Source organism: Pseudopodoces humilis, chromosome 2 (genome assembly GCF_049639895.1).
Source record: "Pseudopodoces humilis isolate 2021_Gansu_Grassland_sample_001 chromosome 2, ASM4963989v1, whole genome shotgun sequence".
Taxonomy (NCBI): domain Eukaryota; kingdom Metazoa; phylum Chordata; class Aves; order Passeriformes; family Paridae; genus Pseudopodoces; species Pseudopodoces humilis.
The window spans coordinates 60178124-60322302 of NC_142201.1; the positions used below are offsets into that span (position 1 = coordinate 60178124).

Consider the following 144179-nt stretch of genomic DNA (forward strand, 5'->3'; position numbering starts at 1 on the left):
GGCTTGTGAAGGAGGGCTTTTAATTCCAGCCTGGCGGGCCTTGACTCAAAACTCATTTACAGTTCTTCCTTGGTCTAAATCCACCAAGAAAAGGAGATAGGTGGAAAGTGCATGGATGTACTCCTTTCCCTTCCCTTCATCCCAGAAGTGGAAATGAGGAAATAAGATTTTCTGGTGTCCCAAGGGGGTGGAGAGAGACCCACAGCAGAATTTTTGTGTGGCCAGGCAGAATGACCCACTACACCATGGTAAGTGGGACTTTTCTTCAGATGAGTTTGGCCACAATCCAGCTTTACTGTTGAATCATCCTCACATCTCTGAAGACAAACTTTAAAATCAATATATTACAGCTCTTGGCATTTTCCAGTCCATAGGAAGAACTGATTGATTTGCTTTTCTTACAAAAAAAAAGGGCAACTCAAAATCAACTATTATAAGCTAATTGAACCCACAGCATTCCTACAGCCTGGTACCTTTCTGATAACACGGTGTGAGGGTTTGGGTGGATTTGTTTTTCTCATGTTTACTTTAAATCAAGTCAGTCTGTTTTTCACTTCTGCTGCTTGTTGATGTGTGAGGCACCATTTTTGCTCAAAATGCCCATGACTAACAGCTGAAGCTACCACTTAGAGCATAAACAGCCTGGGATTCTCCATTGCTGCCCACAGTCCCACGGCAGCTCCAGGTCTCACCCCTTGGCGTTAAGGTGATGTTCCTGCTGAGTTGCCCTGTGCTGGTTAGTGGGACTTTGCACTCCCTGCACCAAAATTGTGTTTGAAGCTCAGTTTCCAAGCTTGGCCTATTGTCTGCCTATCAAGCAGACCTATTGTCCTCGGTGGGACAATGTGGGTGACACCCCTCAGGTTGATTGCTCTGAACCTCCTTCCCTGCTCAGCCGCTGCCCTGGGGAGGGGGTGGCTTCGGCAGCTGCCCCAGGACCTGCCTCCACGGGGTGGGTACCCGGGCAGGGGGAGAGGAAACAGAGGCTCCTGGAAGGCACTGAGGAAGCTGGAATTAAAAGTGGCAAGGAAAAGGAAGAAAGAAGAAAGAAGAAAGAAGAAAGAAGAAAGAAGAAAAGAAAGAAGAAAGAAGAAAGAAGAAAGAAGAAAGAAGAAAGAAGAAAGAAGAAAGAAGAAAGAAGAAAGAAGAAAGAAGAAAGAAGAAGAAAGAAAGGGAAGCCAAAGTAGAAATTCAGATAGTCTCTGGAGCTGGGGGAAGGAGTCAGTCTGTTAGTCAGCCTTTACTCTGCCGCTGTTAAGCTCTACCCACTGAACGACTCCAATTAGTAATTATCAGTATATGCCAGCTGTTATTTCAGTCCTGGCAACATCTGCATTTAGAGAACATCTGTTTTTTTCTGTGAAGCTGCAAGTGCTGTAGTTAACACGTTGGTATTTAATATTTTGGGTTTGGTTTTTTTTGGTTTTTTTTTAAATCTTCAACCTGTTCTGCAGTGCCATGCTAGCAATACACTTGAAAACAAAACTCAGCAGTTCAAAATTACTGTAAATTAATGAGCTTCTCCTTTCCACGTTTGTCTCCAGCCTCAGAGCCCTGTCTCAATGTACTCACTCAAAATAAACCCAATAGAAGTTGCAACATTTTAGCACATTTCACATAAGGCTATTCCTGGCACATGCTGAAAAGCATCTATTTTAATGGGGCTTGAGGGGAGTGGGCAAACCATTTAGCCGGTTGATGGGAGGAGGTGCCTGTATCAATAGCAACTGAAGCATCTCTACAAGAGGAAAAGAAAAGAAGAAACCTCCAGAGAGAGAGATGCTATTCAGTTGTTGAGGCTTTCAGATCTCAGGGCATCTCCTATTTTATTTATAGCTCCTCTGTGACTAAATATTATTTTTCAATTACTATATTGTGTTTTTTTCAGTTGGGCTTCTTATCCTTTCTTCGAAGCAACATGACCACATAGTAAACTGTTTTTGAGGAGTGTTTGCTGTTTGAGGTTACAAGATGAAACCACAGAGTTCCTTATCTTGTCTTTCTGCATCTGTTTTTACATGAGCTAGCAGAGCAAAAGAGCAAAGCAGTAACAACCGAAAACTCCTTTTCCCCTCTCCCCACCCATATCTTTGAAACCACGGGAGAAGTCCCCAGTAGGATCCAGCTGCCGGCTCTCTTTGGGCTTTTTTGTCTGCAGACCAGGTAGGAACATGCTTCCGAAGGGTGGGAACCGAGGGAAAGCAGGAAGGTGGAAAGCAGTCACCAGCCTGGCATGGTTCCCCCTGAAACTTGTGTTTGTGCCTTAGGAAACAGCTCTGGAAATAGCAATAAAGTTTGTTTTGCTACCTTTCCTCCCCAGACTTTCAGCGTTCACTATTTCATGGCTGCTAAGTCTTGACAGAAAACATGTCTGGACATGGAGGCTGGTGGGAGTTTTGCTCGGTACGTGGGGTCCTGGGCAGTGGTGCAGGGGTTGGGTGGGCTGTTCTCCCAAAGGTTGTTATCCAGTGTTATCCACTGCCCTCCCAAGAGGGCAGTGACTGTCACTGCTGCCATCTGCAATAGCTTTAATCACTCTCAAGGGAAGACTTTCGGGTGAGCCCCGGTGACAAAATCTGCTCCTGTATTTATAGTTTTAGGTTACAAGCTCGTTAGAGATATCTAACAGGGATAACTGGGCCACCTTTTCTGACAGGGACGTGGGGTTTGGGGAGCTGGAGCATCTGGTCCCTGAGTTGTGCTGTGCTCTGCTGGTACCTGGAGGCCTTTCTGACCCGCTCAAGCTTCCACAAACTTTAAATTGCTTTCAAAGGCATGTTTTACACGTTGCAGTGATCACACTGGATGTATCCTATCATGATGTTTCTATACAAGTGTTCTGGTACAAATCACTGTAAGGCTTTCTCCTTGCAAGGGTTCAGCAAAGCCTGGCCAAGCTGAGATTGGTGCTTAGTCCTGAGCTTTAAGAACAGCCATACTTGGACTGCTGGGGCTTTTTGATCCCGTGACATTTAACTAAGAGGGAAATTATTTTAAAAACCCATTATAAAAACAGCTTCTTATACATGTGTCTTAAGTTATCATTATCTCCAAATTATTGCTCCATGTCACAACAAGGTGCCCAGCCTCAGAGCTGAAGGAACCTTCAAGGATCCTCAGGCAGACAGCACAAAGTGGCCTCCTGTGCTCTCTATCTGCATGTTCATCACACTGAACCAGCCCTGTAGGAAAACAAAGTCTGCCCCAGAGCACCTGAAGTGCTAGGATGTCGAGGAGGAGGAGGAGGAGGAGGAGGAAGCAATGGGGGAAACAGTGAGCACAGGAGCTCAAGCGTGTTCTGACCAAGACCAAGTCAACAGCGCACATCTGACTAGGAAGCCTCCTCTCCTAAACTCATGGCTGGATTTGGGAGACAACACAATTTTTATAGCACTAAATGACCTCCTCAATCAACAGATTGATTTCTAAGAAAAACATTTGCAGTATCAAACTCTGAGGGACGCTCATTATTTGCGCACAGCCTCCAGTAAATCACACAGAAATTTTGCTTGAAAAACAGAATTAGTGTCATTATCTAGAGACCCGTCTTGAAAACACAGCACTGATAATGGCATAGGTTTAGTGCTGTCTCTCAGAAATTCCAGCTTTCTTCTTGAATAAGATGGCTGGGGGAGCTGGGTTTAGACAAACATTTCCTGCTGGCAGAAGCCATTTCTGAATCACTTGTCAAACTCCATGTAAGTCCAGGAAGCTTCACCGCAGTGGGTGACTTCTCACTGCTCAGCCCCTATCTCAAAGTCTAACCTGAGCCCTGCTCCTCCATCAGCTTCAAGCCATTGCTCCTAACTGGCCACCTTCAAGAGCAGAGCAACAGCTTGCTTTTGTTTCTACTGATATATGTCACTGAAAGCTATTTCCCATCCTCTTCCTGCTCACTTCTTCCCAGAGAGGACCCTAAGTGACCCCAGAGGTTTTATGCACAGGCCTATGTCCTTTATGTATTAGAGGTGGTTCTTACAGGCCTTTTCTAAGTACCAGAGGTGAAAAACACACATTGCATCTGAGATTGGCTGTTTTACCTACAAACCCTTTTTCGTAGAATGATAGCATGGTTTGGGTTGGAAGGGGCTTTTAAAGATCACCTCATTCCAACCTCCCTGCCATGGGCAGGGACACTTTCACTAGATCAGGTTTCTCAGCCCTGTCCAACCTGACCTTGAACAATTCCAGGGACAGGGCATCCACAGCTTCACTGTGGCAGTGCCTCACCACCCTCACAGGAAATAATTTCTTCCTAATACCTAAAATAAGCCCACTCTCTCTCAGTTTAAAGCCTTCGCCCCTCATCCTATCACTACATATCCTTATAAAAAATTCCTCTCCAGCTTTCTTGTAGCTTTCTTTCCCAGCCATCATTTCCCTTCCCAGTGCTTTTTTCCACACCATTTCACCCAGCATCCCCTTTGCTGGTAACCCCATCCCATCCCCCTGGAGCTGGGTTCACAGCCACAGGATCCCATCCGACAGGGGCCTGTTACACCCAGTCCCAAAAGGTGAGGGTAAACCAGGATCTTGTTTACAGATCCCTTGGGGCAGATTAGTGAAAGGACATTGGATGATCAGTGTTTATAAAGATATATATATACACCTAGGGTTTATTTTAGAACAGTTTGGTTGCAATGGAAAGCAGGTATATGTGGCCGTTTCGGTTACTGTTGTTATCTACAGTAACATGGCAATATGAAAGCATAAAAATATCACTCACTTAGGAAAATGTGTAAGGAAAAAGAAAAAAGAAAAAAAAGAAAAAAGAAAAAAAAGAAAAAGAGAAAGAAAAAGAAAAAGAAAAAGAAAAAGAAAAAGAAAAAGAAAAAGAAAAAGAAAAAGAAAAAGAAAAAAAGAAAAAAAGCGAGAAAGCAAGCAAGCAAGCAAGAAACAGTAAGAGTAGAAACACATCACCACCCATGGATCTCACGGCAATACTTGATTGTTACGATTTAGTGTCCCTGGATCAAAGTGATGATCACAGCCTTGATCTGTTGGGGGTGAGGAAAAAAACCCATAAAACACGGAGTCCGATGTGTTCAAATAGACTCAGGCCCGGTGGGAACGCCCAGGTTGCTCCCCTCATGGAGAGCTTTCAGTCCTCTGGTGGAAAGCCTCAGAAATGAGTCTGGGGGCACTTTGGGGATCTTTGATGGTTTGTGATACCTTCTAAGACATGACAGCTGCCTCTCGCATCAGCGCAGTTGAGCCAGGAATGCCCCATCAGGAGGGATGAAAACCCTCAGGACCTTTCCCAGGAGGAGCTGTGGGGGGAGTTTTGCAACTGGGTGAGTTGTGTAAGGCCAATTGGATGTGTCTCTTATCAGCCTCAAAGATGTTTGGCTTTGGTGATTGTTTGGTGATTGTTCAGCCCCTCTGGCTTATGCAGAGCAGAGGTTTGCCATTACACACCCAAAAACTCACCTCCTCTCCCTCGGGGGGTGCAAAGCACCCAGCCACCTCCACAAATGGGCCATTGTTTTGAGTCATTAACCATTAACATTTCAGTCTCTCGAAGGGCTGTTTGATTGCAGGACTTGATGGTATTGTCTTCCCACCAGACACGAGTGGTTAACCTTCCCCCGTGGACACTCTTGACACACCATGTTACACCTGAGAGGCATCTTCATGACTACTTCATCTCCTACACTGAGTGGCTTTCCTCGCTTTCCTGTTTTATTTTTTTTTGTTTTGTTTTGTTTTGGGTTTTGTTTGTTTGTTTGTTTTGTGTGTGTTCCCCCTGATTCACCTGTTGCGCGGAGGGAGGGATTGGCAGATCTTGCAGGCAGTGCTCACTCTTCTCCCTGCTTCAACCTGAGTGGCTGGGGGCAGAAGGTGACACAATTGCTTTTGCCAGTCCCAGGGGACATTTCCCCATCTACATCCCTGCTGTGCCTCTCTAAGGACACCCAAAATCCGGTGCTGCTCATAAGCCCACATGCAGGGCTGAGCTCAGTGCTCTGGCCTTGCCAGAGGTAGAAAGCATCCATCCCTCCATGTGCCCTCTTTGCCTTGACCCATTTCACTCCCTTTCTCTGCTTTACTTCCTGTGACAAATTTGCTGTGCCGGGTCTGTGGAAAGCAGCTGGAACAGTTTCATGCCGGCGCTGTTTTTCTCCTTTTACAGCTCAGCAGGCTTGGATCCATTCAAATCTCCCTTTCTTTTCTTTATTTTTTTTAATCTTTTCAGTGCAGCTTCCTACAATTTCAGCTTTTTGGCTGACTCGAGGCTTGAAGTCTGTCTTTCCTCTTCCCTGTGCTTCCTCCTGCAGTAACTCCTTATATGCCATGGCCTTGCTTTCCACAGGCATGTGGAGGTCTGCTATGAATGCCAGAGTGGAAAGCTGCTGGCACCCAACAATCTCACAGTGAAAAGTTTTCAGGACACACTGCGTGCTGTGCTGGCTCCATCCTGCAGACAGGTATGGCAGGTAGATGCCCAGCATCTCAGCACACAGGAGGGCTACAGGTTCAGGCAAGCCCTCAGGGACAGTCAGGAAGCAGAGCCATTCCATGTCACAGCTGCCTCTCCTGATAGCACAGCTGTGCCTGGGGCTTGGACAACCCCGGTTTTGATGGCACAAATGCTAACACATTCCTGGCCATCTCGAGTCTTCTGAGGACTTGCCACAGTCTGATGCAGGAAGGCCAGCAGTCAGCTGCTCTTGCATTTGGCAGATGCCTGTGCAGCTGGAAGCCTGTGGTAGGACACCAGTGGGATGTCCCACCACCAGCCAGCCATGCTGCTGGCAGCTGCAAGCTCAGCTGTTGCTGTACGGTTGGACTAGATGGTCTTTTCAAACCTAAATGATCCTAGGATCAGCAGTGATGTTCACATTATTGGATAACAGTTAAAGCAGGGCAGGATGAGTTCTCAGAGGGGAAGGGGAGCCCTCACTGAGCTTCTATCAACCTCTCTAACCAAGGCCCTGCAACACAAAAGGACATTTTTGTTTTATACTGATTTAAACTGTATTGGTAAGCCAGCCTGAAGCTGAGGTGAGTTCACTCTGCTCTTGCTGGGGAGCATTTGTGTGATAACTGTGTGTGTTTATTTCTGGATGCTGTTCACTGTGTGCACACTAGCATATGATTCTGTTTGTTGCTGGAGGAATAATAACAATAATAATAATGGTTATTGTTATATGCTTACAAGTGTGGTGTGATGCTGGCACCCAGTTCCCAACTAGCTGGAGTCAGACAGGGAACTCAGCACACTGTTTCCTGGAACAGATCCCCAAGTAGCACAGGGAACTGTCTCACGTTTATGCTCCAGATCAGGCAGCTCTTTTGGGTTTTATTTTTGTTTAAAAAACGTATTTGCCAAGAATAGGCATATTTGCTGATCTGGAATTTTTCTTGGACATTAAACAAGCCAATGGCAACAGTGTAGGAGTCATCCTTGTCCCATGGGTCAACCTCCTCTCTCTTTTTAACCAAGTTAGGCATTTCCAGCCTCACAGCCCTGCCAGCTCCATGCACCCATCCCAGCAGCAGAGTGCAGGGCAGACTCAGTGCCTGGCAAACCCAGCCTGGTCAAAAGCAAATGACAAAGGAAAATACCTTTAAAAAAGGTCACTTTCTCTTAAGAAATGCTCTTTCCTGCTTTTTAACTGTAGTTTAGGGTTTTTTCATATGATTTCATGGCATTTCATTTGTCCTGCATATTATATAGGAAAACCTTATTTTTTTATTCTGTTTCATTTTAAAACTATTAAAACCGTCTGCCACTTAGTAAATACTAACATACTTTCTTTTCTAGATCAAAGTGTCTCCTGTCTGTGTTGTAATGGAAGTTTGACAATATTTTTTTTACAAGACAGGCAGAAGACACTTTGATCAGGTGCCAAACTGTTTCACTACAACAAACAGGCAACACTCTGAGCTAGAAATGATAAGATGTTATTATGCGCTGTGATGATTTCATGACATGTTGGCCATGATGTTAAAAAACCCCACAGAACATATAACTTAAAAAGTATCACTGTGAAATTCCAGCTTTTTTAAAATGAACAACTTATGAACTGAAAGCATTCCTATTATATTCTCTCTCTACACATCTATGATCATTTTGTAGCATTTTTTTGGCTACTTTTTTGTAATTATTTTATTTTCGATCAGAATCTTCTGTCAAAAACACTTCACTGAAAAAATTCTGATGGATTCAACTTAAAAAGCTTTTTTAAAAAAGCCTTTTTATAGACAAAATATTACTGTCCCCACCAGAGAACAAAGGAATCACCTGCAAGCTCTTTTGTCATTCTTAAATAAATTAATTGTTTGAGGATTATTTCATCCTTGTTTCTCAAATGCACTGTTCTGACCAGCCCCCCCATACATGTTTGCCTTTTATCCTGGGATGCAGGATGACTCCAGAGAGCCCATGGCTTTCCAATAACATAAATACTGCAGCTACACACTGTGGAAAAACAAACAAACAAACAAACCCATGTACATTGTAATTTCAGTCTTGATTTGCATTCTGAAGAGGAGCTCTTCCATAGTCACCTATGCCAAGCACATGGACACCACAGACAGACTGGGTGTGAGTGTGCAGCCCCTGAACACGAGAGCTGCAGGTGGAGCAGGTAACGCCAACCAGCCTCTATTCCTCTCCCTAAGCGCAGGTTTTCTCCTGCTCTGTCGGCAGAAGCTACCCCAGATTTCCATGTGGGCAGTCACAGCTGAGGAAGGATTGATTGTCTCTGATGGACACGGCAGCTGGAGGAGGTGTCTGCAACCCAGGATAACTGGTAGTAGAAGGGAAGCAGCATGCACAAGGTCTCACCAGTGGGAAAAAATGGTACTTCTCATCTGCAAGTTGCAAATTATTTCACCCTAAATGAGGTGAGAAGGTTCATGGGCCAAGACAAAAGTTGCATCAAAGAGAGGTCTGATTGGGTACTAGGAAAAAACCCAAACAACTTTGGAAGAGATTCCCTAGGAGGTCTTTTTTGTCCTTGGAGGTTTCTAAAACTCAGGTGGACACAGTCCTAAGTGATCTGCCTTCATGCTGAAATTAGCCCTGCTTTCAGTGAGAAGTTGGAGCACATGACCTTCCCAGGTCCCTTAAGGGTTCAGTCACTCTGCATCTATGCTACTATGACCCTGCAATCATGTTATGAATCCCAGGTCAGGAGATAACAAGTCTCAGGGTTGCCCAAGCATGGTCCTGTATCCTTGCCCTAATCAGCAATGGCATTTGCTCTGCTGGTGGTGCAGGTCATCTCCCATTGCAGGCATGTGCCATCAGAGGCACAGCATCCAACCCTTCTAGGAGAAAGTCCTTGGCTGCCCAAATAAATGCATTTCAGGCATGCATTTGAACCAGTCTGGGGTTGAAGGACTCATATCACACCACCAAAGGTCAGGTGGAGATCCAGGGCAGCTCCAGTCTGGGGGCATTTTGGCACTGCGAGTTGTTTGTCCAGCACAACCACATGCTGGTGTGGTGTCAACACACAGAGCATGTCTGAGCACAGCCCAGGCTGCTGCACACCGGGGTTCTGTGTCAGTATGTGCAGCACAAATAGGCAGCAGCACAGGACACTTCATGTCTGGGTCTGCTTTCATCCCCTGATGCATCAGGTCATCAGGCGTCACAACCCAGAAAATGATTTTCCAGCATTTGTGGAACGAAGGCTGCTCAAGAAACAATTAGATCAGCCTCTCATCTTTTGAAAGCAAATTGTTTAAAACCAAAAGCCATAGGGTTGTGTACATTTGTCATTTCAACCCAGCAGTAAGTATGTTAATGTGCAGTAAATCATTATTCACAGAATCTCAGAATATGCTGAGCTGGAAGGAACCCCTGAGGATCATGGAGTCCAGCTCCTGGCCCTGCACAGCACCATCCCCAGGTGTCACACCATATGCCTGAGAGCATTGTCCAAAAACTTCTTGAGCTCTGTCAGGCTGGAACTGTGACCACTTACCTGGGGAGCCTGTTCCAGTGCCCAACCACCCTCTGGGTGAAGGACGTTTTCCTAATGTCCAACCTAAACCTGCTCTGACACAACTTCAGCCCATTCCCTCACTCCTGTCACTGTCACCACAGGGAAGAGATCGGTGCCTGCCCCTCCTCTTCCCCTCACGAGAGGCTTGGAGACTGGAAAGTCTCCCCTCAGCCTCCTCCAGGTGAAGCAGACCAAGTGACTTCAGCTGCCCTTCATATGGCTTCTCCTCCAGGCCCTTAAATCCAGAATCTGGGAGGCAAGAGGTTTGGGTTAGGCATTGCAAACCGACCAGAAGCAATGCTATTATTCTATGATTCCAGTTTTTCAAACAACTCTCCTGAACTTCGCTATGCTCCTGATGAAGTTCTGAAAGGATGACTTGTAGCAGACTGGAGATGGGACCATTACTGCCACTGGTTATTTTTGCTGGAAATGGCTGTTGCTCTTTTTCACTCTCGTTGATTTAGCCAGCAGTTTCCAGAAAACACTAAAGTCAGTGCTTTCTCTTGACCCTTCAAAACACAGCCTAAGCTTTAGGAATCCCATTGGAGAGGTCTGGATGCACAGACCTGCCCCCACTGTTGGGGCCACTGAGGAAACACCGCTGGCTGTAGGGTGGCAGTGCCCCTGGGCACTGAAGGGCATTAGCCCTGGTGTTTGGGTAGAGCCTGCAAGAGCTCCAGGGAAGCAATCTGCTACAAAGCAGTTGGTGCCAAACACTGCCCAGGTTGTAGAGCTATAATAAAAGCCCTCCAGATTCTTTTGGGGTGAATGAATGAACGCCACTGCCTCTGAACTAAACGCTACTTTGAATAGGCTCAGTAGAGCCGTAGCATTCTCTAACCCCACTCTGAACACTGTTTCTCCTCACCCACCTTCACAGCTGAAAGAGTGGCCCCTTGCCTTCCCAGTTTTTATAAACAAGGCTGCAACCTTTATTCCTGCCTTGAGGAACAGATTGAATTGCTTTTGATGATCCAGAACAATGTCATCCTTTATTCCCTCTTCAAAAGCAATTAGTATTTCAGCTTGATTATTTGCAGATAATATGAGTCACCAGATAAAACACACTGAATACAAAATGCTCCCTGGGAATGAAAGAGATAAATGGTATTTAAGGTCAAAAATCTATCATATGCTTAAATATCACAAAACTGTCACACATCATAGAAAAAAAAAAATCAGTCCCTCTTTGTGAGACAGAAAGATGGATCCTGTGTTTGTTTAACCTCAAACTCTTAATTAATTTGTTGCAGGAGCAGGGCACCATGACACCAAAGGCAGACTGTGTCAGTGTCACAACACAAGAACAAGTTTGGTGCATCACAATTTCAGAGTTGTCAAACTATCCAAAATTTCAGGCTAAATATGTCATTTAATCTTAAAAAACAATTTTAGATTTTTTTTTTCTTTTATTTGTTTCCTGATTTCTAGCTTGTTGTATTGCAGCTTGTTGATATTTTCAGCTCTTTTACCCAGAAACCCAAGGCTAGAAGCTGACTCATTCTTAATAGAAGGTACAAGCCTCACAGGAGCAGCATTATTTCAGGAAATCACATTTTAATGGGAACATCAAATCTATCTGGCATTACAATAAGGTCATCAGAAATTAGCAATACTGAAGGTTTATCTTGGGTTTGCTTCTAACACAGATGATAGCTGATATATCCATTCTCTGTACTGATGTTGGTAAGTAGCTTCATTGGCAAACGCTGAAGTATATATAGCTTTGTGAAAATTTCGATCAAAAATAAAGTTTGCTTTTATTTTCTCTTTTTCTGAAAAGAAAATTAATGTTTGAGAGTTTTCACATACAGCATCATTTCAACCTTTCCCTAGATTGGTTGGTCTTCCAGGAGCTGGAACAGCCACGAACTGTCAGGCTTTGCTGGAAAGATTCTTTCTTCCCCCTGGGATGTACATCACTGTGCACAGAACTGCTGTGGCCTTACTCAGAGTGTTTTATATTTACATTAGATTTTTAGCATTGATGCAATAATTTTTGCTTCTCTAAATTACTAATAACTGATACCTGTACTTTCCCATCCCCAAAAGGAAACTCTTTTAAATAAAGGGGTGCTTGCCACTGAACCAGTGTAGTGAAACGCAAAGAGAATTGTGGTACATACTAATTTTACCTCCAGATTGCCTATGATCATCCATGCTGAGATGAAATTAGAAGATCTATGGAAAGTGGAAGTGTTTTCCCCTAGGCTATAGGGTGCAGAGGCGCAGCACTCTCCTCACCCCGTGTGCCTCACCAGTGGCTGGGGGCATAACCCTCATGAGGAGCTCCTTGAGGGCAGGGTGGGTGGGCAGCTGAAAGCTCCTGTATCACCTGTCTTACAGGCCTTCCACCTCCTGATCCAACAGGCTTGGCATGGTTGGCCTGGGGGATCTAGGCACATACATGTGCCTGCCAAAACCCAGATTGTCCAGGAGCAAGTTAAAACACTGCAGGCTTTGAGGATGCTCCAGTAGAAAAGCAGCCCTAAACCTCTTCACTGACAACTCTTTAAAACAGAAAGGGACCCCTGCTAGACTTAATGCCTTCCCCTGCAAGATTCAACTAAGAACAACAATATTGTGAAAGGCAGATGGAGAAAGCCTATGGCTGCAGGCTTCTCACCAAGGTTTTGATAAGCCCTGTGCTGAGGGACAGACAGGTACAGCACTCCAACCCATCTGCTACACTCAGCTCCATTGCTCTGAACCCCATTTGGTTTTCTCCCATCCCAGGCAAGTATTCAGTTTTCCCCTCTATCAACTGGAGGCCACTTCTTCCTAAAGGCAGGGTAGCTTGCAGTGAGCTGCAAACCAAATCCACTCTTCATGCTCACCTTCACTTTTCATTTCTCTTCAGATCTGGGGTTTTCATCAACTACATCTTTTCTACAAAGAAGCCCTTCTGGCTTGTTTCACTTGTGATTTTGCAAGTCTATAATCACTTCTTACGAACGCTTTAAGCAAGACCACCGAAGCACTTTGTAACATCCTTCTGGAGCATTTATAAACAAGGTTGTGGTTTGTGTCAGGGACCAGCCTGACATCACTTAGAGACCAACATTTACCTCTAGGGTCATGGAAATATTTCCAAAGAGCTGCTTCTTGCAGGGGTTCAGTGGCCTGGCCTGCTCAAATGTTTGGACCTCACCTCAGACACCTCACAGGGTCATTGCAAGCAGGAATGGTGGCCCTGGAGCAGCTGGCACCAGGGAACAATGCCACTTACAGCACCAGAGACTGAATTAAATCAGCGAAAAAAGTCGAACTTCTTTTGGTATGGACATTCCTATAAATTCATCATGCTTTCATGTCTATGCAAAAGATGCAATAAGTTATCTCTGGAGCACCTTTAGAGCTCCTTAATATCCTACTTCCCATGGCAGAAAGATTCCACCCTGCAGCAACCATTTCAGTACATTATAAAGCAGGTTTCACCACTCCTCAGTGGTGCCAAGTTTCCAGCTCCTCTCCGGCTTTGCCAGGAAGAGGAAATGAGCTCCGATGAGCCTCCTGTGGGGAACAGGTCCTGTTTGAAGCACCTGCAAGCAGGGCCAGCAGGGCAGGATGGGGACGAAGTGCAAAGCACCGCAGGCTGCAGCCCCAGTGAGCCAGCCCATGGAGGGCACTCTGTTCTGGCAGCGGCCGGTTTCACAGAGATCGGGAGTTTAAACACAGATCTAATTGAATTGCAGATGTCTTTTCTGATGGCTATCTGCTAGCAAAGCTTCAATTAAAGCAGGAGCAAATAGGCAGAAGGGGGAGGTTCTCAGTAATAAAACGAATGGAAGGAAGAGTGGCCACTGACAGCAGCCTCCACAGAAAGCATAATCCAGGTGGATTCTTTTAAGATTTTTTTTTGTTTTGGGTGGGGGGGGAGAGGTCTGAAACCTCAGCACAGATGCCCAGCTTCCAAATCCTAGAGATCCTGAGTGTATGTTGGACTGGAAAGCAGCTAACAGTAATACAATACACAAATAAGCTCATTTCCATTGCTTCCAGTACTCCCTGATGAACAACTTCATCTGCTTTCCATTGTGAAGGCCATTGAGGTTTGTTATTGACTTTGGTTTTAAAGGCTGAAAAGTTTTACTCACTGGCCTTTTGTTACTTCCAAGATTATGGTGGGTTTGCCCTGAGCTTGCACTTGCCAGATGAAGACCTCTTGTCATTTTACAGTGCCTTTAGAGCTCCAAAGTGGGAGAACCTGAACAGAGCTCTCAGTGCACCCGAACAACAAGACTATAAATCAGAGCATTACGACTTTTTATTTTATTTTTTGCCTGTAGCTACTTTCTCACGATGACTTGAACTGCATCCAATGTGTGTTACCACATACACGTCACTGAAAAACCACCCCCACCCAACAAAGATGAAGAATCAAAATTAAGCTTCAAGATGGCCTGAGAATCTGGTTTAGCTGAGGAAAAAGGTTTTTGAGAACTGTTTTCCCTTTCCTCAGCCGATTGTTACACTGTACCCAAATTCCTGTTGTGCAACAGTTTGGAGGCCTCTTGGCCATGTCCTACCCAAACCCTATTGCTTCTTGGCGCAGCACAACTCTCCTGGGGGCATCTCAATGGACAATCACCCCCTGGGATTCAGTTTCAAGGAAAATAATCAGAGTTTTGCTCGTTTTCCCTTTTGAACTGCTGCCCTTTTCCGATGTATTTACAATGTAAGGAAGTCAGTTTTTTCATGGTTTGGCTTTTAACTTTGTTGTTGAGCTTGGCTTTGCTCCTGTTGGAAATTGGACCCCAGTTGAGGAGGGCAGTTGCCAGTGTCTGCTGGAAACTCCTTGCCTGGGATTTTCAAGCAGGTTTTGTTGACCTAGCTCAGCACATACTAAACAAATGCAGTCAGAAGAGTCTGCATACTGATTGCAGGAAAAGGACTGGCCCAGCGGCAGGAGTTTTTCAGAATATCCCCAAACATTTCAAATGCCTAAGTTCACTCCAGACTTCTCAGAAGGTCCCTTCAGCAACCATCCTGCATTTAATTTCATGCATCTGAAGTAATACTGAACAGCAAAGGTTGGAATTGGGCTGAGTTCCTTGAATTTCTGACTTCTTTCAGGTTTACTCCAGCAGAAAACTCACCAGGAAGTTAAAAAACATATTCCTAAAGAGAGAGGAAAAAATTGAGAAATAATGCATCATCTGTAAGATGTGACCTGTTACTAACATGCTCAGGATGCTTAACGAGAGGTTTTGCAAATGGCACATATTAAACAAACAAGTATGCCCTCAGCCAGCAAGCTGCTATTTCTCCCTGCAAGGAATAAATAATAATTAAAATTCTTTGTATTGAGACTTGTAGCTACAAAAAAATCATGGGTGGTAATTCCTAAATACTCTTGTGGGGTTCTTTCTGCAGCTGATCCACAGGAAGCTGCCTCCCAGGCATTGATTTATTCCATAAGAATGAAGAGGCATCTCTAAAGCACTGCATTTACTCCCCTGCTGCTGAGAGGTTTTATCTGGGTGCTCTCTGGACAGTTTCCAAGCATGTTATTGAAGAGTATTTCTCTCTCTTTCCTCAGCAGTCACTTGCTCACTCCTCCCCACTGGGACAGGAGAGAGACTCAGAGAAATGAGAAGACCTACGAGTTGATAACAAGACAGTTTAACAGGTAAAGCAAAAGCCGTGCACACAAGCAAAGCACAACAGGGAATCCATTCATCACTTCCCATGGGCAGGCAGGTGTTCAGCCATCCCTACAAAGGCAGGGCTCCATCACACGTAATGGTGACTTGGGAAGATGAACTCCATAATTCCAAACATTCCTTCCTTCTCCTTCCCCCAGCTTTATGTGCTGAGTATGATACCATGTAGTCCAGGATATCCTTCTGGGGTCAGTCCAGGCTGTGTCCCCTCCCAGCTCCTTGCACATTCCCAGCCTCTCTCTGGTGGGGTGAGAGGCAGAAAGGGCCCTGACTCTGTGTCAGCTCTGCTCAGCTGTAACAAACACATCCCTGTGTTACCAACAGTTTTCTGCACAAAACCAAATTACAGCCCCACACTAGCTCCTATGACGAATCCTAGCTCTATCCCAGCCCAAACCAGTGTATTCTCCATTCCTGATTCCATATTATTTACATCATGCTCAGGTCCCACATACAATCCAGTACATCCTCATTACCCACCACCACTGTCACCATCCTCTGATACAATATACAGGTATCATTTCCTTAGTCTATGGATCACCCCTGTGAAATGTCTGTCAAGCATCCACAAACATCCACAAAATGTCCTTTGAATTCATTTAGTCCATGACTTTGGTCAGGACAGGAGACATCGTGTGCTGTGTGGAGTTAGTGGGCACCAAAGGCAGGTCAGGTTAGGTCACTGCTGCACTTGCACTGCTTCCTCTAAGGCTCCTCCACTGGTTTGGGTGATTCCTGCTGTTGTAATTCCTACAATATGATGTAGGATGTGCTCAAATTCCACATTACAACAGCGTCGAGATGTTTCCATTACGAGCTCCACCTCTGGTTCATTCGGAGCAGACCATGGGGTTTAAAACTGCAGTTAACTCTTCTGCTTTCCCTGCTCTGGCTTGGACTTTTCCACAGACCACAGTCCCTTAGGAGTGTACCTGCTCCAAGTGAAGCCTTACCTATGAACCACAGACTCTTTGGGGGTCTGCATGCTGGGGCATGGACTTACCCACAGCCACAGCTGCTTTGATGTAGACCAGTTTCAGCATGGTCTTTTCCATGGGCCACAACGCTTTCAGAGATGTTCCTGCTCCAGCATGGCCTCACCCACAGCCAGTCCCTTTGCAAGTAAATGTGCTTCAGCATGGCCTTACCCCTGACTGCAGTCCCTCCAGGGGTCTATTTGCTCTCCCCTGGGCTTATCACAGCCACACACTTTGGGGTACTCCTGCAAGACCTCAAGCACAGCCCCTGATGTTTTAAGGTGTGCCTTCTCCAGCATGGACTTACCCTTGGGCCACAATCCCTTCCGAGGTCCAGCTGCTGCGGCACAGACGTAACTGCAGCCACAGATGCTGCAAGATGTACCTGCTCTGGCGTGGCCTTATCCAGGGCTACAGAAGCCTCAGGGTGTCCAGCTCCCACATGGGCTCACCCACAGATCACAGGCCCTTCCACTCGAGTTCACACTGGAGCTCCAGCCTGTCCAGAACAGCAGCAGCAGCTCTGGCCATCTGCCAGCCCAACACATTGCCACTGCCTTTATCGAAATGTTCCCAGGCACCGCAGAGTAAGGTGATAAGCAGCACAGCAGTTCAGTGAGCAGCCACTAATGAGCACTAGACTCAGGCAAGCGAGCTCTATGGCAAACAGGAGCCTGTAAATTAACAGCAAAACAGCAATAATAGCTATAAAATCGATCCAGCACATTCCAATAACATCTGGTGGTACTTTGAGCCCCAAAGCAGGTGACAAAAAGGACTGTTGTGGTTTAACGAGGCAGCTGCTAAATGCCACATCAGCCACTTGCTCTTATTTCTCTTACCTTCCACAACAGTCACTCCTCCACAATGGGATAGGGGAGAGAATCAGAAAAGTGAGAAATTTCCTGCGTTGAGATAAAAACAGTTTAACGGAGAAACAAAACAAGGAATCCCTTCACCATTCCCCATGGACAGGCAGGTGTTCAGCCATCTCCAGGAAAGCAGGGCTCCTCCACATGTAACAGCGATTTGGGAAAACAAACACCATCATTCCAAACTTCCTCCCCTTCTTCCCCCAGCTCTACATGCTGAGCACAACACATATGTTGTAGGATACCCCTGTGGTCAGTGGGGGTCAGCTGTCCAGGCTGTGTCCCCTCCCAGCCCCTTGTGCACCCCCAGCCCTCTCTCTGGTGGGGTGAGGCAGAAAAGGTCCTGGCTCAGTGTCAGCCCTGCTCAGCTGTAACAAAAACATCTCTGTGTTATCAACACTGTTTTGGTCACAAATCCAAAACACAGCCCCATACCACCTACTCTCAGAAAAATTAGCTCTACCCCAGCTACAGCCAGCGCTCTCAAGCATTTATAGAGACCCCAGAATGTGAATCATCTAGACTTGCCTCAGAATTGTTTGCCAAAATAGTATTGGTTAAAAAAAAAAAAAAAGGCCATAAGAAAAAATACCTGGTCTCTGACAATGTGCTTTGATCAGTTTATCATATTGCATTTATATTTAAAAATAAAGCCAGTGTGCAGCTAATTGACAGCAAGAAATTAAACGACGAACAGCTTGAATACAGCCTGAAGAGTTACTGAATTGGAGATACGCTGCGAATAAAAATCTTGACATAAAAAGATACATTTAATATGACTCTCAGCACGTTTGTAAAAAGAAAAAAATTTGGTGGAAAAAGACAATGCTCTTGACTACTGATAACATTTGATTTAAAGTTCTCTGAAAAATTGTTTCTTCTAGTACAAAAGCAAAAATCAAAACAATTAATTCCAGAAGTATTACAACATAACTGACAAACATCTACTCTTTGTCTGGATTTCAAGCACAATTTTAGTCAATTTGAATCCATTTCATTTAGAGGCTGCAGCTTTGACAGAGCTATTGCTAAAATCATCTCAGCAACAAAACATTGCTCATTTTAGCAATAAATAAGCAGTCCCAAGAACCAGCTCCAGTTTAGAACTACTCAGTACATAAATGATTAGATTTGCCACTGTTTAGTACAGTGTACAAAAATTATTAATGTATTACCAAAATCCTGAAGCCTTCCAAATCCTTTATTAAAAAACAATTTTAAAAAACCCAAACTTGAATTTAGAATATGTTGACGCAGTTCTTCAAAGAAATAAGCCCAGAAGTCAATTTCATTTTTAAACAAAAAAAAAACCCAAAAAGTCTTCACAAATTTTGATAACTGAAGCGGGTGAAAAAGCTGAGCTATCTAAGTATATAAAAAAGTCAATTTTCACAATATTATGGCCTGGAAGTGCTAAGAGACAGTCAGAAAATAAAGGCAACTGGAGACAATTAAGCCCTTTAAAAAGCACCAAAATTAGCATTCCTTTTGTCAGATCCAAATAATTCAAGTGTTGTTCTGCCACAAAGGCCATCAACAATTTCTAATTTTAGCTTAATCCATTAAAAAGAAAAACCCTGCATCTCTCACTGATATTTCCTCATTAAGAACGCTCCTGAATTGTACACTGAAATCTCAAGAACACAAACTATGAATTCAAGTTCACACTCCCATGAAGACACTCACACAAGCACTTTAATATGGGAATCCCAATAAAGGCAATTCAACTACTTGCGATTCAGCTAAGCAGTGTCTGAACTGCTACATGGTAAGCACCTACCAAAAGCAAAACTTCAGCTATGAATGACACAAGAATGACCTGTCCTACCTTTGAACCCTCAGCTTTCTAGTTTCCTCTGCTACACTTGATTAGTCTCAGTAACAAGAAGCTCCAGAAAAATAGTATCTCCTGATTTTCATTACATGGAGGAAGCAGTCACATGACCCTAGAAAAAACTCTTTGTGATTAACCCTCACATTTTAAGTCAAATTAATTTCTTGTATTCACATTTTAAGTCACTGCTGTAAAACTGCGAATTCCTTTGCTCCCCTGGTTGCAGTGTATCAGTCACACCTTCACTACTCATTCACCTAGAAACTTGTAAGCTTCAAATCATTTTTAATCGGTATTACTAAAGAAGTATTTTTTCCAAACTTACACACGCAAAAGTGGAAATTATTCTCAACAGTTTCCAGAAGGCAAAATTAACGCTGTAATACAGGCTGACCTGGTGGGATAGCTGCAGTGCTTACTGCCTTTGTCACCCTGAGTTAAGGGTGGGAACTGTGCCAGCATGGGATGACCAGTGCACAGGCAAGGGCAGAGTTTGCCACTAGGAAACAACTTTTATATTCATATACAACAGGTATCTGTGGCCCTACAGTCCTGACCATATAGGACTGGACCAAACCCAGCATTTCGCTTAGGCTCCCTACTACATCCTCCTCCGTTTAACTTTAGTATCTGCCTGTTTTAAAGAGCTGTGGAAAGCAGGAGCTGCATTTTTAGCTGAAACTAAAGATCTACAGCCAACTAGCAGCATCTTGCACCAAGACTTGGGCTTCCTGACCTCACCACCCATGTAAAACTGCACTGCAACATCCTAAAAGTGGCTGTGGTTAACACCAGTACAATATACAAACAGTGATTTATCAATATCGTATGCTTTATTGAAAGTTGACAAGTGCAACAGTTAAATACATTGACGTGTTACAACTGTAGAGAACATGCACAAAAACATATGCATACTACTATACAGATCATATGCAAAAAATCCATACTGGGAAATTCAATTTATTTTTTTTCTTTGATTCATTGCTAGCAGGTCTTGATAATTTTTGGAGTGGTTTTTCCCATCTTGAACCAAACTACAATGAACAATGATTTACTTCAAGATAATCAGCAGCCAGGGAACTTCAGAAGTTACACAAACAGCATTAATTTGCCAAATTCTGAACAGTTGCGTAGGTGCATTCTTATTTTTGTAGCATAAAAAAAAACTTTTCAAACTTCTTCAGATCAGCCAATGAAACAACTAGACTTCAATCTGTACAACCTAAATAGTTACAGTTTTCTATTTTACAAAGTAATTACACTAAATACACAAATATACAGTAGGCAAATAACCTTCATTGTAATTATCCTATGAACCAACAACTGTATTGTCACCTACCTGTTTTCTATATATAATACAGCTTTATGTACCTGTCCACTGCTTCCGAAAACGGTGCAAATATTTGCACTTAAGGTTTCAGGTGACAATTAAGTGTTAAACACTGAGATTACCTTTCTCCCTCTTCCTCTTAGATCCTATGCACCAGTCCACACTTTGGAACCCCAATGCACTACAGGGGGTTGAGCCATCACTTCTTACTTCAGTCTATTTCTTCACGTTTCCAAGCTTGAAAAGCACTTGTATCAGCTGTAGCACTGGATGAGTGGAAGATTTAAAAACAAACCAAAAAAAATTCAGGCATGCAGCTTCGTTTCTCAGCCATTTGCAGAAGCTGCTCAAGTTCCCAGTGTACTTGTGCTAATTCTCTGGAAGAAGTTTATTTTATTCAACCAACCTAAGAACATAGACTCCTTCAAGCCAAAGGGGTAAGGGAGGTAAGAGAGAGACAGATGAGTGTGTAATACAAGGGGGAGAAGCCTCTCCTGATGTGTGCAAGGCATGGAGTCCTCAGTCTGGGTTGCAATGTGCATTGAAATGGATGAAGGGCGGCTGTGGCGGATTCCCGCTAGTCCTCCTTGCTCTGGGCAGTTCAGAAGCCAGTCATCATGACGGCGATGACGTCTTGAGCTATGCTGAAGGCCCTGAGCCCTGTGATGCCGGCTGAGCAGGCTGCTGTGTTGTTGTCCCTTGTGACTGGGAAGAGGAAGGCGGAGAACCAGTCTGCAGCTGTGCTTGGAACTGGGCAAGCTGCTCTGGGCTGGCAAGTGTTTTTAGCAGAGTGTTTTCTTGCTCCAGCTGCGAGTTCTTCTCTATCAGCTCTTTGATTTGCTCTTTGAGGACCTCCACTTCCTCCCTTACTGCGTACATCAAGTGACTCTTTACCAGATCCTGAAACACAGAAGAGAGTGCGGGCGTTAGGCTGCCAGCCTGCCCGGCCGGGGACGCAGCAGACCCCGCTGTGCGGAGAGCCGGTGTGACCGCTGTCCCCGGGCAGCGCTGTCCCCGGGCCGGGCCGGGCTGTCACCGCCACACTCACGTGCGGCGCGGGCTGCACCGGGGCCCCGCCCCGCGCAAGGCCCCGCCCCCGCGCGCGCCGGCTGCAGCCAGTTCTGGGCGCAGGTTGCCGCATTTCCCTCCCTCCCGCCGTCCGCGCGCGACCGCGGGTGACGTAAGAGCGCGGCGCGGCCAATGGACGGCCGAGTTATTTATAGCCGGGAGTTAAAGGCTCGGAGTTTGCCTAGCAACAGCCGGAGAGGCTCCCGGGAGAGCGGCTCCAGGCACCGCTCCAGTAACAAAGGGCGGCCGGGCCCCCGGCTCCGCGCCGGGCGGGGGCCGGGGCAGCGGCCGCGGCGGCCCCGAGGTGAAGCCGCCGGCTTCGGGCACCGCGGCGCCCGTGGGGAGAAGGGTGCAGCGGCGGGGGATGAGCTCGCTAGGCTTGCGCTCGCCTGCGCTTAGGAGAAGAGTTAAAAAGATAAAATGAAAAGTACCCCGAAACGTCCCCTCTTTGGGACTGTAAAACCCCACAAATACGCTCCGCTTTTTGCCCAGCAGCGCCCCTCCGCCGCCGCATGGAGCCGGAATCGATCGTTTGGGGAGGCAAGAGCCAAGAGCAATGCCGTCATTCCCTATCCGGCATCAATACACGAACGTGCGCATTCCTCCCCGCGGGAAGACTTTGATCAATTAAAAATAAAAATAAATTTTAAAAAGCTCCCGAAACCGACCCCGTGCCTGCCCTTCCATCCCCGGCTCCGCTACCGAAACGCGTCCTCGCACGGGTTAACCATCGCCGCCGCATCCCCATATTGTTTACCGCTTCAAACAGGAACAAGGTTTTATGCCCCATCGGTACGTACCATTGCTTGCTCGATTTTGTTGTCGATAGCTACTACGCTTGCACCAGAGGAGCTGCAAGAGAGAAAGAAAGAGAAGAAAAAAAAAGATACAACATTAACAGCGCCTGAATTATTTAAGAGACAAGAGACGCGAGCATTGGTAGCCAGTTGGCTGAGAAAGTCATCCTCACGCTGCCCTGCCGCCGCCTTACCAGGATGCTCTAATGCAGCAAAGCAACCTGTAAAGCCCAGCCGAGCCCCCCGCCCGCAGCCCGACCAAATATCCCGACATTTTGCCCCTCGACGGACCACAAAGATGGAGCTCAATTTCAGGCTGCGGCAGAAGCGCTGGGCGCCGAGGAGGGCAGCACCTCCGGGGGGAGAGGCGGGCGCCGGTGCCGCCGCTGCGGCTCCCCCGGACAAAGGAGCCAGCCCGGCGCTCACCTGCCCCGCTACCGCCGCGCCAGCAGAGCCGCTCGGACACAACACTTATTTACCTACTGTCGAGCCTCAGAGACGAGTTGTCGGTGCCCAGCAAGGACGATAAGAACGAAATCGAGAAGTGTCTTAGTTGATAAACTCCTAGATCCATTGCCACCGGTCTACAACATTGGGCATTCATGCAACCGCGGCCAGAAACGCTCCCCGGAAAAAAAAAAAAAATCAGGTCTCGCTCCTCCCGGAGGCGTGTGTGCGTGCGGGGCCGCTCCGCCGGGCAAGGCGGGGCCGGGACCCTGCGGGACCCTGCGGGGCTGCGCTCGGCCGGCTCCGAGCGGGGTGAGCGCCCCGCCGCGCAGCACAAAACCCGGGCATCCCGGCCCCCCCCATCATTTATGCGCCAGCGCCGCCTCCCATTGGCTGCGCCGTCCGGGCCCCGCCCCGCGCGGCGCATCTCATTAGCGCGCTCCCCCCCCCGCGCGCGGCGCGGGCCGGCGGCGCCCACGCGGGACGGTTCCGCACGCGCGGGGAAGGCTCGGTCCCGCCGCGTCCGCGAGCCACGGCACGCGCGGTGCCGCAGCGCCGCTCGCGCTTCCGCCTCTCCCTCCCCGCAGGAACGGAGGGGGATCTAGAATAAAAAGAAAACAAAAACCAACCAAAAAAACTCAACAAAACCGAAAACAAAATAGGAAAAAAAGAGAAAACAGCAATAGTAATAATAATAATTAGCGGGCCGGGGGAGCGGCGGGGAAACCCCGCACTGCCCGGCGAGAGCGCGGGACGCGCCGCGGGGCCGCCCGTGGCCGCGCCGACACCGCCACCTATCGGCGCGCGGCGGCGGGAATGTCCCGGTGCCGGCTCCCACGGCTTAGCCAGCGGGCCGTACCTCTGCCTCGGCCCGAAATCCGCACGTTTCGGCCCCGCAAAGCGGAGACCGGACCCGGCGGCTCTGCTCGCTTCGCCCGTGCCAAGCAGGAAAAGTAGGATACCCACACACCGCGGATGAAACCCTTTCAGACCCCTATGACCCCCCTTTATCCCTTACACACACCTTACGAGCCCATACGAGCCATTTATGAAAAAAATATTCAGCCACCGATCATCTACAAAAGCACATACGGCACAAACCTGTGGATTTCTAGCAAGCCAGCTGATACTATTCTACAGTAACAGGGAAAATGCCTATTCACTTCTTTTTAGGTTGCACCATAAGGCACTTAGTCTTAAAAGTTGCAGCACATGCATTAATAATTTAGGAAAAGATCCTTCTCCCACCTAACTGTGATGTTTTTCTCAACAAATACTATGCTCTCATGTGTCATGGAACACAGCAATTACATTCAGTGCCTGTCCAAGTGATCTTCTCTACCAGTAACAGCTTAGAAAGAGAGCTGAGACCCCCATGAAACACTGTCACAAGAAACAGCCAACCTCTAAAACCACTCTTTTCTAGACCTGCACTTTCAGCAGGTATTACATTACTTGAAGGTGCAAAAAATAAAGCCAAAAACCTCTTCCATTCTCTGTAGCAAACTTCTCCAAGGGCTATAAGTCACACACATCACAGGTGCTGCTCCCAGGGAAGTGGGAAAGCCAGGAGGCATGGAATAATCATCTTAAAGCTAAATTTAGCATTTGCGTATCTGCATCATCCTTCTTAGTTTATTTATATTGTCCTAGACTACTATTCTTTCATTCAATAATGCCAGCAGAGTAGTACAAACTAATCCTGTTCACAGGGAGGTCACATTTAAGAACAAAAATTCCACACAGCCCTTTCCCCCTGCCAGAGTTACATCCCACAAGGGTACAGCTCTCATCTCACCCTTTGGATATGTGGGGCATATCCAAGGCATTGCACAGGATAGCACCGAACGGGCTGAACATTAAAGGAAGAGTTTTAGAAAAACCCTTCCCTGTACTTGCAAATGTGTAACAGCGAGTAAACTGAAGCGACAGGTTTGAACGTGTGCATCAAGCTCCAGCTGCCCCCTCCTGAGGGACAAGCACCAGGAGCCACGTGCTGTACCTGCACTTCCCCACAGCACTTTCTCTGCAAAGGTTACTCACTACACACGATGGTGCTCATCGTGCTCAGTGATCAAGTGAGCTGGCAGCACATCATCTGTACTGGAATCTCTATCAACTCCTGTCCTTGACTTGGTCTAAATTAATGTTTTATGACAGGCTGGGCTTCAAAATCAGTAACGTCTCAAACGACTCCTCGCCACGGCAGTTAGCACAATTAATAAAACTGCAGTTGGACAAAAGCTCTGGGACAAACTGTCCCTTGTATTTCTTTATCAGAAAAAGGACAGAGTAGGTGTAAAACCAGGCAAGTCCTACCACTGCTAATCAGGCTCTTATAAAATAAGTTGGAAGATAGCAAACTCACAGGCCTGGACAGCCATATCCTGAAAACTCCTGCTTTGCTGTTGCAGGATAGGCAGCAGACAACTGTATATAGTTCCACTCATACATGTAGAAATAAAGTCATGGATGCATTCCAAGATGATTGTTGGTTCTGCTGTAATGACGGATAATTATCAAACGCCATTATTCTGTTTACAACAGAAAAATTATACCATTCTCAAACTAAATTAACAACACTGCCATCTTTAATCTATATTAATCTACACAAAGAAGAGATAACACATATGATCCTAAATCAAATTCCCACTAAACTCATTAACCATCTTCCATTAACTTCAGTGGGTTTTTAACAAAATCTGTCATTTATTTTTAGATGCCTACAAGCAGAGTTGTGATTCAACGGAAAGCTGTCAGCTGCGTAACTAGGACTTGCATATTAATATGCATGTTCTGCTTTGCCCACTCTATAAAAAAGCAAACCATGAGTGTCCCTTTATGGCTGAGAAAGCGGATCATCTAAGAAACAAAAACCCCATGATATGAATTACTTTAATCTCCAAAATTGCAGTGAAATTTTTTGGGAGAACAGCACTGCTATCTCTGATGTTCTCATTTCAACACCGCATCATCTGCCTGACAAGGACAGACAATGAACTCTAAGGACTGTGCTTTTGCTGTTGCTTTTAACAAATATCTCATTTGTGAAATAAAAAAGTATATGCAAGATTTAAGGAAGATAGTTCTCCAAACTCAGTTTTCCTCTAGAAGGAGGTCAAGATTACTACTGTGTTACTCAAAACCTTATAACCACCTCATTAACAGATAATGCACAGTATGTGCTCCTGAAAAAGCTTAAATTCCTGGGAGTAGGGGTGAGAAAGGCTTCAGTATTCCTTCGTTTGGTTAAGGCATTCTAGGTCTGCAGTGGGTTGGACAAATTCATGCCCCAGGTAGGACACACTTTAGAAGCCTGCGTATCTACAGAGCACTCCAGGTGTTCACAAACTGCATGAAATGACAGCAAAAGCCTCAAGATGGGCTCCTGAGAAATCAGCAGACTGGAGTACAATACAGCAAACAAGTAGCTCACCAGTATCTTTGATCCTCAGACAAACTGACTTCTTAAATTGGACATATATACAGTAGTCAAAGACTTTTTAGCATATGTCACCTTTTGTAATATTTCAGCTCTTAAATACTGCTCCTCTCAGTAAGTAATCTCTTGTGTCAATCTATTCATGCTAAGCACTTGAAGAAAATGCTTTTCATTTCAAGCACATAATGAGGTAAACTACAGCACAGAATCATTTTGTCTCTATGCAAGTCTGGTTTGTCATCTTTCTCCATGTATGTTAAAAAGTTCTTTAATTTAAACCATTTCTCTTTTAAGTACCTTGTCAGTGTATGCTGCCTTCAGACGACAACATTAAAAGCTCTCAATAAGCATCTTCTGAACATAAATCTCATCTTTTGATGATGTTACAAAGATACCACACCAGAAACGATATTAGAAAAACAGCAATTGCTGTCACAGCACACTTGCATCTTAGGCTCAGATCTTGTGAGCTTCAATTATGGTTTTCAATTGCAGAAAGCAAGTACTGAAGAGGTTAAAAATAAAATCTGCTATTTACTCAAGAAAAAGGTACAGTAATTAAATTCTACCTGACATCTGACTCTGCATTCCACTTGGCATCTAAAAATGGTGAATAAATGGCAGAGTACTATTCTGCCTTAAAATTCATAGATTCAAAACTCTTTGTGCACTGACAGCAACCTCCCCAGCATACAACTTTTGCGAAATTGTGCCAAGCGAATAACTGAGAGAAATCTCTGGCTGTGCTTGACATCAAGGACTGAAGGTTTATTTATTTCAAAAGGCCATGATTTTTTTCTTCATGTCAGTAAAGGTACACAACTGGAGAAGCTGTCCAACAAACTTTCTTTCCCACAGTAGATCATATTTTTAACAGAAGACCAAAAAAACAACCAAACAAAATAACCCCACCCACACAAGCCCCATCTTCAGATAGACTAAATAAAGATCACAAAATCTCAGCCAACTTCCTTTTCTAGCTCCAAACCTTTAGCTAAGATCTTGATTTAAAGAAGCCAAGCTGCTAAGAACTTACTGCTCAGCTCCAAAAGACATGTATTTTATTTCTAGATTGAATTCTGCTATTTCAATTTATGTACTTCTGCTAAATTGAAAAAGCTCTTTCTACAGGACAGTACTCTCTCAAGTTTTTATAAATGCGAGCTTTTCCTCCCCCACAGTAATGTTATTTGCATCTATAATTTAGTTTATTCATTTGCTAAAAATTGGAGTTTAGTTCCATGAAAATAAGCTAAAAGGGAAAGCTCTGCAAGATGCTAGTGAAATGAAGTGCTGCATTTGTGGTTTTTTTTCACCTGTGTCTTGATTTGAAAAGACACGTCTGCTAAGAAAGGCAGGAAACTCCCTTGAAATGGAAAATGTAAACCTCCTCTCTCTGAATTATTATAATTTTGAAATCAAAGGGCTCTCAGGAAAAGGTATGGGAATAGGAATAACAGTTCTTTACTAGGAAAATGAAAATAAAAACACAGTAGTATTAAAAAAACAAAACAAAACAAAAAAACCACTGAATATAACCTGACACCCTGTTTATTGGTCAGGGTGTTGGTAGCAGTCCAGTTAAATGGTGGCTGCAGTCCTCCTGCAGTGACAGATGTGGTTCTGTTAAAGCAGTGATCCCATAGAAAGCTGTAGTTTTCCTCTGGAGGTCCACTGGTGGTGTAGATGGGTCTGGCCTTCCTCTGGGAATCCCCTGGAGAAAGGCTGCCTGTGGTGTTCCAAGTCTCAGATTCTATCCAGGTGGGAATGCTTGGCTCCTCCCCCTGGGTGGAGCATCTCACACTGGGATGATGTAATTTTATCAGTCCTGCAGTGAGACTCACTGGCCCATTAACAGAAGATATCCCCTTGGAGTTCTGAGGGATGGGTGGTGGAAGAGATAAAGAACACTGCCCCAGATGGTAACAGAATACATACCATACCCCTGGCCACATCTTGCATTGCAACCTAAGACATCCAGATGTGCAAGCACAACTAAATAAACATTTACTGGAAAGAATACACACACCCTACTGGGGCTCTGGAAATAGCCTGACAGTATCTCTGATCGCAGTGTGTACACAGAAGTATCATGCTGTGAGCTCTGCACAAGAGACAGAAGGCTGCATTTAAAGCAAGAAGATAATCACGTAAGATCAAAAGAAAAAGGAGAGGTTCTCACTGGTTCCTCTGAGGATATCCTCTTTCTCTTTGAGAGGCAACTAATTGCCAAGTCAATCCCAGTTATTTTTAATGAGAATTATAATGATTCTACCAATTTTAATACTCAGAAAACAAAACATACTGTCTATAATCAAGTACCTGGATATAGCCAAACACAGATGACCCACTTGTTACCCATCAGAGAGAATTCTGCAGGGAAATACGAGCCATCTTAAAGCAATTTCGATGCTTGGAGAGGGATGTATGGCATCCCCTTTCCTGAGATCATCCATAGATAACCATCTAGCAATGGAGCTGAGATGGTCTGTGTTCTGTACAAATCCAGTGAGTTTCAAAGTCAGTGATAGACCTCACAGAGTCAGCTGAGGTCTATCATAACTCAAAACCTGTAATTACATCCAGATGCTATTCCACTTTAAATTTAAGAAGTTATACATTGCAGCAACACGCAGCTTGTGAATCACAGGCTTTCCTCATTTCAGAAACCGTTAAATGAATAGGTGTGAATCATTTAACTTTACTACAGGTGAAAGCCCTCCTCCTCAGCATCCCATAAAGTGCCCTTGACCAAGGACTGCAAAGGGAAGACTCCACCACACGTTAGCATCCTGAAAGTTTGAAGTGAGACATTTGAGCCAGGAATTGATTTTCTTTCCTCCAGAAAGATGCACACAACATCATACTGCATGTTGACATTGTCCCCAGAATGGATGTGGGAAGGAAGTTTAGTGTCATAAAGCACCATATATAGAAGAGCGATAAAATGTGACAACCTTTAAGTTTCACTAACCAAATTTATTTTTCCTTTATGTGAAATTTGGCTTCAATAATTTTAGATTTCATGAATAAAACGAGTGTTCAATTCCCTGGTCTTCTGCATACCTTTCATGTGTAAATGCTTTTCTCAGAGGCAAGAGCACCCTGAAGGAAAAACCACTTACACAAATATTTAATCCCACTTATTCTAACTGTACAACAGATTTTTCAACTACATACTCCAAAATTAAATGAAGAGGGAAGGAAAGAGTCACTGGAGCATTTTAAATTACACTTAAGATAACAAACATGGCAAGTGTATGGAGTGTTTTGGCACACTGACACAACAAGCATTTGGAATGATGACATTCTCTGCATTAAAAGGCATCCCTGACCCAGGGGACAAACAGCCCAGGAGGGACTATAGGACAATGGCTGACACCCACTCACCCCAGGTTACCTTCAATAGTACACAGTGGGTTTAGTAATCAAATTTAAAAAAAAAGACAAATTAACCTGTAACTAAGAGGGTCATCTTCTTTTATTTTTGAACTTGTATTATTTTCTATTTCCTTAAGGCTGCAGAAAAGCCACACCAGGTCTCATGAAATGAGGAAAACTATGTCTTACTGAGTACTGCTAATTGTGGAAGGGGGAGACGGGGGATCTAGGGCACTTAATTTTCCCTGTCCCTAGTCCCTTGTAAAATTTATACCCATTATGCCTTTTCTTTTAACTCTTTAATCCATTCCTTCCTCTTTGCCCACCTCCTCCCCTGCTTCTAATTGTTAGCCTTGAAACTATATTGAAAGTCTTGGATCAGCTAATAATTTAGTCATGCTTATTAAAAAGGTATTTATATAGCATTACCAGCTAGTCTACACTTCCCACTGAATATCATTTAGCCTTTGATGGCCATTTTTTTTTGCAACACTTGAAATTAAGCCTGTATTTCCCACAGAAGCCTATCACATTAGCAGCCAACTAAGGGCTGCTAGGAATAAAGCCAAAACCTCTGCAATTAACTAGCGTTGTCCTGTGGTCTTCGAGAAGCTGAGAATGAAGTTCCCTACCCCAGCTTTTACAGGAATTATTAAGAACAGCTGATGAAAAGTACAGAAACAAAACCTAAGCTCTCGGTGTGGGAAAGGAGCAGGCGGGATGCAGAATCCCATCTGCCTGAACGAAGATGAAAATCGGCCACTTCTCAGCTTTTGTGGTGGCAGATCCCTCGTCACCACTCTGCTGTGCAGAACCATTTTAAGGTCATTCTGTTAAATAATAATAAACTCCCAACACTACAACTTGTTTACACATATAGGAAAATAAAGACAAGCTCAGAGCTCAATGCCACTTTTCTTCCCCAGCAAGTATGTTAAGACAACAGACCTCTATCCAGCTGCCCATTTACACTCCCACAGTTTCTGTCTCTGCAATCACTAGCAAATGCCTTTGCACATATCAGCAGTATCAATGAACAAGTAAGTGACTTTCAGATTAACTCCCATGGCTCCAATGCATGCATATGACACAAATTTGAAATGCCGTATTTCCTAATCTCTGAGTGGTCAAAATACTTTTACACTAGTAATGCCACAACCCACAGTTTATAATAATTTGGCAACTTCCTAAGAAAATACAGGGAAAATTCAAGACCTTCCGTACCATCCATGAACTGTAAGTTAGCAGGCTGAATTTACTATAGCCTATTTAAAGGTATTGTTTTATCTGAAGGGAGATTTTCATTTATAGAAATCAAACCCCATGTACCTCCAACAATTCAGGAAGCACAGGGAGAATTTCCACAAACAAGTAAGAATGTGACCTGATTTATTGCACAGTGCAGTGTACCCCAAAATCTTACTTTCCTTTAACAGCTACTGAGCTGAGCATTTGTGGGATGAATTTCCTGCCTAACCTGTACTTGCCCTCTGGGATCTTCCCCCCATTTGCAAAAATAAGCATAGGATGAAGCCCACGAATGCCAAATTTGATGAATGCCTATGCTGAAACTCAGTACAGCATTAAGAAACAGGTAGAGCTCAACTCTGGAGTAGGAAAGCACTCCTGGGCTTCTTAATCCAGGCACAGCTACAGTGATTTAAGAGACACAAATCCTGCTGACTCACAATTGCAGAAATCCCAGCAGAACATCTCCATTTACATTCTCCTTGCTGAAGGAATAAATTGTAAAGCAATACTGATTTGAAAGCAAATACAAGATACCTGGGAAGGTATGTAAGACTATGAAATTAGGTTCAAAATTTAAAAATTACCTAAAGAATGGATTGATTGAAATTTTAATTTGAACTGACTGCCTTGTGGCTTTAGGGATGCATTACCTACTTTAGCACAACGCTTCGTTCTTGAAACCCTGCCACACTGCAAACCAAAGAGAACAAATCACAGATGTGCTGGCTCAGCGTATTTTGAACATGTCCCTGGAGCTCCTTCTAGGCTGGAGACTGCAAACAGCTGGTTTGGGTCCAGGTCATTTACAAAAGGCTGTATATCCTGAAGTCCTGGTTCTCCTTCAAATGGGATCCAGCCTTCCTCAGTACCCTACTGATTCTGTAAAGGGACCTCCGGCAATAAGAAGCTGTAATTTTGCACAGGACAGCATCTTAAAGCTTAAAAGCATCAAGAACCTCGAGACTGTTGGATCCATGGTGGCCGTGCAGAGTGCACACCACTGACATTTAGCTGCCCTTGAGCCAGACATTCTGCAAATAGCAGAAGACATTATCTTTTAACACACAACTTGTAAAGGAAAGATTACATCATATCATTTCATACCTAATCAGTATCTGCGTAATCATCTTTATGCAGTGACAGCTAAATTTACAAGTGGCAATCTGTTTATGAAGCATTCCTGTCCTCTCCCTAAAACTGCTGATGCATGTTTTTTGGTGGATATCCACCTAAACCATTTAATTAGATATCCAAGGGTCTTTTTGTATATACAAGGTCCAAGGCTCATGTATGTATTGTGTCAGGCACCTAACACTTCTGAAAAACAATTACTTCATCCTCCAGAAACCACTGTCATTATAATGAGACCCTGAACTTCTGTGGCTTAAAACAATTCAAAACAAAACCCAATTCCAACAAAAACAAAACAGAAGCAACTGCAGTATCAGAAATCTGAGTAACCCACTTAGTAATCCATGGGAATCTGAAACAGCTCCCAGCAATGTTTCCTCATTCTTACACAGGGTGTTAGCCCAGTAGCCACTCTTCTAAAGCATCAACACAATGAGCTGCCACATTGCTCTCAATATATGGGAAGGAGAGAAAATCCCTACTGCAACACAGAGTTTAAATCCCCTCTTCCAGCTCCAGTGACAGAGCCACTACTGAAAGGGAACCACTGCTGTCCACCAAGCACAGAGGACAGAAGGATCTCTTCTAAAACCTAGATGGGCAACCGCCCATCCAGGGAGGCATGCCTCCTCCCACAGAAAGTACAGAACAGGGGAATTTCTCTCTGACTCTTCCCAGATACTACTAATTGATAGAGGCCCTTGCCAGGTGGACAGTAACATCAATCAGCAGCTCAGGTACAAGCAATCATGACATCTATAAACAAAAATATTTGTAAGTGAATGTTTGAGTCACAGAGTAGCACTGCTGTCACTCAGATAGGCTCCTGACTTGAATTAGTTTGCCCAAACCTGTTTTTCATCCCATTTCTGAAGAACTTGTCATTTTCAAATAAGCTGTCAATAAACTGAAGCAGGTAGAAAAGAGACAAACAGATTCTGACGCTGGGGAAATTTACTTATACTGATAGACTGAAAGATGTCAAGGTACTTGAAAGGATCCTTTAAATACTTGGGAGGACTGAGATGTGACTTGAGTGAAAAATTACCTTTAAATAGAGAAAACACTAGGTTTAAGGGGCTATCAGACTTCTGTTTTATTTCTTCATATTGGAGTACAACTACCTAATGTTTGCCTAATGATGAATTAAAGCCTCTTTTCTAAAAAGAGTAAGAACATTAGCTCATAAATACAGTGGGTTTTCTATCTCTTGATATCACAGAATCATAGGATCATTTAGGTTGGAAAGACCTTTAAGATCTTTGAGTCCAACTGTAAAACTTAACGTTGCCAAGTCCACCTGTCAGAGACTAGAGGCCCATCACTCGGGTATGCTTTAAATAAGTTTAAATTACTGATGTTCTGATAGGGGTGAGCTAAATGTAATAGCAAGACAGATGTTTTCATGCCTGCTTTTATTATTCATATATTTTAACCAACAGCCCACTACCAATCCTAAGAGTTAGCAGGTACACCCAGTGCTCCCTCCTTCCAGTTTATGCCATAACCAAAGGCTGACCTGTGTTTATTTCCCCCCACCCTCCCTGCTCACATCTCCTGCACTTCCAACCAAGTTTCAAAAAGAAGCACAGAGGATGCCACACCGCCATGCAATCACTATGAATATGGAAAGATGGTGGTATACATCCAAACTGGACACAGTCACCTGTCTGTAGTCTGCACTACATACACAAGAGGCTGGAGCTCCTGCACACCCATACAATCACCATTTCCACCTGGCTGGCGCTAGACAGCTCCCCAACTCCACATAGACATTAGGGATTGCTTTTCCAAAACAACTTGGTGGAGCTCCAGAGCATAAACTCTGAATCTTGGACTTCATTCTGGCAGCCAAACTTAAAATTAAAAATATGCACGAAGTATTTAATTTTATTAAAAGTACAAGTCCTTCTCAGTATGCTGCAAACTGCCCTTGACCAAGGATGGCAAGTAGGGAAAGATTCATCAACTGTATCCATATCCTCCTAAGTTTAAAATAAAACGCCTGACCCCAGAATTGCTTTTCTATCCTCCAGAAAGCCACATACAACTGCATTTGCTCTCAAACTCTGCGACTACACCAGAAAAAGCTAAATGCCTCTTTATATTTGACTCATGCATCCAGCAGGATCAGTTTTGGGAAAAAACATACAGACACATACAGTATTTGTCAAGAAAGGCTGCCATTTGCAATCACCATTTACTATTTATGATGATACGACAACCAGCCAACCTGAATTCACAGAACAATAACCAGGAGAAAACAAGCATCTCTGCAAGAGAAACTAGAGGAAACAAAGGCAAATGAAAATTAAATAGAAAGCAGCTTGCACAGTAAGATTACAAGAGAAACTGTCCATGTATTCTGTATAATGTTAACAGATGAAGACTTAGGTTTATGACTAAAGGTGCTACATCATGCTCCTATGTGTATCAGTAAAAGTAAGTCACAACAAAACTTTTAATAATGCAGAAAGGTTAAAGTAAAATGACATGTCTACTCCACCACACTTTTTTCATTACACATCCTTTGGAATAGCTTGGTTGATGGTAGGAAACAACGTCCTCCATATTACCTCCCTTGCTCAGTAATATATGATAGCAGTCACTGCTGTATACATGTGCTGCTCACACATATACCATACCTGTTGCCATTATGCATTAATTGCTGTTATAGCATATTTATACTATTCTTATCCTTAAGCATTCAGATTAATTTACCACAATTCTATTGTTCATTTGAAATTTCAACATGTTTTGAGAAACTGTCAATTACTGCAAAAAAATTAAAATTGACCTTTTAAAAAAAGTTGTCCAATGTATAATTTTATATTCTTTAAAATGACACCATTCACAGAGGAAAGCTGTTCTCTACAGGCAATACCACAAACATAACATGACAAAAATATGAAGCTACATGTGTTAGTTGATATATGTAAATATTTATATAAGATCAAGGGGTTTAGATTTTAAGGGTGTGGTATAACTAAGGCACCAGTTCAGAGATCAGAAGTTAGGAACAAATTCCATGCTCCCTCCCACAGATGGGTATTTTCCTTCTGAACACAGAAAAACAACTCAGCAACATGAAGAGTCAGGGCATTTTTTCCCCTCACTGTCATATATTTTCAACTCAGTAAAATAATTCTTCAAGCTACTTGGTATTTATTTTAAACACTAGAAAGAACCGCATCAAAAACATACAGTTCATATTTCACTGTCAATATGCTAAAGGAGGTTACAGAAGCCTAAGCTGTATTTCAGTGCTCTCCAAACATTTAACAAGACTGATTAACTAAACTTTTCTTTAATCATGTGACAGTACAGAAGATAGTGCACGTTATATATGAAAAATATTTGAATGAATACAAACTTACTTGATAATGAGTTTCAAATCCTGTTTTTTTCAAATTCTCTTTTTTGGTTTAATATTACATTACTTAAGATTTGTAATAACTGGAATGACTTTTTTGAAAAGAAATAAAAGCACTGTAGGAGCAAATGTTTTATAATATGAATTATTTTAAATACTGCAGTAAAGATATTTCAAGGCATGTAGATTTTCACTGAATAAGTAATCAACTCTGCATGACAGTACTCTCAAGCAGTATGATGTTACTAGCTTGAAATGGTTTTAACAAGTGCCAAGCACCTTGATTTAGAAGTACTAAATACTTGCGCAAACAAAATAAAGGAACCTCCCCCAAAAAGTAAAACAAATAAATCAAGCATCTACATATTAAAAAAATTACAAATACCTCTTCAGATGCTGTTCCAGTTCCAAGAATAACACTTTCATGATTATTTGGTCAGGCACTTATTTCTGGAGAAGTGCCACTTTCATTGATGTATCTATTTAGTAGCTGCTGATTAGTTTCCCTCAGATGGAGGGTTAAAAGAAGTACCTCTCAGTCCTTGGTGGCTGCAGGATTAGCATTAGCATTCCACTATTAACTATGGGTCCTGACTTCTTCAGCACTTTAAAGAATTGCAAAGCCTTGCCCGTTAAAGATTATCCACTTGCTTCAATTCAAAGTTTGCTGAGTTTAATACTAGTTGGTCACGATCAAGAAAAACAAGAAGGGTGAACAGTGACACCACAGATCCTGAGGTCACATGGTGTTCTGTTACATAAGGCATCAAAAGAGATTAAAATCTTCATGATTACGTTTTCAAAACTCAAACAAATGCATCTTCTCTCAGCAGTGCCAAATTTGCCATCTCTGAAGCTGATTCAACCTGCTTCCAACTTTTTGTGAAGCACATGTTAATCACTGCAGGTAGCTAATTCTGATTATAGAAAGGCAGCTCAAGTTGTACTGTTTCTCAAATCCAAGTTCTAAGTCTTAATGGCATTCTAATTAGATACAAAAGTGACAGTAGCCTGTTTGCCAGAAAATATTTTACACTGACAAATCCTGTCCGTCACTGCTACTTTAAAAAGAACCAGTGATGAGAGTTGGAGACATGTATCTAGTTAGTCAGATAAAGATAGCAACTCATCATGTATCAAGCCAAAATTCAATCAAATACTACATGTTCTTCCTCACAGCAACACAGATTGCCATAAGGAGGTTCTGCTGCATTGTAGTAACTCTTTGCCATGTAACTATGAGCCTATATACATAGATACCATTATCCAGCATTGCTTCAACATAAGCATGTTCCTTCCTTGTCCTTGTTGAATGTCTTTCAGCGGGAAAAGAAGTTGACTGCCCACAGGACACTGTAGAGAAGCAAAGAAGATTAATTTCCTTACTCCACAGGAAAGCTGCAGTGTGAGAGAGAACCCCTCAGCACAGAACCAGCCAGCCACTTGCAGTCTGTGCACAAGAGCTCCCACCACACCAGAGAGCATTGGCATTGATTACAATGGTTACACCCTTCCATCAGACCAAGATCACACAAATGCAGAGACAAAACCAGAAACCCAACCTAGCAAATGTTACTTGGGCTTACTGCCAACTGCTAAAGTGATGTCAGATGTGTCTCTTCAAGTAGATTTGCCTTGCAAGAATACATTGGAAAGAAACCAAATGGAAGGGTCAAACAAGTTCCTAGAATTACAGAATGATTTGGGTTGGAAGGGACCTTAAAGACCATCTAGATCCAACCCCCCTGACACAGACACCTTCCACTACACTAGCTTGTTCAAAGACCCATCCAACCTGACCTTGTACACTACCAGAGATGGGGCATCCACAGCTTCTCTGGACCTCCTGCACCAGTGCCTCACCAACTTCACAGCAAAGAATTTCTTCCTGTTACCTGATCTAAACCTGCCCTCTGTCAGCTGGCTCAGAGCATGGCCATATATTATTTACCTGCTCTTCTGCTGCACCTTGCCAAGGCAGTGAAGAGGTAATTGACATCAAGACAAGTAGGTATAACACAATTAAAAAGAAAGGGGTCTGGCTTGGGTGAGGGAGAGTTAAAACCAACTCTACTTAGAACTAAGACATCTACCTTCACACACAAGGAGTATTTTCTTTAGGAGGTAGTGAGGAAGCAAAGAAAAGAAAAAATGCAAATTGTTTCCCCCTGGAAATGAGGGGTGCAGTGGGATTAGTTCCCCATTCCCAAAGCCTAGAGGGAATTCATTTAAATGAAGCTTCAGATGTACTAACTGTGAAGTAGGGTGGAATATCTCTAAATGGTCTTCCCAGATCCTTGTACGCCTGTCTTACAAGGACAGAGCATAATGTTCCTTTTAAGGCACATCAAGGAGTTGAAGCTGACAAGTTACACTTTACAATAAATGTTTCTCTAATTACATCAAGTCCATCTCTCTCAGCACAGCATGGGAATTGGTAACAGTCACGGCTAATTTTAGCATTTTCCTCTCACTCCCACTGAAAAGGCACAGAGGTGGGACCACTCAGATGGCAGAGCAGTTGTATTCCTGGATCCTGATCCTTGGAGAAGAGGCAGACTGACATAACAGACCTAAAAGAGGGATGTTTACTCTGAAAGCAGAGCTACTCTTGAAAACTTCAAGCACTTTCAAACCACATATAAGAGGGAGGTGAATCCAAGTCAACAGGTTTCAATAGAAAATAAACAAGGAACAAAGGACACAGCCATCACACCAATAAACAACTACTGAGAAAGTCTGACCCAGTATTATTGAGTAACTTCAGTATTCAAAATGAAATATGACTTACAGCATGGAATCTTGCTTATTTTAAAGAGTTGAAGCATCAAGTTGACTAGAAGAATGCTCAAAACCAGTTCCAAAAAGCTGAACTAAAACAGAAATTCTACTTTGAGTGGCATCCTTATATACCCTTCCAGAGTTGGAGACTTGGTACAGCAATAACTCCTAATGAATCCTGCTGGTTACACAGTCTCATATCAGATATGCTACAGCCTCCGTTGGACATTCTACACAGCTGAGCCGTGGCAGTCAGGCTCAGCTAAGTCTGTGTCCCACAGAAGTGCACCAAGAGAGCTGACAGACTTTAAGCTGCCACTCCCCTAATGCAGTTTAACATCCTTCTTGCCACCTCTGTTGCCTGTAAAGCTGCACAGTCGACACCATGAAGGAGAACAATCTTTCTCCATACCTACTGTGCATACAGTACACGTGCACTGGTCACAGGCGTTTTCCCAGACACCTGAAACTACGAATACACACTGACATATGTTGGAGTGGGAAAGGGATGAAAATAATGACATTAACCTTTCCAGTCTTTACTTTCTCCTTTCCTATTCCGAGATGCCCTCTGAACAGGAGTTCCATCAGCAGCAGTGTCACAGGAGTTAAAAACAGAGTCCTTTAAGTTGTGCACATCTGACTAATACACCACTCAGCTCCAAAGCTGATCTGACTCAAATCTGAGTTTCCCATATAGTCAGAAAGATCACTAAATGATAGATTACATGGTGGGGAAAGGAATTTCTTAAAATATATAGTCTAATCACTGAGTAAAATTTATGGAAGATTAATAACTGTACTATCAACTCACATCCACACACAAATAAAAAGATACTACAAACTGTTATCTTTGCAGCATCCTTCTCATGAATTTCTGCTAAAATTCTTGTAATTTGCTCTGCTTATTAGAAGAAGCCACATCAGAATCAGTTTGAAAGTGAAAAGCACTTTCAAACTATATATACACACCCAAGCATGTATGATACGAGATTACAACATATATGCAGCTGCTTCATTCTGCAAAGCAGCAAGTTCACTGCTGGGCCCACAAAGAAAAGCCACAGGTAGCTCCATCTCTGGTAACACAAATCACCTTTCCTCATGCAGCCCCAGTTCTGGAGATGACTTTATGGTAAGGCAACACTCACAGACTTCATTTGATGCTACTTCTTTATGTCAAGGAAAATGGTTTCTGATCTAAAAGCACCTGATTCAAATTAATCAACTTCTTATTTGGGGGGTGGTCGTGCCCCAGAGGAATCGTTATGACTTCCACTTCTCACCTTCAGGAAAAACAGCAAAGGATATGATTTGTCAGTTACCAGACTGAAAACAAATTAAAGTGAAAACACAACTGCTTCAGAGGCAGGTATTCTGACAACTATGTAATTTTTCTCATAAGCATTTCCCATAAATTTAACAAAGTTGGTTCAAGTGCATTCAAGTAATTAAAAGCATTACTCAGTTATGTGTAAGTTAACAACTTACAGGTAATAGAAACCACAAAGAAACTGTAAACTAACTGGATTAACTAAGAGATTGAATATTTTTATTGCTTTGAAAAATAGCCTCTAGCTGCTACTGAAAAATGCCTGAAGTACAAGGATCTCTGTTCTTCTGTCACATTCAAGAATTCAGCATCAAGCTATGCTTTCCTTCCTTTGTCCTGAACTATCCTGGCTCTTATATAAAGTGACAGATTGCGCACAGATGAATTATCACTCTGGGTACATGAGAATGTCAGATACAGGCAAATTTTAACATCTAATGAAACAAAAAACAAGATTTCATGCATGAGAGCATCAGGGTACCTAGGTTCTATCCCACTCATAGCTCTTATGTCCAAAGGGGAGGAGGGAACCTATTTCAAGATTCTTGATTTGTGGTACTCCTTAATAGCTTTGCTTTAAAAAAATACATCAGCTCAATTTTAAATCTAACCTGTAAGTGAATTAATCTGGCATCCATCCAGCAGAATTTACTGTTAATGTCAAGTGTAGCACTTCAGCCCAAATTCCTCAGCATGTCACACATCACAGATTTAGCTGCCATACCTTCATGGGGTAAACATTTAGTAGGTTCACTTCCCACGTTCTATATAGGACTTAAGACACTGTTTGAATAAGGCAGACTTCACCATAAGATAAAGCAGAAAATAAAGCCAACCTTTAGACTGCAGATATAAAGCACCCTACGGTAACAAGCATCAATTTTGTCATGATGCAACCAACTTAAGAATAAATTTTAAATTCACATGTGCCTATGACTGCTTGATAAAGCACAGAATATACCAAAATATTCAAGCTATTCTGGAAACTTTAAAGTTACAAACATGCAATCCTTAAGATATTTAGGGGTTAAAAAATGCTTTATAAATACAGCAAAGAAACCTTTATATGAAGTTACAGTGCTTACTGTTATGGGAGATATCTCGTACATAATTTGCATCCTAATCTACAGGATTTTTGATGCCCTGTTCGCTAGCACCCTCATATTTTAAATCAATCTTTATAGAGTTCTTTGGCATAGGGTTTTGCAAGGCTGCTAGTCAGCAGCAGCAGCACACAAAAACTAAAACTGACTTCAGAAAATATTAGAACCCATGAGTAAAGCAATGCATGCCAGATTATCAAAAGAAATAGTTTTGATGACAAGTAAAGGTAAAAAGCACCAAAAATCCCTGTGAAAAGACACCTGCACTGTAGTGAAAACCAAAGCACTGACGCAAAATACAAAAACATGGACAAGAAACTCAAAGTATCTCATTCCCAAATGCTTGCAGCAAAAATCACTGATGTACTTTTGCTATCTTCATATTTTGAATGACTATAATGAAGTGCAGTTCGAGAAGAGCTTTCAGTCCATCATTAAGCAATTTAAAAAAAAAGTCCTTAACTATTAACATCCTAATTGAACATCTGAGGAATTTCCTTATACATCCCTCACAGTCATCACCACATGATCCCAAAGGTATGGCATTCAGTTACACAGAGATAAGCACTACAATTGCACATGTTTAGCCTGTTAGTTTACACTCAATTTTTATTTTCATCTTGGTACCCCTGTATACACTGCTGAAAAGCAAATCCTCCACAGGGAAGATCTCACCGGATTAAAACATACATTTAGCCTGGGAGCCACTTCTAAGCATGGCAAGAGGCAGATATTTAGGTGAAAACCCAAAAAGGCAAGCAGATAAATACAGTTTTCCTACAGTATCCTCCAACCTGCCAGCAACCAGCAGCTTGAGGAGTTCCTGCACAAGAAGAAATAACTTAAGTGTTTAATGATGCAAGAGAATTTTTTTTTTCCAAGCACTGGTCCATTTATTTTCCTTTCAAGAAGTTACTTACATCACATAGTTGTGAAGTTTTCGTAAAATTCTGGCTGGTTTATTTGGAGTTAATTACCGAGGGAAGAGACAATATTTAAACTATCAACTATGAAGCATCAATCACCCTAGCTTCTAAGGAGATATGATTTTGAATCTCAAGAGCAATCCTGATTTAAGAACACACATTAGTAACACCTGGAAGCCAGCACAAGCATGAAAGAGCAGCTGCAGGAGTCAGTCTTCTCCAAGAGCCACAGTGAGCCATCTGCAAGTGAGGGCTTTACATTCCACTAACTGAAAGTCACTGAACTTCTGTCATTTAATCATACAGAAGAGCAAATGTCAAAGCACCTTCAAAGTGTGGAACTCTGTTAGCATTGGTACTGAACACACACTGCCAATTAGAATGGTTACTGGTTAATGATTTTTGTACTGTGAAGATCAGTAAAATCAGATTAAGCCTACAGGGGACAAGCCCAGTATTTCTTTCACTTTTACAAGTAACGCATCTCTCCACCCTGGCTATGATTTGTTTCCTAGTCTAAAGAGAGTGCTCCTTTCCTTTGCTGTAGCACCTGTGAAACACAAACCAGCAGAATCTCTGATTAACAAGAAGCCTGACAAACATGAACTGGCACAGCACTTAGCAGCAGCTTAGCATTTTTTGCTTCAAGGGTTTGATAATTTATTTTACATCAAACAACATCATACATCAGCTGAATACAGAATTAAAAATTAAGGATTTGCAGACATTCAGCAAGACTTGGAGGGGAAGGAACCCTGCCCCACAAAACATATCAGCTTTTAACTGAAGCATACTAGAGAGAACTTGAAAATACTATGAAGTTGCAGTTGCTAGTCGTACAACCTGTGAAATGAAGCCTCAACTTCAACAGATAAATGCACCATGAGGAGAGACTCAAAGCTTCCTATTGAAAAGAGCCATCCAAAACCTCCACAGGAAAACTGCAGACTAAATCTCTGGCCTGCCCAAACCTCCAAATTGAGACTCGTTACTAGGTGTGAGCTAACAGGAACCAGTTAAAGCTGTGCTTATGATATTCTTCCTCAGTAATAGTGGAGCTTTATGAAACTAAATTACAACAGACATTCCTTGAGCATTTGGTGACTTCCATATTAAAGGAGCAAATTAAAGATTTAGAATAATGTATTTCTAACCTTTATCAAGATAGGAAATTCTGGTGGGGGAGACAGCTGTAGAGTAAAAATTCTTCCTTTTTTTCAGATTTCAGAGCATGTACTCAAGCAGAAGTTCAGGCCCAATAAGCTTTGGGAGCCATAAGGCTACCATCTTATTTTAAACAAGTCAGCCTGTTCAAAAAAGGAGGCAAGTAGAACATCACCTCTGAGACATTACAAAAGCACCAATTCATACAGGTGTAACCAAGCCCTTTCAGTATTGTGAACACAGCAGTTTTAACAAAACCCTCACTGCTCTAAAGCAAGCTGCAGAGACCAGACAGACTGGGATTCTCTCTGCTATGTCAAGTATTTTCCCACAGAAGGAACAACACTTCGTTATCCTGCCTCTCTTCTTCAATTAGGCCAGAAATTCTGCAAGGCAAGTTCTAGCTAAAAAGTGATTCTCTGATGTTTAAACCCTCCATTAAACACATCACTTCCCAAGAGAAGGCCATTCCACCAGGACCAAGCATTTGGCTCCTGGACCACCCCAGGGCCTCTCATAAGCAGCAGAAGGCAAGTGCTCTGAATGCAGAAGAAAGAAGGGTGTAGCTTGCTGCTGAAACTGAAACTTTAGGGCCTGACAAGTGTTCTGTGTGTTACCTGTTCTTGGACAAATGACTTCCATCATGCTGTGAAACCTACTGAAATGGTTAGAGATTTGGCAGGGAAACAGCATCAACGAAGCAACACCACAGGTGACAAACTAAATACCTTGTAATTTTGAGACACTGATGCCACATAGGTCTTTTCCTGTAATGAATTCCATCAGTGGTCCACCAGGAGTGATTACACTACATTAGTTCAAGTGTCAACAACATCCTAACATTAAGCATTAGCTCGTTTAGCAGGCATTGGAAGACAGCACTAGTCCTATACTTCATTATTTTTACTGTGAACATTTAACTTTTAACCTGTGTCTATTTCGGTATACTTCTAAACTGACTGCCTTTGCCAATGTTTATTTCAGAAAAGACTGAAAATCATCACCTTCAATTTACTTATATGGCTATGTAACAACAGCCACCAATTCTAAATTGGCTGCTTCTGACAAAGCATTTTCTTCAGAGACCTTCTGACAGTATTTTCATTTCTTCCCTTATCAGTCAGAAACACAGTATGTGACAACATTTCAGATGCGCTGTAACGCCCCTCAAGCCAGAAACTAGGACTTCAGTTCCATAGCCAGTAATTATCAGTGATTTTCCTGAAGTGAATTGCTGTAACCAGGTGAGCAAAAAGCTGTGAAGGTTATTTGGGAGACCAAAATAAGCACTTGGAAGAGTATCACTGCACCTTAGAGGAAGAGATTATTTTTATATAGACTAGAATTGAGACTGAAAAAATGTATTTATAACGAAATTAAATATTAAATAACATAATCACAGGAAAACCATCAAACTACAGATCTGGAAATTAGAAAACCATGTCAGTGAACTAAAGAGAGATGTAACAGTAAGAAGCAAAGATTAGAAATAAAAAGGCAAGTGGAAGCAGGGAAGAAAGAAGGAGAAAAAGTAATCAGGGCAAGCCAAACAGGAGAGCAAAGCATTAAAGAGAGAAGGGTCAGGAACTGCATGAGAGAGCGAAGAGGATAAAGGAATTATTGGCTAAAAATACCCAAAAGAAAGGTAATAGCAGATGGGGGTTTCTGGTATATTTCATATAACATCTGAAAAACAGAAAGAGCATTTCTGGAAATGCTGCATTTTTCAAAGAGGAAAAAAAAATATATAGGAAGAGAAGAATCAAAAAACTAAATCTACAGCAAGCAGCTGCCAAAGCCCTGCAGTTTCTCTTGGCAGAACAGCACTTTCACTGATAAACCAATGCCATGGGATCACTGTCTTATGGTAACAACTTTTAGAAAAGACGAAGAAAAAGGGGAAAAAAATAATTAGACATTTCAGACTCTCAAGCTCCTTTTTCCACGTACAAAAGCAAAAACATCCAGTCTGTGATGACTCTCCTTAGTTCATGCTCCAAATACAGCATACTAAAGAAATGCTTTAACCTAAAGCAGCAGAAGTACCAGTTACATTAGCCAAGACCCCTACAAGGCTCATCTTACCCCTCTGGAGAGGGCTAAAGTGACAGTGCTAGGGTAGCTCCTTCCAAAATGACGCATCCAGCCCTGAACTGTGCTGTCCTGCCTTTTACAGCCATGCACCAAAGTGCCTCCAGCACGCATGATGTCCTGCCAGGGGCATTGCAGCTCAGCCATGCACCAGTACCCCCATGGTGTAGTCAGCACAGCAGCTGCCCTTCAGTGCAAGTTGGTTAAACACCATCCAAAGCAAAAAGTCAATCCACATCCATCTTTCCACAATCACAATTGATTCAGTCACTGCATGCATGAGGATTTTTTAGGAGAGCAGCATTCCCATGTGAGCTCTGAACAATATGCTATTTTCACTCCTCTTCAGAGCACAGCCATTTTGAGTGGGAAGGACAGATGGATGGATGCAATGCCAGTTTATTGACCTATGTGCATTTCAGCTGTAGCTAATAATGACTAACACTTCATATTGTTCACTGAAAAATGCACAAGAAGTGGCAAAGATGATGGGTTCTAAATGTACTCCAAAATCTGTCTGTACTTCTGGCTTCTGAATATCAATTTATCAAGTTAGAAGAAGCAAGAGTTTTGTTTCCCAAGGCATCTGGGGGGAAAGGGAAAAAAACCCCAAACCAATCAAGGTCTATTTCTTTCCCCTTAGGTGAACAGTTCAATATCCCATTAAATCTTTGCAGTGAGCCTTATCAGAACATACTGAGCTAAGTCCAAAGATGTAAGCAACCTGCTCAGCATTCATGTGAATAATATGAAATGAAGACAGAAATGAGTGACTGGTAGAGTGGGAAGAGTGAGACTGTATAAACATTTTCTAGGCTGCTTCCCCTTTTCTTACACACACGCCAACTCCATCAGAAGCCAAGGTCTCCCAGGAAACACCAGGCAGGATACACCACCACCAAAAAGCAAATATGAAGTTTTGTTATTTTCTATCTGGATATTTTACTGTTGTTAAAGTCGGGGAGGAATAAGAAAGAGCAGATAAGGAAATAAATATTCCTGGCTAATTATCTTTTCTAAAGATGCACATGATGGGAGTAGGATTTCCCTGTCTACAGCTGTGTGGCATATCTGATTCAAGATGCATTGTGCACTACCAAGCAAATGGCATACTCAGTAAATACAGATACAAACAGACTGGTATTTACCTGTGTCAGAAGTTTATCAGAACAATTGAAGAACCACATTCCAATGAAGGTAAGCAGGCAGGCAGAAATGACAGCAGAAAAGAGGAAAAAAAACCACCTCAGTTTTAATCCAAGTTATCGTATTAAGAGACACACAACAGCAAGTACAATTAACATTAAACCGGTTATTTCAGGATCACTAAAGAAGTGACTGAATCACTTGTGCCTAGGAAGAGAGGTATTGACACAGATACAACATGATCCAATTATTTTATTCAAAAGTATTGTTAGAGTCATGGATTTGTCACGTATGACTGTGTTTGGACCATTCAAAGAAACCCTGCAAGGTAAGTGTATGGTTAATAAAAGGTCTGCTCACAAGCTTAGTAAAAGTAATTCATATATTGGATATCAAGTAAGGTTTCTGAAGCTCACTTTAGCGTAGACAAGGTTAGATGTCTAGAGGATAGCACCCAAGGTAACTGCCCTTTCCCCACTAATCACAGAAAAAGCCCTTTCCCCCCAAAATCACAGAATGAATATCTTGAACTAAGATAAGCATTTTTAAATATCCTTCCCTCCTATAAAGCAGACTTTTCAGTGGCCAGCATAAGCCAAAAGGAAAGCTCATAAAACAAAGAACAAGCACACAAAGCCCCCAAAATCATAAAAGAATTCTGGTAGCTAAAATGTACTATGCACTGCAGCTACTGGTACTATAACCTTACAAGGCTACTCAAACTGAGACCCTTACTGGAAAGGATTTTAGTAGCACCTTCTGTGTTCCTGTGCTTTGTGCTGGCTTCTGAGCCCATCCATTTCTCCATTCCCACCTCTCCTGTATTCTCTATTCTTTCAAGTACTTTTCCCTTTGGATTACCAAACAGGCACACAGTAAGCTTTCCAGGTGTTCTCCTTTCCCCTACTCCCAGAAAACACAGCTGCCAATGAAGTTCCAAGCATGAGGGAAGCGTAAGAAGATGGGTAGAACGTGAAGGCAATGGATACCAAGCATACATAATTAATCTGAGCTGCAGATGTCTCAGCAGAGAATGCAGAAAGAGTCTTGTAGCAGCCCATACTGTGAGGAAAGCTGAGATCTATGGCCCACACAAAAAGGTCAGTCTGGCAACCTTTAAAAAAGCCAGAGATAACAAGATTCCAAAAAAATAATAATAAAAAAATCATTATATACTATCCCAAGCTGCACAGAATAACCTTAAAATAATTTTAGTTTCAGATGTTTTTTACATTTATTTCAACAACTCAAGAAGAGTGCTCAATATCTAGCAAATCCCACTGAAGATAAAAAAATTATGTTTAAGGTTTGAACACAATTACACAGCAAAAGGTACCTTAAGAAACTGGAACATTATCTGACTATTGCTGTTTTAGCATTTATCCCAATTATTTTCTTGTCATCCTGAATTAAGAGAAAATTAGACGTTTTCAGTCTCAAACTGCCACTTGTGCATAAAAAAAAGTTTTGACTAGGATTAAAAGGTATTCCAGATTTTGTTCTTCAAGCAAGTGGCAACTCAGGCTGAATTGAAACTCCCTTCACCACTTAGGTGCCTACTTTTTTTCTTCAAAGTCCCTATTGTATTAATAATTCAACAGCCTATAAAATGCTCATTTCCATACAACAAGCATAAAAGACAAATAATCCATTTTTGCAACAAACAGTCCTTTGTTTTATTTTACTTTTGCACCAACTTAGAGCAAAATGAAGCTGCCACTAATATCAGTGCTGCAAGTAGGTATCAAAAATACAAATGCAGGGTTTTTTTTAGAAAAAAACAAAACCATAAACCAAACAAAATCCCCCAGAACAATGAGAAGCTATCCTGTGACCATATGCATAATGTAATGCTTGGAGAAAAGCAAAGAACTCACAGATATTATTAAACTTCCCATACATCACACTATGCCCAAAAAGAGGAATTAAAAGTGCATAATGCTTGCTTGCATAACCAGAAATTCCTCACTCTCAGCTCAGAAAGGCTCAACGTTATCACCACCAAACTTGCCTCCAGAGGGCTCTTTACATGTGGAATTATCTGTAACAGTCACACTAAGCCAGAAAAGCCTCCCTTGCTTATTACTATGAACTTAAACAAGAAAGATAAAAAGTGTAAATATAGGTCTAAGACCATTCACTATTTTTCTCACAAGCTTCATCCAATTTGGGAGTTGTTCAACCACTGCAATAATTAAAGATACCTTGAGAGTACCATACCGGAGCAAAATTTATTCTCATATACCACACACTGCAGATTCAGCTGAACACCACCCCACCCTGGAAGCTTTAAAGCTTTTTCTGCCTTTCCTTCCCTCGATGCTTCCCTCCTTTTGGGGTCCATGGGCTTGGAGAGGCAGATGCTTCTCTGGTCAGACACACAGCTATCTTGCAGAGGGTCAGGCAAACCCCTACTGACAACTCTCCCCCAGAAGTCTAGCTCTAAATAGCTTTTTAAGTTAAAAGCTGAATCGAGGTGAAATTTAAATAAGAAATATCAGCCCAGGACTCTGCAGAATCAATCTGTAAGAAAGTGGAATAGTCACCATGACACATAAATGCAAAAAGTAACCTTAATGCCATTAACTATTTCCATCAACCCCCTCCTCCCAAGAAACCCATATGTATAAGGTCAGTGAAAGCTCTGTCTAACTTATTGACTACATTTCACAACTATCATGTACAAATAGAACCTGCATTCATGTGGGGCATCACTGTCCCTTTCTCTGACCCACTCCCCACTAATCTTAACTACCCTTAGTTTGGCCAGGTGTGGATTCAGCTTCACTTCCGACTTGCAGACACGAGTCGTTTCCCCTGTGTACATTAACTGGACACAGTAGGGAGCAGCAGAACCCGCTCCCCACAGCTGCCCGTGCCGCTGGGATGGGTTATTTCAGGACACCGCGGCGCTGGGCAGGGACGGCGGGGAGGCGGGGGTGGCTCAGCCGCGCCACCTGCCGGCCGCGCCCCCCCCCCCCCGGCGAGCGGCACACTCCGCCGCACCCGCGCCGCCGCCGCCTAGCTCCGCCGCGCCCTGCGGGGCGGCCCCTCCCGCCCACCCCGCACAGCGACGGGGCTGGGGAGGGAAACATCGCATCCTTCCCGGAGTCGCCGAGCCGCGGGCGGAGCGCTCACGGCCGCCGGGAAGGCGGCACCGCCCCGCCGCGGCCACCAGGGAGCGCTGCGGGCCCGGGCGCCGCCGCCGCAGGGCCCCGGCCCAGGGACCCTCCCCGTGCGGGCCCCGAGCCGCGCTCGGCGCCGCCGCGCACCTGCTGCAGATAAATAACTACACACATAAACCGTGAGACGCGCACACAGAACGGCACACAGCGGTCCAGGCTCCCCCTCCTTCCTCCCTACAGAAAACGGCTTTATCTCCCTGAAAACAGCCTGAGAACGGAGGCACAACCATCGATATCTGGCCTTCACCCACAGCGATAACTGCTAAGCGCGCTGGCACAGGAATATCTCGGGTTTACAGAGACTGGGTATATAAATAAGAGCATCAGAGCAGACAAAACGCGACTGACAGCGAAAGGGGGTTTTGTGGATGCCGGTGGAGCACAGCCGGATATGGGAAACCACGGCTTGCTGGGCACATCTGCTCCCATCTACTGTGCATCGACCACACTAGGCCAGGGCCACACACCTCCCACCGCTTTTTACAGCTTTATACATCCCTACCCAGCAGCCTTCTGTTACTCCAGTCCCATCACATAAACAGATTGCCGAGGAAAAGCTCACACGGACAGTCCTATCAGAATTCTGAGAAAGGGACCCTTTACCCTGGGACATGTTCCTACCAGCAACTCATTTCACTGACTGCCCTGAGAAATGCGGCGCCTCCAGGACGCTGTAGCAACCCCCCAGCCTCTTCTCCAGGGCATCCACCAGTCACTCACTACGCTCTCAGGTCTAAAGAGACCTTGTGGCCAAAACCTCTGTTGGTTTTTCCCTCTAACCAAATATTTAAGGCACGCAGGAGAAGCCCAGAAAAATCTCCACGGTGCTTGCCCATAGAGGAAGCCAGCACAGATTTGATTGCTGAAGCCTGCTAGTGAATGGAGGCAGAGACAGCGATCTGAATCAGACTGAGCACACCATGTTTTTCTTGGGAGAGTAACCTGCAGAACGCCACAGCAGACAGGCTGCCAATTCAAGTCAAGCTAAAGCAACGCGCTCCCCTCCCCTCAGTCCTCTCATCAGCGAAAAAGCCACAGGCAAGGGTGGAAAGATACTGGTGTCACACCAGAAAATCCACACCTCATGGGAAAGGGGAAAAAAAGATAATTTCAACTTATGGAAGCATAATGTGTAAGAGACCTACTTTTTGTTTTCCTTTCCAAACACTTAACTGACAATATATTTAAGCAACCTTCTCTTTTTCCCCACTATAAAGCCATTGTCATTTCTCAGACTGAAGTAATCCTTATCAACTGGATTACCAGATTCTCTCTTACGTTTTCCTGAAAACTCCCCTAAATGTGGTCCTTTCTATTGCTAGGAGGTCATTAGCCAGTCCACAACAAATGCATGCCCACTGCATTGCAGCTTTATTGAGAAAGGACTCTCCTTTGGACCAGCCTCATAGCATATGACAGGAAATAACAACCCAAAGAGTTATTTTAGCAGAAGCTGCCAAAGGGTCATCACACTCTCACCTCCAACCCAGTCCAGCTGTGGTAGCTGGTGGTTACCTGTGAGCAAATACTAAATCAGTGTGAGATGCTGTGCACTCAAATCCTGCCACTGTTCCCAGGGGTACCACAAGAAACAAGCCCTTGCTGAACCTAGTTTAAGAAAATACACACAAGTGTGAGTATGTACACAATGCACACAAGTGAGGTTTTATGTCAGAACAGAGATTTTAGAGTCTTAATTTTCAAGACTTTTTACTGCTAGAATATACTTTTAAAAATCGGGTTTGGTGGGTTTTTCAGCATTTATGAAAAATGTGAAGCTTAAACAGAGTGTACCCCCCTGTGCAAACATTTTCAGTGCTGGTGAAAATGCAGCTTAGTGTTTTTCCTTTTTATGAACACACAAACACTTGAAGGTATTGTTGTTTGGTTTTTCCCTTCCTTGTTTTTTTTTTGTTTGTTTGAACAGAGCATCAGCCAACATGGCACAGACTTGTTCTTCAATTGCCAAAAGCATCACTAGTATAAAAGTGATGTCAGCACTGTTTTGTTAGTAACACTGGCCTTCCCTCTGAACAGGCTGAACATACACATTGCCAGGTCAAGCATTAATGGAAACTATTGTTAGTTTTCTTAGCCCGGCAGCGTGAAAGCTTGTAAGACAAAACAACATCATCAAAAAAGATCTGGATTCTCTTTAGACAATCACTCCAACTCACATGAAGACCCATATGGTTAGAAACTCAAGTGACTGAAGAAATGGAAAAGGTAATCACAAAGAACAGGGATCAAGCCTTGATTTTTTTTTTTTTTTTTTTGCCCTCCTTCACCTCACCTTCCCCCTCACTGACTTACCTACGCCTGCACCGAAACATAGTATTTTCCAGAAAAAAATGTGCCTGCAAGATTGTGAACTCAATGAAAAACAGGTACTTTATGCAACCTACTCTTCCAGATTTAGTATTGAATCAACTGTCATAACAGGATTTGATACAAGAGCCTGAATCTTTTGTTACTGTGCCAACCTGGAGTTTTGTCTACTATAGTAGTTTCAATACAGCATGTAGACTCCACAAGTTATCTGATCAAACCCAAATGTATACTTTTAAATTATCAAAGCAATGTTTTATTCAATTATTTCACTGACTCAGCTTTCCTGAAGTAGTCAAGTTCTTTCTACTATCTACTTCACAAAAGAGTGAAGCAGGCAGTGAGTTTTCTTCTTGAGAAAAATCTCTGAAAACTGACCTTTGCCAGGATGCACAGGGAAGAACACTGATGGGCAATTAATTCACAAAATGCCTCTTGCTATAGGTTGTACATGTTAGAGAATTGAAAGTTTCTGCCTTCAACATATGAGTACAAACAGTAACACAGCAAGTCCAATAAAAAGAAAAAAATAATGAAAAGGAGTAGGCAAAATGTAAGACTTCAAAACCACTTAGGTAAGTATAATACAGGTGTTGCCAACCACAAAATAACAGAAAAAAATTAGACTGGAAGGGTCCTTTGGCTTCCACCTAGTCCAGCCTCCTGCTCAGATGAAGGTGAGCTTCAAAATTACATGAGGCTGTCTTCTGAAGCAATGGTACAAGAATGGACAGAGCCCAAAGCTCATGAGTACTACTACTCTGACAGACCAACACAAGCTGGAAGGTGCCATCAAAAAGACTCAGCTTTAGGAATGCTGAAGAGCAGTTAAAAAAAAAAAAGGTGCAAATTTCATATGGCCTTTGCAATTCAGACCAGCAAAAGCCACACATTTGTAACCCCTCACCCTCAACTAAAAAAAGCACAAGTTATTTTCTGGAACAGCAGAAAGGAAAATAATAGAGTATCCAAAGAACCAGCAATCAATTCCCAGAATATTACAGACTAGGATATAAGAACCAGAAAAGAAAAACTGTATGGCTCATTAAAAGTACAGTTACAAAAGTACAGCAGGCAACTCATCAGAATATACCTTATATTAAGCTGTGTATGAAAAATTACTTCAGCTATTTGGTTTCTGCACTTCTTGTTAGAGAGCAAGCCAGAATCTCAGCTCTCTGCAAGCAGTAGCCTTTAGTGTGTCATATTCATTTTTTTTGTGATGGTTTAAGGTGAGAGACCACATCAGCCTGAAAAATAAAAAGTTTAACTCTCGTCCCTCATGGATGTTCTTAAGAAGGAAGGTCTCATGCCCTCATACTTCTAGTAGCAAAGGTGATCACATCAACAGCCAAAGACAGCAAGAAATTCAGTACATGAAAGCTTTTCATAAATGCCCAAATTGCATTTGAACTAGGGCAGGAGCGGTATCAAAGGGAGAAATGATAGTGACAACGTCACCAAGTACATCAGTCACACAGACACGGCAACAGATTTTGTAGTACTGTCCCAGATGAAATCCTGCTCTCTTGCCTTGCAAATGTAAAAAGGACTAGGTCTTAGCTCCCAAGCACCCTGAACCTCAAGAATTTAACACAGTAACTGTATCAGGAGATTGTGCTAATTAGATCCAATTATATATTTAAAAACAATGGTCACAAACAATTATGTTGTAATTAGGTATGATATCATGATCCAAGGTGCAGACAGCATTGAAAGAAGGCAATATCCAAACTGACAAGAGATGCTATCTAAAAAAGAACCCCAGAGACTGATCCAAAACATTCATGCCAAGTAGAATTAATTTTAAAAATGCTACATCAGTAATACATGTATGCAGTATCACAAAGAAAACTTGAAACACAAGCAAGATTTAGATAATTTGGTCTTAAATTAAAACCACGCCTGTGAATCTGCACAAGTTTTATATACTTTGGTACTGTTCTGTAATACTCCAATGACCACTTTCACAAAGCTTATCACCTGCATAGCTTGGGACTGCTTTCTAATTTATCACTCTGAACCACTGTTTCAGTCCAAGTGTTTAGACGAATGCTGCCTGAATTCAACCACTATTGGCAGTTTGTTCAAGTTTAAAGGTATAGATATAATTAGTGGATACAGCTCTGTACAGCCACAAGTCAAAAGCAAAATACAGCAGAAAAGAACAGAAACATTAGAGATGTAGAAATCAACATTGCTATTACTACAAGAGAAAAAAAAAAGCCAGTTACATGAAAGCTAAGTGGAGATGTATCTTAACCTTACATCATCTTCTCAAAATGTCTGTGTTACTTAAGTATTTTTGACGTCTATTAAGACCAGTTACTTTTTTTCTACACTCACTGCCAATACTAAACACACCTTTCCATACTACAGCTTCTAACAGTTAAAGGTTGATTATTTCTAATGTTCCAAAAATTTGATGGTCACAAAGTTGTGATGGAATTTTCCTTTTTATTTTTTTTTTTTTAAAAAGTTGTACTCTAGAATGAGCTGTAACAGCAAGGTTAGACATGCTGGAAATGTTTGCAATACATGTTTGCTGAGGTTAAGAATAGCCCAAAGATAAGCAGTTGCCTAAACTTGGCAGTTATGAACTGGGACTCTACACAGGCACAAAACATTCTTCTGATGCTCAGACTCATTTGTTCTCAAACACTGACTGTCCTGGCTCCAAAGCCATACAAAAGTTTAATGAGGTGACAATCCCCTGCTGTCACAAAGTTTTGAGAGATTCAGGTCACAGGGGAAAAAAAAAAAAAGTAACAAACCATGGGTAATTTGACACAACAGGAACTCACTGAAGAGAATTAGATAATAGATGCTGGGACTTGGGTTTTTCCCATCATCAAGATAAAAATCTTATTTTCTTCCCAACACTAAATGAGAAGCTTACACTTGGTATCAGAAAATGTGTATATATTTGATCTCTGAATCTTGGGTAGAATTTAAAGAAAACCTCTGATAAAACACATTCTTTACAGGGGACTCACAGCCATTTCTTTCCCAAAGCTTTCAGAAACCTGAAACATCTTAAAGTAGTCTTACCTTTCTTTATATGCATCCATGTAAAACTAAACTTGAAGGAGTAGGCTAGTGCAGAAAGAAGAGTTTTAGCAAAGCATGTAATGTTATCCAAGGCAATTAAGTCTGCCTTTCATCAGCAATACTGTCATATTAAATCTGCCTTCATTAACAGCATAGAATTTCCCATATTTATCAGAAATATAATTGCAAATTTAGCATTATTTAATCTCACATGCATTCTGTACCATTTCTCTTGAAACCACTGTCTTATACTGAAAAAATAAAAGTCTTAGCAGCAATAATTCTCCCAGCCCCTAAAACACATCCATCTTGTCATCTTGTCTACAGTAAAACATGTTTTTTAGTTTTGGGTGAATTTTTTTTAACATTCCACTTTGGAAAATAAAGAATACTGAATGCCTTGTTTTATACCAGTAGAGCTCATCGGACTCATTATTTCTATTTAAAATTTGATGAAGTAACACTCATAAACACTTTGAATTCAGACACTAACAGTAACTTAAGTAACAGTAATTGTACCTGCCTGCTCTAGATTAATTTTATTTAACACCAGTTAGCATAATATGTAAGGGTCCACTAAGTTCAAATGATTCCCGATTAGGAAGCTCCACTGAATCATTTTTCAGCCCATTTTAACTGAACAAAACCTTTCCCTAGAATCAGTTTCTGAAAGCTGATAAGGCACAATTATGGACAGATTCTTCATCTAGATTAGTCAGGCATTAAAATATTTCATATTCTTTCTTTTCATCATAGATTCTTACTAGGAGTACCCAGGTTTCCATCCATTTTAAAAGCAAAACCATAAACAATGGTATTTTGGTCACTGAAAATCTAAGCGGCTTCTACATTCAGTAAAACAATGCTGCTTCACAACAGCATGCAGGACCACTGCAATGTCATTACATTTCACAATTATTAAGAAATTGGAATTTCCAGATTAAAAAAAGGGCGGGCACAACAATCTGCTATTTCCTCATCACATGTAATGGACAAAAATTATATGATAACAATTTAGACTCAAACTTTACATGAGTAAAACTGTCCCCTTGTCTGTGCACAGAAGACAGCTTTTCATTCTTTTCTAAAATAGCTTTGTCCCAGAATTAGCTTTCAATGGAATGTTCCCCCATTAAAGGATACCACCACTATAAATACTTACTGGAAATAAAGTGTTAAATAAATTGTGAAGGCTTAATAGAAGACTTGCCTTTTTCCTCAGATTGACTCTCAAACTAGTCATAATTATAACATAATCAGCATGATCCTCAAATATTAGCTAATAAAAATGCTAACAGAAGCCATGAGAATTAAGAAAAACTTACCAATCAGAAAGGCAGAATAAATATTCAAACTATACTAAAACACAGGAAAGCATCATAAACACAAAATAATCAAAACTATACATATAGCTTGAAAGAATCTCAAAATATTTTATTCCTTTCTTACCCTAAAGGACATGGAAAAAACTTCAGCTTCTCTCCCCTCCGTATCATGGGAAAGAAGTTTTATGTTTCCATCTTCATAATTACTACTTTTATCTTTTCAGAAGTACAGTCACCTATTTCCAGCTGAAACCAATGCCATTTATTATTAACTTAAGCAGGAGGATTTGGACTTCAAGTCATTAACGATTTCAGAAATATAGGTTGGATGATCTATAATTAGCATTCCTGATGATTTAAACATGGTTTGATGATTACTAAATTCATCATCTTTAAATAAACACTTCTGACTCAGCATCAGCAAAATAGAGACATTTTCATCAACTAATTTAGCCTAAGACTTTTTGGCAAACAAGAATAGGAAAGAACCAATAGCTTTATAAGATCAGTGAAGGCAGGAGTAGACATGCAGCTATGTTAACAACTAGAAGGGAAAATATTATCATGAAATTGAATCCAGAATCACTGCAGACATGTTCCCATACCCCAGTGTTTTGCATTTTAAAGTGACTAATCAGAAAGCAGACACTACATAGACAAGAAAAAAGTCCTTATCTAAGTATTCAGGTAAGTGACCTGCCCTTTTTTAATTATGATTAAATAGAAACACACATTACAAGTCAAGCTGTATCTTGTAGAAGCTCACAGAATATAAAATGGAAAACATTTATTTTAGTACTTAGTGGTCAAAGAGGATGAAGCTAATGACTTCAGAATCAAAATTTTAATCCTATAATGGAGCCACAGTATTCAGCTGCCAACGATGAGCAGGAGACTTCTCAGGAAGTCACCTGCTAAGTGAGCCAGGAAACAAAACAAATTAAAAGCACTGTGTACCCATAGTGGAAGAATGTACAAAGGGTGAAAGAACATGTGCCCATTATGATCCTCAGCAAACACACAAAAACCAGAACGAGGCACCACAATTATTTCATCAGTTCATTGTTGTCCAGAACTCAGACGTTCTCACAGCTCTCAAAGATCTGACCCATGTTTAACAGACAGAGCCAGAACATTACACGTCATCTGAACTTCAAAATCTTTTTTCCAATGCACTGGTGTCACACAAGGTTGACTGTCAGTCTTTCTAAACTCTCACACAAGGATCTGTTCAAGGATAAATATAATCCTTTACACTAGGTGACTGATCATATACACACCCCCAATTATTAGTTGCACAAATTAAGAACACAAATCATTTTGCGTTTCAGGTCTTAAACTCTGTTTTGCCTACAGACTCCTTAGAAACCTGGTTTGCATACATGTTCTTTCCAAGAGATTCTTCTGCTGAAATTAGTATCTGTTTGTTTGGCTTTTTTACTTACAGATAAGGCACTTCTAGTTTTCAAAAACTCATCTAAATTCTTTAAGTTCAGCAGAGGACCCTTCCTTCCATCTTCATGATGCAGGCATTCCAACCTACGTATTTTGAATGAACTCATTCTTTCCAGATTCAGTAACCCTCTCAACCTTTAAATATTGCATTAACTTACCCCACATTAAGATATCAGAGACCTTTAACTCTCTTTTCTACCGTGTTAAATCAGTCTTCAGCCACTGGGCCACATACTGCCCCCCAAGCAGCACAAGCCCTTCCGATTTTTTACCAGTATTTTAAAATCCCAGTATTTTTACCAGTGTCATACATTACTTTGTATGAAGCAAACCATTCCTCATTTTCTCCCTACATCAGTTGCTTTAAAATAGATGAGACATTAGAATGATGCCAAATGTCTAACGTGATCTTCTTCAGAGGTCTGACCTGATTTCAAAAACAAAATAAATAAAAAAGGGGACAGTTGTCTCTCTACTGGGTACAAGAATATGGCTGAATATACTAGCAACCTATAGTGCCTGTGACATTTTGAAACAGCCTTGCAGCACAGTATCTGAAGCTTCACAGAGCACAACAGCATCAAACATTTATTCATGATTGCTTCAAGTAGCTTTCCACTTTTCCTGGTTTCCTGTATCAAGGCTGTTGAGATTATTTTTTTTTTTTTTTTTGACTGATAGGTATTTCCTCCAGCCAAACAGGTGGCTGGGAGAAGTCACCAAAGTATTTTTTAAAAAACTTGTCAACTTGTGTAAGTTTAGACAATATTACTAAGTAACAGTTTAAATATCTAGAAGGTTTTATGAATGATGGCTTTTCTTCAGATGAAGTTTCTTGTATCATTGCAGAGAAACTTATTACAGACTTAATACAATTTGCAATCTTCACTAAATCAAAATAGAGAACTATCCCAGAAAATGGAGACACTTAAATATATGCTGCTTGTATGGATATTGCTTGAGGATACACATACATGGAAAAGGTTTCAAGGTCAGACCTAGGACCCTGAATTTCCCTAAGTTGCCTTAAAACAAAGTGCAACAGTAATAAATCACAATGTACTACCAAAAAAATGTCATTAACAGTCTGAAAATGGACTTAGTAGAGTTCTAGCAGGGGAACAATGCTGTCCAACACCATGTGCCGTACTTCATAGCTGTATTTTAAACCAGATTTTATATTCTGAATTGTATATATGTTCTAAATTAGTTATAAATGGTGTACGCTCAGACTTCTGACTTTTTGTAAGCCCCAGCATCTGTAAGTCTTTACACTGAAATTATTTCCCATTATACTACAATTTCTCTTACGTGTTTCACCAGTGCAGTACATTTATAAACCGGAATCAGTATCTCCTGAAGTAAATTATCTCAGAGAATCATTTTGAGTTTTGACTAAGGGGAGATTTTTCTCAGACCCACAACCCTTTAGTAGTAGTTGCCGAATCCAGCAGCCCAACAGAGGCACCACAGCCCCAGGGTCTGGCCTGGCAGGGAGGCTGAGCACAGTTCCCCACAGACACACACAAAACACATGCTCAGCACACACACGTCTGGCAGCACAGGTCACTGCAAACTCAGCACTTCGGTAAATACAGCCAGCACCAACATCCTCTTCCCGCTGCCTGGGGTGAAAGTCCATTAGAAGAGAACGCACAGATGTGCGCCTGCACTCACACAGGGTATAAGCGGCCCTGTAACTGGCCTCGGGCTCGCTCGCAGTTTGCCCAGCAGCTGGGGTCTGCCCAGCTAGCAGCACAGGGCACACCAGCCCTCATGGCCCCACTCTGGGTGCTGGTACTCAGGCCCCCTCACAAACATGCAGACAATCATTACAGAGCCCTCTGGGATGTGGCCTTGGACCCTCTAGCCCAGAGCCTCCCGTTACTTCATGCACAGATACACACACTAACGGGGCTCTCAGCCCAGAGTCTCTGCAGCACTTGGCCTGGACTCCCAGCTCCTCCAGCCGTATCATACAGACGCACATAGGTTTTTTTCCGGACTTCATGGCCACTCCCAGGTCTCTCCTCCTACTCCCTCTTCCCTTCATTGTCCTCAGTCATTGCACCCCACGTACATCCCCTCACCTGACCCCGCCATGTGGGTCCTTGTGACCCATGGTCAGACTCAAGCTGCTGGCACTGAGACCCCTATAGGCGCACAGTGTTGAGCCCCTTACACAATAAAACAATTAAGAGTTTAATGAGACTGCACTGATGAAGCCAGGGCACGGCCTCACAAACATACTGACCAGCCACCCGCTTACACACAAGCATCTCCCTTTGCTCCTCTATTTTACCCATGATTCATTCCCCACAAAGTCACCGATCCCTCCTTTCCCCAACCTTGTCCCTTCCCCAAACATCCCATTCTGAGCTGTGTACAATTCCAAAATGCTCTTACCTGCATCTCGCCCCTTTCCAGTCTGCAGCTAACCTCTGTTAACTCAAGTGTCTGTCACCCAGGTCCCCAAGGGCTGATAATCTCCAGTGACAGGTAGTGGCAGGAGCCAGGTCATGAGGCTCACTTATCTGAAGAGGTTACCAGGCTCCCCCCGCCTGCTGCTGTGCCTCAGGGCTTTGCTGTGCGCACAGAGACAAGCCTTTTAATCACATAACCTATCACCCTTAATATTTCCAGGCTGAACATCCAAAGCCATTATGAGGGTATTTATCAAAGCCATGAAAATAACATTTCAAAGTTCAAAGCTAGTGTATTTGGAAAACCATCATGTTCACCACTTGCTTCAAGTTGTGGGGGTTTAGATTAAAAAACAGAGGCATATAATTTATCACATTTACTTACTCAAGTTGTTGCTCTTAAGTGTCAGGTGCTGGCTCATGTGTAATCCCAATAAACGTTTTCCAACGGTTATCAGGACACTTAAGTAATACAAAAAGCACCACATACCTTGTTGACCATATCATATTATATTTGCTTTATAAACACTCATGACTGTTAATGTTATTGCTAAGTAACTGGATGATCTACCATACAGTATTTGCATAGCACTGTCTATCAGCAAATAAATGACTTTGAACTCTTCTAGTTCACGATTCACAGAACTACACACCTAACTAACACTGAACAGTTTTTTTTTAAAACTTTTGATAAATTATCCAAATGTCTGGATGACAAGAACTTATTCACCACTAGTATTTAAGAAATGTGAGCTGAAATTAAAAAATATGGGAGGTTTGGGTTGTATAGGAGATAAGAGGAAAGCTGAAGTTTAATTAGACAGCAGCTCAGCAAGGCAGAACTAGAACCGCAGACGTTATCTGGAATTCACGAAACACCATTTTATGCTTAGAAGCTGAGAGAACTCATCACTCCTTACCTAGTGGTTACAGTAGCTGCAAAATGCAAATATGTTAATGTACAGAAAAACAGTTAGTCAGGAGAAAAAGAATTAATTAGAAAATGGAAGAGGAACAGACAAAGAGGAAGCAGGGCTGGGTTTTTATGTTACAAGTTAAAAGCTGTTCCACTGCCTCCTACATATGGCCTTCTCCAGTAAGCCTGTGCTCTCCTTCACAAGTACATGCAGTGATAGGTGATCCTTCTTCCTTGCCATTTTCTCTGAAAAGCAGAGGTTTTATTTGAATCAAAACCTCACTATTTCCAAACTATTTGATCCCAATGACATAATGTACAACCTAGCAAAAGAGCTACTGTTACTGAACTACTTTTGACACTCCCCCTTCCCAAGTCTCACTCTTAAATGGCTCATTGCCTTGTGCAAAACATTATACAGAAATTCATATTCTGAGGGAGCAATGAGCTTGGCCAGACAAGCTGAGGGAGGAAGCATGGCTGGACAAGACCACTAAGGGCAAGCAAAACAGGCTTTTGTATGGGAACAAGTTTGTAAAGGCTGAACTTCAGTGAGGGGCTTTGAAAATCTGACTTAATAAACAAAACACACTCTTAACACTGCAGTGATGAGCTGAAACCCTGCCTGACACTGCTATGGAAAGGTCAAACATACAGCAAGAGTCAGCATATGGTTTTAAATGCCCCATTCCTCCATGCAGAAGCATCATCTCACTTCTGTGGTGTAAGGAGCCATACACCAGCTGAACAGCAGCAGGAGCTCACATATTCCCATTTGTGAGGTCAAAACAGTGGGTAATTTTAGAACTACTCCACAAGAGACACATTAAAATAGATGAATGACAGGAATTTGGAGCAGTGGGTGTGACTACAAAAATTCTGATTACCAAGTGTCTGGAATTGAATGCTCTACTAGCTAGAGAATCATCCAAATATTAGTTAGGCAGGTTTTCTAAACATGGAGCTCCAAAAAGTCTATGGCCACCCACACAGCCATATGTTTAGATTATACCAGACATTCCTAACAACCTGCCTTATTTTTTGGTTTGATCTTTCCCTCATCATTATTCATTTCCCACCTGTACTAATACCAGAGAAGCTGTGGCACCAGTGTTTGCAGCCTAAAGCTCAACACAGATATAAGCACAAAAACCTCACACAAGAGGATAAGATAACGGATTTAAGCTGCTTTTGCAAAACACATTGACCTCTTAGCATAGTTTGGGAAGGTCCTAGGACAGAGAATTTCTTTTCTATATTAAACATAAGAGAGGAAGTTTCAGTTTGCTAGCAAAGTCAACATTACAACAGCTGGGGCAGCTGGAGGAAGAACTGGCAAGAACAATGTCCTACCCACCAAGTGGAAGTGGGCTGCCTAAACAGAAGAATACTGCTACTCTTTAAAAATGGAAAAAAAAAAACTTCCAGGTAAATGCTCTTAAAATCTTGGCTACCAGCAAGAATCAGAAGTAGAAAGAGTAAGGCTGAAGAGAAAGGACAACCTCCTACCTCTCCAGCCCTACAGTGTCTACTTAACATGCACTGTGCATTAGCAAAAAGACATTCCAAGCAGATGAACAGCTTCTTCCAGGTTAAATAGTTCTATAAAACAATACACATGTATTAAATGATATATTAATTAATATTAATACATATATGAAATCTGGCATCACAAGAGGCCTAAAGTCTCTGTGGATAATGAACTATACATCAATTCTGTCTCTAAGTTAAAATGGAAGCTATTCTAGAGACTACGTCTCTGAATTTTTCCAGGGAGAATCAGAAGGAAGTGATACAAGACAGAAGCTTTTAAGTACATTATATATGCTTAATCAGATTAACAGCCATGGGTTTTTAAATCCTATCATAAACCAACATTATATTTCAATATAACAATAAAAGAGAATGGAAACAAAGCTCCCACCATCAGTGTCAATGGAGAACTACTCACATATTGATAAACTAGGATTACTTTATAATTTGAATGTGATAGCATCAAATTTGTAACAGTTTAACGCCATTATCAAAGTAACAAATTGGACCAAAATTAATGGCAAGTCCTGACACATCCAATTATGCTAGAACTTGGAGATCACCGTGATAACATGAAGGCATAAAAAGAGGCCTTTCAAAAAACTATCTTTAGATACATGTAGTAGTTATGCATGGCCTAAAATACTCAGAGGGAAGTATTACTGAAAAAAGAGAATGTTATCAATTTCTGTGATGATGATGATCATGATCATGATCAGAGAAACACAAAATTTAAAATTTTCAAACTGCTGAGATTTTAGCACTCAGAAGAATGACTGACCACCAAGAGCCTGCTATATCAATATCAACATTATTTTCATTACTATTTGTGCAGACTCTCATATAAAAACATGAGTGGGCTACTTGGTTCAAAGTATACGTATGATGGAAGGAAAAAAAAGTCTAAATGGCTCAGAGATTATTTCCTATACTGAATTACCCTTTCAATCCAACTTTAAAAGGCAGTCAGCAAGACAGCAGTAGACTTCTTCAGTAAATTGTGATTTCTTGTTTTAACAACTAACCTGTTAAGAACTTTTAGTCGGTCTACGTAACGTCAAAATAAGCTTTAGAAAGGAAGTTTTTTGTCAAACACAAGAACTCCAGCCTCAGATGTGTGCTAGCACAACTCAAAAGATACAACCAAGCTGTGTAACATTGTCATGCATCTGCATAAGCCGAAATAATTTATTTCAGCTTGTGAAGCACCATCTGCAAGCAATAAACTTCTCTATCTTATTCTGGCATCCAGAAACATGACTAATGGCCTTTCACACAAAAGATATGCAGCTGGAGAAGGTGCCAAGATAAACCTGGAGTACTTGTGTTTATTGTACCACATCTTACACAATTATTAAGAGTTCCCAGGAACTCTTAGCCTCTCCTGAAGTGTCTTCCTTCTCCCTACACATGCCCCAATGAAAACATCTATTCTAACATGCTGTAACAAACAGGTTTATTATAATCCAAAACCTGTTAATATGCTCCAGATTTCCAGGTGAGATGTTAGAACAGACCTAATTAACAGCACCAGAAGGACTGCTTAATCTGGGGGACAAATTAAGCATTTGGGGGAAAAGCACTGCCCTATGTACTGCCATCCTTCCAAGTAAGAGCAAGGCTAATTAAGCGCATGTTTAGAGTCAGAAGGTACCATATAATTTGCAAGACGTACGGCAGGTGACTATGTCAACCAGAAACACCAGCCAGCCCTTCAAGGGTACATCAACTCACAACAGCATAAATCAAAACAATGAGTACAAAGAGGTTAAGATTCCACAACTTGTTAACAGTGCTGGATAGTACCTGTCTATCCATGAACACCACAACATCTCCACAAAAATTCAGCAGCCGCCTCTCAAGGAGGCTGTCCTGCCTCACTTTCAACTTTCAATAGTCTACCATTCTATGAAATTAAGAGTGGCATTAATGACTCCTCCTGAATTCTTAGATGAATGTAAGATCTTTTTATGAAAAATCTTTTTACAAATGGCCTCAGGACTAAAAAGCACCTTCTCAAAACAGAAATCTTTAGTTCATGCTCTTCAGCATTTGAATCTACTTCTAAAGCATACAGATTTAAAATTATTTTCCCTTCCAGTGGGACCTTTAGTCTTGATCTTAAACACTGTCATGGCTGTAACGGAGAAATACTCCAAGTCCACTGTATCTGAAATTTAGAAAGCATGGAAAAATTAGGTTGTAGGTTATGTTATTTCAGTACTATCTACAGGACATGATTCTCACTTTCCTCAAGCCTTAGCCCACTTTATTTCAAGTTTCACTGAACTAACACTCAGGTATTAAGCCATAGGAGTGGCAAAGCCACCTCTTGTCTAGTAAGTCTAGCATTGTTTTATAAAACAGGAAGGTTTATCCTAAAAACATTTACAGAATGAGGCTTACACTCAAACTCATTTAAAACCTTCACCTTTAAACAAATTAGTAACATACCTGTTGTTCATTACTGCAACAGCTACCATGAGCAAGCAGATTCAGCAACTTTATTTCTGTGAATTCTGCAGTTTAAGACTGAGGACTAAAACTACCAAAAAACTCCAAATGGTTTAGAAATCCACACTGCTTACATAAGCCATCTCTTTAACTTGTAATGCACATCACTGACCACCAAAACCATGTTAATACTTTGTTTAAAAATGAAAGAATTAACTGACTTAATGCCTCGTTAATCACTCTGTGCTCAGCATTTAAACCTCAGTGCCCTTACAGGGCAAGAGCATTCAGGACAAGTCAAAAAAGCAGCACTTAAGAGTTACAGATGGCAAAAAAAGCTTCAACAGTCTTAGTGACAGAGGGACACCACTGCTGCAGAGGCTGATCACTGCTCCTTGTGGGGACAAACCCCTTTGATTAGATAAATGTAGTATAATAACACTGTTTAGAAAAGCTGGGGAAAGTTATTTTAAAGCCCTTACTACATAATTATTAGAGGCTGGTTTTGACAGTCTTTAAAGTCAAATGGAAGAAACAGAAGCTCTGAATTTCCAAAGCTGTTTACAAAAATTATATTCCACACCAGCTTACTCTATCTAGCTGTAGAAATAGATGAACATAGCTATGGATTTGTTTATCTACAGACACATAATCCCACTTCCACAGACAAAACAGATCCAATACTCCACTTACTCTTACAAGCTGCAGGAGCTTGGAGTTGAAAAATTCATTTTTTTAACTTACTAAGCACTTAAAAGATACCAAAAGTAATGGGTCTGAAGCTGAAAAGAACACTATCCTCTCTCACTGAATGACCTCACTTTAAAAGTAGTCATCTGCATCCTTAACCCAATCTCCTTACAACCACTGGAATTGCTTCTCACAGAATCCTCACAGAACTCATAATCCTGGTCTGGTTTTTTTTGCAGGCAGTCGTGTTAGTTGCTATAGTTTGAGCTTATTTGGGGTTGAGCTTTCATTTTAAAGGTCATACGAGTGCCTAGTGCCATGAAGCAGTTCTTTACTGCTTCTATATACAAGAGCACAATGTTTATAAAAAACACTAAAAATACACACCTAGTTCCTATATCTGTAAGAATGGTTTAATTTAGCAAAAGGCTATCAAACAGCTGAAGCTGTCACTAACAGGACAGTAAGAAACAACATATAAACATTCAAATATTTGACAAAAAAAAATCTACTGTCTTTAGACGAAGAAGACACTAATACAAACACAGTAAAAAAATAAGGTCAGTGTGCTAAGACAGCAACTAGGCAACAAGGGCAGAGGGCTTATTAAAAATTGGTGGTCTTCACTAATAAAGCTCCACACTGTTCACAGGTACAAATTATTCCTTTCTAAAACACTTCAAGCTGTGAGGAAAAAACCCAACAAGGTACGATCTCCAGTCTCTGAAGGCAATTAGTTTTGTGTCATGTTAAAAAGAGATGGTGTATCACATATTACACCATACTTTATACTACAGGTCCCAAAACTCTACCTTAGGGGTATTTCTGTCAAAGCAAAATCCTTGTATGACAGACTATGTTTAAGTCAGAATTTTGAGGGAACAATATTCAACTTTAAGTGCATATGAGGAATTTGAATTCATTTGGGGTGTAAATAAAATCCCTTGCCTTATAAAATAAATGAGTTATGTTTGTACTGAAACACCATCCGATGGTCTCATGCAGTAAGCAAAGTCCCTTTCTTGGCATAGAGAGAAAAAGGAGAAAATAATTGCATCCTGAATTTTATACAGACTAAGCTGAAGTTCAGATTTGCAGGGGGTAGGTGGAATTTATAACACATTTATAGCTATAAGGTGCATTTATAGCACATTACAGTCACTGTAATTTTAGGCTGAAAGGTAAATTCCTATATTTTGGTACAGGGTGAGGCTTTATTGATATTAATGTATTTTATAAATTAAGTAATGGATCATACTGAAATTAATTAATTTTCTAGGCTTATCTAACCAGCACAGATTCTCTAAATGGTGGATGGAGTCTGCTAAGTAAATAAACCTCTTAATTGTATCAGAAATTAATGAGCAAAGGAGCAAAGAAGTGGGGGACAAATACAGGGCTTTAGCAGTTCTATTGTATTTTCTTTTAGGTAGTGCAGAAAAAAATTCCTTCAGGCAACAAGAACACCTGCCCCACAGAGAGACAGTCACTACGTGATTTTATGCCAATGAAGTCCACATAAAAACAAAGCTCCAAAAAGTAGCGACCTGAGAATAAGCGAATGTTACACAGCGATCAAAATGATGAGACTATTCATTAAACCAAAGGATTACACAAAGTGGTTCTCAAATACCTAGTCTAATTCTGCATTTTGTGCTAAGAACCAAACAGAATAGCTAGTCAAGCCATAACAGCTTGCATATACTTTGGTATTTATAGAAAGGCAAAAAGAAGAATTTCATTAGGAAAAAGTACATAGAATCAAAAAGCAAGCCAGATTTTGCAACAGCAGACACTTAAGGAGGGACACAAAACAGATGGCAGTTCAGGGTGACAAAATGTGGCAATACAAACCATTCACTGCTTAAGTGCAATGGCAAGTGAAGATTCGAGATTTATCTCATCCATTCATACATGGCGCTAAAGCCAAGAAAATGGTAAATGGGCAAATTTGTATAGAATGACCAAAGAGCAGAGATAGCCTTCTGCACCATTATTACACTGTCATCAAAATCACAGTTTTTAAAAAGTCTTTGAAGGAGGCAGAAAATTAATGTGAAACTGTAACCTGAGTTCAACTACAAGCAGGAATTTGGGTGTTAATGTTGCCTGGAGAGACAAGCAAAATGCCCTGTAGCTTCAGTACTGCCACACTGGAAGCACTGGTTTGACTGCTAGAAGTGGAGATACAGTCAGGCCTTCCAAGTAGCATGTATTTTTGGAGAATGATGTGAAGACTGACATAGGAACAGAAGTTTCTATTCTCTGAACAAATGTAACATTACTGAATATTGTTCTCATTTGCAAAGCTGCTTTATAAAAAAAACCCAACAGTTCTGAGCCAGTTAAAAAGGAAGTATCAAAGACCTGACCATTGTACTCATTCAAAAGGAATAAATGGGAGAAACCTCCAGAGCAGATGCAAGTATAGGGAAGAATAGCTAAAAAAATTTTATAAAATATAGCACTAATACAAGGGAACAGATATTTATAAGGTATCACCTGTACAAGTATAAAGAGAAAAAAAATATCAATACAAAAATGACTTCTTGGAACATCCACAGTGTAATATATAACAGAAGAAATCACAATTCTTCCCTAAACTCTTAAGAAATTAATTACTTTGTGTGCACAGTAAATACTGCTTACAAAATTCAGAAACCAATTAAGCAATTTATGAAAAACAGTTGTATTCTAGGATACTGTAAAGGTAAAATTGGGCAGAGATTAACACATGAAAAGCTAAAAAGTTTGATGAGTATGTGCTACAACAAAGGTTTTACCTTTTGATGTATAGCATATCCTTTTTTTTATCACTACTCTTAATTTATTAGGAAACTAAGTTAAGTTCTTTCTTTGAATATCCTCTTATGCTCTTATTAATTTTTTAACCTGTTTCTAATTTCAAGCAGCTACAAGTGTTGCAGCTGCCAAAGATATAAAAGGTCTAAAAAAATTACATAAGAATAAATGTGCAAGTCCAGAAGCCCTTCTAACTTGTCCCTACTTTCTTCCCCTTAAAAAAGCTGCATTGTTAACGCAAGTTTTAGACACCGCTAGGTGAGAAACACAGCTAGTACCCAAGGCATAATAAAGCTTCAAATCAGCACTTACATTCTATTATACACCAGAGAACCTAACCACACAAGCTGTAAATCTATGAGTCCGGATTTCTCTGTCATTGCTTCTGGAGGGGAAAAAAGGTTTCAAGCTATTTTCTGTCACATCTTCTGCCTGTTAAGGGAGACTTCCTACATAAGCTGGCTGCTTAGTCCAGTTCCTGTGCTGCTTCAGTATCCAACTAAGCTTCAATTTCACTGTAATCCTGAAGTCACCCAGGAACATTCCATCTGTACACAGCAGCTGTGCTGATGTCAGCTATTCCTCATTTACTCTTACATACTTCCCTCTGATTTCATCTCTCCATTGTTTATATATGCACACGAAGATTTTGCAAATCTATTTTTCATGCTTTCTCATCTAATATAAAGTACTACCAGAGACCAGGAAACCATTAAAAGAAATATTGCAAATTTTTACTATTCCGAGAAGTTCTAAACACATCAGCAGCAGGTATGTGGAAGTGCCTCTGAAACATTCAAATGGATAAGGACGCTTTAATGTGAGCTCTAAAGTAATTCCAACCCATGGAGAAACCACAGTTCAAGTCAGGACAAAGTTATAGTTAGGGAAAATCTATATAAATCACATTTCTATCTTCAAAGGCCAATTATGAGCTCATTAAATCCATTTATAACCATACAAGTTGTTATTTATTCAAAAATTATTTTCTTCAGAATTACAGGTGATATTTTAACCTGAATCTGGCAAGAGGAGGTCAGATACTAGTATGGTTACAATTGCTGGAGCAGTTATCCAGAAGAAAACCACCAAAAGCCATATGCCTCCTTAACTGTGTAACCTCCTACAACCCTCTCTCAGGATAAAATATTATCTTGCCCCCATGAAAGTGACACCCATTTGTGCAAGGTATAATTTCTTCACTTACTGTTAACACCAGGCTAAAACCCTTTCCCTGATCTCCACTTCTTTAGTACACAGAGAAAACAAGAAATGTCAGTTTCTACCAGGGAGAAAGCAAAGCCACTCATGGGAGAGCAACCAAGGAAACAAAACAATACAAAACAGTTTATGAGAAGAGTAAGTTTATATTCTTAAAAAAAATTAGCAAGACACTGTCATCAGCAAAAGAATCACAAACCTCATATGGTCTTTAAACTGACAACCCAACTTAAATAGCAAAACACAGCAATTCCTGCAACAACCCACCAACTCACCTCATGTTGCTGACATCAACTTACGGACCTGTCCTAGGAGCCGTGCAGCCGCCAATTCTTCGCCAAGTCCATGCAACAAACAAAACTGGAATGGCTCAACCATTTGTCACCACTGCTTTCAGAAAATGCCTTTTTCTAGATTTTAGTTAAGACCACTTTTTCTAAACCTACGCCTAAATCACATTCATTTCTTTCAAGACTCAGGGATGCTTTCATGTCTGATAAACCAAGGTATGAGCAGACTTTCTCCAATTAAAAAAAGATCTGGAAAAAAATATTTTTGACACTGCTCAAATCCCCCTGTCCTGCAAACAGGACTGAAATCCAACTTAAAGTACGCTGTTGCTGAAGGAACGAGTCTGGCTTACAGAAAATCACAGGAAATTGTTCATGCTTTGTTACCCATCTCCTCAGTGTAAAGTAAGGGATACAAACACCCCAGAACCTATGCTCTTTAGTCTCACTTTCTTGTTTATAAAATCAAAATAATTTTCTGGTTTACAAAAATAACACTTTTTGATACATCGCCCTTCCTGAAACTAAACTGACAATGCATCACTCACACAAATGACAAGTTTATCTCTGGCTGAAGTAGCAACATCAGCAAGAATTTCCCCCAAATTTCCTGATCTTTACAGGGTATTTCCTCAAAGCATCCTGTAATAGAGAAAGAGCTGCAGCATAAGCCACAGAGGGTGGACAGAAGGTGAAAAGAAGAAAGCAAAACTTTCAAGTTAAACAAGATAGCTCTTCTGGGACAGGAAAAACAGTATCAAAAGCCAGGATTTTATTGACCGGCTATGAAACAATTAGGAGGAGCTGGTATCTGGTCAAGAAGACATTAAGGATTACATGAAGTGAGTTAGGTAGCTCAAATGCTCAAAGAAATCTTTAAGAGAATAGAAAGAGGAAAAATAGACACATTATATGCCTGTTTTCTGAAATTCTGTTAGTACCAGGCATTAAAAACCTCTGAAATCATACAGTGTTTTTCCATGTTTCCTGGCATTCTGGAGCTTGTCAGAAGAGTCACTTGATACATACACTTATAGCAAGTACAATATAAACAAGAAGAAAATTGTTTCAGATATCTTTATTATTTAATAACACAAAGGCAGGAGTTATTGTTCTAAGGAGGTATCAAGAACCCAAGATTCCAGCTGTAAAACCCAGAGCATGACAGAAACACACTAACGCAACGGTGATAGACAAGTATCAAAATACTGATGGTAGAATCGCAACAGGCTTTTTAGTTTGGTTTTTGCTTTTGTTTTAGTGGTTTTGTTTCCTAATTGTGATGGGTAGAAGTTAAGCCATTTTAGGAACCGAGACAGTAACATAAACAGTTCTCAGTGCCTGTTTCATAAGTATTTGACAGTCCTAAATTTACCTACTACAGAACAAAATGACCAAAAATTCTGTCTGAGTCAAGTGTCAGTATACCTATTAAGGCACAAAGGGTATCAGACCTTAAATGGACTAGAAATTTGAAAAACGTGTATTTTCAACTAAAAGCACTGCTGGCACAGAACTCTAGTCACAGATGTTAGAATTAATTTCTGAGACCCACACATCTTCAGCTATTCATGTCTAGATTACTTCTGTTCAGTACACAATTAATGTCTATACCTGTAACAACTACTCCTTTTTATGTTCATCACATACATATTTCCACATATTATAATATGATTGAATTTGATACATTAAACCAATTTCTTTTTAAACTTCAAAGTTAACAAGCGTTACTGTGCTTGCATAGTTTAACACAGGCATGTGACTTATCAGTTCTCTAAAAATACCAGGTTATAAATTCAGCGCTCTACTCAATAACCACAGAAGCAGCAAGATAAACAAGTTTGATAATGACAGCAAAATAAGATATTAAAAAGCCATCCAACAGAAAGCCAATTTCAGAAAGTCCAGTGAAAATGGCTCACTACATAAGTATGTACTTAAACAGCACCATCTGAACAATTATTTTTAGAATGTACTAGGACTGCAATGCATTCCAGAATAGTAAGAAGTCACAACTGCCATGAAGCAGTAGCCTCAGGTCTACGTTAAGGCTATTAAATAATTTAAATAAGATGGCAAATTTAACAAAAGATCTAGACATTAGTTAAAAAACAATGCTTTGTGGTAACTGATTTAAGAAATTAACTGGATTCAAGTACAAGCATCTGGCTAGTTTACTTCAACTGCCAGAAGCAGAAAACAGAAAAATGAAAGCGCTCTTCACCTACTGCCGGGGGGTCTGGTACACCTTCCTGCCTCCTATTCTCACACTCAGCTTCAGAACAAAACTTTCCCCTTTCCTAATCTGAACATTAGAAGTAGGTCCCATTCTTCAAAACTAATTTCCTATAGTGAGAACAACACAAGTACACAGGCATGTGTGTGTTGCTCACTACCTCTAAAAAAAGTTTTTCTTTGAGATCTTGCAAGACATTTAATTAAGTCTGACTACAGAATCCCTTAAGGGGAAAACAATTAAAAGTTTTCTACTTTCTAACAAACAACTTCTCACTCTTAAAGAAAAATCTAAGATTTCCACTTTTACAGCTCTCAACAGTTCCAACAGACTTTTTTGTGACACAAAGCCACAGGAAACCTCAAAAGATGCAGTATTTTCCATATTGCCAATTATGACATTTTGGCTCAAATTTATTTTTAAGTAAACCCGGCAAGGTAGAAGTCTAAATACCATTTTCACAAGAACCTTTATTATTTCTAATTACTTTAATGTAAGTAGAAAAGGCGTTACAAATATAACAGTCTGAACCACAGCAGAACCCTCTTTCACAGATTCACGTGGCATCTCCTATGCAAGGGACAGCAAGACCCGACCACATTATTAAATCTGTAAACTCTTAATGTTGGATTCATTGACTTGAACTTCAGATAGGAAGATGCCAGGTTTAGATTTTATAAAGGATATCTATATGACATTGTAACAAAAGGACCGTGGGAGGCTAGACACATTTCCTACAGAACGATGCATTAGGAGCAATTTTCTGCCTAGGCCTCCATTTCTAGGGTGGTTCTGTGTGATGGAAAAAGGAGTCATTTCTTTCCCAATCCCATTTTTTGCCAGGAGATCCTGCTTAGGGAAGGCCAAGATCCAAACCCAGTCATCTTCCATCAACATAAGATCTTCTGCCGAAGGCTTGTGATGCAGTATAAAGGTTAGAAGGTGTCCTGAAGCAATTTGGAGGGAATGAAGAGGAGAGAGAGTCACAAGATGCACCAAAGTAATAATGCATGTAACATAGTTCCATATGACTTCAACTCAGCACGAAAGAGGAACTGATAAAATCTCCTTAGAATTTCATTGCCAGTTTTCAAGTGATTTCTTTCGCTAAAAATCAAAAAGGAATTTAGAAAAAACTTCCCATGCCAGCAGTGACATGGCTGGAAAAAGAAAGGTCTGACTGTGGGCTACCGATGTTTGCAAGGAAGAGGCTGATGCTCTGCACAACATGAAGCGAGAAAGGCAGAATTTACCTGAGCTGATTCCCTTTCTCTGGGCCTGAGGGATTGCTGATTGTGTGGGTTAGCAGCACATCCCCCTAATCAGTGTTCCAGTCCATTTCCTTCACATGGACAAAAGAACAGGACTTTACAAACCCAGCAGCCATGGGCTCCTCTAAAGGAAGAAATGTATTTACATGTTTAGGACTGGGAAACTTTGTCAGTGCTGGGAATCAAGTCAGACTTCAAACCCATTTGATGATCTCCACCTTACTGCACATTCAAACCTAGCACTAGTGTAAAGAGAAAGGGAGGAGATGAAAACTGTGTGGCTATGGACCATACCCAATCACTGGCCTTATCTTGGCTCCAGCCACCAGTTTCTGCTCTTGACTTACTTTCCTGTCAGGAGAAGGGTCACACCAAGAACATCATTAGTGCTTCACAGAACTGAAGTTCAAATATGACCCATGGACAGGAAGCTTACACAGAGGTATTATTTCCAAGTGCCCAGAACATTTTTCTCCTCTCTCTCTCCCCAACACTTTTTCTTTACAATGTTCACGCTCTTTCCCTCTCTCAGCCTAGAGAAGTGGAAGACAATATCAACAAAAAAAAATGCACAGAGAAACAGCATAAAGTCATCCTTCACACCTGGGTGGATGGCAGTTCAAAGGGGCCCTACCTACCTGCAACCCTGTTGTTTGCTTCAAGAACTGTTTGCCCAAGGAAAAAGAGACGAGCAAATCCTGGAAGCAGATCCTTCCCCAAAGGAAGTTTCTTTCTGAGTCTGCAACCTGGAGCTTTTGCTTGAGACTCAGTCCTCTGAGTGGATTCTTTCTTCAAACTCTCACACTGGTTTCTTTACTTTTGTGGGCAGCTGGAAAAAGAATGAAGCCGTAGGCTGAGGCAGGGACTCCATACTTCCAGGATAGGGAGGCAGAAAGACTGGAGGGGAAGGAAAAGTGCTAGTTGGTAACTTCTTGAATAATGATCTGTATTCCCTCATTTTCTGCCACACAGAGACATACACATAGTCACTGCAATAGGGGAGGATGACAAGAGATGAGTACTAGACATGCAGTTTTTTCATGCTCTGATGCCAAAAAAAACCAACCCCAAAGTGTTGAACTGTGAACTTTCAAGACTATTAAGACATCTATCAACAGATGAGATCAATCATAAGATGTTTTGTCCAGAAAGTTCTCTCAGTCTACAAGTAGATGTAGGTAGGGGGGAGGGGAGAATTAAAGTGCTAATTTCTTGGAAAAATAATCCAAATCTCTCTTCTGTTCACTTTTTCTCAAGTGAATTAAAAATGGCATCTATTGCAATGCAGTGAACATCTCCCCATAATCTCTTTTAAAAATAAATGGTCATACTTACCTGACTGTTTCCCTCACCAAAGGATTCCTAACACCACTCCTAACTCCTCTGCAAAGGACTTAGTCCAATCTCAAGTCTTCTACTTTATTTGTCAAAATCAGACTAATTGAATACTAGCAGCAGTTCAATGCTGTTGTGACAACCTTTGATTTAGCCTAAGCAGATTATGATTGCTGTGGAAGCTAAGAACCTACTCAAATTCCTGCATCATGTTTCTGGATTTCTAAAATACTCCTCTTTTTATTCCTGAAAACCCAAAAGCCCTAGGAGTTGTCATTACATGAACAACAAACAAAAATAACGTGTAAGAGAGCTGAAATTTCCTTCTTCACAAACCCTGAAAGCTAGTTAAGACTCCTGTGAAATTTTGTCAGTAGCATGGAGCCCACATAAAACAGAACCAGAAGTCACTGGACTTCCAACAGCTACAGGGATAGCTGCTCACAAATGCATTTACTAGTTATTATCCACTGCAGTACCTTCTGCACAGCAGCAGTGTTAGGCATTTGCATGTGGGGCAGTCATTGTGCTGAAGCACGTGAGGCATCATAGTTTTACCAGGAGGCTCTTCTTTGCTCTCAAGACATCAGGTAGAGCATGATCCAACAGTTAAATAAGAAGGTACATTACTCATTATGTTTGGAGAATTTCGCTTAATTCATTTTGGGGCAATTGGTGGTGTTTCTTCATCCTCTCTTCTAGAGCACACACCTAAACAAAATAGCTTAATATGATTACATACCTAATATGTTCTTCAATTACAAGCTTTCCTCTGTTCAAAAAAAGCTTGCTTTCTTTTTTTTTCATTGTGTGTAATACAAGAAAATAGGGAGGGGTGGGGAAGGTTTGTCATTAAAACCACGGCAATTTTGCAGTTAGAGTAGCATACAAGAAGCATTTTTGTTCTTTAAACAAGTGACAGATAAAGCCCTGTATTTTTAAGTAATTACCCTGATATTTTAAAGTAATTAAAACAAAAATCAGCAAGTTCTTTTCAGAGGAACTGCTGGGGAATGCAAAAGGATACTCTGCTTCTTTGTTCCTGAATATGGTTACAGTATCTCAAGCTAAAGTAAGAGGTTGTAGTCTAAACAGAAGGAGTGGTTCACAAAAACAGGGCTCTTTTTTATTGCAATTTCATTGCTTTTCATCAGCTTAAGATCAAGACATGTTCCTACGCCCTTCAACTGGACAAAACATTGTCTTTCTCATTATTTCAAACTTTCAAAGATTAGAAAGCGAAGCTCTGTCTTTTCAGACCACATGTATGTTCTTGTGAAAGGAGGCCTTCCTATCCAGAAAGAGTGCATGACCAACAGAAATACATAAATGCACTTGGCCAAGAGATGTCTCCAGGCTGATGTTTATACTCTCATCTTCCAGTAGAGAAGACAGAAGAAAAATGAAAGAAGATAAAATACAATAAAAAGAATGCATTCAATGCAAGTTCCTACTGCTCTGTACCTGCTGGCTAAGAAAAATATTATAAAAGCACAGTAGCAGTTGAAAGCATTATTTCTTCTTAAAGACTTCCTTGTGAACAGAAGGTTCTTTTTAACCAGATAATTTGGTAAGTTCCTGAGATTCAAGGCATTGCAAATTGCTCTAATACTAGTTATCATTCATAACCACAATGCCATACACAGTACCACAGACTTCATTTCAGGCGATGCATTGAAGCCTACAAACACTACTGACTTCCAAAGTCAGTATTATTTTCCAGCAACAGAATGTATCCAGATATTTAAAACAATAGAAGGTATCAGAGCAGATCAGCTCAGACGAAACAGCATGACCCAGCTTACTTCAAGTTCCTTTCGAACAGGAATCTGTCCAGGGCCTCTGTAAGAAACAGCCTTTCACATGAAAGACCCTATTCAATGGAAAAAAAATCCAGATCACTTTCAACACACAGTCCGACATCATCTATTGCAGCTTCAGGACCATAGGAGAGAGGAGTACTTGGTCTTATTTGATCCATGTCTTTTCTTCAGCAAAAGGCACAAAGATCCAACGTCAAATTTAAGGGGAAAATAAAAGACATTATGAGGATTATGTCCATTGATGTTCTCATGGAAACAGCTAAACAGTTTCTGAAAGATCAATCTGAAATAAGCTGTTAGGAATGATTTGTTTTTAAATTCTTTTTCTTACATCAAAATGATGGTATCTCTCCTTTTACACAATCTAGGCAAAACTCTTATTTTTATCCTTTCATACATAATTCTTCCCTTGAGCAGACTTGTCTTGAACTGTAAAGAATAAACAAGGTTGGTAATTTTTGTGTTCTAGCTATCAAAAACCCTAGTCTGATTGATTCCTACACAGAGATATGTATTCCAGGCTGAAACAACTAAATCTTTCTGCATTTTGAGATGAGAAATGTCAATGAATACTCCAATGTCCTTATGAAGATTCAAAAGAATGAAAAAGAAGTCTAGAAAAGACCATCCAAAGTACCTGAATCCCTCTTAGAGGAATTTTGGGAGAAGTTCTTTTTGTTGCCTCACATCAATCACCAGAAGTGATTTGTACTGCCTAGCTGGGATGTTAAGTAAGCTTAAGCAACAACAACAGCTCTTCGCAGTCTATAGTTTTTTATTTACCGCAAGGGCAGGCTCTGACTGATCCTTTGAGCTGAAGCAGAAAGAAATTATGGCCATGATGACACAAGAAAAGCACGATGGTGATCAGATCATGCAAATATAGATGAAGTCAGGAAAGCACCAGTAATTCTGTTTGTGAGCATACGAAAGATGGTAAGGAATCCTATAACCAATACCCTCATCATCCTTTGGGCAAAGAGAGGAATCTCTGCAACGTCTTTCCACAGTGCCCTGACTGTTGATAAATACACCGGGAGGAAAACTCCCTTCAGTGCTTTCTTCCTTCTCTATAAGGCATGTTCCAAAGTGAGCAGTGGTCTCCATTTTTCTGCATCAGTGAGCAGAAGCTCAATAGCCAAGAAATTGAAAGTCTGAACAATTGTGAGTAAATTGTACAGGATACCATCTGCAAAATAAGCAAAAAAATTGAATCTCCATATTTGGTTAATGGTATAGAATATAAGCAACAATACTTTTCATATCTCTAATACTGCAGCTCCAACAACTGCAGGATCCAAGTGGAAGAACATAAAAAACAGGACAATTGCCATACCTGATTCAAGTTACCTGCAGCCAGGTCAAGTAATTCTCAACTCTCAAACTGAAATTTTAAAGCATTATGAAATTATTTTAGATGCAAGGTGCAACTATCCCTGCAGAGCTTTTGTAGCTCCTATAGTTGTTGCCCTGCTGCCATTAATCACACATCCAGAAGTATGTGCAGGCTGCAAACCCAACAGAGGATCTACACACCAGCATCCAGCTGAACTGTTATTCAAAATAAACATTACAAAAACAGCAAATTTTAGTAAAACATCTTTTTTCCGGAAACCAGCACCAACATGGCACATGTTGTGAGGTATCAACAGGAGTGATATAAGCTGTTTACATTCCAAGCTACAAAAAAAAACAAGTTTCCAAAACTTTACTTTAGGGCTTTTTTTGGGAGGAACAGGAGGAGATTTGACTGGAGAAAAGGGTAGAAATCACTGAACATTATAATAGCTACATGAGATAATGTTATTTAGTCCCAAGATGGAGAGAAAAGGCAGCAAAAATCCTGGTTAAAGTGTTATTTTTAAGATTATCATGCAACCTGTCATTAAAAGTAAAATATGCCAACAAATAAAATGGTAACAAATCTTGACTTTCTAAATTTCAGAAGGTGGTTTAAAAGCATTTGGCCTCTCTCCAGAAATGTTTTGTGCTAAACTTCTTTAAAGGCCTACTAAAACCCAGAGGGTCACGGCACTGTCTAGATTATCAGACAAGGCATCAGACAATACCTACTTAAGACTGGTATGGGTACCAATCCCTGAAAGACCCTCCATAAACTCCTAGTTTAGGAGTGGCAAAAAGCCCTGGCTTTTCTGAACCCAGCATGACACGGAATTCTGAAATTATATACAGCTATCACAACACCACGCATTTGAGAAACATAGCCAGTATTTCTTGGCACATATACAACAAAAGGAAAACACTAGAGGTATAAAATTGAATGATTGGTTGATTATAGAAAATACAACCTTGTAAAAACAATTCCCATTAATAGATGCATCAATTTTATACAATTAAAGAAATGGGTATTTGCTACACAATGTTATAATTATTTTTTCCTTTTTAAAACTGTTTACATTGCAAGAATATTTTTAAATGTCTTCATTAACATGCTTTTTACTTCTTGTCAGCTTTTATGCCAAGTACAGTTGAGAGCAAACCTTTTTTGGCCTAACTAAACCACATTTTAATCAGATTAACAGACTTTATTGGCACTAACATACATTTCTGTCATAAAAACAGACCTTCTTTCAGTCTCAGGGAAATTCTTTGCTTCTGGGCAGAGTGCATGAGCCAATATTCAAAAAAAAAAAACAACAAGTTGTTTTTTTTAAGACATCATATGATGACAATTTGTTTGCTTTTTTCTGCTTAAGAAAGCCAGCTACAGATACAAAGGTTACAGTATTTCTGCATATCTTAAATTTACTTGAAAAAAACGACATAAAACTTTTAATTTCTTAATGTTAACAATGGTTTTTGTACTTTGCTTTGTCATTCCTGATGCATGGCTTGCTTAAAATAATTTGAATCTATTTACATACAATTAGGTAACAAATTTCTTACACTTTTTTTTTTTTAAAGCACCATTTCTCTTATTGAGTTTTCAGTCTTCATATAATTCCTACACTTCCCTGGCCAGAGTGTTCTAGACTGGCTCTCTGTAGAACCTAGAAGCTGAAATACCACATACAAGCCATGCTAGGAGGAGTGATTTTCATGCTGTTTAAACAGCCACATCAGACTGGATACTTTGATTTTGTGGGGGTTTGGGTGGATTTTGTGGCCTTTTGTTGGGCTTTTTGGAGTTGGGGTGAGGTCACGTCTGAATTTCCAGGTAAGAATAGCTCAAGGCTTTTCTCTACAAGTTTTGACCCTCTATTACTTCCCTCTGGTGTCTGGGATCTCTGGAGAGCTCAAACACAGCAGAGAAATGCCCTTTTAATGCAATTTTTACGCCAATATAAATATTTAATAGACTAATGTTAGGAAAGGGCAATATGGATGCACTGATAAATAAAAGCTAAAAAAATTACCTGGGTTTTCATTCAGTCATAAATTTCACAAGGTTTTCTTTTGGAAAGCACTCAAAACTTGTATTTCATATTTGAGCATTTATGTTACTTTCCATATCAAATCGTGATTTCTACAAAGGGTTTCCTTACTTTTAGAGTTTATAAATTTAGCATGCACTCAGAGCAACAGGCTTGATTCCTTCTTCATTTTCAGAAGTAGTAAGAACTCTAACAGGCAAAACTGGACTGAGTTTTCTAGGAACTGTTACTGCTCAGACAGCAAGTGATGTCAAATGCTACTGTAAGCTCAGTTCTTCCGCATTGATAGGTCTGTGATGCAACAGAGGCTTATTATTTGGGCTTATTATTGTCTAACATAAGCAGTTGACAGTGGAGACAAACTGATTCAGTCATGACTTGCAAATGATGTGCAAGCACACTATAATACCTCCGTAATACAGTCTGACTCTCAGGTTCAAAATACAAGTTAAAAAGTCTCATGTGCAGTCAGTGATGTTTTAGATCAGAATTGCTTTTTTGTATTTTTACCTAGTATGTGGTACCAGTACATGAAAAAAACATTCTAAATTGTCTTGCACTGCTACCACCATACAAAATATGCTGTCTTTAAGTAGCTAATTAAATGTTTTCTGCAGATTTGCTGACTTAACTTTCCTTATTGGACTAGTGCCTCAATTCACTCAAATTTCAGTATTAAATTAAAATGGTGTCATTTTTCCCAAACCACTTGGAATAAGGCCATCACAAGTTTCATTATAAAAATGTTTCAGTCAGCTGAGGTAAAGACCATTTGAAATGTATAATTTTGTTCTGCTTATGTAAAGCTATTTGCATTGAGTTGTCCCCTTATCTTCTCTCCATGCAAGCACCTTCATACCTACCTGCTTTGATCAGCCAGAACTCCAAGCTTTTGCACTAGACAGAATTAACTTTGGCAGTGCCTCTTCATAGGCATACCAGTATGTAGTGTTTGACTGTCATTCTGTATCTGTTGAAATATTAGCACTTGGTTTAGGTTGTATACAAGGAAAAAAAACAGTATCAAGTCATACATTAAAAGAATACATACAAAAACACTGAGATCTATTTCTAGGCCAGGCATACTGTCTTCACAAAAATTATTCAGAACAGGGAAAAAGACAGACATCAAATAACCAAACCAAAATAGCAACTTACCCCACTGACTGATCTGGGCTGGAGAGTGTTTAACCATACACTGAATCTCAGGGCCCTCTTTCCTTCATTTGAGTTGAGATTTCATTGACAAAAATAACCACAATCCAGGTCAGATAAAAAAGAGCTTCTCACGCACTCGAGCACACACGCAAGATGGAATCACAGAATCATTTTGGTTGGAAAATTTATGAACCCTCTTGAAAACAACACTATCTTTTGAATCACTACCTAACATTTCTGTACATGATTAATATTTACAATACACAAGTTTATTTTGAAGCCAATCTCACAATAACACACAACAGAGATATTCTTGGCACAACTCTTTTAGCATTAAATTAGTTGCTTGATCTCTGATTTCTGTACCAAATACATGTAAAATGTTTCCTCAGAAAGAGATGTTATATTTAATAAAATTCCTTTGCCTAATCCTAAGATTAGGCAGATCCTAAGAACAATTCTATGGAAGTCCAACACATCTCCTTTCCTTCCGTTTTCTTTTTAAGGCAAGATTCTAAGATAGGTTTGCAGCAGGACTGAAAAGCCATCTGCATTTAAAGTTACCAGGTTTTAGCTGTATACTACATGCAAAGTATAGTATTTTCTACTCAATAGCTTTTTAGCCACCTAAAAAAACCTCCCAAGCATTCCATGCAGCTGCTACTTCTACATATTCTTAAGCCAAACTCCATCTTCTAGTTTACCAATACGTACCAACAGGAAAGTATAGTGCATGTGACAAAGCTTGGCACAGTCGACAAAGAAAAATGCAGAATTCCCTAAGAAAATGATAGTCCCTAACTGTTGGCATGTGTTCAAAAGCCTCTACTTTTTTGAATCTCTAGAGGATGCAGTTAAGAATTACATTCTACAAAACGCAACCGAGAATTAGTCTGTATTTCTTAAGTATAGTTATTCTTCCAAACAGCTATTTCCCCAAGTTTCAAATTGTTCTTAATTTATAGTTTAGTATCTGCATAACTGAAATCCCCATAAGCATTTTGCAAACTAGACCAGAGTTTAATATTGCATAACTGCTCTTTTCTTCCTCCTTTTTTTGATGGCCAAGCATTATATTACTACTTCATGCATTTTACATGTGAACCATCGAGGAATTTCTATTTTTTATTTCTTAACTGTTTTCGTTGTAGACTTCAGTCCAACAGGAACACAACTGTCAACTTCATACTTCAAGATGCAACGTAGTGTAACAATCTAGCTGGCCCATATTTGAACAGTCTTTTTCCAAGTCAGAGAATTTCTATTTACCAGTCAATTTCTTTCATTTTATTTTTAAAAATAAAGAATAGATATCTATCTCAGAATCTTACCTGACGAAGAAGAATCATATATGCTACCCAAAAATATGCACTCTTAACAGGACTTGCATAGGCAACTGCACAACTTTGTTAAAGAGAAGCTATAGGAAGTATTTGGGCAAGCTCATAATGCCACACTGCAACACAGCATTAAACTTTTTTCCCCAGATGAATTGAATGCAGGTTTCAGAAATATGGCAATATTCAACCTATGCTAAAAGTCCGCTTTTCCAGCAATGTATCATGATATCATGACTCAGTATTTTTGTTATTTTCTCTCTTGTACATGTAAAATACATAGAAATAAGGGGTGCCACAGAAAAACTAGAAATTTGTTCACAATCACAATCAAGTAATAATTTGCTTTCATTGCTTTTTTTACTACAATTCATTCCAATAATGTGGAATAAAATATATTCTGCATTTAAAAGTTACTTGGAAGATGCTTCCCATCTCCAAAGGTCAGAAATAGAGCACTGAGGCAGAGGAGGACATGAGGAAGGGTGTAATTCCACAACTCCAGTGGAATCACTTGATGACCTGTTAGGAGCATGTGGCAGACTGTTCTCAAAGAGCTAATAATTTCACCATGATAACCTTGGCCTTTAAAGAAATGAATCATTAACTGGATAGCACAGATTTTTGAACTCCACTGTATCTAGAGTTCTTTAACTGCAGCAAAACAATACTGAGTACAGACTAAAATAAAATGTATGCAAATACATGACAGGCATTGGAACTATATTATCTGTAAGGTCCCTTGCAACACAAACCATTCTACAGTTTTTTCAATCTAACAGCAACTTAGTAACAGTGGTAACAGACATTATTGACAATAATAAAGCTTAAGTATTTTAAAGGGAATGTTAAGAGATAAAATGTAAATATTAACATTCTTCTTACACACTATCAATCCATTTTTTTTACCCACTCCATTCCCCAGTATGCATAAACACATCTTCCTTTCATCTTCTTCATCACTTACATCTGAACAAATGGTTATTCTGAGTAGTGTCCCAAATAATGAAAAAAAATTATGTCTGTGCAGCAGCTCGCAATCAGAAAAGCCAGTATCATCTAATTACGCCATTCTCCAATTACCATAAGGCAGATTCAAACTACCACTACACACTCATCTGCATAATGAATATGTAGTGAATCCAAAGTTAGTATGGTGTAAAAACATGATACTATGGACAAGGACATTGGTAATCCATCTCCCTGTGGCCCAGGCAAAGTACACAATACAAAGGGAAGAACCAGAGTTACTACGAGAAAGTCAAATTCAAACAAGCTTCACAATCTGTTTTAGAATTGGAGCTAGCACTAAACACAGAAACATACAAGTTGTAGGAAAAGGGGGCTCAAAGCTAGTGCAACCACTAAGTCATCTTAGTGTTTGTTTAGAATCAACTTTGTTCAGAAATTGACAAAGTTAATAAAAATTTATTTAGTTTACACACACAGTCTGTAACTCCATAAACTTGCAAATTTCTACTTACTACATTTGAATAGTTTGCAATCATAAACCTCGCATACTCAACAGGATTACTGCCTACTACACACAGATCGATCACAATTCTGACTGTGTCTTCAAAAGCAAAACAAACCCAAAATAACAAAAGAAAACTAGTATTTCTGCTGCATATTCCCCACAAAACCACTTTTGAAGCCACTGTAAATTTTATATCCAGTGTCTAACCTCAAAGAACAGAAGAATGGACCAATGGAGTAGGTGAACATGGCCCTATTTTTGCCTCCACAAGTACAAGGCAAGGAATAACAAGAGGCATCCCCTCCACATTATTCATTCTAATGGACAACCACCAACTACCCAGGTAGTACACCCCAAGTGGAGAGAATGGCAGCAGCACAGCCAGGGTTTCTTTTCAGACAGTCAGCAAGCCAAAATACACAAAACAAAAGGGAAACTACAATGGGGAAGACAGGAAAGATATACAAAAAAAAATGAAATACTGGGAGAAAGGGAAGAGCAGCATGGCAATACAAAAAGCATAACTGAAGTGCCACAGTCAACAAGACTTTTGACAGAAACCCCTGAAAGTCATGCATACACTTTTTTTTTTTTTTAACTCCAGTACTCATGGATCTTTTTGTTTGTTTCTCAATTTTAAACAAAAATACCTAGAGGGGCAAACATAATTGAATAAGATCTTTCAAGGCTGGTTCCTACAGCCTACACTAACCCCTGTAGCAGAACCACTGACTGGATTGAACTCCACTGAATTCAATGCTCCTGAAATATTAACTTTATTCATTTATGAAGCCATGGCAGGACTAGAGCCAGTGCTATGGGTACAACACTTAGGCTTCAATGTTAGCCTGACTACCGCATCAACCACACTAATTTTTAAGTACAGTTCAGATTCTTTTATGATCTGATGCAAGTCTATATGGTTTTTGTTTTTTAAACACTGTTCCAATGCAAGTTGCTCAATGCCATCTTATTTGCCAAATATTTAAGAACCATTCTAATATCACACAACAGTATTTACTGGCAAAAATATTTATTAATAGAAGTGGCTGCTATGCTTGACAAGAGAGCTAATATTAAAAGCTATCCTTCTAAGTAACACATAAAAGCTGGCAAAACATTTTTTGTTATTAGTTCCATCTTACTACTTTAGGCTGAATGAAGGATAGTATAAAAACATCTGGCATCACTGTGCAAAAAAATTTAAAAGGCATCACAGGTACCCTGCAACCGAAACTTTTCTAGCAGAGGCACACAACAAAAACAAATAAAAAAGGGCCCTAAAATTTACAGTGGACATTTGAGAAATCAGACTGTATTAAGTTTTAAACAAGCAAAGCAGGGGATTCACAGGAAGACCGCTTTCAGTCTTTAAAATTTCCAACCAGTACACATCTATTTGCGTTGTACTTCAAAGAGCCTGATCAGTTGAATTTACAGCTCATAATTTTAAATGTATTTTTAATTCTGAATTTCTACACACACTTTTTGGATGATCAATGAACACATCAGCACTTACCAGAGCTGGCAATCAAGTACTTGAAGAAATTAGGCCCTGTCAAGAATATTTTGCAATAGATACAATTTTTCTTCCCAACACTTGTTTTAATTGCTCATATTGGGAGAGAAGAACATTAAGTTCCCAGTTTTTATGTACCCAACATTTTAGAAATCTCTTCCTCCACCAACCAAAGCAGGGAAAAATGTTTTGAATGTCTTCTCCAATTTCAAATGGTTTTGAGTGAAGAATCCTTATCCCAGTTTCAGGAGCATTCTTCTTTTGAGACCATCAGTACAAGAGCATTTTAGAAAAAAATTAAGTGAGACTAGTCTGTGCTAGAATTAGTAGCATCCAAAAAAAAACGTGAAACTGAGAATCAACTATAACTCAAGTAGTCTTATTTGAAAAACAAACCTGGGGGAAAAAAAAAGTATGCAATAGTTAAGTCAAAAGTACAGCAGAACTACACATGACCGTATTTTTGTTCCACCTACACAAAACAAAGTTCAAAGTATTTCCAAAGAAGCAAAATCACGCTTAAAAAATATTTATGAAAGGTAGTGCCATATCCTCTCAGAAAGAACTCAACATTAAAAAACGCTCACCCTAAAAGGCTAGTTGAAAAGAATTTGGGAATTCTCAATCTAAGACTGCAGCAGAAAGGCAACAGAATCCTATGCTGTGTACCCAAAGAATGCCTTCCTACAATTTTCAGATAGTTTACAATCTCAGAAAACATTTTAGAGTCTGATTTTCAGGTAATTTAACTCAATTAGGAAACTAGAATCATTGGTTTGTTTCTCATGCTGACTTGATCCTTAGACTTGCTTTCCTTTTCATCAAGGCACATTTAGGATATTTGCAAGACTAGCACTTTGTCAGCCATAAAACTGCTATCTTTCAAGATATATCTTGAAAACACACCATGGGAAAACACGTTCAGCATTCGTAAAACTACGGTTGTCATGATGAAATCATTGGTCCCCCAAACTACAGAACCTGGCAAAGGGAAGACAGACTTCTAGACACCTCCCTCTCCTGTTTCTTTTGATTCTCAACATCCAAGGTTTTTGAAAAAGTTTCACAGAAGTTCATGAAAAGGTTATCAACAGGCTCATGATAGGGTGTTTGAAGAGGAACATGCAGCTGCCAATTCCTCCACCTTTGTTTTCCCTCAAGTTATTTACCAAAGCCATTTAGCAATTCACCAAACAAGAAAAAGAATAGTTGGAATAAACATGAACAGCAGTTCAAAAGCATATTCCATTTCCTAAGCTCCAACACACTCGCTCTGGTCTGCTTACTGGCCAAAGCAAACCCACACGAAGACCTAACAAGTTCTGAATTACTGTTCTAATGATAGTCTGAGCATGTTATTTTCACTCCACATGCATTTACACCACATTCTCTACCAGATCAGAAGACACAAAATGAGAAAGCGATGAACAGAAACCTTCCAGTTCAGGAATATCCAGAAACAGTAAGTCTGAAGTACCTCAGTAGGCCTAGTGAACCCTTGAGAGTTAGAGATGCATACAATGGATGTCTCTCCCCTCCTGTGACAATCCTGCCTATCCAGCTGCTGCTCACTCTGGAAAGAGTATTGCACCTGCACAGGCTGTCAGCTGTCCAGAAGCTTGCAGGCTGCTTCCCAAAGAAATAGGTTAACAGTGCCACAAAAAGTGGAACTGCTGACAGACAGCTGCAAATTCTCTGTCAAACTTTACAATTCTTTACTTCAAGTTTCTGTTCCCTTCTACAAACACCAGTGAAAAGGAATTCAAACACAGGAACAAAACCAAGACTCTCATTCCTTAGGTATCTCCCCAAAAATATCCATAACATAATTCATAATCCTTCAGTCACAAACGTTTGAGCTTATAGCAGCTTTGCCAATCTCACTGTAGATTCCAAGACTCTAAGAGCCAGAAAAAGGAACATGATATGGCTATAACCAAAGGGTAAAATAGGCAAGCACTAGTTACAGACTGCGGAAGGAACAAGTTTTTTCATGGTCCTTCCATAAACTTTAAAGAAAGCTAGATGCTCTCTCTCTTTCAAACTACAGTGTAGTAAATTAAATTAATTTAAAATGTATTTTCACCATCATAACATAGTTTTACATACTGATAGTAAACACTCATTTTTATGATGTGTTATATAAAACACAAATTCTGTCACTTCCTAAAACTCGCTAGTTTTAAGTTAAACTTACGATTGTATAATGTATTAGAATAAATTAAATATGGATAGTAAACAGTGCCACAACCATGGGCTTAAGAGCGACAAAATGCTACAGTGAATTCACCACATTTGCTTTCCTCTTTCCAAAACATCCTATCTGAAGCCTTTAAATAAAACAAACCAACAGTTTAGGGAGAAAGGCAAAGGTACAGACAGAAAACAGAGAAAGGTAAAGGGACTTTAGGAAAGAAGCAATCTGTTTGAAACAAGGCAGCCACTGGAATTTGCAGCAGTATCTATATAAAGTTTCATGAAAAATGTTCCTGGGGGGAAAAAAATTAAAAAAAAAAAACTACAGGTGTGTGTCAGGAGTAAGTTAAAGGTGTGTTCTAGAGAACCAGTAATTAACTGCAAGCTTAAGAGGATTAATAAAACACTGGCTTGCAGTCCATACATCAACCTATGACACTTAAGGTTTCTGGTTTCAGTTCTGTGATTGAGGAAGAACATTATTTGTTTTAGTGAAGCACCACCTTCAGTTCTGGTTTTACAATCACTGGTCCCAATTTCTATGTTCATTTTTTTAAAAAATAAAATAGAATCACCAAACAAGTATCATATCTCCTCGCTTTTTAAGTAATAGAGTTTAAAAGAAAAATTTATGGACGTATACGGAATTTCTCACAGGATCACCAACTAGCTGAAGCGATCTCTGAAGACCACCTGGTCCAAACCCCACTGCTCACAGCAGGGTTAACTAGCAGAAAGCAGTAAGAAGCTACAAAAGAATACGCTGCAAGACGTCCCAGTGTGCCAACTTCTGAGGTGCAGGAACAAACAGGGCTAGCAACTAAGAGACCACCTTCCTCAACTCCTGCCCATTTTTTAGGAGTGTGTAATAATGGTACTTCCTGGTAAGAAACAGAAGCTTCATTTTTGAGTCCTAGGTACTACTTTCTGGAAAAACAGGCTTTTTCTTTACAGGAATTATCAAACATTCAGTGATGCACAACGTGCCACCAGCCCACAAGGTAGTTATATTTAACATATCATTCTGACACCTGATTATCAAATTGGTAAACTTTCTTGTTTACACATGTCACAATTTGGTATTTCCCAATTTAGGGGAAGTCCTTCTTTATTTGTCAACAATTTCTTCCAGGCCATATACCATGCCTGCCCTGTCACAAACTGTCTATAACTAATTTGTCACTAAAGAGTTATATACAGCAGAATTAGGGTACCACATAAAAAGCTTGCTCTCTTAAAGTCCTAATTTCAAGAGCGTAAAACAATTAGTGAAGATGTTAAATTATTTTCCAACTGATACAGTCCAATATCAATATTTCTTATTTAAACTACTTGTTTTGAAACTGAAGAGCAAAGAGACAGCTACAGGAAATGTGTTAATTTTCTTCTATCTGCAAGACCTAGGGAACACCAAAAGGCATGAAAAAACAAAAAAGTGTGAACAGACATAGAAGATTCAAAGAGCAAGTTCCAAAAAGTGCAAAGACAGCAAGTAATGTTCAGGGACACGACTTTGATTTTGAAATTGGTGACCCCTGATGTCATTGCCCTTAAAAAATGCAAAAGGGATTAGAAAAGCTTGCATGTTATGTAGATCTTGACTGTAAAGCTTGTCATTCATTCAAGATTTTGACTGACTTCAAGAGATTTTCATCAGGATGCTTTGGGACACATGGGTTTGAAGAGAGTACATGGCAAGACTACTAAATAAACCAAAAGAGCAAGAAAGCAAGTAACATATCCACTCTGGAAGTATGAATATTAGCACGAGGGATTTTTCTGGTTGTTTGAATTCATTTGTTATTGCAGCATTCAAGCACTGAGTCGTATTAAATCCATAAGAAGAATTAAGGAGACAAAGTTGTTCCTCCCTAGCCGTCAAGTAAACACTGACAGTTACTTGGCACCCACTAAAGACACTGACTTATTTAAACTGGACCCAAGACTGAAATTGTCATGGACATTCCATATCACACTTCTATATTATGTATTATAAAATAAGATTTAAAAAATCAATTACTTTTTTTAAGCTATCTCCTAGCTTTCATAAGCTAATGGCCACATTAATAATAAAGAACACACTATACTGCAAACACACTAGGACAAATGTAACACAAGATGTGCAATTCCAGTGACTTCAGTAGTCTCTTGAACATGTTTTCAACTGAAGTTACATTAATAAAAATCTTAAATACATAATAGCTTCAAAAACTACTCAAGTGTCGAAGTTATGAGAAATCAAAATCTTCAAGGAATGTATCTGGATTCCTATTTTTGAGTTTCATAGTTACTAGAGATAGATGAAGTTCAAATAACTAATATAATCAGCTCTACGTCAGAAATTCAAATATCACAGCAATTCACATTTTCCTCTGTCTTGCAAATGCTCCTTAGAGAGCCATTCTGGCAAAAAAAAAAAAAAAAACCAAAACACCAAAGCATTGATAAGCAGTTGTAATACAAAAATCTCAATGAATTTTTAGACAGCTATGAGTAAACTCCAATAGAAAATTCTTCCCTGGATACATCACTCTTCCTCCAGGGAAAAATGGGCTCCGAATATCTAGAAATAATAGGCATTTGTCAGAGGCTTTGAAATTCATGCTGCCTAGATACAGGTCAAAAATAATCACATACAAATATCTTAAGAATGCTTTTTCTAGATCTATCTAGGACTGCAAGAATCATTAAATATCAATTAAAAAGGAAACTACTTGTTCATCTTCCTACAGCTGGACTTCCATGCATTAAATCTGAGGTTCAATGGGATTTTATTAATTACTAAGTATGCTTTCTATTGCATAGCTAATTATTTGAACTGATTACATTAACCTTTAAAGGACAAAAAGTATTAGTACAAATAAAATGCAATGTTAGGTTCATTTGTGCATCATTTGAAAACTTTAAATTACATGGGGGATCATCCAAACCAGAACAGAAAAATTAGCATTACACAAATATCAGAATCAGATCCCACAGCCCTAACAACTGGTCACATATTCCATATTAATTTCAAACAGTGCAAAAATATTTGCTTTTCAGTCTCATATTCCAATTTCTACACCTATTCTATTCCATCTGATGACTCCTTAAGCTGCTAGACTTTAGCAGGTTATAATTTTTTCAAGTAAGAGACATTAGAATGAATGACAAGCTTTACAGTCGAGAACTACATAGCATGCAAGCTTTTCTATTCCCTTTTGCATTTTTTAAGGGCAATGACATCAGGGGTCACCAATTTCAAAGCAATTTACATTGCATAAATTATGCACTGAGCTGTTCTGGCTTATTTTTTTCTGAGTTTTGTGTTCATCCTTACTCTACACTTACATATTAATTTTTTGTAGCGAAAAAAACTTCAGTACCATCTTGGTACGGTTTTTAAAACTATTTAATCCACATCAATTAACCAAACCTAAATATCTAAACTTGGCAATACTAGAAACTCAGCAATCCCTTTCATCATTTCCTTCCATTAGTCTCAAACCCCTAATTACAAGAGCATGAATGTTTCCAAAGCACAAACAGCAGAGACAATTCTTTTCAAAGGCAAAAGAGAGTCAATACAATTCTTGGTTCCAAGTAATTAAAAGGAAGAGCATCAGGAACACCTTTGCTTAAAGTCCTCTTATTTCCAGCAGAAATAAAATTCCATCCATCTCCAAAGCCTATTAACCAATATTGCATACTTCAAACACTAATGCCGAAATCCAAACTGATTGCATAATAGAAGGTTTTGCAAAAGGCACCTATTAAAATTTCTGGCACCAAATTATTAGACTAATTAGATTTATAAACTTATCCAACCCAGCAGCCACTGTTCTACAGAATTACATGGCTAGTTCAGAGTAGTTTAGTCTTTTACTGTTGGAGCGTTCATCACAAGCATATCCTGCTGCATCCAGGAAGCAGCACATACAGACATTTCTTACATGCACATATTAAACATCATACAGTACCATAAATATGGAAGACAAAAAGACAAGATTAACACTTGTAAGTTCAGCACGATGCTCCAGTCAATGACAGTATGGAAAATATTTCTGAAATATGCTAGCCAGTCTAATTACATATACCTAAACATAGTATAGCAGCTTAAAATAACAGGCTGAAACACATACTGTTAGAAAGCAGTATCTGGAGGAACAGGATATACTTGCAGCCTTGGCTTTATCTTCCTTCCTGCCCCTTCTCACCCACCAGTGTTTAGAAATATTCAGGTGGGGAATGTTTATTTCTAAAGAACATACTCCTTTTAGTCATAATTATCAGCACCCTTTCTTTATCCTGTATGTTTGGTACCTAACCACCTTCATGAGCACAGTCCTCCCATGCAGTCAAGCTTCTGCTCCTGATCTTCAGAGGCCATATTGCTCAGACATATATAAATTGCTGTCTCTTTCAGGATACAAAACAAATCCAAAAATCACAAATCAATGAAGCCACAACTTCCTCAGGCCCCTTTTTTCTTCAGATGCTTTACAGATGTATCAACAATGCTATGTCAGAGAGGATCAGGTACATTTTCTTAAGAGTAGAGCTGCACTAGTAGTTTACACATGTAACTGCATCACCCTCCTCAATCTTTAGCAGTTTTTCTTCCAAGAATATAAAATGTTCATGTCTGTGCCTCTTCCAGTAGACATTAGAAAGATGCGTCACATGGTAAGGATTTTAGTCATTATTCCTTTATGGATACTTTATTCCACTTTCAGTAATTCTGCACATATTTTCTGAAAAGTTTAACATATTCAAAACCTACTGAACAAGTAATCCATCATCTTAGTGTTCCCAACAAACACAGCATATTACAGTACCACCCAAACAATAACATGGTGTAAATGACTACCCAGCATGAGGAAGAAAAATTTCCTGAATAGTAGTTAAGGTATAAATAAAACACTTGGCTAATCCTATTTTAGACATGTTAATTAGCATATTCTAATTTCATATTCAGGACACTTTACTAAGGCTACGGAAAGGTACTATAGATCAACTTATTACATAAAATAGGTTACAGACAAAAAAACATGCATGAAGACTAGAAATTCATGCCAAGACACTAAGTAAAAACACATTTGCTAACTGGCTTCATACATTAGCTATATGCCATGAAAAGACTTGGAATGTATTACACTGGATTTTGAATTTTGTATTTTCAGAGTAATGCCCTCAAATGTTACCTTATGTGGCAGCAAACATTTGAAGTAACATTTTCTATATAGTAAATACATACTACAGTTACTTAATGACTTTAATAACTGCAATATATTTTTTAAAAAAACTAAAGTTTTACCAAATTTTTTATAATTAAAACAAGATCAACAGGCTTCCTGCATTTCTAAATTTACTACTCTTTTTACTGTTAACTTGCAACACCATGCATCATTTCTATATAATCCAAAGTACACTCCACTTTAAAACCTAACCAAACATCCTCTCCAAACACCAAGTATAACACCTGAAAAGTCTGCAGACTCCTCCAGCCTCTGAAGTAGGGGTCTGGAACAGGTGGTGGGGATCAAACACAATACTAATATTTAGCTGGAGAGAAACGGCAGATCCATTACCTGGAACTTGTCTTAACCCAGGTTTGGACACAAGTTCTTCCCACAATGGTACCCTTTGGGGGATTCACATTCAGGTCTTGTCTAACCACAACACTCGTATCCACAACTGGACAAGATACAAACCTCCTCCTCCACTGCTGAATGGATTAAAACAAAAATACAACACAATGAAAAGAAAGCTATTTTCAATGTATTTCAAACTAGAAGTTATAAATAAAGTCAGAAAAAAATAAACCATGCCTAAGTAGATTACTTTTCTCCTTTAGGGTTTAGTGACCTGTGACGTGCTTCCTGATCTGCAGAGAATCAGATATGCCAGCAACTCTGAAGTCCTGGAATATATGCTCCAGTATTTATTAGCAGCATAAAGTCAAATTCCTACTCTATGTTAATTACTTAAAACATTTGAAAAAGGAGCACTGTGATGAGGACGTATTTTTAAAACTTATGCCAGATCTCAGAGTCCTAGTTAACTAATTTTAAAAAAGTAACTCCTAGTGTCCTGGTTGCAAAAATGACCACAGAGAGACTAATCAACCTAAAACGTCCAATTCTCTTTTTTTTTGTTTTGGCTTGTTTTTGGTTTTTTTACTGTGAAGACCATTCACAACAACTTTGGTAATAGCATTTACCCAATGCAATTACACATGGAAGCACAGGAAACATTTACCATCTTTTATTCCAAGTCCTTTCCACGCAGCAATAAAATTGAGAACCTTGTAACATTAAATGCTTGCTAGTTGCCTATTTATTCATTAGCAACAGCTAGGAGTTATCCAAGAAACCCTAAGAGGGGTCTTTACAACAGAAGCGTCTTTCCTACCCCAAGGCAGGATGTAAGTACCAAGAGTAGAGAAAAGCAGAGAAGGAGGCTGCTAAAGGCCACCCCTCCCTCTGGTACCAGCAGTGTCCTGCAAAAGGACAAACACACCTCAATTGCATCAGGCAACCAATAAACCTACTTGTATGTTTAGAAAGAAGAACTGACCTAGAAAGGCCTACACTGTAACCTGACATGCAACTAAGAACTTGAAAAATACACAAGCAGGGAGAACAGAAAAATCCAGCTACTGAAATTATTTCTTTTTATCTCACTGGTACAGTGACCACTTGACTCTGTACAGTTGAGTAATTCTTTGCAGCTATCTACCTACATGCACTCCTATAATCAATATAGTTATTTTGTGCTGCAAATAATTCTTTCATGTTTCCACAATATTTTAAGCTCACTTTCAAACATTTTACTAAATAGGCATATAATTGGAAAATTTCAGAAAATTTAAACTTAAACAGAAATTAAAATAAAATTTAAACAGACGCTTTTGAAGCTTTAACATTTAAGGCACTTTCTTCTTTTACAGGCCTCTTGGATGTTTGCCAATGAGGCTCTAATGTCAATGCTATAGCATCCAAAATGCTATTTTGAGCCATTGCTGTGCTGACCATTACATTTTTCAAGCACAAGAACAGCTTCCTGAAAAGTAATAATTGTGAATAAGTGTTTTTGTTCTTAATGAAACCACAAATATCTTGCTTCTACTTACACAACATCTTAATTTCTGGTCCATGCTTTGACAGAGTAGGGCAAACTTTAAAGGTGCAACAACCTCTAAACTTTTTTTTCCCCCTGTAGGTCTCCACAAGATCTTGGGGCAATGAGCTCTACAGACAAAATCTTAATATTAGCCAAGGCAATTTTACCTGTGGCCTCTTGTTCCCAAACTGTTTGAGGGAACATAGGCACACACAGCCTAGATCATAATATAAGCTAGTCCTCATTTATAATTTAAAGCACAAAAAAAAAAGTGAACGTGCCATCACAGCTTTAAGGCTCCTTATGAGTCAATGTCTCAGTCAAAAGTCTGATGCAGGTTTATCATTCAACTTCAGAGATTTACTCCTTGGTTTAGATATTACTTGATTGGTTCATTTTGAATTCCAAAAGATAATGTAGATTATCTTTCGTCATTTAAGAAAAATACACCACAACTCTATTTTGAGATGTTGTAGGACAGGCCTCAGCAACAGCAGCTTTTTGTTTTCAAAGAAATTATATTACCGTCTTAATTTACAATATGGACATTCTGTGCTTTTTATCTGTCCAAAACCAAATGATCCTTCTGGCACATTTGACAAGAGATCTGAACTCTCAAACACACTAATTCACCATAGTGATAGTGGGTGAGAAAATCCTCAGGAAGGCAAAAATGACCAGGGTAGGACACTCCACTGAACTTGAAGAATATATGAGTGATGTAAGAGAAAAGGAAAGCCAGACATTGGCTCCACTTAGTACAGACACCAAATGTTTGGAGCAAGCAAACCTAGTCTACAAGGACACTACAAAGGCCTTCTGGTTCAGTAAGAATTTATCAGAAGACAAAGATGTGAAAATAATACAAATGGAGGTCTTACAATCTGACGAAGAATTAGCAGCGCACCAACTTTAGTTAATCCCTCATATCATTCTTTTCCTTACTCCCTTTTATTGCTTCTACTCTTCATACTCAACAACAGAAGGGTCACTTTCCTGAACCCAAGTATTTACTATTTATCAGCAGTCTTCAAGTAAAGAACAGCAGATGCTGAACCAAACTGAACAAAATGGAAAAAGCACACAACACAAAGGTGAAGCAGAAGAACTCTAAGACATCATCCCAGGCTTAGAAATGGGATGCATTAGTTCATGCAGCATAATCTAGCTCGGCAAATTTTGCATTTTGCCAACATTATCAGGCAAGAAGCAGAACAAAGTTCTGAAGCCTGTACTTCAGCAAGTAAGCAGAGCCATGTAATGAAGTTAAAATACCAACATATCACACTAAGCAAAGAAAATACACTACCTAAGATCTTGCAATACAATTTGTACATACAAAACATACTAACCTAGGAAACCTACAATTAACATCAAACAATTGCTTCTATTGCTTATAAATCTGTATTGCCTTGGCCTCAGCAGTTAAGCATTGATTAAAGCAATCACTTCCAAGGACATATGGCATCCCTACAACACTGTCATACCAGCCAGATGCCACAAAACCCACTCCAGCTGGCCAAATGCTTCTCCACTAGCCACTTCTCCCCATGGCAGTGGGCCTCCAGCCATGAACTATTAATATATTCTTCCACCCCCTCCCAAGAAATTATACTGAAGCTAACAGACATACATACATTTCTACACACCTTTCTTCTAGGTAAAGGTTCAAAAGGTTTTAGTAGTTAAAGACTTGGAATCCATACAGCAAAGTGCTTCAAAAGGAAGACCTCAATCCAGGATTTCCAAGTCCTTCACCTCACAGGGTTCTTACTGAGCCTTCTCTTCAGCACGTCTTCTTTCTATTATCAGTTACTCAACTGGGTGAATGAACTTTATCATCCTTCAAGAAAAATCTATCTGCCAAGTCAACAGCATCCACAGTGACATTTCTGGTGTTCATTGCTATGTTTCAAACACACCTTCTATTCAGTTTTCATTTTCAAAACAGCCAGAAGCAAAACGTTCTAATTTTCACGTTTCCTATCTGTGCCATCTTCATCAAATCCACATCAATACTTAGAGAAAAAACTGCTTACTTCACCAGAAAAAAATACACATCTCTTCAGACACAGTATTTCAAACCATTTCTTACCAGTTTGAAATTAAAAACAACCCCTGTTTACCACTTAAGAACAATCTCACAGAAACTAGTCACATTCACTGACAGACACTATAATTAAAGAGTATTCAGACATGGCTGGATCTTCTTTCATGAAGAAAAAAGGCTACTTTCCCAGCAATTATTTTTGGTACAGTTTTCTTGTGGTCACATTAGGAAGATGAGAATACCAATGATAGTTACTTCTTTTAACTTGTATTTCTGAAAGAAAATGAAAATCTCTCCAGCAATCTCATGATTTCTGAAACGGCTTTGTTTCTAAATCTTGCCTCTTCATCAGAAGCAGACAACATAAATCAGTCATGAAAAACATGTAACAGATGAGGAAAAAAAAAATTTAAAAAGGGTTACCCATATGCTTGAACAATTCTGCAATGAAACAAACCATTTTAACAACATCACTTTAAACGCACATCTTGGGTTAGAGTATATAACTTAAGTTATAAAATGCTACAGAAAATATTTGTTTCATTTAATGATTTTTCATATTGTAATTAAATTTTTTGAGAATGGTATCCAGAACAGAAGTTTTTAGTAGAAAATGCATTAAGAATTTCTAGCATATAATTTACACAAACCCTACGTATTCATATTACAATCTGCTACAGACAACCAAAACTTGTATTTGACCAACTGTGAGCACAGACCTCACACTGCCAAGCTGCACACAGCTACATGGCTATATCATTTGATGAATACAGTATGTGTGACTCTAGTGATCACAGTAACAAAAGCACAAGATTTGCCTGCACTCCCAAAGGCTACAAGGCCTAATCCAGAGCAACCTGACAGCAACTTCAAGAAAGGATTTTTAAAGAGTAAATTCACAAAATCACGGGATTTTAAAGCCAAACTAGAAAGATGGATGTCAGGGATTCAGGTAATTGCATGGTTCTTATATTGATCTGACTTATCTTCTGACTAACATATTACATAAATTTCATCATTTAACAAAAAGATATCCCAAGGCTTGGGTGCATTTTTGTTCTTTATTGTTGTTCTTGCAATATAAAATATTAATATAAAAACAATTAGAACATTTTAGATAGTTACAAAATGTACATGTTTCTAAACCATTAAGAATGGTTTAGCCTATTATGTTCAGAGCTTGGAATAGGAGGAAACTTTTTTAAAATAAAATTTAGAAAAAGAAAAAAAAAAACCCAAACAGGTTTTCTTACACATCTCTCCAGATAAAAAGTATTAAGAAGGAGGCATGTTTAAATATGTAATATCAAGACAAGCCTCTATCTGAAAATACATATGAACACTTCATACAATTTCAATGTCCTTTACAAAAGTCTTTGGAGAACTTTTTCAGAGACAATATTTTTATTCAGTAACTTCAGATGAATTAAAAAAAAAACAACAACCTGTTCTAAATATTTTAAAAATTTGGACAGTAAACATACATAATAAAGATTCCACATTGGTTTCTGATGGTCAGACAAATGCAGGAAGTGAAGATAACTACACCTGTCTGCTATAACATGCTAGTATTTCTTTTTCCCCTTCCACAGATCACAGTGCTCTAGAAGCTGAAGGTATCTTTATGCAAATCATTATCTTCCATTCACATGTTAAATTCCAGTGAAACAACTGGAATAATAATAATAATAAAAGACTGCTCAGTTTCTTCTCAACCTCCAATACTACGAAGCACTACAGATCTACACACCCCAATGGCAATTGGTGAGACCTCCTGAAGAGGCTGACCCGTGCCTCTGGCAAAATGGCAGCTCAATTTTCAGTGCAGCACTATTCCAGAGATGATGCACTTCATTAACAGAGTACAACTCCACAGGAACACAGAGATTACTAATCCTGCTTTGCTGCTCTGTTTCTACATAAACCACTGAAAACATTTAGAATTTTGCACACTTTAAAGCATCACTTCAGAAGCTGTATGGAAATCAGACACCAAGTCCTTTGACATATTTTCTGCTCTTTGTTATAAAGCAGCCAGCAAAACAGAGCACCAATTCACAACACGGCCTTTTAGCTACTATCCCACAAATAGGAAGAGGTTGTACTGCCAACAACTGCATATACTTGACTGACACACTGCATGTCTGACAGTATTTCAAAAATTGAAATGCCTTTCCCCACCAGAAAGAAAGAAGAAAACCAAAGCCAGCATCATGAACATTTCTTTCACACCTTCTACCCTCCCTTCTCTCTCTCCAATCAAATACAGGCTCAGAAACTCCTCTTTTTCACAAGCAATTACAGAACTGGAAGGACTCATACACTTGGAAAGAAAAAAAAAACAACATGGAGGCACAGGAACATCCTACACCAATCCCTGAACATTTATGAGCAATTCGACATTTCACCCAATTTGGGATATTAGGCCTACTAAAGAAACACTTGGCAGTGCAATATGCTGATCCATTCTTAACATAATAACCTCATTCAGCAGATTAAAGAGGTACATTTATACCTTGAATTCATTTGGGTGCTACAGTAAATTATTTAACAAGTACTTAAAGTACGTACTCATTAACTCATGGTCCCTTTTATTTCCACTTGGTCTTAATTTGTAAGACTGCAAGAAATGAGACTGTAAAAGCAGCAATTCTTTCACCAGTAGGTTTACATCAGGTTGTTTTATTTAAAAAAAAGCTTTATATATTCTCATATGCATACATACAGGTAAGGAACATTAAGAATTTCAGACCAAAGGATTTCAAAAACAAATAAATCAAGATGCTCAGGAGACATTTCAAGTTAAGGCCAGGTCAGGATTTTTCACTGAATAGCTTATAACATAAACAAACGATAATGCTAAATATAAACTAATTATTACCATAAAATCCTTCCTTAACAGATTTCAGAGATGCTTATAGTCTGATAATCCTCTACTGAAAGTGACATCAAGGGAGAATTACAACTAATACGATGCACAAGTTGACACACACACACAATAATCATGAAACATCCTAAGTTGTTCTCCTTCCCTTTACATCCCTTTTCTGTATGGCAAGCATTACAGCATGAACCCTCACAAAATCCTAAAGGGAAAGAAAAGCATTCCACTTCTGTCAGGCTCAATCTGGAAGTACAAATTAAAATGCTGTTTATAGTCCACAGACAGACTTCCTCAGAAAAATATGGAATCTTTCATATGTTACAAAAACACATTATGATATTTCAACACACATACATCCAGTAAAATTATGAAGCTTAAATAATCTTCCAGGAAATCTACAGAAGCTTTTTTTTCCTTTTGCTTATCCCAGCTCAGTGGCAATATATGCCAAACAAGTCACTCATTATTCAGATTCTGTCTGAGAAGTTTTTGCTTGCTTTTCTTATAAAGAAAATTATTTCAAAACTGCAGTCACAACAGACATCAAAGCAATCATACATGAATTACTGGGTTAATTTTTAATCACAATCTTCCTTAATAGCTATAAGAGCACTAAATATATAGAAACACAAATTTAATACAGTTACATTCTGACTTTTTGATTTCTACAGTTTCTTATATATAAAAGCTGACTGCCAGTCATCATGTCTGTCATCTATCCATGACTGTGATGGAATTGGGTGAAATGAAGGTCAGAGGAAGCTTAAGAAGCATTTAAGTTTTCTCCCATCGTGACAGGGATTTCATCCCTCTACACTGCACAGACTTCAAAATGACTGGAGAAACATTAAGAGCTATTTCTATTATTGTATTTGTTTACAAGGATTTAAAGGCAAACACCATTTATAAACCAGCGTAAGCAACACTTAATGGATACCAAATTCAGAACTTAACACTTACTCAACTAGAAGGACTACTGACTAAAAATATAAGCACCAAAGACAATTAACATTCAGTTAGTAATAACTAGGACCCACAACACAATAGATTACAAATAAAGACTAACAACATCTGCAAAAAGATGATGTAACTTGCATTTGATCCACACCTTGTGATCTTACAGAAGGAACCCACCAAGTGTAACACAGCGCATAAAGGAACAACCATACAGTAATACTACTGCATGTTGAAATTATGTTACCTGTGTAACTCATCATTAAGAGCTACACTGCAGTACCGTAGGAAAAAAGAACCCTATTATTAAATGCATTAAGATGCTAAGGCTATTGTTGAATGTGTATCCACATTTTCAGCAGCTTTCAGTACTATCCCTAGTACTTAGCACAGTACTTTGACACTGTTGCTTAAACAGCAGCTGGAGAAGTTCAAAACTCAGTAACATACCAAGAAATCAGAGTCCTGAAAATTTCCTGCTGATATCCATGCTAATTAAAACAATCAAATACATACAAACAGAAAACAAACAAAAACAAAGCAAGACCAAAAAATGGAAAAAAGACAAGACATACTAACAAGGCTGGAAAATACTTAAATTTCACAGAAGCTCAAACAAGATGCCCAGCTGTGTCATTTAACAAACTTATGCAGAAAGTTATAAAACACTCTACAACCAACTTCCAGCTGCTATCAAATCTATACCTTACTAGAAGTACTGCCTGTATTTTTTAACAGACTTTGGTCCCATTCACCTAGTAGTAAGTTCATCTCTAAGTCTAAACTTAGAGAAAGTCCTTCTGCTGCCTGTTTTAGCAATTTATAAAATGGTACTTCTCTACACTCAAAAGAATGGATTATTCAAAAGCATGTAAAGAGATGAACAAGATATCCCTTAAATTTAATTAAAACAACTACAAAAACATTTTCTGAGAATTTTCTTGAGGAAAAAAAAAAGCATTAGTGGTAGGTACATTTGTTTCTCTTTGAGAACTACAGTAAGCTCCAAAACTCTGTTAAATTTCCAAGCCATAAGGATAAACAAAACTACTTCTTACTCTGCTCTTCTAGCATATTTTCAAAATTGTACACCCATTTCAGTCTGTACAATACCTACAAGCCCCAGCAAGGAAGGCTAATTATAAGGAATAGTTTGCTTTGGTAGCTATTCTCTGTTGAACAAAGAAAAGTTACTTTTACTGTTCTGGACCATCACTAACCCTGTGCTGCAGAAAGAAACAGTAACTGGGACAAGAACTTCAAGCCTGAATGCCCACAATTCTTAAATTTACATCCTGATTGTCAAAGGTCATCAATATAGGAAGCCTCACCAACATTTCAAAAGAGTGTAATAAACCATTAAACATGAGGGACAAACATCTAACAAAACCCAGTTGAGAAGAGTAGAAAAAAAAAAAACTCAGGAGTCATTTCTGGTACACAATAATGCCAAAATAATTTATAATCAAAGTAATTGTTTGCTCAAAGAAAACAGTGAAAAAGTTCACCGTGGTTTTTTGTTTTACCAAAATATGTTAAAGATCTTACTTCTGCAAGTATAAAAAACTTCATAAATTTAAACAAGTTCTCATTAGTAAAGCATAATGATGTGCTTGAACATGATGAGTATCATTCTTCATCTCTGCACAGCACAAATAACAGAAGTCCTCATTCAGTAGGTACTAGCAAGTCACTTCGTCCATAAGGTAACCAACAGTGATACAACACCTAAACTACCACAGGCTCTACCACCTGCATGTGTGGCATCATTATAATCCCTGCCTGCCAAACATTCATAACCTCTCAATATCTCTCTAGGGAAAGCCAGCTCCAGTGGAAGATGGAGATTTTTGCATATAACTGCAGCCACAAACCAAATCCTACTTCCAACACTCACAATGTACAATGGGTGTTTGGAGGCTTGCACAAAATGAGCTGATAAGGATTTCAACACCACTGACTGTAGCACAATTACTATCTTTGTTAGCAAATTCCAAAGGCAGACAAAGAGTTAACGTGCTCCCAGACATTAAAGCCAGAAGGATGATCAGGTGCTCTAATTTGATACCATAATTATGCTGCACTTCCATCATGCAATTCCTAAGTCTGAATGCTTTAGAACAGGCTAAAATAAATAAAGTGCTGTATCTCCAGTCACTCAGGAACTCTTTCCATCTTAGCTTTAGGCTATGGTTTCCTGTTCAACCATGCTAAGAACAAACTGGTTTCTTATTTACAGTCATCATTACCATGAAATAATTTACTGAATAATCGTACCCCTAGTCCATATTAATAGCACTGCTTTTGGTGGCGTAAATGCAGTAAATAAAAAGTATAGGCCCACTTAAAGAAGTTTTCAGTCATTTGTTAAAGTATAATACATATTACACATAGTACATTTTAGTCTTATAAATTAATCAAAAGAATAGAAAAAGAACCAGTGCATTAAGTCAATGAGAACAAAGACACACTACTCCTTTCTAGTAATTTTTATGTTTCATCTACATCACACTGCAAACCCAGATCACAAATTATTCCCAGAAAGGTCATAGCAAGAATACACTTGCTATAATTGCACTGATATTCAGGTGTGTGCAGTTTTTTGTTTAAAAGACCATAGTAGCAATACTACCATTTACAATTAGATGTACTTCCTAAGCTGTTAGGAAACAGGCCTGAAAAGGATTATTTACTTTATTACCATCTGTAAGATGAACAGGTTATAAGGGGTCTTTTTGTAGCACAGGTGTGCTAACCATACGCCTTCTTATTTATGCCTAAGCAAGATACATTAGCATATTGGGGGTTACTAGGTTGGGCGGGGGTTGTTTGTTTAGGTTTTTCAGGAGGAGATGGTGGTGTTTGTTTTTTAATTATTTTCCCCTCCCACTCTGCTAACTTTGCTAGCTTACCACTGACAGAGTCATTACTCTGTTCCCCATTATCTAGATCACAGTAACTTGTAAAGACTGGAACACTTCACTACCAATCCATTTGTCAGTGGCTTTAATTTTCATTTTCAGATTAGCCTGTAAAGAATGCAAATCCTGAGACGGTAACAAAGATTGTTTTTCAACATTAAATACTTTAAAATCTTGTTTTCTCATTTTCACATACGCAGATGGTTTCATATTTATGCACTGCTCCAAAGAACAACCGAAACTGCAGTGCTAAGGAATGGTTTCTAGAAATCAGTTGAAGAGATTAATTTCTCAGCATCTGCCTGAAATGCTAAATTACTGCTTTTACAACCTGTAACCTGGTATCTGTTGATTCTTCCTATCTTGAAAGACAATGCAATAGCAAGCACTGCAGTAAACCTTAATTCTAAGTGTATCATGGCACACAGAAAATGCATCTGTAAAAGACGCTAGGAAAAGCTCCATCAAAAACGGTATTGCCACCCCCAGCTGGTCAGCAGACATACAAGGTGCAGACTCTAAATTCCGCATTGTTCTTTACTTAGAGCAGAGCTAACAAAGTCAATTCCACCGACAACAGATCTTTTACTCCATCAGATGAAGTGAGAAACTGGACTTGTCAGCATGACACAACAGCAAGCACATTTTCTTCATCAAAAGTTCTCTCTTTCTGCTCACTTGACTTGCCATTAGTGAGGTTAACAATTTTTTCAAGTTCCTCAGAAAGCTCAATTGAAGATATGAACAGATATTTTTAACAGTTCATCTCCTAGAACTCAAATCACGTGATTTTCAAAATGGTAGCAAGACTATGAAGCAAGTTTAAACTCTGTAAAACAAAAATAGCACCAAAGCCCCTAAGATGAAACAAAAAAAAACCAAAATCATTATAAATCTATGTTAATCTACCAGAAATCCTTTGTTGTAAAGTATCTATTCCCTTTCTCATCAAATATAGAGCAGCAAAACTTCCAGAAAACAAAAAAGCCTGTATAAACGTTAAAACCACTTACAAAATCAAAATAAGTATGCAAAACTTCACCAAAAATATAATTGATGCATCCAGTTCTACCTTAATTCATTCACTACTGCTTACTAAAATCTTCAAAAAGTATTGAATTAGTCCATATTGTAAATGTAAAAATTTCACTTGTAAAACTGTAAAAATCTCACTTCTACCTGGTCAACCTTTCCACTATGTAGCTGCATACATGTTGAACATTAATCCAGCTTCCTGACTGTACTTCACTTTACAATCTAGTACTAGTTACTACTGCTAGAGATTTCTCAAAGGCTGCTCACAAGTCTTTCGATTCTCATATTCAGCTTTAATCTTCCAGCTGCTCTACAACCTTAGCAAAAAGTAAAAACACACATCCTACACAAAAAAAAACATTTCTAAATGGATCTTTTAACAAAAGTTTATCTTAAAAAATAATGAGATTTTCAGATAATTAAAAAAAAACTTTAAATCTCTATGCCTGTTTTGCATTTATCATCCATCATCTTTTTCTCCCGTCTCTTCAGCTTCACTGAATGACATGCACAAACAGGTGAACAAAACTTGCACCAGCCTAAAGAATGCAAAGAATTCTACAGGAAATGTCAAGGACAGGGAGGCAGTTGTTAGTTCTCTTATCCTTCATTCACAAAATCTGCTTTTGAGTAATGGCAAACAACATTTCAGATTAAGTTATTTTTAAATTCACTTACAGCAGCCTTTGTAAATGCTGTAAAACATGTTAACTTTTAAAGTCTTCACTTTACAGGTAAATTAAAAATTATGTAAGTCCATACAAAATCTTACTGCATGCCTGTACAACAAAGCATTGTCTAAAAATATGTAAAACTCATTTTGCAACGCTAAGTATAAGTACACAAAAAAATTCACTTTGATATAAACATGCATTCTTCCATGCTTAAATATCAAACATGTGAAAATAAAAGTTCTACAGCTCTAAAGATGAAATACTAAACTCAAAAGACCCTGTCTAAAATTAGCAAGATTTAAAAACTGTAGTGAAATGAATCAAGGTAACCACTCCAAATCCAAGAAACTATGTAAGAACTATGCACTGAGACCATACCATGGCTCAAGCTAAGGAGAAGGAAAAAAAAAAGTATTTAACAGCCAAAAAACTGACCTGCATTTTTGTCAACCAAAAAATTAAGAGATGATGAATCTACCAACACACACAAACATCTATGGCATACCCAACAGGCTTAAGAAAGAGTAGTCATAAGAACTGTGTGTTTGGTGATTTTGTTGGGGTTTTGGGTTTTTTGTTCAGCAGTTTGATTGTTATTTTTCTAATACAAAACGTACAGAGTAGTATTCATATTCTCTGTTTATTTATTAACATTTGAAAATTAATTTTCCATATGGCATTCTGCCAAGTAGCTCATTTTTAATATCTAATCTTCACTAAGACTTGAAATAAAAGTCATTCATACTGGGGAAATAAAGGTTACAGTTCTCAAAAGAGATACACGCCACACTGTCTATATTTAAAAGGCCATGCCCTGATAACAGGCATAGGGAGAGCTGCAAATGGTGTTCTAAAAACTGAACAGACTTAGAGATACTGGCATGGCCTTAAACGCAGTTATATACAGGTTTAAGGAAAGCTGGGAGTTAATCTATACAAGGTATTACATGGGTCAGATGCTTTTTCAAAGGCACGCTAAATGGAATTTTACAGCTACTTCGCTGGCCCAATTATGTCATCACTCACTACTTTTCTCCTACCTTTTCCTCTGCCAGGTTTAGAATCACTTGGGATGTATTGATGGAAATCTTGAGTGATATATGTGTGTGCACATAAGACCGAGAGAAATGGGGATTTCAAATACATATATTTACAATACACCTGCTTCTGAAATCCTTACATCCTTTTACAATATACTTCACTTTACCTCCTGTAAAAGAGGGGATAATCTAACAAACCAGCAAAAAATTAACTAGAGAGATCCCACGGCCAGAAAAGGGGAGACAAGCAGAGTAACAACATATCTTGCACTGCCTTTAGTGAGTAACAAACTTTTAAGCTCCAGCCCAGAATTCCAGTGAAGATGACAATAGAAGTACCCTGCCCTGAGATCCCCTGGAAGCAGAAACAGAAGCAATCTCACTAGGTTTTTAATGTCACATACATATATACATGGAAACGTGCTGCTGTAAATTGTCCGACTGTACGCAAAAATGACCTGGCCACTACTGCCATGCCAAAAAACCCAATTATTTTTGGTCTCCATTTAATAGAGTCATATCCTGCTTTGTGTAAAGAATGTAAATGGTTTTCCAACTGCAGCTAAACAAAAGTGTAGTCTACCTGGAGATGACAGATTGAACAAAGACACAACGTGCATGGGAGAAGAAAGGATATGATCTTTGTCTAGCCAAACAACAGAGGAAGAAGGTATTTCTGGCTATTGTTACCCTGAGGGATTTAAACATTCTGGAAAAACTACCAATCATGTCAAACTGTTAACATATGCTCTTAAAATCAGGGTACAGACATATTCTAGGCGTCATTTTCCAAAACACTAAGTATCAAGATTATGATTCTCCTATAGGGCTAGGATCCCCTGAAAGCTTAGGGGGATTTTCTGGTTGATAAAAGAAAGTAAAACCAAAAAACAACAACCACACAACAACAAAAAACAAGTAACACCACCAAACACCAGTGAGGCCTGTGAAGAGAAGGATTAGTGTCTTGGTTTACAAAATTCAAATGAAAGAAAACCAAAAAACATTTCTGAAATGCTAGCAGCATAATGGTGACACTGTTGGCTTTAACACCTCAATCTGTCTTCTACCACCTTCATGTATTTATTGACTAAAAAAAACATAATCAGAATGCAACAGTGTTGGAACTTGTCTTCTAGCACTCCTGGAAGACAAGCTGCTACTCATTATAGTTCTCTGGCATCTTAGATAGAAGTGATGAAAGACACTACAGCAGTCAACACCTTATGATCAACATAATCAGAGACTGCTGATAGAGTTAGGACTTTCAGTATTAAGAAAAGAATCCAGCCTCTCCCAGCAACCCATTTCATTTTAAAAAAATAAAATAAATAAAGTCTAGCCACTGGTATTACTCCTGATTTAAGTTATGGCACCATGAAGGTATTTAAAAAAGCGCTTCACCTCCCATTGCTATGGCATTTTTCCCAACTTGTGTTTAGTGCCTTGTTTCCTCACCCTAGCCTCAGTTTTTCTAGGGTTTTCTGTCCTGCTCCACATTCCCAAGATGGGAAGATTCATCTTAAAAGTTATTTCTCCCATTAATGTAGCTTCCTAGAGAAGAAGTTCTTGGGAAGAAGCAATGGTCTTCCTGGCCACTCGCAAACCCGTATCACAAAAGGTCCTCAACACATTGAGGACTTCCACACATAATTAGTATCAAACCATCATACTTTAAAACTGATGTTTTAATCAATTCAGTCTGCACACACAACAGTCTCAACTTCCCTGCACACACTGTGAAAGAAATGAGAATATTCATATGCATGTACTGTTAAGACCAGGCAGTGGTCATTTACTTGAAAAGGTAAAGGTGAGAGAATACATGTACTTTGAACTGGTGAAAATGGGACCAAAATATGCAGCTTTCTTACTCTAACTGCATAGAATTGGTGCGCCAGATTCAAAGGTTCACCACCCTTCAGCAGGCCTGTGCCGATCTCATCATGCATTAATGCTTTAAAGCAAAGCCATCAAGACCAAAAGTACCCCATGTTCAATTCAAAGAGCCACAACAATGTTGGTGAACATCCCTTATCCCACCATACTCATCTGCCTTAAGTGTCTCTTGGCTGTCAAAGAGATTTTTAAATACACCACAGAATCACAACAGGTTCAACCTTAGAAAAGTCAATACTTTTAAAAACAGAATCTAAGGCAGGACGAAGTCTAGACTTAATCCTATAACAAATACATACCTAAGAATAAATATTAATTATTTCTGTATAATTAATAATCTAAACTGCAATCACCACTAGTATTTTCACACTCTACAGTATTCTTGTCTTCCTCAACACAATGGGAATATACACACTGAACAGACCGTTAAGCAGAATTTATGCACACAGTAGTTTCAAACCATAATCAATACAACCCACCCTTTCAGGAGAAAAGTAAGTTCTTTAATACAATATCTGCATGTGCTGAGACCTGAGAAATAACATTTTAATTAGACCTAAACATCACACTGCTTCATTTCACAGAATGGCTGTAACAAGACCTGCAAGTTAGTGCAAATCAAACTATCAGAGAGTCCATCTTTTAATAAAGTTACAGGCAGTCTTACCTCTCATCCTCACCATCTACAAGAGGCGTTGTCAACGGCAGCACCTTCAGCGGGAAGAGGGACGCCGAGGATGGCATGTTGCTGCTACTGCCGTCTGAAGCAGCCGATGTTCCACCACCGCTCTCAACGCTGGCAGCTTGAGGTAAACCCACCAAGGAAGGTTCTGTAGGCCGTCTACCGTCTTCCATTTGGCTTACAATGGACTGAGCTAGTGATTGTGCAGGGAACTGGGTAGAGCTTAGTGGCATCTGTTGCGGCACACTCTGTGCCACTGGCATACCTATACTTGTTGATATCAAGGGAGGCTGACTAACACTTTGAGCCAAATTGCCGTTCTGCACAGCTGAAGCCTGTGCTATGTTCTGTGGCTGTCCCAAACCTACAGAAGCAGAAGGTATGCCAGGAGGCACAGCTGAACCAGCTTGACTCGGTGCAGGAACAGTACTGGCAGAGGGTATAGGGCTTACCGCAGGCAGCTGCTGGCCAGTCATCCCTTGGACTACAGATTCTACTCCTTGTGCCTGTGGCTGTACAGGTAACAAGGTGTTTTGCTGAGCAATGACCATTTGTTGAGGAAGGCCTGCAGTGCTAGCCTGTAATCCCTGCTGCATTATTCCTGTCTGCACAGGCTGCACTACTTGGGAAGATGGAGGAGCAGCCGTTGATGGCATAACTGGAGGTGGAATTTGGTTTGTAGCAGATGGTGGTTGCACCACAGCAGATACGCTTCCTTGCTGCCCAACATTTAGTATTTGACCACCGGCAGCTACACCTGGTATTGCTGCTGGAGCATGTGCAACAGGCTGAGCTGGGGCAGCAGCTGGATGTGCTTGCACTGAAGGCTGCATGCCCTGTGCCTGGGCAACAGGAACCGGTTGCCCAGCTCCTACTCCTGTAGAACTTGGTTGCATGGCAGGGGCTGGAGTCTGAAGGATCTGCTGATGTTGAATGTAGTCTGGCATAGCCCCTGTGACAGAGTTCTGGTTCACCGGCTTAACGTGACCCGCAGCCATCTGCGTAGGAACTGGCTGCTGCTGCTGTTGTCCGTACTGCAACTGCTGCTGCTGCACCACTGGCAAAGTCTGCACAGGCTGTGCTGGCTGCGAATACGGCAGCTGCTGTTGAGCCATACTCTGAAGAGCAGGTTGCTGGTGGCCCAGAGACGGGGATACACCTAGTATATTAACTGGGGCTGGCTGAACCCCAGTAACAGTGGTTAGACTGGCCTGTGCAGGGGGTTGGACCCCTGGCTTCTGCTGTGGATAGTTTCCTTCTTGAGAATGCAGCTGGACTTGTGCAAGCTGTGATTGAGAAACACTCTGTGGTATACTAGATGCTGGAATTGCTGGAGGAGCAGCACTGCTAAAATCCATCTGCTGCGGACCCACACCTTGAAATGCTTGCTGCTGTACCACAGTAGGTGCTCCCATTTCTCCACTTCCCACACTTTCTGTATAGTGACTCAGTGTGCTTACATTGCTGCTAACAGAACTCCCACTGGTGCTCTCCCTTTCAGAAGTCACTTCAAGCGGGTTTTGTTTTATCGTCTCTACTGCTTTGTTTACTGCTACTCCCTCCGAAACTGCAACAGTGTTTTCTTTATCATAGAATTCAGTGCATGTCCATCTACCTTTTTTGAAAGGTTCAGAACTAGAATCTAATTTTACAACTCTAAACCTTGATGTGCCAGATGCAGGCTGCTGCTGGCTTGATCCCACTGCCATTCCTGCAGTTGGATTAGTAACATTGTTAATGACACTAGAGGAAGCACTCGTACCATTGCCAACACCACTCAAGATATTCACATTAGCACTGCTGCTAGCTCCAGACAAAGCATTCACATTACCAGTACTCATGATGTTGCTTAAATTGATAGTACCAAGCACATTGCTTGCCACACTAGAACTACCACCACCAACATTACTTAAGGTACTAGCTCCAGCAGCAGGACTTATACCTAAATTGCCAGGAGTACTTGTAGTGCGGATATTAGACACGGCAGATGCCGGGGAACCAGTGGATGATGCAGCAGAAACTGGTGCAGTTGATATAACATTGTCAGAGCTTCCAGTTGTTGATAGTTTTCTAAACGATGGACTGGGTGGTGGTCCTCCAGAAATTGGGGCACTACCCACCCCAGGATGCGATGGATGATGGTGTCCATGATGATGGTGGTGAAGATGGTGGTGATGATGAACATGATGGGGATGAACACTTCCATTGATCACAACACTCTGCTGTGGGTGATGAGACAGAGGAGCATGCTGCTGAGGAAGATGAGGCTGGTTTGGAGAAACAGCTCCAGGAGTCTCTGCCTCTTGGAAGTTATTTAGAGTTTCTTCAGAAGAACTCCTCTCAGGTTCTCCCAAGTCAGTGGCTCTGGATAACGACACATCCAAGATTTCTGAAGATGACAGGTCTTCAGTGTGAGACTCATCCAGGTCATCGTAGCTTTCTGTATCCTCAGCTATGCTGTTATTAGAGCTCATACTAGCTGATATTTGGGCAGGGGTCACACTGGTAATTTGAAAGCCACTTTTCTTTTTCATTTGAGCTCCAGTCTGTGCAAGGGGCTGTGGCTGGAGCTGAGACTGCGAGAGGAGGTTCAGGCTTTGTGGATGAGGGGGTGTCGGCTGTGGACCCGCTGTTGAAGCTGCTGCAGGAGATGGAGGCGGCGGCTGGACCAGCAAAGGCGGCTGATAATCCTCGGCGGAGAGGGCAGCGCTCCCAACGCCGGTACCTGGTGCAGTGGGAGCAGTAACGCAGCTGCTGCCGCTGCTACTGCTGCTGCCCCTTCTAGGAAACATCGCCGGGTGCGCCATCTTCCTAGCACTAATGTCTGCGGCTGAGTCAGGCTGGTGCATTGTATCGGGTGTATTTTAAGAGTGCAATCCCCCGGTATGGAAAGAGACAGACACACACACACACACACACACACACACACACAGTTAGCTGTATGCTCAGGGCAGGGCAGACACCACCACGCACAATCCACCCCCCCCCCCCCCCCGACTCCCGCAGCGCACGGGCTGAGGCGGCTCGGCACAGCCGCTCACCACCACCCCCCTCCCCTCCCCTCCTCCTCCCCTCCGAGACAGGGAGGGGGCGAGCACCGGTCCTCCGCCGCCTCTGAATGTGACACTTTCAATCCTCCGCCATTCACTTTCTTTCTCCCTGCCACCCTTCCCCCCGCCTCCCTTTGATTTCTACCACCACCTCCCCGATCGGCCGCACCCCACCCCCTTCCCCAGCCCCCCGACTGCGCCTCTCCCGGGAGGGCAGTCGCCCGGCCGCCCCGGGGGCGAGCCCCTTCCTTCTCCCCGCGGAGGCTCCGCGGGGCGCCGCGGCTCGCCGGCAGCCGGCAGCACCGCCCTCCCTCCCTCCCCGCCTCGGCGGGGCGAGGGCAGCCGGCGGGCCCGCAGGGCAGCCCGGCGAGGCGGCCGGCGCCCCTCGCCATCACCGCTTCTACTAGTAGGAGGAGGAGGAAGGCGCAGATACGTACAGGACTGGCGCACAGCAGGGCGGCAGCGGCAGGCTGAGCCGGGCAGGGACATCCCCGTCAGTGGCAGCCATGGAGCTGAATCATTTTGGGTATTATAGAGACGGAATTAGGACGGAAGAAAAGCAGCAGCAGCAACCCGACAAGAGAGTCCATGAAAAGGAGTGAGGGAGGAAGGGGGAGCCAGCCAGGCAGCCTCTCTCTCCTCCGTGTCTGGCTGTCTCTGGAGGAGGCTCCGCTCCGCACGCTCTTCCTTCCCCCTCCGCCGCCTCCTCCCCCTTTATAACAGGCGGCACCCGCTCGTCCTCCGCAGAACCGCGCCTGGAATCCGTCCTCCTCCTCCCGCGTGTGCGTCCGCCCCGTCCTTTCTTCCCTCAGGGTCTACTCCCGGCTTCCCCGCCGCCGCGGGTCTCTCCCTCCCTGTGCCTGCCCCGTCTCCTCACGGAGCGCTGGAGGAGGCGCCGCGGGGGGGAGGAGGGGAGAGCTCGCCAAAGGGGAGGGCGGGCGAGAGACAACGTAAGATGGCGGCGGTCGCTGCGCACGCGCGCCCCGCCGGCAGACATAAAGCCTGTCTGGCCGGGGCCGGCGGAAATGGGGTTCGGCTCGCGTGGCGGAAATGGCCGAGCGCCGCCGAGCCCGCGGCGGGTGGGGGTGTCCTGGCTGGGGAGGGGGCGAGGCCGCGGCCATGGCGGGCGGCCGGCCCCCCCCCCGGCCGCGACTTGTACCCGCCAGGTGCCCCCTCTCTGCCCGCAGCATGACTGTGCCTCACATGACCTGCCGCCGCCGCCTCCCTCCCCCTCTCCTCAGCTCCGCTGCAGATTTATTCAAGTTATTCATCACCTTCTCTCTTTCCTCCCCTCCCTCGGTCCAGAATATTCCTGCCCGCTTCTTCCCCCGCGCATGAGGAGGAAAGCGGAGTGTGCGCGCATCCCGCTTGCTCGGGGCCGCCTTTCCCTTTGTGCCCGGGGCGGGCGGCTCGCCCCGGTGCCCCGCTCCATCCCATCCCCGGCGGGGGTGGCCGCCCACCCCGCAGGCGCCCTCAGCATCGCCGGTGCCGGGCAGCGATGGCCGGAGGTCAGGGGCAGTCGATCGAATCGATCACCTGCATTCACATGCGGCGTGCCAAGGCGTGTGTATGTGTGTGTATGTGGAGGAGCTTCTCTTGAAAGCTCCACACGAACCGTACCGAAGCACTGATCAGGAAAAAAAAAAAAAAAAAACCAACAACAACACAACCACACACAACAAATTTACTAAACGGGATCGAGGTGAAATCAACCGACGACCCTTCACTATTCCAGTGCCGGCATCCTCAGAGCCAGGCGGCAAAGCTCAACACGCCCACCGCCCTTCGCCCCTTCGGTGAGCAGCAGCCACCTGATCTCCAGAGACACTCGAAGCACAAATACCTGCCAGGAGATTTTCCTTTGCATCCTTGTGCCTGTTGGCTTGCACAGAGCTGCCTGGCAGGTATCTCATGGCCCCACCATGATCAGTTGATCCAGCCCAACGGATCCCCACCATTGGCGTTGCTCTACCCTTCCTGGCAGAAAAACCCTCTCCAGGCAGACTTTCAGAGCTCCATAGGTGGGGTGTCCTGCATTCCTGCAGAGGTAGGGACAGGTTCACACCCTCTGCCCTGTGTCTCCAGCAGCCTGGTGGTACTTAGGGTGTGCATCTTGCCTGGAGAGCTGCTGGTGTTCCCAACCCCTGGCAACATGGCCTTGTCTCCAAACAGAGGCATCCATGAGCAGGCAGGAGGTGTCTCAATTCCCTGCTTTGAAATTGGTCTGGTTTGCCTGGAACGGTGAAGTGTTTGCAGGACTTGAAGGGCTCAAGCTAATGTAACCCGACCGTGGAGCCCACTGGTCAGGACAATCAACAGAGCATGGTGAAAAAACAGGGCTTGGCTCTTGCTGCAGTGAATATTTAAGGACATAAGGAAGAGTAGTAGAGCTTTAATAGGAAAAAAGGTTGTGAGAGTCCAAGGTATTATATCATATAGCTGAGTCATTAGAGAGTTCTTATGGGAGATGTAAATGTTAGTTCCTTCAGGCAGATTTGAGTCTCCCATGTTTAGTGTGTGGCGTTTAATCACCGAGGAACTAAAAAGCTGCTTTTCTTGCTCCATTTTGTGAAAAGGGCAAGGATTTAAGGTCACACACAGTGAGAGCTTTTGCTGCCTGTTCCTGAATTTCACCCTTCCATCTTGCTTCTCCCTGCTAACCTGGCTTGTCTGGCTCTCATTTGGTGTGGGGATAGGGGTGGCTTTTGAGAAAACCCTGCCTTTTGAAGGTTTTTACAGTTTAATTCCTTTTATCTGGAATGCAGGCATTCAGCTCAGGTCTCCAGGTACCTGAAAGGTAGATTTGCAACCCTTGCTCCTTCCATGGCTGTACTGCCCTTATATAGACACTAATGAACAATTGACACATAGTTAAATAATATTCTTCTTTTCCTATGGGCAAGACAATACTATTTTTTTTAAAACTGATAATCAGATAGAAGCCCATACTTGCAGACCACACTACCTGAGAGTGAGCTGCCTACATGTAACCTTCGCAGATTTCAGGACATCATCACAAAGGTGCCCACAATCTGTCCATATCTTGATCCTTGGTGCAACACTGAAATCTTAGATTGTCTTTAATGAGATACTCACATGTGTAAACATTTCTGAGATGAGAGCTCGACACTGCAAGTCAACTGCCATTAAAAATCCTTATTCTGTCTGCTTATAACTTTTCCAGAACAATTTCCTTTGAGGAATTGAGTCTTCTATGATGAGTTGCAGCTCAAAGATGATTTTTTTGAATGTTTGAATAAAGTCCAACTACTTTTAAAGCACATAGGCTATGAATACAGATGAGTTTGTTTCTAGACTTAAAATTTTGTGTGAAAGCAGCCTAAAAAGGATTGAGCTGTAAAGTTTGTATGCACCTAATCAGTATCAGCAAGGCTGAAAAATAATTAAAAGAACAGTACTGTTATTGATTAAATGTTTGTTTTGCTTATGCTAATTAAGTTATATTCATTTTGAGTAGCTGGGCTGCTTCACAGTACAGTGTGAGAAATTTATTTTTTTTTTAATTGGGTCTATATAATTCTCTTCTTATAAAAAAACTGAAGAAAAAATGAAATTTAGATAACAGTGTTAATTTATCTGTATAATGTGGTCACAGATCTCTTAACAATCAAAATAATGGTCTAGACTAGACAAAGCACATCGGAAGTGGCATGTTTAAAATTAATTTTTTTAAGCTGTTTGTAAATATGAACATTTTCATGTTACACCCTTTTTCTTTCCTTATCTATTTTCTTCAGGTATAAGCTTACTTCTCTTTCTTTCATTTTTTTGGTAAGCATTAGTCTAAGCATAAAAATGGGATTGTCGGATTAACAATTTTAATTTCTTTTCATATCCATTAAACCATATGAAATTAAAATTAAACCACTGAAATTTATAATTGTTACGGATTGTGTTCTTTAGTTTTTCAAGGTGGGAAAAGAAATTTCATCATATACCTAATTTACAAAACACCAGACATTTAAAAATGCAGCCACCACACCATGTGTAGAAAGTAAGTGAAATTACACAGTAGTTATTCCAAACAAGTCTGCCTGCTTTTTTTTAAATTAACTGTATTGATCAGCCAGCTGGAACCAGAGTTACTTGTGTCATCACTGGATGAATTCAGCAGCTTGCGAGCATGAGCATGGTCACTGCTGATGACTACAGGGCAGACAGTCCTGCAGTCCCATCATTACCTCAGCTGCACACCAAAGACTGCTGGAGGGCTGCCAGGATAGAGGAATCCCTTTGGATTGCATCTCCTACATACATGCTTCCCAAATGAACAAGCACAGATGATCTTGATGCAGTCCTTGCTGTCAGGCAGAGAGAGTAAGTGTCTGGAATAAACCTTATTTCAACTTTAAAATCTTATGATTCAGGCTAGTGCAAGAGAACAAGATCTTCACAGTGTAAATATTTAGAGATCTGTCTCCTGTATATGTAATGTTTCTTCAGACAGGAAACAACAAGCCTTGTTACCACCACAGATTCTCCAAGGATACCAAAAGAAGCAATATTTTAATATTTTCTTTCTTTGGCTCCTTAACTGTTTGACACAGTTGTGTGCATTCATCCTAGCGTATGCAGTAGTTTATGTCTTTGTACTGAGTACTTATAAAGCCAACAAGCAGGAATACTATAGGGTTTTTACTCAAAACAGTCAGAATAATGACAAATCAGTCTGATGCGTGCTTTAAATCCTGTGTGACTGCTTCATAAATAATTTTTTTTAAAATTTAATGAAAAGAATTTTTTTCCCCATGAAGCTGCCATTGTTGGTTTAGGCAGAAAACTTCTCTGTTCATTAATATTGCTGACTGCAGTCTCTAAGTTGATTTGCAAAGATGTATGCAATTTTTTCTTCCTTCTAAGTAGTCATAAGAAAATTCTCACCTTTCAGCCCTGAAAAAGTGGTAATTCTGCTTCTGCATTTTCTTAGAAAGTTCAAGTCAAGTCTTGATCTTCCTTTCTTGTTTTGTTTTTAGTTGGCCGGTTAGTTGGTTGATTGAGTTTACTGATTCCAAAACGCCTACTGAGACATTTTTCATCCCTTATTTTAATTCTTATTAAGTAATGTTGAACATTTGGGAAAGGGAAGTTTTCTCACAAGTTTTTTTTAAATAATGCTTGCAGAAATCAACAATTCTGAAGTTTTGGAAAAAAAAAAAAAAAAGATCAGTTCTCTTTAGACTAGTAAGGTATATTCCATTGCCAATATACACAAAATCATCTTTCTAGATCACCTGGAAAAGTTGTTTTAAAATATCCATTATACCTGCACTTGGGGAATGTGGCCAAGTAGGTAGTCTTTTTTTAATGGGGATTGCATTCAAATTCAGATTTAATGAAAGATGTTTAGAAACTTTAGCATTGCTTTAAACTTTATAGGTGTGTAGACTACATACAGGACTATATAGATTTTATTGTGGGAGCGAGGGTTAAAAGTAAATCCTCCACCAGCCCATGACTAATGAATTAACAGCCAAAAGATCACCACGATTTTATCACTGTATTCATCTTGATCTCCTTTATTCCTCCATTTTCTCTTGAATTTGTAGTCAACTGATGAACTTGCATCTTATAGAAGTGCCAAGTTATGGAAAGTATTTCCCAGATACCTCAACATGCAACTGTAATGAATGCAGTACCACTGTAGTGTGAGATCATTTATTTAATTAAGTGTTTGTAGAGTACAGGTCTTAGATTGCTAACTGTTTGATCTTTGATTAGTCAGCCAAATGGTATATATAATTAAGCTGAAGATTAAATAAAATAGATGATCAAATCAATGGAAAATGGTCCAACAGTTAAATAGAGCCTCCCCCATCCCCCCTCCCCCTCTTTTTTATTTTTGGTCTGGTAAATCAATGAGCAAAGCAGAAAGTCAACCATATTTTTTAGATTAGCTTTAGTTTATATGAATTAATCATAAACATTTGCATAGGACTGTTTAAAAATTATGAAAATGTGAGCTCTTAGTTTGTAGTTCTCAGTTGCAAAGATTGTGCAGTATTGTTCTCTTTTGACTGATCCTAACCCTGATAGAGGAAAGCACTTAGGAAAATGCTTTGTTTAGGAACGTACTTTGTGTTCCCTCACTACACTGGGAATTTTGTGATGTCTAAAACTTCTGTGATTTATGTGTGATTTTCTTGAATGGTCTGGAGTCAATGTATCTGTTGAGATAAGGCAAAAATTTTTAAAATGTCAGCCTAGAATTAAATTTTGGTTTTCCCTGAAGAGACCGGTTTCTTCGATGCTGAATTCTTTGAAAAAATAGAATGTATAGTTAGTTAGTATTCAGTACAGCCACACAATTTTTGTCATATTATTACATGGTAACTGGAGGCAGCTTGAATGTTCTGATTATGGAGGGTACAGAGAAATTCTTCTTGAACTCATTTAATTGTCTGAAGCTTGTGTATCTAATTTTCATCTCCCTTTTGGCTGTGTCAACAGTATTTCTGGCCATTTAAAACATATTCTGTGGAAGCAAGTATTTGTTTGCAGAAATACAGAATTTTCTATTACTATTTCTAGTACTTGAGCAAACTTCAGCTTTGTTTTTTACATGCATTAGTTGTAGTGTAACTGAAGTGCTTACTGAAAGCAAGCACAGACTGGTCATGGGCACAGCAGAAGTAAACACAATTTTTTATCAATAGTCACTTGATATGTTTCCTGATAACTCCAATAATAAAAGTTATATATGCTACACTATTTCTCTGCTAAAGGACTTACAAAGTCATTCACAATAACAGTAAATTTAATAATTTAATTCTCCTACATTTGTGAGGTCTTTGGTTGGTTTTTCTACGTTATGATTTTTCAGGCGTCTTGTCTCCGATTATCCATGCATTCTAAATACTGTATGTCACTTTTGCTTCTGCACACATATGCTGACAAGCCTTGAAAGTCATATTAAAAATGCCCTTGTGACAAAATTCAGTGGGAAACAGGTTTAGGATTTCCAACTCAAGCATGAGGAAAAAAATTGCCTTTATCACTTTCAGTAGAACAAAAGATGTGCAAAGTCCTGACAGTTCAAACACATAGTCAGAGGCTTAACTTCAGTCATGTGAATAGTCCCTTTGACTATTAACTTTTGGTCACCAAACCCCTAAAAACTTAACATTAGATGTGTAAATATTTGTAGGCTCAGAAGACAAAAAGATGAGGTGTGTGCTAAGGTGTGGCCTTATGGAGACTTAGGATTTTGTTTACCTTTAGTTGGTAACACTGTTGAGTCCTTATCAAGAAGAAAGTTACTCCTTGTGCTGCCTATATTTTTTTGAAAGATGCTGACATTATTTCTGATGGAGCTTTGTATCTTAGCTTAAAAGCCAGCCCTGCAATATTTCATGGCTTTAGAATCAAGCTACATTATCTCATTTCCAGTTTTACCTGTTATCAAGGCATTTTAACTGTTGTTCATAAGAAATTAGAAAATTCCCTATTTTAAATAGGTCGTCAAACAAAAATGCATGCTGCTATTGATTGGAAAGGGCTTTATTCCTGCTCAGTTTTAATACCTTTATTAGTAGTTTCAGCATGGAAGCACTGATGAGAGTTTAAAACCCACTGGGGTTACTTGCCATATCTCACTGCTGAATGAATTCTTAGATAACCCATGAGGAAAGGCAGAAATAGTGTCAAAACACACCTCAGACTGTGCTGATGGAGCCCATCCTACTTGAATAAAGGGCAGTATGTCAGTGTGTCTGTCCTGTGAGACGAAATATGGTAACATTTCAAGTGAGGGAATTGCTTCCTGAAGCAAACACCCTCTGCCCAGTGTCTCCCAGTTGCCTCTTTTAAACCATCTGTGGGAAGCAAAAGACAAATCCTGGTCAGCATGCATGCTAAATTGAGTTCAATAACATGCAGAACACTTGCTTTCAAATTGACAGGTGCCTCCTCAGCAGCCTAGTGAGGATGGTCAAAGGGGAATCCTTGGTGAGAGGACTTCTAACAACTCCCTCTTGGCGTGGGCTGCAGGAGATGGTACTTTTTTCTTGGTGCATAAAGGAGGAGGTTAATGGGATACAAATGAAATTCACAGACATGCAGATGAGAGGAGGTGTGTCAATCACACAGGTCCAGGAAATAACATGCAGGCTTAGTATTTCCAGGAGTGTTTGCTTGGTTCATGCACTTAGTAAACACAAAATTAGATCTGATTTTGGGATATAAAATGGGCGCAAAGTAACATTTTTAATGTTTGGTGACATTTGTGAAGATGGTTTTGCTTGTACACCCTGTGAATTGTAATAATTTAAGAACATTGTGGTACTAGAAGTATTTTGGTCAACAGGAAGTAGCCCAGAAAAATGCAGCAAAAAAGTGATGTTGGAAAAAGCAGGAGTTTCAGTCATAATGTGTGTTTGTTTGTGAGTGTCCTCAGGTTGAGGCATTAAATCACAAGATAATCATCTGTGACTATTTAAAGGGGAGGGGTAGTATTTCAATATCCAAATTCAGCTCACCACCAGTGAGTTACCTGAATTAGAAGTGTTGCTGTAACATTGCTCATACAGCAGGAACATTCATCTACAAGCTCTGCATCCTCTGGAGCTGTCTCCACTGACTGCTAGGAGAATCCAGGGTCATTACATGTCTAGCGTGTCTATCACTAGGGACCTTGGGTAAGGTGGGAGGTATGTGAGCCCATGGCATCAGAAAAAGAATATTTAGACTGAAAATCAGAACCAATGGTTTGGAAGGTACACTGGATACTAACAGTGGAAGACACCCCATGAGAAAAGGGTAGAAAATCAATACAGTGACACTCAAATTTAGCCAAGATAAATTACTAAAGAATTACAGAGTAATCCTATGCTTACCAAGTGAGGGTTCGTATAATCTGTAAGATTATTCCTACCATTAATATATACAATAATACTCTTATCTGGCAAAGGACAACAATCAATAATTGAAGGCTCTTACCTGAAACCAGGATTAAAGTGACAAGTGATTATCCAGAGCAGGAAAGAATGTGATTTTATTCTTTAACATTATGCAGGGGAATAAAATCACAATCTTTATACAGATAAATCTATGCATGTATATAAACATGTGCATCCATATGTATTTTTATCTGTGGTTTTATATGTGAAAATATACATTGTATTATTTTATATGTATAATCTTAATGTATGTTTCCTAACTGAAGCTTGGTGGTGTTCTCATTGTCTGCTAATTGACACTTCCGCCTCCTCCTGCTGTCAGATGCTGTTAGCCAAGGGTGCTCTGGGCTTGGTTTCGCCTGACCTGTGCAGCTGACAGCTCCTTCCATATTTCTTGTCTTCCTTCTTCCCAAATGGATGTGTCTCTACAGTCCATGTGAACATGACCTCCCAAACCTAACACTGGCAGGGAGATGAAAGCAGATTTGCGGTTCAGCCCTGGCTTCATGTTACTGATGTTGTCGTCTTTTCTCTGCTCTGGTATCCACTGCATTTGGAGGCAGTGATGCTTCATGTTGATTTAAAAAGTGTTTAAGAACACCAAATCTGTATTGTACAAATTTCTTCACTGTACAGCTTCTAACAACTATCCGAACATACCTTTAACCTATCATTTAAATTATGTACCATGTTCCTTAGCACACTTAAATGCATTTGTTAAGGTGCTGATTCTGGGGTTTTTTCTTCGTTTGCCTTCTATCCTACTTCTCACTTACTTTCTGTGACTTTTTCTCCTTTCTGATGTTCAGAGTATTTTCGTTCTCTGCAAAACTTCCCCTTAGTTTTAATCCTAGAACAGCAACACATAGCTGCCACCGCTTTCAAAATACTGCTTTCAGGCTTCCAGTTAGACCAGCTTCTTCTCGGGTAGGGTCACACAGAGGTTATGCTGCTTCTCAACTAATCCTCTGAGGCCTAGAAACAGGTTTTTCAAGCAGAATAAATAACTCTGCTGAGCTATTACACTCATTGCAAAGTGTTAAATAGCTGATTTCAGTGTTTTTGTAGACAATGATGAGTGAATACTGCATTTTGTTTCTTTTTTTAGCCTGCTTTCCTAACGAAACAAAGCTTACACAACTGTTCTGCCTGGCTGTCTGTCTGCTTGTCTGTCAGCCCCTCTTTAATAACTCTGAACCTGTTCGTTGATTTCAGACTGGAATAGAGATCCCAAGGGTATGCTAGCACTGAAGAGCCTTCACTTCTACACCCTAGGAAAGGATGCGGTCTTAACACAGGCTCCAGGGAACAACAGGTGACTCCATGGCCTTTGGGGATGGCAGTGCCAAAGCACCGCGGTTCAGCCGGCGAGGTTTGGCCACCTACCACACAGCCCTCTCTGGGGGCAAAAAGAGCTTGAAGAGGGGCAATGTTCTGGTGAGGAGAAAATTGTTGGTGAATTGGGAAGGATGGTGGCCTGCTCTGTAGTAATGCAAAAGTCTGTAGGCAAGCAAGTATTTTTATTGCTTTTATTCATGGAACAAGTGCATTTATGACAAGGAAAGATACATGCAAAAACAGTTTCCTTCTCTGGAGTCTTTCTCTTCATGTGTATGCACATCACGGATTCATGGTGCATGCGTATTCATTTTTCAGATGGTTGGCTTAGTCTTGGATTTGGGTCACTAGGTGCCACTGATATATAAACAGATGTTAATAATATTGCAGCAGGAATGTGAGATTTCATTCTCTGGTACCCAAGAGATGGAGCCTACAGCTTGCAATTTTCAGAGTCCTCATGGACATTCAAGTTTCCAGCTCCTCCAAGTCTTAAATCTTCTCAGCATTGCTACAATTTTCAGCTGTTTATCCTTGCAGAAGCCTGTTCTTCAGATATTCAATGTGCAGCTACTTGGTATTTGTCCCCTGTCTCTCTTTGTGCCATGGAAGATGAGACTTTGCAGCTGCTGGTTAGCAGACTTCATACTCTAAGATTTTAACATCTTCCTGCTTTAGCCATGGAGGTCACGGTCTGAATTCTCAGTTGCCTCTACTGATAGCAACTAAGATAAATCATCTGATTCACATGTTAAGCAATAAAGGTGCACATAATTACAGTGTCTTAAAAAAACAATAATGGTGGCAGCTACTACAAACAAAACCAGAGAGAGAACAAAATCTGAACAGCTAAATGAATACTAAAAAGAGAATACACATGCATCTGGCATCCAGGGCTGAAAGTTTCTGTATTTTATCAGAAATGGGCTGCTAGTGAGAGTGAATTCTAAATAAGGTGCCATCAGCTAAACAAGTCATTCTGTCAGAAACAGATTTAATGAGGCCTATTTCCTGGAGGTTTGTACTTCGTACCTGGGTTCTCCTCTGTCTAATATGGTAGTGACCTTGATCCAATCTCTTCTTGTGGATGGGACATTCTTAAACCCGTCCCTTTCAAGCTTCTCTGCCAGTGGCTGACATCAAACAGTCCCTGGAAACAGTTCTGGCCACTCAAATTCAATGCTCTGTACTGTCAAATTATCCAAACGGTGCTTGGCATGGTGCTGACCTGTGTAACCGTCCCCCAAATGGATCCAGAACACAGTGAGCTTTGGCCAACACCATTTCCATCAAGTAGCTGGCCACCATGTTTTGGAAAACAAGAGCATTTGGTAGTATGTGGCATGGGCTGTGCACAACCTGCTGCCCTTAATAGCAGAAAATGGTCCTGGAAAATAAAAAGGAATATAGGCATATGCTATATCAGTTACACCTTTTCCTTTGGACTACTGATACACTACCAGAGCTTTTATCCATCTGCCTATTTATACAGACCCATAGAAAATAAGCATGTTAGAAATATCTGCTCTGCCATCAGATTTGGCTGAAAGTGACTGAGAGCTTCAACATTACTGGTGGGTGATGGACAGCGATGAGAAGGGGAATTCATAGACATGCAAATGAACACACACATTTATGCATGTATGTGCCCTTGCATGAAGGCTGCAATCACAAACCTTTCCTAAGGAAATTGGGCTAGAAATGCTGTGGCCAAACACAAACTGGTCAATCTGGAGTGTGCTCTGTCACCAATCTCAGCAGTTTCGATGTGGCTTAGGTAAAGCAAGCTGTAACCTGGGAGCCTGCCCTTTTGGAGCTCCACATTTGCTCAGGCCCCTGAAATTACTTCAGTTGAACTGAATTTTATGTGGAAAAAGGCCACTGAGAATTGGCACACACTTTTTGAACGCATTTGACTACATTGCTTAGCACACCCACAGCAATACCTCGGCTGTGGGTGTGCTGAGATGTGCAGGAGCTGCCATTAAGCCATCTCAGAGTCTCCATTGGTGAAGTAATCCGAAGCTTGACACAAGTACTTGAAGCCACTTGAGGAATGGGGTGTATTCTTGGCTGGTGAGCTTGCCCTGAGCTAGTGTACATGTTGGCAAATGCAAGGTTCATACAAGGTTGGGCCAAGGACACTGCATTCTGTCAGAATGGACTACCCAGACAGTGCCAATTCTTGGCACAGTCTAGAACTTGTGTGCTGTTAATTTCCAGTCTGAAGTACCCTCCTGCCCTTTGAAGTTTCAAAGAAAACTTTGAAAGCATGATCTGCTCTAAACTTGGGTAGCAAATCCTCCTGAGTTTGCAAGTAGCTGAACCAAAGGTTGCTAGTGGCAAGAAAATAGCCTCTACTTTCTGTAGCATGCCATCTTCAAGGGAAGGGTTTAAGAGGTGGATATTAGCAGGTTACATCTCGTCTTTTCCGTAGGTATGGTTTACATTCACAGCCCGAACCTGCTGCTCACGCTTCCCTTGATATACTATCCCTCCCTTCATCCTGCTTCCCCAATGCTGGAATGTGGAATTGTTGATACTCTACCAGCTGGGGGGTGGTTTATTTGTCCTGCACAGAGGAAAGACATTTGCACGTTTTTTTCACCCGCTTTCTGAGGAATTTCCAAACAATCTGTGCTGAAAAAGAAAAGTTTCCTCATGGACTTCCACAGAAACTCATGAAAACCCAGGTTCTTAATAATTTGGATGGTGATTATTGTTTTTTTCTCTCTTATCAGCCATCAACAAAAGATCAAAGCGTCAGCCTTAAAGACAGGTGGTATAGCTAGCAAGGGTACAAGACATTACAAGTTGGCAAGATGGTATTGTTCAGGGCTGTCAAAATTAAAGGCAATTTATGCATGGTAAGGGCAAGCTAAAATCAAGGCCTTGCAGAAGAACCTAAACATTGTAGTAGTCTAGCTTCTAGAAATATTTCATTGACTGAATGTTAATGTGTCTGTGGGATTTTCAGGAGTGTGCATTGAGGGCAGCAGAAAATGGAATGGAGTTTAATCTGGAAAGAGACAAGAAAATTATGTCTTTCCCTGTTAGAATCAAAGCCAAAGAGAATTTGGACACTTTCCATTACTTAGAACTGACTAAGCCTCTCTTTTGAATTTAGTTTAGTGTCTATTGCAGAGATGCCAGCAAAGCTATCCATCAAATGCTGGGAGGGAAAAAACACAGGTGCTCTCCTGACCCAGCTATTTATAGGAAAGGCTGGCAATTGCATGTGATACAAATGCCCTGGTTGTGTTTTCTACATTTCAGAGCTCTAAATCCAGCTCTTTGGCTGAAAACACAGCTCAAAAATGATAATTGGCTACCAGTTGTTGCTGTTTAGCAAAGTTGAAAAAACAGGAATTAAATTTAGCAACTGGAGACTGGGAAAGGAGAAGAAAATCTGGGCATCTTTGTAGAAAACTTTCTGGTTTGAGACAAAGGTGTAAGGGTACCAAAGAACTTCCATGGTATATTAGTGTAAGTATAATAATATTTTATCAAAACCTGTACATCCAATCATATGCATATTTAGGATGCAGAAAGTGCTGTGGCTTCTAGATACACACCAGGATTTGAATTGGCAGATATTTCACTAAACTTCTCAGAAATTTTCTGTTTGTTCTCCTGCTATTTGAGGAAATCCCAGGTAAACTATTTTTTCTGAGATAATGATTGTTGCTATAGGTTTCTGAAAGTTCTCATAATTTGTTAGTTCTTAAGGCTAAAAATTATAATAAATATGAGAAACATCTGGGATTAAAGCAGAAACATTTGGAGCCTACTGAAGGGATCATTGAGAGCTTTGCATAATGATATGAGCATGTTGCTTCCTTTCTCAACATGACTGCTATTGTCTCAGTTCCCATAAAAACTGTTTCACTATATTTTAAACCACTTTTTAAAGCAAGTCTTAGCAGATTGCAAAGCCAGCAACAAATAAAGCAGTTTCAGATTCTTACCTCTCTCAGGAATCTTCCAGCAGTTCTGCTAAAACTGATGTACGAACGCATTGACCTACTTTGGCAGAGATTTCCACAAGTCTTACAGGACTTAGAGTTCTTCACTCTATTATTATTTCCTTCTATATGCTTTAAGCAAGGGATTTGTTAGAAAGTCACATAATCAGCAACATAAATTGCTGCTGGACAAAAAAAAGTGCATATTTATGAAATAAATAAATAAATTTTAAAAACCCCAAACCAGCTCTTATTCTGTATTGAATAAGAGCTTGTTCAAAGGCAGCAGACTCTATGCAGACTACCTGCTCACCTGATAAGTTAGTGGAAAAAACAGTATAAGCAGTGGGTGTGGACAACAAATCCAAGAATATTCCATTTTGCTGGAATACCAGAAACCTAAGAGCCTCTGCCTCAGCTGATCCAAAGTAACAGAAAGAGTTTAAACGGAAGGAGTGTAGATTTGGATTGGATATTAGGAAGAATTTCTTTACTGTGAGGGTGGTGAGGCACTGGCATAGGTTTCCCAGAGAAGCTGTGGATGCCCCATCCCTGGCAATGTTCAAGGCCAGGTTAGATGGGGCTTTGAACAGCCTGGTGTAATGGAAGGTGTCCCTGCCCATGGTAGCAGGGTTGGAACAAGAGGATCTTAAAGTTTCCTTTCAAACCAAACCATTCTATGGTTCTGTGAAATCATATCCCAGCAGTACTCCATTCTGCCTTATGCAAACCCCATCTTTCATAAAAGCACTTGAATACCTTCAGGGAACTAAAAAGGTGACTATAACTACACCCAGATTCTGGTCCTAGCACCCTTTCTATAAATAATGTGCTGAGACCATTTTATTCATCTTGTTAAGCAGCATGGTAGAAAGTGAAAGCCCTACATCTCATGTAGCATTTTTCTAACCTACTTTCCAAAAGATTTGAAATATCTGTGAGTGCATGTTTTTCCCTTTTTTTTCTCTGAACTCCAGCAATTACATGTATTTCCAAACAATATGGGAATTTTAATGTATTTGATAAAAAGATAGAGGTTCACCTTTAGTTTGCACAGGCTTAATGATGTAGAGGAGAAAGGTTGTAGTGTAAGGAGATTCAGGGGTGACCTTATCACTCTCTACAACTCCCTGAAAGGTGGCTGTACTCAGGTGGGGGTCGGTCTCTTTCTCCAGGCAGCAGCTGACAGAATGAGAGGACACAGTCTCAAGCAGTGCCAAGGGAAATATAGGTTGGATATTAGGAAAAAGTTTTTTTACTGAAAGAGTGATAAAGTACTGGAATGGTCTGCCTGGGGAGGTGGTGGAGTCACCATCCCTGGATGTGTTTAAAATAGACTGGCTGTAGCACTCGGTGCCATAGTCCAGTTGTGGTGCTAGGGCATGGGTTGGACTCCATGAAGGTCTCTTCCAACCTAGTCATTCGGTGAATTCTGTGAACTTTTACTCCTGATATGACATGAGGATGGAGAGCAGTAAGAAAGAAGTAAGAAAGAGAGTAGCCCTACTGCATAAAAGACATTGTGTAATAGCCATAGCTCTCCTGAGTTTCACAGACACAGAGCTGCAGGGAGCCAGGGGCTCTCCTAGCCCCGCTTCAGACCAGCTTGCCACCCTGAGCAGCAGCAGCTGCAGAGGGAGGTTCTGTAGCCATTACTAATGCAATAGCATATGTGACAATGATTTTATAATACTGACGCAAGGTAGGTGGGGAGGTGACACACCAAGCCCCACACCTGCCCCAACGTCTCTGTGGAAAGCCAGTGCTAGTCACTCACAACCCCAGAGGCTGTCAAAACGCTCTGAATGTAATTCTCTGTGTGATAAGCAATGTGTACATTGCTATGACACTGTCGGAAGTTCTCTGTGCAAGTCATGCCATCTGGGAAGGGCAGTCTCATCCTGGAAGGTAAGCCTGGCACTGGCTGTACATCCCACATCCAGACCATTTTTAAAGTATGCTTAAATGCTTACAAAAATAGTTCAGGGTTCCTTAGTAGCTTATATAGGAGAATAGTCCTGTGAACTTTACAGTTTGTTGGCACATGGTGAAACCCTGATACTGTGGGGTCCAATAGCAATCTGGGAAGATCAGGGTACCAAACAGAATAGCATCTCAGAAACCAGCTGCTCACCAGTTCTGGCCTGGACTCCCGTGGTTAACATGATGCTTCAAAGAAAGTTTAAGTGACAGCTTGGGCATAGGCAGCTATCAAATCCTCTTTAAGTTCCTGGGGAGTTTTTTTGGGTTTTTTCAAATGCTTTACTTCTGTAGCCATGTTTCCAATTCATAACCAAAGGTGAAAACCTTTCCTTAGCAATAGCAAAACTACTTTTATTTGGAGAGTGTCCAAAGCATCTAAAACGGATGTGAGTGAATCTCTTGGGGTGTGGCACAATTTTTTTTCTCTGGTGGAACCAAGCCAAACCAATACCAAGAGAGGTATTTTTATGCAGAGCCTGTGGGTACCTTCAAGCCCTGAGCAATTCATCAATCTCAAGATCCATCTCCAATCAGAAAAGTCAATTTAAGAGCTGCTCTTGTTTTACACTGGGGAGAGGTACACAGAAGCCTTTTCTGTTTTATCTAGTGTGTCTCTGTAAGGGGCAAGCAGTAAAATGACATCCTAGAACTCTGAGAAATATATAGCATCACACTGTATGTTCACAGTGTTTATGATGAATTACTTGAAATACACAGACCAAGAAATGCAGGATTTGAAAAAAACCTAAGAACTAATATTGGTTTCTTAGAGTGCTGAAATAGCAGAAGATAAGCTTATCAAGTGAAAGCCTAGCTCCACTGAAATCAGTAGGGGTTTTGTTTGGGCTTTCAAAAAAATGATAACTGCACTGTGAGCTAGTTTATGGCTTTCACTAGGTAGGAACTACAAAGTGAAACCATATCCTTATACAGTAGACAGGTATTTGCCAATCATGTTTGGGCTAGGATCAGGAGCAAACAAAATTTGCTCTGTTCTTTCTTTTTTGGTCTTCTAATTAATATCTGCCTCGTTCTGCACTGCCTTCTGCTGCTGCAAAGAGCAGACACTGAATTGGGATTGTGTGTGTTGACAGTCCTGGCTTGAGCCTTCCCGCGGGTTGGCTGAGATTTCACAATACATTTTTTCCCATGGTGTTTTCTGTCACATATTTTTTTAAACAAGCACTATTCTGTCAGCTATAGAGGACACAAAGAAAAGATGTGCTGTAGAACAGCAAGCAAAAGGCAATTTCAGTTTTAGGATTTGCAAGATTATATAATGGTATTAGCAACTCTCCTTTTCTGTAATCTCTTTATAAAATGTATATTCTATTTATTAAACATGCTGTTCAAAGGAATAAAGGCAATTAAGGAACATTTCATTAGAAAGAATGACGCAATTTACCTTTGGCCACAGAAGCATAAGCTCTACTGACATGACAAAGTCACTGCCAACAGATCTGGACTTTGGCTTCAATCTAGAGGAAACAGACACCTGAAAATGAGCCCAGCTGAGCATCTATTTGCTGCCACATTAGCTGTGAAAACTATGACGGACATGCAGATCCACATGAAGTCATACAGCAAATATTTGGTGCCATTACATGTACTGTGGTTCTTCCTGTTCAGAGAACTCCTGTTTGGCTAATTTTTCCAAGAGAACAGCCTTCTGATGCAGTTGATATTGACACCATTGGTATGAGCTTGTCCCCTTTGAAATCACTGATAAAATTTCTGTTCTCTTGGACAGAAGCAGTATGGGGCCAGGAAGCTATAGAGATAAAACACCAAAATCTACTTTGAAAGTTAAGGAAGCATTAAGGTCAGAAAAATAACTTCCATTAAGTATGACAAAAATCAATGCCATTTGCACTGTCCAGCTATTCATCTTTGTACATGCAGATTATCTGCATCTGGTTATCACACTTCATAATCCCAGCCTGGCTCTGATTGAAAAAGTGCTTTACAAAACATACAGCCCAGGGCAGAAGACTCCATAAAGTCAATGTTTTTACTGCTTTTCTTACTAATGTAACAACCCTCTTGTCATGGCTTTTTTTTTTCTTTTTTCGTTTTTCTTTTGTTTTTTTTAAGAGGGGGAATAAATAGATGATATAAGATGATAGCATAAAATTGATCCAAAATTTGGAACACAGCCAAGAAAACTTCTGAGAAGACAGATCCTTGGTGTCATGTGCTGAAGGTCAGCATGGGACCCATTGCAGAGCTTTTCTGTGGACTGGCTTCATCCCTGTAGTGGCACCAGTGTCTCCCTGTATAAGAACCACTATATTAGACACCAGGAATCAGTACTGTCAGCTCTTTAGGTGGGAGAAACGTACGTGCAATTAAAAACTGCAGAGAGGTAGGTATTAAAAAAAGAGATGGGGTAGAGGATAGAAGCACCATCCAGAAAGAAGTACTACTATGTCTGCCATCCCAAAGATCTACTGTAACAAACAAAAAAATTGAGAATAGGAACAGAACTGAATCAAGTTCTACTCCAACAGGTCTCTGTTGTGGTGGTAACAGTGAATCTCTTGCTGCTGGTCCATTAGCTGGCACACTGCTGTGGTTACTGATGGCATCAACATTTATTTTGGGATGATGTTCATGAAGGGAGGAGGAAGGAGTGATTTTGCTCAGAGCAGCTTGCCCAGACACTCTGGGTCTTGATATTCCTGTCCTGCAGTCCATTACTTCCAGAAGAAACATTGGACAATCATTTGCTCTTGGGCTTGCAGGTTGAAGAGGGATTACAGGTCCCTTCCCCTTGGCCTGTTTGTTAAAAGGAGAGTGGCACAGTACCTGCTGTAGACTGGCCACACGTGCTGCAATGATGCAGCTGCCACTGGGTTGCAGAGGACAGACTGGCCAGGATGGAGCTGGCCCTCCCAGCAGCAGCAGTTGTCCCTGCAGCTCCCATTGCTGATTGCAATGTGTGGCAGCAACCACAATCTCACCTCATCTTTCTGCTTCCCACCTGTAGCATCCCAGACTTGACCCTCAGGGCTGATGAGGAGGAGGTAAAGGCTTCCTAGGGATGAGGGGGAAAAGGAAGCAACTCCAGATACAGATTTCAGAGGAGAGGATGCATTGCAGTGTGGGCTTGAACAATCCCAAATCCCAGGTCCAGCTCTTGGCTTCTGAAGTCAGACTCCTTCCTACTCAGGAAGGTCAGCAATGTACAGCATTACTCAAACTACAGTGACAGAAACCTAGTTAAACAGAAGTGATGAGAAAACTCTGGTGGAACGAGCCCAGAAGGAAGAGCAAAGCCCTTAAAGTTATTGGGCAAATGCTGACTAGCAGCTTCCCTGCTTGGCCCAGAGAAGAGGGAAAAGGTGTAGTATGTGCCCCTGAACTCTCCTTCCAGAGGTCACATACCGAAATAGTCTTTTGAAAGGATTTACAAAAGCTGAATAGCCATATTTTATATCTCTAATAATACCAGTATTTGTAACCAACTGTCACAAAGCCTGCAGTATAAAATACTGTGGCACACCACTCAAGGTTCCTTCACAGCAATGACTGTCCATGCGAGCTGGTTGCATTTTTATGTGCCAGGAACCTGCTTGCTGTAGGAGGTATTAAGTTGCAGTGAGCATAATGAAATGCTATAATGTATGAGCCTGGATGGATGAGGCAGTTCCAAGCAGACATCCCATCAGCAGCAAGATTCAGGCTGCTAAGAGGCACTATGCCACGGGCCTCTCCTGAGCTTTTGGGTAAAGTAGCTTTTTAATTGCTTCTTCCCCAGGCACAGCAGAAAGTCCTTAGTGGTTATGTCTCTTAGCTGAATTAAGTTGGTACCTGGCCAACCTTGGTCACAGAATTTTTTTTAAGAAACCTCGTGCTGTTGGCTGCATTAGGGGTGATCATTGCTGACACGCATTAGGTAATACAGGAGTTATCGTTCAAGCAGTGTGCTCAATAAATTTGACTGAACAGGCATGGCTACAACATTGGCCAAAGTATAAAAACCTCTCTCTTGCAAGTTTCTCTTCTTCTAGTGTCATAAAATAGGAGATTGAGTGTAACATTAATTTTACAGACCAGAAGAAAGATAGCTTAAATAGTAGTTCAGTATTTTTTAAAAATAGCTTTAATTCTTTAAAAAAACCCAAACCAAAACCTATCTGTTATTTATTACTGCATTACATACTGTCTGACCATACAGCACAGCTTGCTTCTGACAGCTTGGTTCTAAGGCTTTCTTATGAGATGGAAAATCCTTTTGGACCACAATCCAGAGGAGTCCAATTCTCTCTGTCCAAAATCCACAGTGTCCACATCTCAGGAGAGAACACAGTTCCACGGGTCATCCAGTCTCTGTTCCTGCTGAATATAAACCTCCCTGGAACACTGGTAGAACTAGCTGAGAGCAACTTTAAAGGCCCAGGATTTAGGAACACAGATTCCTAAAAGAGTTATGACTCATTTTTTGCTTTACCCAAAATTAAATGCAGGTGCTGCCCTGGGATCAAGGACCTGATCCTTAAGCTCTCCTTTCCTATGCAAGTTCTTTGCTTACTGATGTTATTGAGACGATACCTCCATGGGTTATGCCATTTCTTATATAATCAGCAGAAACTATCTTTTCAAGGTCATTAATTGCAGTTGAGATCAAATACTCAATGTTTTTTGGTGGGGCATGCTTATGTAATCTGGAAGTAGTTTTTATTGAATTATACCTTTCCTGATTGTGGCTCCTAGAAAGTGAGCAATCATTTCTGAACTTGAGGAAATCAACAGCTTGGTGTCCTAACTACAGGCCAAAGTTTTATCCATAATGTTGACCAGAGTATTTTCCATTTGTGTTTGTATAAACGCAGAACTGCTCAGTTAAGATGTAGTGATTTACAGCAGAGGTTGCTTTACAGAATTTTAACCAATATCTGTCTCCATCCCAGTATTCCACGCTTCTGAACAAAACTGAAAATAGTTTTTTTACTGAAATACTTCTGCAGGAGGCTGAGTATCCTCCCTACCAGCTGAAGGTCCAGCCCACCGCTTGCTGCAGTCTCTAGGAAGTTTTCCATGACTTCAGGACGCACTGGAGCTGGCTCGGCGTCTGTTCCTTTAAAGCAGCAAACTGGTTTAGCTAGCACAACCAGCGCTTTGCAGACAACTCAGCAATTACGGGATCATGTAACTACAGTAAGAGGCTGAGCTGCAAATTACTGTAATTATGAATATTTCTGTTGCAAGGCAAATTTACAGCCAGATATGTCACATCAAAATTATTTTATTTTATGGGTAATTCTAATTTTGCAATACATTTCTAGAACTTCATTTTCCTGTTAAACAGCATTTTAATTTGAAGAGTCTCCTACAGTGGTTGTGGGGGATTATTTTAGAATTCAGAGGCAGATTATGAAATGCAAGCATGCTAAATCCTGATCTGAGACTGAATAGCACAGTTGGGAACAGTGATTAATATCATCATAAAGGTATTGGACAGTGTCTCAGAAGAGGCTGAGTTGTCTCCAGTGCCTCCCATGTACCCAGATGAGGCTCAATCTGCCATAAAAGGGAAGCACCTCCAGAGAGCTCAGCTTCTGGGGGTATTAATCTCAGAAAAGAGAAGGAATGTGGGGTGAGACTGCTCCCAACATGTGTGCCTGGTTTGAATGCTAAAAGCAAGGCAGCCGATCTTTTGTGTGACCTTGAGTAACTCAATTTCCCAGTGCTTGTTTTTATTTAGTTCTCCACCTGTACAGCGGTAAATACTGAGATGATTGGGCAGGATGTATTCACTGATGGCATTTAGGTTCCCAGAAACTTTGGTAAAATGGTCTTGCTCATTAATAAGTTGACAATTTCCCAAACATTTTTTTTATTACAACGTAGTGTCAGGTAATCTGCATCACTGCTACCACCTCTGACCTTGGCTCCAGGATTCTGAAAGCAGTACAGACTGCAAAGTAGTGATTTCCATGGATTTAAGTCTTGTGGAACATTCCAGATTCCAGCCATAGTACCATTTTTTAAGTAGACCTCCATGACAGCCTCCTTAGGGGAGCTTCAGTCCTCCGAAGCTTAAGGCACATCTCAAATGTTACTGAAGGTGATGTGCAGCACAGCCTGTCTTCTGGCTGTTCATGTTCTCAACATGAACTCTGCCCCATCCCTGATTGACACTGGGCAAGTGCAGCAGCTTCGCCCAGCTCCCTGCTCAGCACCAGGCTGTGACCCAGTGCCAGTGGAAAGAGCTGTGACCTGGGGCCGCCAAAAGCAGGAATGACCTGCTCACCTTTGTCTTCGTATTCAGTTATGTTAGCCTCCCTCTCAGGAGGAAGCCAAAAAAACAACCACCTCTCTTGCCAGCTCGTTCATTAGCACTTAATGGGACAGGCTTGACCCGGTTTCCCCCGCTGTTGATTGCAGGGGGTTTGAGGCACGCATGGCATGCAGGGCCAGGCTGGGGGCTGGAGCTCTTGTCCGCTCCCAGGTGGAACCAATGACCTGGGCTGTTTTCTTCAAGGAACAGCTGCAGGCTGGGGCCGGAGCTGGGAGTTGGCTGCAGCAGCACACTGTCTTCTGCTGCTGAGGTGTGAGCAAGAGGAGCTACAATCTTCAGCCCTCCTGACAGGGTGATAGAGGGTGCTTTTGCTCTGTATCCCTAAAAAGCCTCAGCAGTCATCACTGTGATGCTCGGGAGCTCTCAGGTCTAATAGCCTATCCCTGAGAAATAAAAGCTCTGTTAAGTCTACTCTTCCTGTTGCAGAGATAGCTGATAAAGATGTGGGGTGGATTTACTTCCACCTGAGTCTGTTTTTCTGCTGTCTCTGGTGTCTGGCAAAAACTCTCTTCTAAATTTTAGGTGCACACAGACAGATCCAGAATATGGGAATCAGACCAAGATATGCAGCCATGTCATAGAGTAGCCTCACTCACTGCCTTCCCGGTTCACACCTATTCCTTGCAGTTTTTGTTGTACTCACAGGTTATTTTCACATCCCTCATCTAGACTCTAAGTCAACTGGCAAGGTACTGACTCTGACCAAATGGTTTGCAGTGGGATTTTCTCTTGGTGAAGTGTTTGTCCCCAGCCCAATACAAATGAAACCTCTGGTTACAGGCTTTCCTGACAATGGATGTACAGCAAATTTTCCCATCCAAAGTCATGTCCTTATGTACACACTGGTGGGTGGCACTGAGACATCCAGTTTCTGAGGTGCCATGGACAGGATCCTGACCCTGAGCCTTTATTTTAAAAAATACTTTTAGTATTTTCATTCCCAAATGCAGAAACGAAACATCCAAGAAGCTTTGCAGTGGAAATAGCCTGTGCAGTGTCTCTCTTGCCTGCACACTTTTCAGAGAGCTGTTTTGTTCTAGCAGGAATGTCATGACACCCTTGTGACCAGGCTGCTGGGGTCAGAGGGCTCCAACAACTGCGGTGGTGACTGGAAAGAAATTACTTTTCAGACACTGGAAGGGTTTAATGAAGAGCAGAGAGTAAAATGGTGTAACAAAATACTAACATGTCATTAACTTCTGCATTATGTCACAGCCAAATTGCTTATCAACAGTACTGCCCATGGTCTGGCCTTGCAAACATCCCCTCCAATGAGGCTAATTCCCATCAGCTTGACAGCGGAGACGTGATAGTCCCCCTGGTGAGGTATCAATTATTTATTCCGCGCACTCCAAAAGTCAGTGGGTCCCTTTGATATGCAATATGACTGTTAAATTAGCTGCTGAAGGACTGCCGCTGCTTTTCAAGCTTCAGCCTCAGCGAGAGACATTTCCACCTCATTGCTCCTTATCTCGCTCATTTCCTCATGCAGCAAAGCCCATTTAAGTGATTTCGGCCCCCGGGTGCGCCTTCCCACCTCCACACTGCAATTCACTGTCCCGCACTTGTGCCGGTGGAATTGTTTTGTGTGGGCAAGAGGTAAATCAGTCCTCTGAAGTATTAGTGCTCCTCCGTGGGATGCTGTCAATTATTTCATCCAGGAGCTGACTGTCCCAACATTTCCTTCTGATGTTCCTCTGCACAGGCAACTTTTCAGCCCTTCCCCAACCAAGGAGGTCCACTTGAACCACCAGGCAGGAGACACCTCCTGTATGACTGTTGTCCTTTCTCATACATGGCAAACTAGATTAAATTCCTCATGAAATTCACTAGCAATTTAACTGAGAATTAATGCAAATAGCCAATTTAAAATATGCCCATGAGGAGATATTTAAATACACACTTACTGGTCATTTATATTCTATTACATTACATTAGGCTGGAATATCCATCTGTTATTTAGCTTGCCCAAGACTTTTCATTAAATAAAATTATAACAGTTGTTACAATGCAGAATTTGTTAATGCGGGTTAATAGCCAAATATTTTATTACCTTTAAGAGTAAAGATAGAAAAAAACAGTGTGTGATCTCATGTGAAAGAAATATTCCTTCTATTTCCTTTGAAAATATAAGGTGGAACCTTACACATTTTTTGAATTTTAGAAGTGTAAATGAGGTCAGTCGTCTTGGCTTTGTCTCAGACCTCACATTTTCAGTGGACTGCTCAGACTGAGGGATAGGTATCAAGGTAGCTATTTCAGCTGTATAAAAATTACTAATTTTTTAATTAAGGATTAATTTATAATTAAGGATGTGTCTGCAACCAAGTTCTTGTTTGCACTGGGAAGTATTTCTGAAATGCATCCCCTAGGCACCTCCATTTTCCCTTCTAGGGTTCACATCATGGGGTAGTCTCAGAGACCCCAGCTGGATCCCTTGCTGATAAAACTCAAGGAAAAGGTGTTCTCTAGGGACACATCTGGTGTGTTAATGGGATGAAACTAGAATGAGACCAATATATATCATGTAAATGTCAAGTTTCCAGCATCTGATCCCCTTGCACTGAACTATTTGCTTAATTGTACATGGCCAAAGTCAGTACCAATCCTCAAAGCTCGCCTTCCATTGTGGAGATGTCTGGATACATCCTAGGAAACAAACTTAGAAAACTCAGTCCTTTGCAGTTCTGTTCGAAGAGGATGATTCCACCCCAGGCTTGCGTCTGTCTACAGTTCCATCAAACTACCTATCAGTTAGGACCGTGCCTGTGGAGGCAGCTTGACCTGCTTTCAGGCTCCAGAAAGTGCTTTTGCAAAACATGTATCCGCAAGCAGGAATCTCTGCTCTCTAAATTGGAGTCGCAGCTCATGAGTCCTGTCCCTCTTACATCCCAGGAATGCCCAGAAACCTGCTCCCTGGCATGGCATGACATGTTGGCACAAAAAGTAGCTAGGACCCAGGACTTGAGCAGAAACACCTCCTAATGATGCTGTGTACCAGAAAGTGATTTCTGGAACCCAAACTATGTAAGTAATGTAATGTCTTCTACTGACCTCTCTCTCCCCTCTCAGCTCCCAACCTTATAAATAGCTCTTACTTCCACCTTAAGGATTTTTCCAGAGCCCTGCTGAGGCTTTTGGTCTTCCTATTTTTAGCTTTGCGTTTATTGACAGTGGTTTCCTCCTTCTCTGCCGATTCAGACTGCAACCTAGAAAACAAAAAGGTTATTTGATTCCCAAACTGGCTTTCTGTGGACAGATCTTTAAAATTTCTGAAGACAAAAAGAGAGGTCACGGTTTCTTTCCATCACAACTGGCATATACAACTTCTGTGAGTCACCAGGGGAGCCTTGTGTTGTCTGCCCTCACACACTTCCTGAGACCCAGGAACACGCTCTCTGATATCCAAATGCAATCAATTATCCCTGTGGAAGCCAGCAGTGAAGCCTGTAATGGACATTACTAGGAGTAAGAGGGCAAGATCCAGTTTAGATAACTCCAGCCAAAAAATATTGTCCCTAAATGCATAGGAAAAAACTTCTAGATTTAACAATACAAGTAATTTTTCCCATTTTTCAGCAGGTGCCATGGAATCACTAATCTTGATCTGCACGCTGTAGCAGTACATGCTAGAACTAGATATAAACTAGATATAAGCTAGATATAAAATTGTTATTTGGACAAATTTCTTGCCATGTGTTTGGATGTAGTGTGTGGTAGGCTTGGTGGGATCATGCCTATTTAAGGTGTTTGTGATTTGCAAACAAACTTGTGAAGCTGAATGGTATGCCCATACAATTTATGGAGCTTAAGGGAAGGCATGGGAGTAAATACATCCTGTCAAATGTGGCTTTTACTGATGCCCTGCTTTATTCTCATTAACCAAAAAGAGGAAAAAACCCTCAGACTGTGGATAGTTTTAGGAGCATATTTTTATACTTTACAGGAAAAGTCCTTTCTTGTGGGGTAATAATCCAGAAAAAAAAAATGGAAAACAGTGATAGTATCACTTTAAGCCATCGGCAGATAACTGTTTGACAAACAATCATTTATAAGAACTTGTATGTTTCCTTGGTGTTCTGCTTCAAGCACGGAATTCCAGACAAATCCAGCAAGAGAGCTCAAATGACAGAAAAAGCCACAAACTGCAACAAAAATTGATTTTTCAGAGGTACGTGACCTAAGACCTGATTTTCAGAGACGTGCTTAAAGTGGGACACATGATTAAAGAACTTGCTGAATCAGAGATTTTGTGTACAAAAGACCAGTTATGCAGCTAATGGGCTGTGCAAATAGGCTGTGGGATGTCCTCAAGCACTTGTAGCTACGTACAGAGGAGCTGCACGTTCATTGCTGCTACAGCTTACATGAATGCTACCCGGGAAAATACAACTCACAGTATGGCAGCAGCTCCAAAGATTTTCAACTGTGAATTGAATTTTAACTTCTACCTTGCCTCCACAGGTAAGATCTGCCTTGAAAAGCCAGCAGGTTAGATGTGGTCTGTGGTAGATTGATCCTCTGGGACTTGAAGTGACTCAGACACTTGATCTTGAGGGCGTAATTGATAGTAGCGATATGTTGCCATCCAATCTTTGGGCCAGTGAGAAGATGAGGGTGATAGCACAGTTTGTGGGTGAGTTTCAAGGCTGTTTCTTGCCAACGGAGGAGTGCCAGGGTGGCTTTTGTCCAAGACCATGGTGGAAAACATGCTCCAGCCTCTCCCAGCCTCTGCTGTTTCTTTTCTCATCCATGCCTCCTTCTCCTGGTCTCCTTACCATTCTGACCCTATTTCCCAGCCTTTGAGCTGTTTATCTTTCACCCAGCCTTCTCTCCTAGTCCTTGGTTCAGTCTCTGCTGCACCACAGGGGACAGAGCCAGTGGCCTTACTTCAGTCATAGTCTTTGTTCCTCTTTCCCTTGCTCACCTTGCAAGGCTCCTAGCTCTGATGCTTTCACCATGACCTCCCATATTTGTGCTGCTGCTTGTCTTCTCTGCCACTGAGGTGGGCACCTCCTCCTCCAGGCAACCTGGGCATCAGGCAGGGGAACACCAAAAATCCAGGAGACACAGGCACCATGCCCTCAGTTTGTGCACTGAGAGCCACGCTGGCCACCAAGAGCAGAAAGGTTCGGTATGAGAGGTGAAACATACTCAAAGTAGGTGAGACCCCAGGAAAATGTAAACAACCACAGTCAGACAAGATGAAGACATAACCACCATCTCCCCCACAAACGAGTCTGTGAGAATAAATTGATTAATAACTGCATCGCAGTCATGAGTGGCACAGAAGGGACCATGAGGAACGGAACAAATCTGCCTCTGAGAAAGGCTTGGATAATGTGTGGTCAGTGGGGCAGTGGGCCATGCACTGGATAGTGAGAAACAAAACACAGAACAGCTGTTCTGCGGGTGGACACCATACTTTCTGCACCACTCATCACAGCGACTGGAGGATGTCACAGCAATCTGCCTTGAAGGCAGTTTAGAGGAAGAGGTTAGAAATTTAGTTGGTGTGGACAGGTTGTGTCCTTGTAGCCTAAGACAGGACGTGTAAGTACTCTTTTACCCCGTATTTAATGATGTTCAGAGGCTTCTTGCAAAGCTTCCAAACTGGAAATTTTGCCTCACTTTGCAGGCGAGTGTTCCTTTAGCATAGTTCTACCTGCATGCACAGCATTGTATAGATTCAAAGCAGCACCTCCCACCACACCCTCAAATGAATAGCTGGGGCAGACGACAAGGCAGATGTGTAAGACATTTGAGGTATGAAATGCTACTGAATAAGCAAGCAGCTGTATACTGATCTAGCTTCTTTTTCCAGATGGTCGCAGCAAGCAGCATCCTGCAGGGAGCGTTATAATGGTCGAGTCCTGAGCTGACAAAGGCTGAGTAAGTGTAATAATATCTGCGACTTGAAAGAAAGGATTGTACAATTCTTGCCAAGAACAGATGGCAAGATAGTGTTCTTAGCCACAACTGATACCGACCTGCTAGCAGGAACCACAGATCTTTATTGCAAATATATCTTATAACAATTGATGCAATCCCTTAATCAAAGAGCCTTGACTGCTCCTCTAGTTAATTCCCCCATCCAGTCGGCATTACCGGGCAGTGTCTGGTACAAGGCTTAGCCACATAAGCCGCTCCTAGATTCCTATCTCGTGAAGATGCTGGCTCGTATCGTGCATTACATCAGCCCAGTCAGATTAGATAGAGAAAGGGGCTTTATTCAGACTGCCTATCAGCAGTGCCTCACGTAGATTCTGTGACTCTTAGAGGATCAAAGGACTGATGAGTGATCCAAAATCCAGACGTCACGACATCAAGAGACGTACTGTGGCACAAAACCTAGGCAGATCTTCTGCTGAAAATGCCAACCAAGGCCACAGCAACCACTCATTTTGTACATCTTAGCATAAACTGTGACTCAGATTTTGCACAAGGGTCCCCTTTGGGAAATTACGTGAATTCAGTGTTATGTTGAGTTCAGAGTAGATAGGCAACCAGTGCTGCAGGTCAGCTGATGAGGGAAACTCAATCAGTTACTACAACTGCTTGCAGTCATGGACCTGTGACCTTAATCTAGACAGGGGAAACTATTTTAGCACAGATTAGCCAGCTAGAGCTAAATTATCTCCTCATTAGCCTGCATTTCAGTCTGAGCTGTACCTTCAAATATTTGATAACATAAATTTAATATCAATATAAAACAAAATTTAATCTATTCTTTAGTATCAATGCTAAGAGGTAGCAGTTAGACTGCACTAGCTAATGGATTTTACAATAACTCCTTTTGTCCTAAACTAAGCAAGTACTCACCTGCCATAAGGAAATCACCTCCAGTGTTTCATTTTTAATTCATCCTAGCTTTCCTTTTTGCTACAGATGCATTCATCCTTCCTTTCCCATGAGAACTTCCATATTTAGACTTGCTTCAGAAAGCTGTTACTCTCCAGTATGCCATACATAATACCAAGACTGTGAAACTTTGCCCTTGACCATTCACTATGAAGACAGCAAAGAAAGAGATGGGAAAGGTGAAGAGAGAAGGGGGGAAGTATTTTTAAAACACCACCGCTGTTTTAAAATCCACCCTTTACCCATTATTTATAATGATTAGGGAAATGGTGAGGACATGAAGATGCACCCTAAAATGGAGTTGGGGAAAATGGTCCTCTCTAAGGGGAAAAGAGGATTCCCATGCAGAGGGAGTGGCAGTTTCAGACATGGGCAGTGACAGAGCCCAGGCTGTTTCACTGGGCAACACCTTGAGTTGTGGACAGACAAGGTAACTGTGAGCAGTTTGAACCTGTGCTCTATAAATATGCCCCAGCCAATTTCTAAGCATCCCCACTAAATCCCAGTACCTGTTAGAAAAGTTCTGGTGGCCTCAGGGAGAGCCCAGGGCTCATGTTTGGTTTAAAGGTCAGCTGCAGGTGCCCAGAGCAATGTCAGGTTGAACATACACCTCCTTTGGGCAGGGCTTGTTCTTCACTCAGCTCCTCCACACACCACCAAACTTGCCCACTCAGCACAAGTCATCTCTTGTTACAGCAGCTGAAGTGCATTCTTCTCAAAGTCCCACAGATTAAAAGCAAAAACAGCCTCTGAAATGCCAATTGCACTTTTCATAAGGATTCCTTTTCTTCTTCTACCTGTATTGCTTTTCATCTTTACTGCCGCATGTTTATACAAATCATCAGTGCTGGGGGTGATACTGTCTTTGCTGTTTTCTTTTCAAACAGATTAAAAACTTTATCTTTGCAGATCAGATGTAAGCTCAAATGCTCTCTGTGCCACCAGAGTCTGAACCGACCTTTGTGTCTGTGGGCAGAGTGTTTGCCTTCCCTTTTCCTTAACTCAGGGGTTCCTACAAACCCAAGCAGTTGTGTTTGATACTCTGGTTTATTAAGATTCACAGACATTACTGTTGCAAACACCAGTGGGGATAGATGGAGTCTTATCATGTCAGCTGAAAAATAACAAAGTGACATTCACTGAGAAAATGAAACATAATATATCTAGAGGAAAACCAGATAAAAGGCAGATGTTTGAGGGGATGAGAAACCTAGAAAGTCAGAGCTTTGGAGGAGATCTGGGAGCGGCAGAATGTGAAGAATGAGCTTTGCAGGGACAGGTGAAAGGAAATGAGAGGGACGATTTTGACCCAATGTTGCATGTCCCTGTGGGCAGACAGGGCAGTGTCAGTGGAACATGCTGGAGCCGGCTGCCTTGTCACTCGCACAAGGTGCCAGACCATACAGCTGAAGGCACAGCAGGGTGAGGCATCCCCATGCTGGAGCCAGGCTGCAGTTTGCTTTCCCCTGAAGCTTTCCAGCATTATGCACCTACTCTCGAGCAGTCCGAGTAATCCTGTCTTCACCCGGGTGTCTTCCCACCTGCCCGTCACTGGCGACTCTCCCAGCACTGACAGCAGCAGAAGTTCAACCAGACGGGTCCTCAGACTGGCCAGATCCGCAGAGGCTCCTTGGTGCCTTCTGTTGCAACAAGAGCAATTCACTCAAGCAATAAATCAGGAGTTGCAATTTCTAAATGTTGGTGTGCTGCAACACAGTTTCAGGCATCAAAGGAAATTTGCCCATCTCTACAGCTGCAGATGGAAAGGCTATAGATCCAAGAGTAAGATTTATATAGCTCACAGTGCCATTACTTTAGGTTAACCTTTTGCTATCTCCCTCATGCTTCTTGAAAGTGTTGGAAAGTGCACTTCAAAGGGGCATTGATTTCAGTGGGACTCAAAGCAAAGCATGTACTCAGGGGGTGGGCTGAGGCAGGACCTGTAACTTCTTTGAAGAGTAGGTCTGGCGTGCTGTATTTAAAGTGTATTTTGAATGCCAACATATTTACTATTCCTTAGTATCTGCTCTGGGCAGGGACACATTCCCTTCAGCCTTCTCAAATGGGGCAAAGACAACTTTGCTGGTCAAAATCATCTTGGGAAGTGTTGGCCTCATGGAAGCTGACATCTTCCTTCATCACCTCTTTCTCTTTCCTACACAACAAAGAAACCCGAACTGTGTGCATGACGTCAGCAGAGAGGCTCTTACACACTCCCCTTTCATAATCTAGCACACTGGAATCTTCTAGTGAAATCAGGCCACAGATGAACCACTGTGACACCTGTAGAAGTCAGAAAACTCCAGTGAATCCTGGCCTCAAGGAGCTGTTGGCAGGCTGCCTTTGCTTCCATCACTACATCTGGGCTCCAAGCAGAAGGTAAGCATCTCATTTCCCAGGTTGATCTTAGCCCATTAAGTAAGCGCATTTCTGTGACATGAGAGGAACAAAAAAGGAAAAAGCTTCAGACTAAAAGCTAAGTCACATGCATATTCTGTCCCTCTTGCCCACCCAAAACATAATATAAAATTAATAAGAGATTTTAGATAAAGATTCTTTTTATTTCTCTTGCCAGAAGCTCAGCATAATTCTCCTTCTCCTTGGTCTGCCCTTGTTGGTTCCCTCTATTCATAGCTGAGGTTCTCGTATGATACAAGCAACTCCCTGTGTCTAGATGTCTGGATGTCTTCCCCAACATCTTTAACTTGCAAGGACTTTACAATAGCTTCCCTTACAGCCCTAAATCTACATCTGAACCTCTTTCTGTGCATTTTCTCATCCTCACGCTGGTATTCCTAAAGCTGCATTGCTTATTTTGAAGAAGTTTTTGAATCATTTCCAATGCTAATCTACTTTCAAAAGCAGAGCACATGGAAGATGTTATGTATAAACATGGTTCAAGGAAGTTGGTGCATCTACCTTTGATCTTATCTTTTTTCATACTTTCCTAGAGGAGTCTGGATAATGATGTCTTTCTGGTGGATGTTTTCTGAGATTTTTCATTTTTTTCTTACATTATTTT

General features: G+C 40.8%; 1 protein-coding gene across 8 annotated transcripts; it reads right to left on the reverse strand.

Moving 5' to 3' along the window:
• Positions 1 to 20125: 20125 nt before the first annotated feature.
• TSC22D1 (TSC22 domain family member 1) lies at positions 20126 to 112748 on the reverse strand. Of its 8 annotated transcripts, none has more exons than XM_005516385.3 (4): positions 112229 to 112735; positions 108727 to 111581; positions 22513 to 22564; positions 20126 to 21544 (listed from the first exon to the last, which is right to left on the reverse strand). In XM_005516385.3, the coding sequence occupies exons 2-4, from the start codon at positions 111546 to 111548 to the stop codon at positions 21284 to 21286; spliced, it is 3135 nt and encodes a 1044-aa protein (XP_005516442.1). In that variant the 5' UTR covers positions 111549 to 111581; positions 112229 to 112735; the 3' UTR covers positions 20126 to 21283. The 8 variants fall into 8 exon arrangements, 4 of the variants coding, with proteins under 4 accessions (XP_005516442.1, XP_014105530.1, XP_005516443.1 ...); XR_015771850.1 differs by lacking the exons at positions 20126 to 21544; positions 22513 to 22564 and adding exons at positions 70858 to 72934; positions 73897 to 74155 and having other exon boundaries at positions 112229 to 112748; XR_015771853.1 differs by lacking the exons at positions 20126 to 21544; positions 22513 to 22564 and adding exons at positions 70858 to 72934; positions 73897 to 74087 and having other exon boundaries at positions 112229 to 112747.
• Positions 112749 to 144179: the final 31431 nt, after the last annotated feature.

What these genes read in the sequence shown, in the direction of transcription:
- TSC22D1 (XM_014250055.2), bottom strand. Translation starts at nt 111,590, where the DNA reads ATGCACCAGCCTGACTCAGCCGCAGACATTAGTGCTAGGAAGATGGCG. An exon ending in GTAGATGGTGAGGATGAGAG is followed by an intron (nt 22,565 to 108,726) that starts GTAAGACTGCCT and finishes TCTCTCTTGCAG; the next exon opens with CTCCTCTGGTGCAAGCGTAG. An exon ending in ACAAAATCGAGCAAGCAATG is followed by an intron (nt 21,545 to 22,512) that starts GTACGTACCGAT and finishes TCTGTGTTTCAG; the next exon opens with GATCTGGTAAAGAGTCACTT.